The sequence below is a fragment of the Monodelphis domestica genome, chromosome 3, assembly GCF_027887165.1.
Source record: "Monodelphis domestica isolate mMonDom1 chromosome 3, mMonDom1.pri, whole genome shotgun sequence".
NCBI lineage: Eukaryota > Metazoa > Chordata > Mammalia > Didelphimorphia > Didelphidae > Monodelphis > Monodelphis domestica.
The window spans coordinates 159806335-159950513 of NC_077229.1; the positions used below are offsets into that span (position 1 = coordinate 159806335).

At 34.6% G+C, this 144179-nt stretch overlaps 2 protein-coding genes and 1 long non-coding RNA gene across 4 annotated transcripts; 1 reads left to right on the forward strand and 2 right to left on the reverse strand.

The window, feature by feature from the left end:
* Positions 1-14511: 14511 nt before the first annotated feature.
* On the reverse strand, positions 14512-15657 carry LOC100031199 (HCLS1-associated protein X-1-like; the record flags this gene model as incomplete). Its single annotated transcript, XM_056821040.1, has 1 exon — positions 14512-15657. A coding segment is annotated over one exon (354 nt), but the record flags the coding sequence as incomplete, so codon positions are not given.
* Positions 15658-19376: 3719 nt separating this feature from the next.
* On the reverse strand, positions 19377-79259 carry EMC2 (ER membrane protein complex subunit 2). 2 transcript variants are annotated; one of them, XM_007488221.3, is made up of 11 exons: positions 79112-79259; positions 68801-68914; positions 62778-62842; positions 58427-58512; positions 56700-56757; positions 43291-43376; positions 43077-43136; positions 39843-39924; positions 38841-38951; positions 27626-27730; positions 19377-21122 (listed from the first exon to the last, which is right to left on the reverse strand). In XM_007488221.3, the coding sequence occupies exons 1-11, from the start codon at positions 79149-79151 to the stop codon at positions 21036-21038; spliced, it is 894 nt and encodes a 297-aa protein (XP_007488283.1). In that variant the 5' UTR covers positions 79152-79259; the 3' UTR covers positions 19377-21035. The 2 variants fall into 2 exon arrangements, with proteins under 2 accessions (XP_007488283.1, XP_056679166.1); XM_056823188.1 differs by lacking the exon at positions 79112-79259 and adding an exon at positions 70702-70809.
* On the forward strand, positions 29986-94175 carry LOC130458344 (uncharacterized). Its single transcript, XR_008917533.1, has 4 exons — positions 29986-30177; positions 83343-83457; positions 92644-92713; positions 93666-94175. It is a non-coding gene; the product is annotated as an uncharacterized LOC130458344 (long non-coding RNA).
* Positions 94176-144179: the final 50004 nt, after the last annotated feature.

A 144179-nucleotide genomic window follows, 5' to 3' on the forward strand; every position in this document is an offset into this window, starting at 1 on the left:
TCTGACCCTTGACCCCAGCTTCCCCCAGGTTAGGCGGGAACACAGGTTTCTTTGTGCTCACCTGGTTAAGGGAAACCACACCTATACCTTGTCATTAACCAATGATGATCATCACTGTGTACTGTGTATATTTGCATATAAATAGGGCCCAGCCAGCTCCACCTCGCTCTCTTCTGCTCTTCCTCCATTCCAGCTCGCACTGATGCCTATCCTCGCTGACCTGTGTGGTATTGAATCTGGATCTCTGGACTGGTAAAAGCCTTCAGAAGGGTCCTTTGATCAGAGCTTGGCTGTGGCTCATTGATAATTAATAAAGACTCATTCCTGCCACCTCATATCTCTACTCGACTCCATCATCCCCCTAGTGGTATCTAAAACTTCTATCCTTTCTCTGTCTTCCTACCTTAAAGCTTCTCTCTCCCTTCTGAGGAAGCTTTAATTTGTTTTGTATTTATACTCTTATGCCAAAGGGGACTGCCTCTAACTGACTTTTTGTCAATGCACCTAGTAATCATGGGGGTTTTTTCCCTCTTATCCACAAATTATTGCAATCTTTAAGTTGATTATGTTTCCATAATCCTTTGGGAGAAACTGGTTTCCCAATAGGATCACAGGGGAATATGTATAAATGGAGATTTTTGAATCCTAGACTTCAATCCCCAGAAGTCCTTGGTATTTCCCAGAATTCCCTATAATTTCACCCGAGTCTCCAGGTTGGAGAGATCACAATTGGTATTTAACTGGCAGTAGTGCCTCATCTCTCTTCCATTCCATTGCAATGATGTAGTAAGTAAGCTAAGCATGGGAATTCTGAATTGGCTAATCAGCCATGGGCACGTGGTTATTATTTTGTATTTTCTTTATTCTTTGATTTCTAATAATCCTTAATAAACCTCAAAATATAGTATTTTTTATTATTAGAGATATAATTTTAAATTTAACACCATAAAATACCCAGATGGCCTTTACTTGCAGCAATCATTTTCACAATGAAATGAAAATCTAAGAACAAAGTAAGTAGGCTCTTAAAGATGATTTTCAGCTGCAGACAACTTAAAAGAATTAAACATTAACCAAACCACAAGGTTTTTTATTATATTTTTTTCAATCAGCAAAAATCCATGTTGTCCTCCTCCCATGTTAGGTCTATTTCCCAACTGAATTCTAGAGAAAAAACAAAACCCATTGCAAACATATATAAAGAAATAAAGCAAAATTGCTTATTTAGAACATAAGTATTTGTATTTTTCTGAACCCTCTGTCCTTTACAAGTGGACAGAATGTTTCCTCTAAAATCCTGGTTGATAATCACACTAATGAGTTCCAAATTTGTTTCAAGGCTGATTTACCAGACTGTTGTCTACTAGTTCTGTTCACATCACACTGTATCAGTTCAAGTCTTCAAAAGATTCCTCTAAAACCTTCTCCACCACTTCTCATACCACAATGGTATTTTATCACAGTTATATACAATAAATTGTTTATCTATTCCACCATTTATGGACAGTCTTTCAGATTCCCTTTCTTTGCCATCTCAGAGCTATAAGTATATTTCTATATCTTTACAGGTTTGTGAGGATTTTTTTAAATTTAGGACTAATTCCTCCCTTCATCTACTCATTCTTAATTTTCCTCTCCCCTTCCTCTTTCCTATTTCCCTGTCAAGTGAGATGTATTTGTGTACTGTGCTGATACTGGTGATATATCATTACATCTACCAGAAGAATCTCTGAAAGCTTTTACATTGATGTTCTTAGATTCAGTGAGTAAAGAGGATGAGTTGGATTCCATCTATCCTATTCCTGAGAATATCCCTGAATATTTATGGTCAAAGTCTTCCACAGATGTAGGTCTATTGAAATCAGCTATTCCTGTAAGGATGAGGACTAAGGAAGGACCAGTTCCTTATGTACCTCAATATCCCTTAAGTAAAGAAGCAATAGAGGGCATCAGACCAATCATTGAATCCCTAATCCAACAAGGGATAATAATACCTTGCTTCTCAGAATATAATATACCTATTCTCCCAATCAAAAAGCCAAAGCTAGATCAGAATGGCAAAGTCATCTACAGATTAATCCAGGATTTGAGAGCTATAAACAATCATATGGTAAAGACACATCCTATTGTACCAAGTCCAGCTGCTATAATCTCTTCCATTCGAAGTCAGGCAAGATATTTCACCATGGTAGATTTATGCTCAGCTTTTTTCTCAATACCAATCCACGAGGATTCTCAAAAGATCTTTGCTATTACCTGGGAGGAAACCCAGTAGACTTGAACTTGTACGCCCCAGGGATTCATGGATTCCCCAAACCAGTTCTCACAAATTTTGAAGAGACCTTAAAACCCTAACATTCAAGGAAAGTAAAATAGTTCATTTTGTTGATGATATCTTCCTAGCATCTCCAAGTGCTAAAGTGTTTTTAAGAGATAGCAAGATTCTTTTGATTGAATTATATAAATGTTGACATGAAGTCTCCAAAGCAAAATTACAATGGGTTTTGCCTCAATTGCAATATCTTGGATTTGTGTTATCAGAGGGTTCCAGAAGTATCATACAGAAAAGAATAGCAGACTTTCAGAAACTGAGTACACCTAAGTCCAAAAAGTAACTCAGAGCTGTTCTTGGAACAACTGATTTCTGTAGGCAATGGATACCTGGGCATAGTGAAATAACTAAGTGTTTTAACGGATCTAACCAGGAATATAGAACCAGAACCTCTGAAACTAAAACCTGAATATCTGCAAGCTTTAATTAAGTTTAAAGAAGAGATTTTATCTGCCCCAGCTTCAGGTATTCTGTACTACATAAAACCATTTCAGCTATTTGTCAATGAAACAAAAGGTATTGTTTTCTGGTATACTGGCACAGACTTTAGGACAAAGTTACCATCTAATTGGATATTATAGTTGTCAGCTTGATCCAATAGCTGCTGGAACAGTTCCTTGTCTAAAGGGTGTAGCAGCTGCAGCTGTTAGTCCAGAAGTCAGTTGATTTAGTTTTGGGGTGTCCATTGACTGTGTATTGTTCACATCAAATAGAAGCATTAATGAGGAAACTTCGTACCCAAGCATATTCAGACCAACAAATATCTAAGTATGAAATTATAGTCCTAGGTAGTGAAAACATTCAGTTGAGGAGGTGTAGTGTATTAAATCCAGGTACAATTCTTCCTGATTTTCCAAAGAACAGTGACATGAGTGTGTAGAAGTAGTAGATCTAGTAGATATTCCTAGGATGGATTTAAAAGATGCTCCTATCGAAAATCCAGACTTAGTGTTATTCACTGATGGTTCTTCATATGTTTGTAATGAAATTTGATGTACAGGTGCTACAGTTGTCACAGAATTTGAGACACTGTGGTATAAATCATTACCTAGTAACCTTAGTGCTAAAGGGGCAGAGTTGGTTGCTTTAAAGCAAGCACGTCTTCTAGCTGATGCTAAAAGTGCAAATATTTATATAGATTCTCGTTATGCATTTTCTGTATGTCATGCTACAGGACAGATCTGGAAACAATGAGGTTTTATTACTGCATCGGGAAAACCAATAGCTCATGCAGAAATAATAACTGAATTGTTGGATGCTATCCAAAAACCTAAAGAGCTAGTGGTGATCCATTGTAGAAGTCATACTTATGGCAGAGATTCAATCTCTAACGGAAATCATAGAGCTGGTATAACTGCAAAATTTGCTGCCAGTAATGCTCCAGTGTATGAAAAGAATTTGTCAACTAATGAATCTGATGATCTAGAAAAAGCTTATGTAGACTCAAAAATTCAAAAGTGGAAAGAGAACTTTGGGGCAAGGAATGAACATGGAATATGGGTAGCAGACACTGGAAAACCACTGTTACCAAAAGACTTATATACCTATTTGTGTCAAGCCATCCACACAAAAGGTCATTTTGGTACTCAAGCTGTATTTGACTTTGTAAAGAGGCAAAGGGTAGCTCCTGGAATATGTGCTGTAGCTAATAAGGTCTGTACAAGCTGTTCTGTTTGCCAAAAATTCAATTAAGGGGCATTCAGACAGAAAATTTCAGGTGGTAGACCTTTAGCATATTGTCCATTTGAGAGTCTGCAGACTCTTTATTACATCAGTATGCCAAAAGCTGGAAGATACAAGTTTTGTCTGATAATTGAAGCCAGATTAACTAAGTGGCCTGAAGCATTTCCATCAAAAACAAATATAGCTAGCTTTGTGGTAAAAGTGTTAAGGAAATTATACCTAGATTTGGAGTACCACTTACCATAGACTCTGATAAGGGATATCATTTCACCCAAGATAATCTGAAAAGAGTTTATGAGAATCTAGGAATAACACCCCAATATTTTCCTTATCACCCCAAAAGTTCAGGTCAGGTAGAGAGTATAAATAGGGAACTCAAGACTATGGTGGGGAAGATCTGTGCCAAAACTCATCTCAAATGGCCAGATATTCTTCCCATAACTTTGTTTTACCTACGTACAAGACCAAGAACAGATTTACATGTATCATCCTATGAAATGCTCTTTGGACATGCTGGAAAAGCATGACAAAGACTTGTAAGACAATATACATCTTTCTTAGGAGGAGATTGCCAACTTGCTTCTTACCTAGGTGCTTTACAACAACAACTCAAAGAATTACATGATATGGGAGTATTGATTCAAGCTGGTCCACTGGATTATTCTCTCCATAATTTTAAACCAGGAGATAGGATATATGTTAATTTTTTTTTGCTAAAACATCAGCAATGCAAGAGAGTTGGTTAGGTCCTCACACCATTGTATCTCCATCTTCAGGTAGATATTCATGATATCATTGTTCACATATAAAATTAACACATGGTATAAACAATAAAAATGTACAAATCAACAAAGAAAAAAATGAAAAAGAGATCATAGAAAGTCAGAATCATCACGTGAATTGAGTCTGCAGTCAAAAAGATCAGTAAGGAGAGGACCAGTAAGGAGAGGATAGAAGAGGACAATGCAAATCAAGAGGAGAATTCAGGAAATTAATGGACATTGTTAAAGGTCTGAAAACTTATAAATTTAAAGACTTTGAGAAATGTGAAATGAAAAAGATCAGGATCAATGGACTAATGAATTAAGAAAAATTTGGGTTATAACACAAAACAACAAACACATATTCACAAACATTCATAAATATGTTTACTACCATAGAGGTGAAGAAGAAAAATTCTTCAAGCAAAATGAAATGAGAAGAGAAAGAAAATCTGAAATAGTGGTAAGTATATTACATGCAAAAGTAACATAACATTAACATAACAGTAACACTAACATAACACTAGCAAAACAACATAACATAGCAAAAATAACAATATAACAAAACAAACACAAATACATAAACATAGTTAGGCTACATTGATTCTCGATGTGAATGAATGAAATAATATAAAGTTAGGGTACTAACAATGTTATAAGTAGTTATAAATTAGTTACTAACAAAAATTAGGTAGATACTTATTTTAGTATAGAAATATAACTATACAGGAGAATTTTATTAAGATAGGGCTTTAGTTAGATAAAGATTAAAATTTAAGATAAATAAGATAAGGTACTGACTTAGAGTACAGCATAACATACATTACATAACAAATAATATATAACATCACATCAAACAAAATTATAAATACAGATACAAATATATGTAGTGTGTATAATAGAATTGTAAAATTAATTGTATTATGTATGTATATATGTAACTTTTGTATCATGTGTAAATATGGAGTGTATAGATGTATAGGTATATCATGTATGTATATATTGTATGTGTGTACTGTGTGTATATATCTGTAAATTATGTAAATAGATCACTTATGTACAATTTTATCTATTGTTACATGTAGTTTGCATAAGCAAGTTTAATGTTTTGGTTTAATTTCTGTGTAAAACTTATGCAATGTTGTGTTTATTATAGTTTACAAAAAAATTTTTTTTCTCCAAGTTTGATGTTAATTTATTACAATAGTAGTAGAATGTTCTATATTAGTTGATAAGAGTAGTATTTATGAGTTTGATGTTTGCATGGAAGTTGTGTTCATCTTTTGCTTTTGATGTTATTTGCTTGTTGTGCTATGGCATATATTTGAAATTTGAATTTGTTCATTATTTAATTCCTTTTTTTCCTTTTCTTTGATAAAATCCCTAGAATAGGTTAGAATTAGATAGATTAAAATTGTTGCCCATAGGTAGTTTTTTTGTTTTGGGTAGATATCTTAGTTTGGGTAATCTGCAACTACTCTGGTTTGTGCACAAATGCCAAAATAGTGTTTTCAACACAATTTAGGCTTTGTGCAAAGGGAGGACCGTAGCAGTAGTGTTGCAAAGCATGATTGGCAGGTCCCCAAGACAAAGAATTTTCAGAGCTGGCAGGGGAAGGTTCCAAAACTGTTGGATACTGAGTTTGTCCCAACTGGAGTTTGAGCTGACATGGAAACCTGATGGTGGCAGATCTTAACTCTCTTGTGAACTCCGGTGGACCTTGGACAAGCAAACCTTCAAGCAAGAGTGAGCAGGAGTTTTCCCCAATACTTTTAGGTGGATTAAGGGAAGATTGAAGAAGACTTCAGCCATTCTCTGGACCTCTGAGGACCTCCATCTGGATATCAGCATCTACCTGCTAAGGACTCTATATATGTGAGATCTCTGAATTTATGTTGGACTGGCCCTTAGGATTTTAGTGTAGGAAGATAGATTTGTTATTAGCTAGGGGGTTAAACTAGGAGTTAGGCAGTCCAATTTCCTTTTCCTTCCTTTCTCCCTTCCCCCTCTCTGTTAAAACAAAACAAAATATTTATATGTATTCCCTCTGTGTTTCTTCCCTAAAACCCTTTCAAACAAATTGGGGCATTTTAGTACCCAACTCTGTATGTGTGTAGTGGGTATTGTTTCATCCTTTAACAAGTTCAGATAAGAGTAAGGTTGAAGTTTCAGCTATTCCTCCTCACTCCCTTCTCCTTTTTTGTATAAAAAACACTTATATGAACATTAATTATGTGATATAAATTTCTCTAACATTCCTTTCCCTTCTGTCCCCAAGTATATATCTCTCTTCCCTTCTCTTTTCATTCTTAAGATTTTCAAGATATAACAGAACCACTCCCAAGCCTTGTCTAATTGGAATCTCTCAAAAAGTGTGATAACAATAGAATTCAGAGGGGGACACTTACCCATAATTAAATGGAACCATTTAAACCATATTGAGTCCTTCATCATTATCCATTCATGTTTACTTTTTACATTTCTCTTGTAGTGTTCAAATTTTAACCAATAAAGAACATAAGTCCATTTCTCCAAAACTTGTTTATCAGTGGGGTCATCATTAACAAAATATAGATCTTTTTTGCCAGCTTCCCTACCCCCAAAAAAGCACTTGTGACTCCTGCTACTTGCTTTTAATGGGAATTACGTCCTCTTTCTAATTGGCTTGACAGCTTGACTTTACTTAAGGACCACCCCTTACAATCTCCATTAGTGAATATTTCGAGAGAGGAGGTAGACATCAACTCCTCCCCAACTACTTCATCCCAGTAGAGGTGGATCTTTGCCTCATCAGCCTAGGTCAAAATTCATTAGCTAGAGAAACATGGGCAATATGTTCACTTTTGGCATGTTAAGAAAACAAATGTCAAGAACTTTATGAAGTTCAGATACTTCTAGCAATCTTTGAATAGAAAATATAACAAGCAGGTTTTCAATGGATCTTATCCCTCACTTGGGAACCTAGTTATTCCAATCTAGAGGATATATTTAGCAAGGGCAAAAAGGGCTTTTGCTTTCAAATACCTGAGTTCTCATTTACAGATTTTAAAAAGAAGTCTCCATCTTGCCAATAACAAACAAAAAGATCCAGCCCAGTATACTACCTTGGGAGGACTGGCAATAAATTACTTGAGCTTGGAGGCAGGCTAACCTTCAAAACCTGAGGATTTAAAAAGGTTCGTATAGAAATATTATTAAAGCAACATTAATTTTCCTCACTTTTAATCAAGTGTTTGAACTTCTGAGTTTTTTCACAGCTCTGGTATTTTCATCAGGATGTTTAGAAAGACTGTATTTCATTAAAGATCCATTTCCCCCCCTTTAGCATTATGTTCAATCTTGGGCGGGGGAGGGTAAATTATACTTGGCTATAAGTGCAAGGAGCCATCAAAGACCACGCTGTTTGATATGGTCCATGTGGAAACTGGGAACTGCAAAGCAGCCCCTAGGAAGGAGGGAAACACCCACTGAAACCCCCCTAAGTGACTTCCATTATTAGCATCCTCTTATTATTGGAATTTCCATGATTATTATTCTTACTTGGCCCCAGGAAAAATAGATGAGAGCAACATGCTTGCAGGGTTAATACAGATGTCCCATTCTGTCCCCCCAGGATATTATCAGGAGAGCCCACTTACAAAATTAAACCTGAGGATTCTTATATATCCACTTAGATAGGACCCTCTTTTCTAGGCATAAAAACTTCTGGCAAATCTGTGCTCTGAATTCCCTAACCTATATCTGAGTCATGTTGATTCTACCCACTGATCCTGCCCTTAGCAACAATGTTTCATTGACTAGCTCCTTAGACTTCCTGTCTGTTGTTAGGTTCCATGTATGTTGAGAATGAAACTGTGTGCCAACTAGATGTGTGATCATGAAAGTATAAAATAAAGCCAGGCCTCAGCCAAGGTGGAGCAGTTTATCCTGTGAAACCTGTGCTGCGGGTTGAATGCAAAAGCTGTGTACCATCCATCATTTTGCTGACACCATCCTACCTTCAAGACCCCGTCCCCTGTGGGAAGCTGACCCACCCCACAGCATATTAGCCCATAACCTGCTAGGCTTTCTGAAATACTGTATTCCAAGTTCTCTGCTCCTTATAGTAGTGACTGCTAAATTGTGTGATTCTGACTGTGGCTCACTGGTACATACATGATTTCTTTCTGAATGATTGCAGTATTTTTTCTTTGACCTGGAGGCTCTGGATTTTGGTTATCGTGTTCCTGGAAGTTTTCATTTGGGAAGTTTCTTTTAGGAGGTCACCAGTGGATTCTATTTTTGCTTTGCCCTATTCTAAGAGATCTGGGGGTTCTTCTTTTAAGATTTTTTGGAATAGGATGTCTAAATTCTTTTTGTCCTGGCATTCAGGTAGTTCAATGATTCTTATTTTCCTATCTTTTAATTTTCCATCAGTTATTTTTTCTCCATATTTTAGATATTCTTTATTTTCTTATTACTTTTTAAATTTTAATATTTCTTCTTGTCTCATGGAGTCATTGACTTCTATTTTGCCCAATCTAATTTTCATGGAATTAGTTACATCTTGTGCCACGCTATTGCCTTTCTATTTCTTCTATAGTTTTCATTTCTCTTCTGTTATTTTTCCTCAAGTACTCTCATTTCATTCCTTTAAAAAAATTACAATTAAAATAAAGTTTCTTGGTTTATTTCTTCTAGTAATTCTAGTTGAATTTGTGCCCAAGCTGTTTTCCTCTGAGGCTTTGCTTATAAATATTTAGGAGTCACTGTCTTCTCTGTGTTTGCATCTTGAGTGTCTATTACTTTAAAAGATTTTTATGGTGGGATTTTTGTTTCTTTGCTCTATCTTATAGTTTTCTTCCCAACTTTGACCTGATATTAGGACTAGTCCTGTTGCTGTTTTCTTGAAGGCAGCTGTGGAGCACTTAAGAGTTTGGTCAGACATTGAAGACACCAAGGTATAGCCACTGCATCTCAGTCTACTACTAATAACCCCAACTTTTGTCTTGCCACTGGACTTCGATGACATTAGAAGAGAAGTTATATAGTCTCACAACTCTGCCTCGTTTATATCCAATTCACACACATCAAAGTATCACTCAAAAATATTACTGTTATTCTTGGAAAACAGAAGGACAAACAATAATTCAAGATCTCAGGAACAGTTAAGGCTTGGGGACCTGCAATCTTTCAGCACTCCCAAAGTTGCCTATTCCAGGATAAAGTATGATTATTATTCCCCAGGTCTGAGTTCTGTGAGTTCTTGACCTGTATTTGGGTTTGAGTAAGAGCAGAATGCTGTAGAACTCATCACCTATCAGTCCGTTCTGTTGGCTCAGAGTAACAGAATAACCACAGAAAGGCTAAATACTGAGTTTGAGATCCCATTCTACTCCTAGAGTTTAGGCCACATAGCTGCTGCTTATCTGAGTTTCCTTTTTTCTTGGTACATTATCTTTCACAAGTCTGCCCTGGAGCTTTAGACCAGAACTATGTGGTTGGCAACAAAACTGCTAATTGGCCTCAGCCCATCCGGATGGAGACAGACCCATATAGATCTAGTACATTCTCTTATCTTGGTGCACAGCCTCTTCCTAGTGCTAAAGAGCCCTAGACACAAGCTGTGCTCCTGACCCAGTGCCTACTATCCATAAGCCCCTCTGCCTTCATATGCCAATCTGAGCTAGAAAAGTGATTTATTGTGATTTTTTTTTTGGATTTCCCTATCAGTATACTATATAGTGGGCAATTGGGTGGTATAGTGGATAAAATGCTAGGAATGGAGTGAAAAATTCCTCAGAGTTCAAATCTGGGTTCAGATCATATTAGCTATATGATCCTGGACAAATCACTTAACCCTGTTTGCCTTAGTTTCCTGAACTGTAAATTGGGCCAGAGGGAAAAAAATGGCGAACCATTTCAGTAGCTGTACCAAGAAGAAAACCTAAATGGGGTCACAAAAAGTTGGACACAATTGATCAACAAAAATTCTATATAGTGTATTCTCTAGGTGTGTTTGGCAGTTTTGTGGAAAGCTTATTTGTACTATCTCCTACTTTACCATCTTGACTTTGTTGTGTTCACTGATATATTTAACCTTGAAGTTTCTCCTCAGGCAAGGTCTTATTTTTATTAAATTATTAAATTTTAATTGTATTAAAATCAAATAAGAGTCTAATACCACTACAGAGTTTGTCCAGCAACCTGTTAAATATTAATAATAGCAAACAAGTTTTAAGGCAATAAAATGTGTTCACTTACTATTACCAATGTCATAGAAGGTATCATTTGCAAAGTCCAAAAATGAATGAAGTGGTATCCAGATGCTTCTATTTAGAGCCCAGATTATGAACAGGGAGATGGATAGTCTTTTGAGTTACTCCAACAATACAAATATTGGGAAGTCATTGAAAATATACATTGAGCTTGAGTTAAAATTGGATAAGAGGACATAGTCCGAGTTGAACTATAATAAAAGTACTACAATTTTAATTATTCAAAACTTCTCAGAGATACAAACGCCATCAGTTGGACCTTTATATTCCCCTAGTGGTGTTCTTTTATAGTTTGAAATGTAGAACATCATGATCTCAGTAGAAGTAAAATTATAACTAACCCAAAGGGCAATGGGAAAATATGGTGGCCATAATAAGTAAGCTGAACAAAGAACACCAACCGAGTATGATTTGGGGAGAAGCAATGTTGTAAAGAATTATTGATACTATTTGAATGAAAGGCCTAAATGAGATGGATAATCCAAATGCTCTATTGGTAGTCTTGAATTTTTTAAAAATTAGAGGAACCCCCCCTATCACATTGGGCAGATGGAAAATTGATCGAAAGAGATGGTAAGAATTATAAGGATAAAACTTTGGATCAGGAACTGTACTGGTAGAGGTAAGGCCTGTACTATTAAGATCATAGATCCATGCAATTACCAATCTCAATATTTGTAGGTGCTTTCAGGTCATTATCTTTCACATACAATAGTTATCAGACATATCTCAAGAACCAGGACTGTCATAAGCAGTTGTCTGAGGTAGAAAAATTAAGAAGGCCTAATGTGCTTTCAGATTTAAAAATTAGTGATAGACACATTCATTTTAAAGCATTTTTACATTAAAGAAGCTGCTTCATTACTTATGTGATCATTAAAAGTTCCAACAGAGGCACAGAACTTGCCATACTACTTACCTGCTCAAAAAGCTTCAGTGACTTTTAAAAATACAGGTTCTTCTGTCTTGCACTTAAAAAGACCTTCACAATTTCAAGGCTCCAAACTATCTTTCTAAATAGATTGCATATTATTTCTTTTTTGCACCAGCCTGCTTTCTACTTCCTATGTGTGAAATATTACCTCACACCTCTATCCTTAGCAAAGTACCTGGCACACAGTAAGCACTTAAATGCTTTACTGGAATCCTCTCCCTTCTCTCAGCCTCTTAGAATCTTTAGATCTCTTAAAAGCTCATTTGCAGTGCTCTCACCTCTACATGAGATTTTTCTTGATCTCTCTAGTTGTTAGTACTCTCCTTCAAATACTTTATAGTATTCTTGGATATAGTTTGTATTTCTCTGTGTAGTATGCACTGTTTCCCCTCTTAGTAAAATTATTCTTTAAAAATAGGAATGTTTCATTTTTCTCTTTGTGACCCTTGTGGCTGGCATTGAATAGGGGCTTAAAATATGTCTTAGAATTATTTAATTGAATTTATTCCTTGTTACCTAATGGGGAATATCTTGATGAACTTTAAATATTTAGTCACATTTTCCTGAAACTTACTAAATATGTTAAATAACACTTAAGTGGCTAAAGTGAAATGGATATAGTATAGAGAGGCCCTAATGCTCTTTACTTTCCCTGCTAAAATAATACCACTGTACCTGCTATACCACTATGGTATAATAAAATGCATGGAGTAGTTGGATTATTTTCCCCTTACTAAAAGCACTGACATTCCCATTCAATTTTGCCTCCAAAAAAAGAAAAATTAAATCCATTAAAAGTCAGGCAGTAACAACACAATTGATTTTGTTGGTTTTTTTAAATGTAAAATGTTTCATGTAGATTTTTAAATTTCAAAAATTGAAAATCCAGTAAAAATAAATGGAAAAACATATACATTTTTCTATAATTTTGTGGCCATGAGAAGTGAATTTCAATGGACTTGTGATCTTGCCAATATCCAGATTGCAACTTATTTCTCATATTTCTTCAAGATTTCCTTTAGTATGTAAGAGAAGGAAATTCAATAAATCTTATATTCCATTCATCCTGTCAAAAAAAAATCCCGAAGAGTCTCAAGAATAAATCAAATCCAACATTTAGGGATATAAAGAAAAATAAAAAACAGCCACTGCCCTCAAGCTTACATTCTACTGGAAACACCTGCTAGGGCACTTAAAAGATAAGTATTACTAGCCTTAGTGTTAGGGAAGGGGGCTGAACAGGCAGAGATAAAACAAAGGCTCTTTGAAATATTCATTATGTATTTGCTATTTAAAGTTGCTGTCCAAGGTTCTGAGGACACTACTAAAAGAGTCAGTTCAGTGATCCATTCCCCAATGGTGTCAAATAGAAATGCATGCATTAACCATACATAAAGATTCCAACAAATTGACCTAGAAAATAACATTGACAGTCTCTATGTTATATCTTATTTTTATTCATTTGTTGAATTTTACACAGTAATGTTTGGCCTCTCTGATGTAGTGGATTGAAAGTTCTGGACTTGGAATCAGCAAGACCTGAATTAAAAAACTACTTTAGAACCTTATGGTTTTAACCTAAATAAATCACTTAAACCTCACTCAGCCTGTTTCCTCGCCTATAAATTAAGAATAATAGAACCTACCTACCTGTTCTATTACTAGGTAGTATTATCAGATGACACCCAATTTTTTTAAGAAGCATGTGATATAATGCAGGGAGAAGCACAAATAACCGAAACAAGGGAGAATGAGAAGTGCAAGAGATATTAAGGTAGTATAAGAAACTGAAAGATGGCGAAATCCCTCTTATTTGGTGGATGAGTGAGGTGCATCAAAATTGGATTTTAGAGGAAAGAATCTGTAGACATAGAAGTATAAAGAAAACAGAGGTAGGAGGGGATCTGATGGAACTGGGGAGTAGTCTTCTTTTAATGGAATGTGAAGGTGAGAAGCAAGAGATAAGGTTGGAAGAGTAGAACTGGATTTAGAAATCTTAAGTCCCTTAATGCTAGGTCAGAAATTTACATTTTATAAAGGTAGGGAATAATCACTGGCATATAGCTGTGAGGATCAGTTGGCAATTGGGAAGATTAATAAGCCAGTATTGTAGAGAAGTGGTATATTATAAGAGGGCCACTGAACTATATATAAGGATCCATGCAGGCTGCCTACTAACTTAGAAAACCATACATTAGCATTATCAATATTGTATTATGTTTTCATTTTGTTAAATATTTCCCAAGTACATTTTAATCTGGTTCAGGCTATGATAAGGAGTTATTAAATTTATTTATGGTTGGCCTTGATTATTTAAATTGGTAGTCACCAGGGATTTAATTACTAAATCCCAAAAATGAATTACTAAAGTAAATGAATTTATGGTAGTTTTATTTTACAATAAAGGGAAGATCTTAAGGAAGTGAGAAAAGGGGGAAAAGAGAGACAGAGCTCCAGCTTCCTCTGAGCCAAATAGAAATTCTAAGCCCCTGCCAGGGGAAAGGAATCTCAAGAGGATGGACCTTTCTTGGAGGTTCACACCTCCAGAAAGGCAAGGAAATAAGTCAGCCTTTCACCCACCATGGTGGCCCTCTAAAAGGAAAGCAGTCTGAAGTCTCCTGAATCAGTCACTCAGACACTTGGCTGTGGATTCTCCTACACGAGCTCCTCCAGGGGTCCAGTTCCACAGCCAAGTGTCTTCATTCCAAGTCTGAGTGTCTGTCTTCCAGTCTCTCCTCAAGTGTCTCTCTTCTCTCCAATTCCAAGTGACTGATTCTTCCAGTCTCTCCTCCCCCGAGTGACTCTTATATTCCAATCCAACTCCAAGTGACTAAATGATCCTTGATTCCTCTCCTTGTGCCTCTGTTTCCTCTATTTAGAGATCTTTTTCTCTTGTGTCACCTCCCCTAAATTTTTATGTCTGCCAATCACAGCAGAGGCTCCTCTACAGGACTGCCTACTCAATGAAATAGGTGTTCACACCCTTTGTGGTTAATTTGCACTTTTTTTGTAGTTAGTTCACACCTTTTGTGGTTAAAATAGGTAGATCTATTTTAAATACTGGGTTTACACTTTGGGGATTAAAATCTAAAAATAGGGGATTTCAATTCAATCTTCACAATAAAGGTACCTTTTTTTTTAGCATAAATAAAGATTTTATTTTGGGGGGATGGGCAAGAGTAGATGTTACCTTTACCTGTCACATTCCCCACCATCCTCAGGAATCCCCCCCACTGTGGCAGGAAGAGTAGCTCAGTCACCTAATGATGTTAGGACCCCCCCAGATGGTAATATGTAGGAGAGAGATGGAATCCTCCATGGAGTCATCTTGGGCCATCAAGACCGGAACCATCGTCCTAGGAATGAATTCAGGATGGAGGAGCTGTCCCCCAAGTCTGGAGGCTGTGGGGTGCCCGAATCATCTCTATAACTGTCATCTGCTTCTCGGCGGGTCACTGTGGTTTCTTTGTGGCCCTCACTGTCGACGACAGTGCAACGCTCCTCCACCGTCCCATCTGGCCCAGTTATCTTGGTAACTGAGACACTTCTGAAGTACGATTTAGGCTGGGGCTGTAAGACTTGACCTAGGTCCTCCTTTGAAACCTGAGAATCAAGATCCTTATCCTCTTTGGTTCTAGCATCGGGGATCACTGGCCACCTGTCACCAAATGCACGCAAAGTTAAGTACCTTCATTGTTACAATCAGGAGATAGCCAAATCCAATCTTCACAGTGTTGACAGCATGTTTACAACTTAAAAGGATATTATAATACCATTTACCAATGTATATCAGCATCTTTTTGGAAACAGCCTGAATTGTCCAGAGCACTGAGAGGTTGTGACTTGACTAAGGTCACAAAGCCAGCATGCATGATGGGTAGGAATTCAGATCAAAAAGGATTTAATAAACTTTTGCTATGTACCAGGCACTATGCCAAGCACTGAGGATACAAAGAAAGGCAAAAAAAGATTTTAAGTAGGGAGACAACAAGCAAACTATAAGATATACTCAATAAATTAGAGATAAACTTAGAGGGAAAGCAGCAGCATTAAGAAGAATACAAAAAGCTTCTTGTAGAAGGTGAGGGTTTTAGTTGGGAACTGAAGGAAGCCATAGAAGTCAGACAAGAGAAAGAATTTCAGCCTTAGGGGACTAACAGGAAAAAGACATTCAAAAGGTGAAGTCTTATGAGATGTTGCAAGTAGGCTAGTGTCACCAGATTAGGGTACATGGAAGAAGGTAAGATTTAAGATGACTGAAAAATAGGGGAGAGAGGAAGGGAAAAGAGAGAGACAAAGATTTAGTTACTTAGATGTTAAAAAAAATACTACTTCACAAATATAAGGGAAGGAATAGTTTGACGGTAGTTGTTTTGCATTAAGAGGAGCACAGCTTCCAAGATTACAAAATTCAGTATCCCATTGTTCTCTGTCCTTGTCAGTTCTCACATGGAAAATTGTGTTCAGTTGTGGGCATTATAGTTTAAGATAAACTTTGAAAAAAAACTAGAGAATGTCTAAATGAGGGCTACCAGAATAATCAAGGGTCTTAATTAAGTTCATAACATACTAGAATTGCTGAATTACACATTCTTATCCTGAGAAAAAGATAATTAGAGATATTCAAAAGTAGAATTTGTTATTGTTTGGGCATTTTAATCACATGCTTCATGAACCCATTTGAGATTCTAATGGCAAAGTTTTGAAGCAGTTTATTTCCTTCTTTAGCTCATTTTACAGATGAGGAATCTGAGGCAAACAGGGTTAAGTAACTTGCTCAGGATCTCATAGCTAGTGTCTGAAGCTAGATTTAAACATAGGTCTTCCTGACTCCAGATCTGGAGCTCTATCCATTACTCCACCTAGCTGATCTAGTAGAATGTAAAATTAGAATGGGCTACCTCAAAAGGTGGTGAGTTTCCCTTTTAAGGAAGTATTCAAGCAAAGGTTTTTCTTTTGCCAATTGTAGAAATTCCTTTTTCATAAGGGAAATAGATGGCTGTTGAGGTATCTTCCAACTCTCAAAATTGTTATTCTATATAGAAATGTGGATTTATATATATGAAGCTTGTTGAACTTTTTATACACTTTGATCCATCTTGTCTAATAATGGGCATATACCACAAGGAAGTCAAAGACAAAATTCCAACATATATTAAATATGCATTGCACTCTGTACTAGCAAAGGATTGTAAACAAAGTGTCTACCAAGTGGTGAATAGCATAAAAAACTATAATTAAAGTAATAGAATATAATTAGGCACTGATTAGATTGTGAACTCCTCAAGACAGGGAAGATCTTTTGCTTTTTTTAATTCTATCACCATCAACTCAGCACAGTACCTTGCACATGGTAGGTGCTTAATATTTATTGACTGATAGAAGGGAAAAATACTATAAGGAATTCAGAGAAACATGGAAAGATCTTTATGAACTGCTGCAGTGTAAAATAACTGAAAGAAGATATGGGTAACTAAAATAATGTGAATGATAAGGTCACCACTAAAGGAAGTAGTAGAAATCTAATGTAGATCCTGGATAACAGGTAATAAAACTAGGAGTCCAGGATCAGCTTAAAAAAATCTGCTTGAAAATTAGAAGCTGTGGCGTTCTTTTCTCCATGCTGAGAAATGGCTATGGCAGGCTAGAAACACACACGCAGAGTGTGGAAAGGGATTGGGACAGAAAGATTTTTATACGTCACCCTCTGTGGAAAAAAAAAATGGCTGGGATTGGCAGGCTCATGTGGCAGGTCTGGTCTCAGCAACAGGAGGCTCCAAGCTCCTCCAAGCTGGATGGAGAGCAATGAGGAATGCTGGCTCAAGCAGATGAACAGGAGAAATAGCAGGCAGAGGCAAGTGGCAGGAGCTCAGGCACACCTTGCCACTGGACTCTCGTGGTGGGCGGTGACCAGGCAAACTTAACATCTTTACTGTAAGGCTATCTGCTCAAAAATTTTCAAGAATTTGTAATCCCTTCATGGTTGCCAAAATGTAAAGATTAAAATTAATATACAATAACTAAATATTATATTTTATAAAGTTTTATTGATAACTGCCTGAATTCATCCTGGTTGCAGGTCAAAAAGAGAGCATGGGAGGAGCATACATCCGCTTAAATACCATTAATGTGATCTCACCAACGTGGAGACACAGGAGAGATTATAGGGAATTCTGGGAAATGCTAAGGACTTCTGGGGAATGAAGTCAAAGGTTCAAAAATCTCCATTTATACAGTTCTAGGCTCCACTTTACCTGTGAACTGCAATAAAATAATTGTCGGATTCAGTTTCCTCACTTCTAAAATGAGGAGATTGGCTGTTGAATGTGATGCTGTCAAAAAGCAGAAAGAATTAGGAGAGTACAAAATAGATTACTTGTAAGATCTATGGAAAAGGAAAGAATATATGACCAAATAAGACACATAGAATATTACAAGATGTAAAATAGAAAACTTTGACTACATTAAATTAAAAAAGTTTTTGTACAAACAAAACCAATGGAACCAAGAAGAGAAGGCAGACAAAAAAACTGGGGAAAAATGTTTTATAGAAGTGCTTTTGGCAAAATCTGTATTTCTCAAATATATAAATGAGTAGAATTTATAAGAATACAAGGTATTGCCCAATTGACAAATGGTCAAAGGATATGACCTGGCAATTCTCAGATGAAGAAATTAAAACTATCTTTAGTCATATGCTAAAAAAGCTTCAAGTCACTTTATTAATTGGAGAAATGCAAAATAAAACAACTCTGAATCACCACCTCACATCTATCAGACTGGCTAATATGACAAAAAAGGAAAATGACAAATGTTGAAGGAGAATGTGGGAAAACTGAGACACTAATACAATGTTGGTGGAGCTGTGACTGAAACAACCATTCTGGATAACAATTTGGAACCATGCCCCAAAAGATCATCAAACTGTGCATACCCTTTGACCAGCAACATCACTACTAGATCTGTATCCCAAAGAGATCAAAAATAGGGGAAAAGATCCTACCTGTATAAAAATATCTATAGCAGCTCTTTTTGTAGGGGCAAAGAATTGGACAATGAAGGGGGTGTTCATCAATTGGGGAAATCACTGAACAAGTTGTAGTCTATGATTATAAGGGAATACTATTGCGCCAAAAGAAATGATGAATAAGATAATCACAAAAATACCTAGTATAATATAAAGTGATTGCACTTTATAAATAATATAATATATATACTAATATAAAGTGACTGCAAAGTAAAGTGAACAGAACCAGAACAATGTTGTACACAGTAACAATAATGTATAGAGATCAACTGTGAACGATTTAAATATTATCAGCAGTGCAAGGATCCAAGACATCATCAAAAGACTTATGAAGAAAAAGGCTCTCTACTGCCAAAGAAAGAAATGAGAGTCTGAATGCAGATTTAAACATACCATTCTTCACTTTATTTCCTTTATGAATTTTTCTCTAGTATAACCAATTTGTTTCTTCTTTCACAACATGGCAAACATGGAAGTATATATGACATGATAGTACATATGCACAACTTGGACCATATTATTTATCATTTCAGGGAGGAGAAGGAGAACATGGATTGCAAAATGTCAAAAAAGTTTAATAAATTATATCTACATGTAAAAAAAAAAGTAAATCACAAAGGACTTATAGTCAGATGTAGGTTCAAATCCTATTTCTGACATTTACTATCTAGATGACCATGGACAACTCACTTCACCTCTAGTTTATTTATAAAAATAAGAGATAATGGTAACTGAACATTATTTTCCTATGAAGACAATTCTTATTAAGCTCTGAAACTTTTAAAGCAAGAAGGCTGGGCATAAGTGGTAAGGAAAGAAGACACAGAAAAGACAATACTGAAGATGAAGTGAGAGAATGTTTGAGGAGGAAAGTTCTTGGAGGAGATGGATTTAAGACCTCCATTGCAGGAGTTAGCCTTAGCAAGAAGATCAACCTCCTCCTTCAAGAATGGAGTAGTGATCCTAGGCAAGTCACATAGGGCCAATTACCTAGCCCTCACCACTCTATTGCTTTGGAACTGTTACTTAGTATCTATTGTTAGACAGAAATTAAGTGTTTAAAAAATAATGAAGCAGAGGCATGATGATCTCTCTTATTATCCTTATTTGTCCTGAATATCCATCCCTTATTAGGTATTTCTGTACCACCCTTCCCAGTTCAGAAGGCATTCTCCTCAGAGGAAATGCCAAAAACCAAACAATAATCTCACAGTTCTATCTTTTCACTAGTAGCTGTTATTTTCATTTTCCTTTCTTTTCTCCAGATATGATTTCAAAGACAAAACAACCAAAATAAATTTTTTGTTGACCTTACATTTCCCCACTGACCTCAGCTCAATGCTTGCCAACGTTCATCATAATATTCACAGAAGTTGCTTTATATCCATCCTCTATCATCTGCCTTTGTTTTCATCTAGGGACATTATGCAGGAAGCCATCCATAATACAGAATTCTGGGAACACCATGTTAATGCTTTCATAATATTTTTTTTCTGCCTACGTAATATCCCACCAAGCTTTGTAGCTCTCTCAAGTAGTCCTAGCACAGTTGTCTATATACCAGAAGCACTTAAGAAAAACATTTAGATTCAATAATCATACTGGTAAATCTTTATCATCAGCTGATGACCAGAAATGTTCATCTGTTCATCTCTATTTAAATTTATTCCTTGACTGTACAGTGTAAGTATTTGGTAGACATCAAATGAGAAAGAATCCAGTTTTATATACAAGTTTAAGAAATAATCTTGGTTTCATTTAATAAGTTTATTTTCTACATCAGTTATGGCTTGAAAGCAGTTATTATACAGAGATGATTTGATGAGTCATATATAATTAATGGTGTCTTCTTAGATTTCTCTTCCTTAGAAACTTGTTAGCTTTCTCTATCATACTGCTTAGCAGCAAAAGGCATTTTTAGATTTATACAAACGTCTTACTAATTGGACCTATATATAAATACCACTGGGCACATAGTATATAAGTCACAGACAATAATAATGATGGTGGAATTGTGAAATTAATGTGAGTTTTTAAAACCTTAAGATTGAGTGATCTGCAGTGTTTCCAACATGTCTTCCACCGCCTTCAGAGAGTATTTTGTTTCCTTCTTACTTCGCCCTGCAAACTAAAAAGAAAATGCAATTAAACTAGTGTATTGTACACACCTTAAACTCGTTATGTACAAAATAAAATCCATCCTTTCCCCCAAAAATTCACTCCTCTTCCAAATTTTTCCATTATAGTTGAGGGTCCTATGATCTACCCAGTCACCCAAACTCACAACTTCACTATCAATTCTTTTCTCATTCCATATATTCAATTAGCTGACAAAATTTTGTTTCTGCCTCTACATTTCTCCTATAAATTCCTTCTTTCTACTTAAACAACCACTCTCTTGGTTCAAATCATTCACCTCTCTCACCTGAACTACTGCAAGTCTCCTAATTAATCTTGCCTCAAATTTCTCCCCACTCTAATCCATCTTCCCACTCAACAGCCAGAGTGATTTCCTAAACCTCAACTTTGACCATCTTCTTCCCCTAACTCAAATTCCAGTTCTCCTTATTGCCACTAGGATCAAACATAAATAACCTCTTTTTAATAAGCAAAGTTCTTCAAATATGGCTCTAACAGCCCCTCAGCCTTTTAGGAGAAGGGAAAAAGGAAATAAACATGTATATGGAGCCTACTATGTGCAAGATTCTGTGCCAAGTTTTACAAATATTAACACATTTGATCCTCACAACTACCCTTAGAAGAAAGGTGCTTTATTATTTACAGTTAAGAAAACAAGACAAACGGAGGTTAGGTCATTTTTCGAGGGTCATACAGATAGTAAGTGTTTAAGTCCAGATTTGAACTCAGATCTTTCTGGCCCCCAACTCAGCTCCACCTAAAGTAAGACTGGCCAGCCTTTTAACAGAAACTCACACATAACATTCCATCTCCTATCTCCATGTCTTTATGCTGAGCTATTCCCTTAGTCAAGAATTCACTCTTTCCTCACTTCCATTGTTAAGAATGCTTAGTTTTCTTTAAAGTTTTGTTCCAACATCATTTTCAGCATAAAGTCCCTCTGGATCCCTCCACTTAGTAGGGGGATTTCCCTTTACAATTTCTTTCTACTTTGCATAATCCCTTTTGTGTATATGTTTGACTCTCTGATATATTCCAAGCTTTCTGAAGACTTTCATTTTTGTATCCCAATAGCTTGTACATAAATAGGCATTTAATAAATGCCTTCTGATTGACTGGTAATAGAAATTATTTTAGCAAGAAGACTCTGAATATGTTTATCATTTTATTTCCAATACAGAACACTGTGGGATTTAAAAGGCTATTTATAGCAATGGTTATATTATTATATTATATTTATATTATAAGCAGTTAATCATTATAAAATAAAATTTCTTTTGGTCAGCTTCTTAACTTCAGAATTGTTTTATAAAATGATTCACTTCAGACAAGAAAAAATTTTAATGAAATTGAAGAATTTGAATTTATATTTCAGTATGAACAGTAATTATCACCTACCACATTAATTTTAAAGTATTTTTTCACCCTGTGAAAATGCATGGAAAAAAGTAAAGTATTCAAAAAATCCAAGTAATTATTACCACAACAATCAAGCAGCATGTAATTTAACTCTTGTTTGTTTGCTTTTAATACTTTTTGTCTCATAGTTGTACCATAAAAAAGAAAATGACACTATATTTCTGCAAAAAAGGTCCAGAATTTTCCAATGCAATGCATATTCTTATATATGATGATGATGTAAAAGATGTACTTCCAGTATATTTAATTAAAATTTATTTCAATGAAAGAACTAAATGCCTCCAGTAATATCCTTATATATTTTGAAAGACAATAAATTCAATACAATTTTGTAACCAAAGTGGGGTGAAGGGTATGTGCTGACTACCTCATGCTGATTTCAAAATGAGTTTTCTAACTGGACTGACAATTCCCATCACTCATCAGAATGATTTAGCCCAGATTTATTTGCTAAGTTGATGCTTTCTGTCAGGAAAAATGAACTGAGTTTTAACATACCTGCCCTGCACTAAACTCTTCTCTTCTGTTGAAATTGTTGGCTAAAATTTGCTACTAGAAACACAATCTATTCTCTACTAAATGTTACCATAAAAACACTTAATAAATTTCCAAGTGAATGATTTTTCTTCAAATACCAATGCTATATGAAATACCTAGTTCTTGATTTATGATGTGTTCCTTTTCTCTTGTAATTAACTTAATTTAGTAAACTTCTCATAACCTGTTTAGAAAAATTACATGATGAAACACAGGTAACATCACAAAGGCAATAGCTTTAGTAGTTAGTAACCTGTCTATGACCTTTCATATTACTTCTTAACTTCAGGATCCCCTACTTCCTAAACCATTAGCCTTCTGATGTTAAAATATCATTTGATAGGAAAAAAGAAAGGTGGGAGAAAGATTTGGAAATAACAATATAGGATGGAAATCATTTTGAAAAATAGAATTTTGAGTGTCTAGCTTAATTTCAACTGTACACATTTTATTATACAAAGCTAATTTATAAACTTGTGTTTACAAAACTCTAAAATAAAGTCTCAGATTATGTAAGAAACTTACTGCTTTCATTACTACTACATTTACTAATTGGCTCATACAGGGTTTTAGAGAGAACAGAAAACCTTTTATCCTACCTCTCCAAGTAAACAGGAACATTTTAATCAGATACTTTCTTGTCCAATTCTTTGAGAAAAAGGTTTGATGAAGGGGGAAAATTGGATACTATACAGAAACATTTATTCCAAATAACCCACAAACAAAAACAACAACCTTCTGCAAGAATTGATGTTAGAATGCAATATATTTCAATAACAATATATATTAATGCTAAAGAACAAAATATTTTGAGATCCTAAATTAAAATATTAGTTATATTAAGTTGACTCCTTATAATTTGATAAAATACAATCAAGAATTAAAATGTCAACATTACTGAAATCCAAACTAATTTAGAAGAAACAAAAATCTTTGTGTCAAAACAAATAAAAGGAAATTTCAAAGTCTAAATCTATCACTTTGCATTTTACCTGACAAGCAATTATTTTGTCTATTCCAAAATTAGATGGCAATTTAACTGATTAAGCCGGAATACTATTTTTCCCAAAATCATGATTTAATTTTCTATTTCCCAAGTGGTTTGTAATAGAATCACCTCTGCAATCATAAATAACATATGGATTGCCAACACCAAAGAATTTAACAGTGTACCAAAGAAGCAGTTATCTGGAAAATTACTGCAAGTAGGATTACATTAAAGTTTTTCATGAGCATTAATCAAACTTGCCTGCCAGTGCTGAAAATGCTTCAGCCACTGAACATGCTAAACCAATTATGAGGAAGAAGAATAAGAACTAATTGAAAAACAAGAACTGGCCATAATTTCTTCCATTATTAAGTGAAAAGGAAGAGAAGCAATGCTTAAGAATCTACTTTCTAGTTTATAAGTATTCAGAAAAATACTACTAGAAATCGTTTACTTTATACTTGTGCTGACATAAGGCAAGAAGTACTCAGTCTATTTAAGAACATAACTATTCATTATAATAGATTTAAAAGTCCCTGTGTTATGGATACTAAGAATTTTATAGCATTTTCCTGTGTCTACTCAATAGTTTCTCAATACTCCCCAACTAAGCTTGGAAATGCTTGATTTATCCCTTTAAAAATATTAATAACACTGCTTACTCTAACTGCAAAATGTAAAAAGATTACACATATAAATAATAATCCCACATTGAACAATGATTTACAATTCATAAAGTGCTTCCTTCTCAATTTTTCCAATGAAATAGGTAGTCTAATTATGTATTAGCTTGACTTGGTTGTCATCTGTCAACTTTGAGGGGCATTTCTTTAAAACTTTTTCCTTTCTACCAGTGGTGCACTTTCCTCACACTCAAAATCAGTGATATTCTATTCCATTCTTTCAGAATCATTAGACAGGTTTTTCTCTCAAATTACATCAAACTGTTCATTCCCAATATTGCCATTTTCTTTCAAGCCTTGAAGTCATAAAGACTATATGATAATAAATATCTCCTCTTCAGCCTTTCTCCTTTGAATTAGTAAAAACCAACAACTATTTTGAGTATCTACTTGGATATGTCCTTCACTATAGGGAAGATTAATATTCCTTAACTATTTCTTTGAACATGTCACTCCTCTATTTAAGAACTGTAATATGGGGCAGCTAGGGACCCAGTGAATTGAGAGCCAGGCCTGGAGAAGGAAGATTCTGAGTTCAAATCAGTCATCAGATACTTCCTAGCTATGTGACCCTGGGAAAAATCACTTAACCCCAACTGCTAGCCCTTACTGTTCTTTTGCCTTAGAACCAATACTTAGTATCAATTCTAAGACAGACAATAAAGGTTTAAGAACAATAACAAAAACAGGACATATAATGTTTTTCCACTGCCTGCTGAATTTAAGACCCTCCATAACTTGGTCCTACTTTAAATATCCAACCTCTTTGGACTACAAAATACACATTAGTATTCTTAGTCAAGTTCTACCTGTTAATATACAATTTAAGTCAATCCAATAATTAGATCTTGAGGATAAAGAGTTTTACAAGCTACTAAAAAAAGATGGGGAAGGAGGAAAATAAACATGTTCAAATGTACATATATACATGCTACATGTTACCAATAACAATCTCACATTTATATGTTGTATGTATTGTGATGATAGTCAAAAAATGTAAGCTACCAACTATAATTTAAGAACCATCAGACTTCCTGAAAACCATGATTTTCTCAGTCTGAATACTGTATTTCAAGAAATCATAAACGAAAATTGCCCAAATCTATTTATTAGAACCAGATGTTAAAATGAAAACAGAATCTACTGATTACCTTCTCATAAAAAAGCACAAAAGTATAAGTACTAGGAACCACATAGCCAAAATCCTTAACTTTAACATTAAGGAAAAAACAATGCTTATAAGCATCCATAAATAAAGTAAAAGCATCACAATCGGAATCACAAACAGAAGTTTCTTTTATGAGTAAGAAGCAAGCCTGAGATATAATGTTCAAAAACCCCAAAGATTGAGTCTTACAACCAAGAATAATTGACCTGCAAAGCTTGAGTATAATCCTACATGTGAGAAAAAATGGATTTTTAATAAAATAGAAGTCTTTTAAGCATTCCTGATGCATAAACAAGGACACAAAACTGAGAAAAGCACATTTACTTGAGCAATAGGAAAGAGCTATATATGGATGAAGTACTAATATTCTAATAGAAAAGAAAAAAGTAATTGTCTTTTTAGAATCTTAACTTTAAAGGGTACTGGAAAAGTCAAGTTAGAAAATCAGAAATGTGGAGATCCTGGGTTCAAATCCAACCTCAGACTATCTTGCTAGCTGCATGACCCCGGGCAAGTCACTTAACTCCCACTGTCTAACCTTTACACTTTTCTGCTCTGTACCAATACACAGTACTGATTCTAAGATGGAAAGTATGAGTTTATGTTTTTTCTGTATATATAAAATCAGATTTTATCCCAACAACCCTAGGAGGTAAGTACTATTATTTTCCCTATTTTAGAAGTGAGCAGTCATAAATTAAGTGACTTGCTCAGGTCAAAAAGCTGAGTTGGATCTGGATCACTTAACACTCTAATAGCTAGCAAGGATATATTCACTTTAAGATTTGCAAAGCATTTCATTTGATACTCAAACACATTTTTAAAGCTGTTCATTATATGGATTTTTAATGACTATGCTTATAAAAGGTTTCATTTTCCTTTAACTTCTTAAGTGGGTTGAGGGAGATGTTGCAAGAAAAAGGAGAGGAATGGCAACAGTAATGCTCCAAAATGAGGACAACTGAAATATATTTTTAAATGCATAAAAGAGAAAAGGAAGTCCAGAAGAAAGCATCAAGAAGCAGTTTTGAAAGTAACATGCATCATCTATTAAATATTGTACTTCTTCCATTAAAAAGCAAACAATACGAAATAGATTCATGATTACATATAAATCATCTTTTTGGACTATGTTACATGAACAGAAATGTGAATTTCTGAGGTTCCAAATAAAATATGATAAAATTATGAAAATTCTTTTTAAAAATAGAGTCCAGAATCTACTTTCTGAATTTTCAATTTATGGTAGCTTCTTGGCATTGACATTTTAAATTTGATAAATATACATAGAAATACAACACTAAAAAGTTGTTTTTAGGTTAAATTGTGTTTTTATCGTTAATTCAAATTCAAATTTCAGGTATTCTCTCTTAACTTCTGACTAAACTTTTAATTGATAAGGGTTAACATTTTAACTTAAAGTTCATTTATTATAATCATCCTCAAAACTACACATTTGGATATAGCTATTTATTTTAATTAAAGTGAGGCATTCATGAAAGATATAGGAAATTCACATATTACATATTTTTGTACATATTAAGTGACTGTACTTCCAAAAAGCAGCCTCCTATTATGAACAACTGATTCTGAAAATCAAACCTACTCATTGTACAGTTTACATAAGTAGACTGAACTTAAACATAATATATTAACAGAATTGGTTGATAATATACAATTATACTTTATATACTAACCTGATATGCTCTGTTTATTTGACTAGCTGCCCAACTGGCATATTTCATATTGTCCTTTTTCATTTTTGCACTTGCTTTTGGATTTGAAGCAATATGACTTGCAGACTATAAACAGAAAAGAAAAGAAATCAAACATTCCTTTTTCTAGCCCAGAAAATAATGAAAAACACAAATAAGTCAGGATTGTGACATGAACTATATCAATACTAATAAAAAAATTATGATTTTATAACATTATACAACATAGCAGAAATAGTCTATAATTTAAAAGGCTATGAACATCAAAGTCTAACGGGTATAAAAGTGAAAGTGTAATTCTAAATACTGATACTAATTCTAATTCTAAATACTGATAAAAAGAAGAGAAGGAAAAGTAGCTACTTAAAATTATTACATAACTTGAAGACCTGCCCCCAACACATTGAGTGAATCCTACATAGAGGATTTATGGAACATCATTGATTGACAAAAATTTTATATGAAAACATGGAGTAAATGGGATCTAAATTCATACCTATAAGATCAGAGACCTATTTTACTCTTAAATATGGATTTCCTATAACATTTTATGGTAAAAACTAATAGTTATGTTAAGCCTAGAATAAATCTGTTTTAGTCCTTCCAATCAGAAGCAATAATTATTTCTTTTTTTTTTTAAACTCTTACCTTCCGTGTTGGAATCAATACTGGGTATTGGTTCCAAGGCAGAAGAGTGGTAAGGGTTAGGCATTGAGGGTCAAGTGACTTGCCCAGGGTCACAAAGCTGGGAAGTGTCTGAGGCCAGATTTGAACCTAGGACCTCCTGTCTCTTGGCCTGGCTCTCAATCCACTGAGCTACCCAGCTGCCCCCAGCAATAATTATTTCTAAAGTAACCATTTTTAGGAATGTAAATATCTTAATCATCTGTCACTTTGATATTTCTTTAAAATCTTTAAGCATTCTACAATCTTCATTATCAATTTTCTAAAATTCAAAATAAGTATTGAAGTTTATGCCAATTCTTACCAGTTTATATGATTTCTTTTTACTTCATCTGGACAAAAATCAATTGTTTCGACTATATCATTACTAAAATAATCTTATCTTCTCTCTCTACTAAGGGAGATTGTTGTCTTTTTTCCAAGTTTATGCTTATCTCCTACATTAGTTTCATAAATTTAAAGTTGGGAAAAACTTTTTAATAAATAGAATTAAAATAACACTTGGAGTATTGAATATTAATTTGAATCTTTACATATCTTTGCCTTTTAAAAATCCATATATTCTCCAAAACAGTTTGAACACAATTCTCTCACGTATCTTTGCCTAAACTCCTTGGACATTTAACTCTTCTTTGACCTTGTTATTTTATCTTTTGTACAATTTGATTGGAATCATTTTATATTTATTTCCCTGTCAGTGTATATTTATGTTGTATCCTTTTCTCTCCCCTCCCCAACTCTATATTGCTCTTATAGATAGTACAGTACTTTGGTGATAATAGCTATTATTTTCTAGCTCTATAAAATAATTTTGTGCAGTTTGACTGGTATGAAACTGAATAGATTAGTTTAGACAAAATTGCCATTTTTATTATATTTTCTCAGTCTATTTGCAATTAATATTTCTCCAATTGTTTATATCTGACTTTGTGTGAAAAGTCTTTTGAAATTAAGTTCATATGGTTCCTGTGTTTGTCTTGGCAGGTTGACTCCCAAGTATTTTATATTCTCTACTTTTAAATTAAATGAAATTTCTCTTTTTGTCTCTTCCTGCTGGGCTTGGTAATATGTAGAAATGCTAATGATTTATGTGGGTTTATTTTATATCCTCCACCTTTGCAATAGCTATTAATTATTTCAACTAATTTTTTTAGTTGATTTTCTAAGATTTTCTATGTATAACAATCATATCCAGTGCAAAAGTGGTGATAGTTTTGTTTCTTCACTGTCTATTCTATCTCCTTCCATTTCTTTTTCTTCTGTTATTGTGAGAGTTAGCAGTTCTGGTACAACATTAAATAATAGTGATGATAATAGGCACCCTTGTTTTATCCCTGATCTTACTGGGAAGGGGTCCAACCTGTCCCGATTTCAGAAAGTGTTTGCTGATGGTTTTAGATAGATAGTATTTTATCATTTTAAGGAAAGCTCCATTTATTCTAATACTTTCTTGGATATTAGATGTTTAACAAAACTTCAAAAACTATCCCTGTCCTTCAAACTTGTCCCACTCCTTCAATCCCTGCATCCAATCAATGACCAAGTTTTGTTAACCCTAACTTCTGTTATGAGGAAGAGATAAGTATAGTAGGAGAGATGAAGGTTTGCAGAGGACAGATGCATGAGACCTGAAGATGGAAGATTCTGGAATGTTGGAAGGAAGGGTTAAGCTGGAACTCAGGGGATGTTCAAGCTCTCTCTCACTGGATGTAGACCTGGGGAGAGTAACTGCCAAGTCCTGAGGTTTCTGATGTTGTCCATGCTGCTGTCCTTCTTGCTGCGTTTCCTTGGAAGAAGATCCTTTGAACCTAACGCTAACCTGAACCAGCATCCAGCTATCTGCATTATCAGTAAGCAGAGGTCTGGGTTCAGTTAGACCTTGGACCTACTCTTGGGTCTCTGTCTAATCTGTCACAGACCAGCATCTCTTTTAATAATCGAGAGGTTTTTTAGTGCAGGGTAGCTGCATCCAGGGTCTGGGTACAGTTAGAGAGGAGAGGGTGACAAGTGTAGACCATCAAATCCCTAAGGACCCTTCCTAAGAAGGTTTAGATCTGGGGTTATTAGCTAATGAAATAGTGGCAGGGACTCCCCTTTTCCCTTCAAACCTTTCTGTGGAAATAAACTACACTTTCCATTAACTTTATCCAGCTCTGTGACTGACAAATCTTTGTGCCAGACCCAGATCAGGCTCTGGCCTGGTAAGGGCTAACTGCTGGTCCTTTCAACCCACAGTGTGAAAACCCTGATACTAGCCCCAAATAATCAATTGTTATCACATCTGACTGTGTCCCCAAACCCACCTAAAACATTTCACAATATCTCTTGCATCTCTACTTTTCTCTCCATTCACAAAGTCACCAAACTAGTTCAGGCCCTCATCACCTCTTACTTGACTAGATTAATGAAATAGCCTAATTATTCTCCTGTCCATTATTCTCTCTTTCCAATTAATTCTCCATATGACTGCCAATATTCTTAAAGCATAGGTCAACTGTTAAAAGAATCTTCAGAGGCTCCATTGACTATATAACAAAATACAACTGCAGAATCACCCAACATAAGCTTTGGAAGGATATTCAGTGGTTCTCTAGTTTAATCTATATTTTTTTAAAAAGTCATGTTACTATAATGTATCAGAAAAGTGTCATCCATGCTCCGCTTTAAAACCTCTAATGAGGAGGATACACTACCTCCAGAAGTAGGTCATTACACTTTTGGACAACTTTTCCTGACAGCCTAAATTTGACCTTGAAACATTTATCAATTACTTCTATTTCTGCCTTCTAGACAGACAATGAAATATTTGAAGATAGCTAACATTTCTCCTGAATCTTTTCTTCTCCAAGATAAACATTCCCGGTTCCTTCAACCAATCTCCACATGGTGTACATTTCAGATTTTACGTCCTTCACCATCCCAGTTGTAGTCCACTGAATGTTCTCCAATTTATCAATGTCATTCTGAAACTATGTAATCTAGAACTAAATACAGTACTGTATACAGGTATGTTTTGATCAATGTAGAGTACAGCAGAACTATTATCTCCTTGTTCGTGGAAGATGTACCTCTACTCCTGAAGGCCAAAATCATCTTAATGTTTTTCTGACTGCTTTATCACTCTGACTCCATTTACTTATTTGACTTGTAGTACAAAAAACTCCCATGATTTCCTCATTAAGTGCTATGTACTCCACAATCTTGTACTTGATTTTCTCAATCACAAGTTTAAGGCATTACATTTGACCCTATTGAATTTAATATTATTGGATTCAATTCAATACTCTACCCTGTCTAATAGCTGGACTAATTATATATCCACATTTCTCTATCTTATCCATAAGAATATTAGGAGTTAAGCAAATGCTTTACTAAAAATTTAGGCAAACTATATCTAAATCATTCACCTAATCTGCTGGATTATCAACTATCAACAAAAGAAAATGAGGTTGGCCAGGCCTGATCTGTTCTTGATTTAAACCTTCAACATAATTTTTAATCAATTTTTACTGCCTTTATCTTTTACTAATCTCAGTTCATTCTTACCACTACTAAGTATCATTAGTAATCCTGCCCCTATTTTTACAGGACCAAATTCATCATATTCATCTCATGTTACATGAACTTGTTCCCATATCCTGTACATCTTTTAAAAATCTAAGCTACTTGGTGATTTTTCTGTACATTAATTTGGTCTCTTTATACAATTCTGATTTTCCTTACTCATGAGAGTTGAAATTCTGGAAACATGAAGTAAAAAATTCTTGAAAGTCATTCCTCTGTGTTGACTTCAATCTAATTCAGTTTTACTTCATATTACTCTTTTTTATAAAATGCATATTCTAAATTATTCTTATTGCTTTTCTCTGAGCTCCTCATTTCATGTCCTACCCCCATAGTTTTGTATAGGCTATCCCCCATGCCTTTAATATCCTTGCTTCCTTATTTATCTGTGTGCATACTATATGACCCCAGTAAAATATAAGTTTATTGAGGGCAAGGAATTCACACACACACACACACCCTTGGGGCCTCTGTATATGTAGAACTTAATACCTTGCACACATCAGATAATAAATGCTTATTCAATTTAATGCTGTGCCTTCTAAAAAAAGAGATGAATAAAAAAAAGCCTGGAAAAATTTTACCACATCAGAATGATGATCAAAGTGAGAACAAGGGGTAAGGGGGGGGGGGGGGGGGAACGGACAGCTGGGTGGCTCAGTGGATTAAGAGCCAGGCCTAGAGACAAGAGGTCCTAGGTACAAATCTGACCTCAGACACTTCCCAGCTGTGTGACCCTGGGCAAGTCACTTGACTCCCATTGCCTAGCTAAGATGGAAGGTAAGGGTTTAAAAAAAAAAGTGAGAACAAGGGACCACCACGATATAAGAAAAGCAAGTCAAGAGAGACCTGTGAAAGCAGAGGTCATTTTTCCAATGCTTTTAAAATTGAGACTACTACTTTTATTACTAAACAATTTCACACTCTACCTTAAGAACAACCTCTGAAATATTTCTCTGACTTGTTCTACTTCCCAAAAGAAGGCTTTTCTTAGCTCTCTCTTACTTTGTATTTACCTATTTGTATACCTGATTTCCCCCTACAAATGAATATCTACAAGGCTTAGCACAGTACCTAGCATGGAGTAGGTGATTAACAAGTATTTGGCAAATTGAATGGTTTTCAAATTTTTAAGAGGAATCTTGAAACTAGATCTCTTTGGACCACCACTATTTCTAGAATACTTAAATACCAGAAATAAATTTATCCTCACTTTATATTAGATCACAAAATTATAACCTTTTTGTGTCATGGAATATTCCTCAGAATAGCATTTTTAAATACATAAAATAAGGTAAATAGAATTTCAAAGGAAAAAACAAAGGTTAGTGAAAATAAAGATGCAATTTTTCCTCCCCCTAAAATCCACCTAGACATAGGAATCTATGGACCGCAGGTTAAAAAAACAACACCTTTTCATCAAATGAATATACTCTTAAAAAGAGTAAATTAACTTCCATTTAGCTGACTTATATTCTACAGTGATAAGTAGGTGGGAAGGTTTTCTTTTTTTTTTTTATCTATGACTGAAGTATTGTCACTGTCAATGATCTTATTCTTCAAGATTTATAATTCTATCAATATGGGCTCCCTCCACAAAATGGAGATAATAACTTCATCATGTTTTGTCTCACTGAACTGTTTTATGTGCTTTAGCAGACTTTTTCATGACATGCTGTGGTCAAAACAAACATAACCAAAAAAAACATCACTGGTCAAAGTATCAGAAAGGAAATTCACTGAATTTACTAGGTTAGGCCTTGGATGGTAGCATCTTATTTGAATGGTATGTAATTGGTACCCTCTCAGACTTTCTAGCTTGATAGGACCTATCAGAGCTTATGTCCTATAATAATAGGCTTCCAAGACAACTAGGGTGATTTCTATTATGATGAATCAAAAGAATACTACATTAATTGAATTTGTCAGTCATCCTCCTAATCTCATTAGAACAGATACATTACTATCTCTACCAGTATACATAGTAATGTCTGCATATCTACATATCTTTGACAGTGAATGACAGTGCAATATACTTGGGATAACCATTTGTTCTTTTTTTTACTGTTAATATAAGACCAGCTAATCTCATTTACTTTGTCCTACATATAATTTAGGCAACATAGTGTAGACATCTACTCACGTCTTTCTATTTTTTATAATATTAAATTTAAATTTTCCCCCAATTACATGTAAAAAAAGTTTCCAACATTTTTCAAAGAATATTGAGTCTTGAATTCTTTCTCCCTCTACCCCCCACCTCTCTTGAGATTGTATGCAATCTCATATAAATTGTAATCCTTTTGTGCAAGGAAACTTAAAAAGAAAAAAAATTAAGAAAGTGAAAAAAGTTTGACTTGGTTCGCACTCAGACTCAGTTTTTTGTTTTTTGTTTTTTCTGGAAGTAGATGGCATTTTTTTATCATGCATCCTTTGGGATAATTTTGAATCACTATGTTGTTGAGAATGGCAATTATTCAATTATTCACTATTGTTCATTGTAAAGTATACTTGTCACTGTACAATGGTCTCCTGGTTCTACTTATTTCATTCTGTTTCAGTTTGTGTAAGTCTTTCCAGGTTTTTCTGCATGCCCCCTGCTTGTCATTTCTTACAACACAATAGTATTCTATTGCAAACACACACTATAACATACTCAGTCATTCCACAGTTAATGGGAATCCCCTCAATTTCCAAATCTTTGTCCCCCTAAAGAGAGCTCCTTAAATATTTTTGTATATATGGGTTCTTCTCATTTTTGTTCTTTTATCTCTTTGGGATACCAACTTAGTAATACTATTGCTGGGTCAAAGGGTATGTACTATTTTATAAGCCTTTGAACAAAAGTCAAATTGCTCTCATGAATAACTGATCAGTATTGTAAATCAGTACTGTAATCACCCAACAATGCATTCGTGTCCCAGCTTTCCCACATCCCCTTCAAGTTTCCTTATTTTCTTTTTCTACTATAATAACAAATCTGATAGGTGTGGGGTGATACCTCAGAGTTGTTTATAAATTTGAAATTCTCTAGTTAATAATGATTTAGAAAATGTTTTAATGACTACAGAGAGCTTTAATTTCTTTGAGAACTGCCTGTTCAGATCCTTTGACCATTTATTAACTAGGGAATGACTTGTATTCTTACTCATTTCTCTATGTTTTTGAGAAATGAGGTTTTTTTATGAGAGATTTGTAAAATAAAATTTTTTTAACCATTATGAATAATGTGTATTACTTCCTATCCTACTACCTACTTAGTTTCTGACCTCCACCTCCCCCAATTTGCCCTCTTTTCTATCAGCCCCACCCCACTTCTCTGTTCCCTGTCCTCTCCCATTTTCCTTATGGGGTAAGAAAACTTTCAATACCTAATTGGTTGAGGATGTTTTTCTCTCAACAAGTCAATTCTGAAGAAAGTAGCATTTACATGCTCTCTTCCCCACCTCCCCCATCTCCTCTACAGTAAACACTTTCATGCCTCTTTAGGTGTGATAATTTACTCCATTCTATTTTTCTCTCCCTCCTCTTCCCAACGCATTCTTCTTTCTCATGCCTTAATTTATTTTTTTATAGCATTCCATCATATTCAACTCATACCCTTGTCTTTTATGCATATTCTTTCTAACTGCCCTAATAATGATGAAGTTTTTTGGTGTTTTGCCCTCTGGAATATCATATTCCAGGCCCTCCAATCCTTTAATGTCTTATGTTATCCTGACTGTGGCTCCATAATATTTGACCTGTTTTGGGGGGGTATTTTGGCTGCTTGCAATATTTTCTCCTTGACCTGGGAATTTGTGAATTTGGCTATAGTATTCCTGGGAGTTTTCTTTTGGGGATCTCTTTCAGAAGGTGACTGATAGATTCTTTCAATTTCTATTTTGTCCTCTGGTTCTAGACTATCAGAGCAGTTTTCTTTGATGTCTTCCTGAAAGATTGTCTAAGCTCTTTCTTTTTTTAATAATGGCTTTCAGGATGTCCAATAATTCTTAAATTATTTCTTAATTTATCCTTAAATTATCATCTCCTGGACTTATTTTCCAAGTCAATTGTTTTTCCCAAGAGATATTTCACATTTTCTTTTAGTACTTTTTACTTTGCTTTGTTTGGCTGTTTCTTGATCTCTCATGAATTCATTAGCTTCTACTTGCCCAATTCTAATTGTTAAAGCATGATTTTTCTGAGTGAGCTTTTGTACATCCTTTTCCATTTGGTCAATTCTACTTCGTAAAGAATTCTTCTCTTCAGTGCATTGCTGCTGTATACCTTTTTCCATTTGGCCCATTCTACTTCTGAAGGAATTCTCTAGATTTTTGTGCCTCTTTTACCAATTGGTCTATTCTGTTTTTTTAAGGTACTAAGTTCTTCAGTATTTTTTTTTGTGTGTGTGTCTCCTTTATCAAAATATTGACAGGAAAATCATGATTTTCATGTGTCACTCATTTCTTTTCCCAATTTTAATTATACCTCTCTTGTCTGATTTGTTTGAAAGCAATTCATATTTTTCTTGGAGCCTTTGGATGCAATAGTATTGACTTTGTCTTATTCTGAGTTTGAGTCTATCCAGTTGCCAAAATAACTTTCTTTTTTGTTTTTTGCTCATTTTCCCAACTTTTTCTTTTCTTTTAGTTTAAAAAAATGTTATTGGCTCTGCAACTGTGGTGAAGGGGACACTGTTCCCGGGCTTCATATTCTTTGTACAGTTGCCTTTAGAGCTGGCAGTGCAGATCTATCTGCTTTTAGTTCTTCCAAGATGGTATTATATAAGGAGAGGTGTATTTAATACTTTCTCTCTACTCTGGTCTATAAGTGACTAACCACTCTTTACCCCTTGAAATTGTGACCAGGATCCCTGCAGCTCCAAGTGCTAGTATATGCTGGTGCTTCTCCTCAACCTGTGACCATGCCTGTGCATGGACAATGTGACAAAAATTTTGCTCTCAGAATGAGGAACTTCTGTAATCTCCTTCTGAGCAATTTTCCAACTCGCCTTACTCTCTGTGGCTGAGTTCCAGAAGCTCTGGCTGCTACTTCAGTTGCACCCAAGGCCTGTTGCCTCAGTTGGGCCTGCCCTGACATGCTATGCTTCATGTCTACACTAGATCCCTCACATCAGCTTTCTAAATTATATAAGGTTAAAGTATTTTGTGGGTTATACTGCTCCAGAATTCATTTTGAGAACTTATATCTGGGTTTTTTTGTAGATAATTTAGTAGAAACCAAATAGATCTTTGTACCTTCTCTGCCATTTTGGTTCACCCATCTACTTAAATTTTTCAATTGCCCTTTGTATCACTTAATACTTTTGAATAGTCTTCCAATTATGATAGCAAAATTTGATTTTAAGTTATTTTTTCCCTACCCTAAAGAGACCACATAATCTCACAAGATCCAACCAAAAGAACTGATAGCTTCTACCTGCTCTGTAGTTAGGTTCACCCAACAACCAAGCCTGGTTTAAAAAAGTTTTAAATTTCCTTTCAATTTAGTCTAGTAAGATGACCTTTAAAATTTCCTCAAAAGATTATAGTCAGGGGCAGCTAGGTAGCTCAGTGGATTGAGAGACAGGTCTAGAGACTGGAGGTCCTAGGTTCAAATTTGACCTCAGATACTTCCCAGCTGGGTGACCCTGGGCAAGTCACTTAACCCCCATTGCCTAACCCTTCCCACTCTTCTGCCTTGGAACCAATACAAGTATTGATTCCAAGATAGAAGGTAAGGATTAAAAAAAAAAAGATTACAGTTAGTCAAATTCTGAAGGATTCAAGGTATCAATAAAGTAAAATTTTTAAGCCTTTTACTTTAAAAAAAAAAAAACTCTGCAAACCTTATGTTCTACAAAAAAAGGATCTCCTCAAAAAAATTCAAAATTTCATGGCCTCATAAAGAACATATCTGACTATGAGCTTAGATACTTACAATCAGTGTGACTGTGAATATATCACTTAAAACCATTGGGCCTTCTTTTCTTCCTTTATAAAACCAGGGAATTGGACACTGACACCTAAGGAGTATATTCTATGTGTTTCATTTATTTTCTAACTACATAAGCTCCTTGAGGGTAAGATCAACATTTTACATCTCTTTGCATTCTTGACAACATCCAATACAATGCTGGATACTGTAAATACTTGCAATACATTGATTCTTCTCTAAGTTTATCTTTTAGTCATATGTAATAAACAGAAATAGTTTATTATTTATTTCCCCAAATAGAATCAATCCTATCCCATCAGCAAAAAAGTAATGTAATATGCCTTGAAAAATCTATAATGCATATTCTGACATCTTCTTAGTATCATACTTTAAACTATCTTAAGGTAGGTTTAATAAAAGCAGTATACATGATAAGAGATTGGCATGGGAAGTATAGCATAATTCATCAACATGAAATAAAAATAAAACTAGTTCAGTGTGTTGCTTATGTTCATTACTATAACAAAGGAGCAGATTTATTTTTTTAAATGACAAATTTTATTTTTTACAGAAAAGTATTAAACTGCTCAATTTACTTTTATATGTGTGGATATGTGTGCATATATATTCCATTACATATATGCATTTATACATAGTTTAAAACTACACTAAGACTTCTGGGACATCTTATGTAAACATTTGTGTGTACTTGTGTGTATGCACATATGGTACATATATACATATATATTACATTCATTCTATATTATACACCTAATTTTAGTTTCAAAACTTCACTAAAACCAACTATAGAAATGTAAAAAAATTATAAACAATGAAAAATTATAAGTGCTATTTATAATTTAAAAATCATTAGAATTTCAAATTATTACACACATTTAAATTACACTGAAGATCAAAACCATACAATCAGTAATTAAATGAGGCAGAGTTATGGGAGGTAATTAGAAATAATAATGAATTTTAAATGACAGATTTTAAAAAACAATATTTAGCATGCACCTCTACTTACCATGTAAAGCCCAAAAAGAGCTCTCATGTTTCTGTTGTTCAATTTCAATGCTTGTGCAAAATATTTTCTTGAAAGTTCGAGATTTTCAAGTCCACCTTGGGTGTACTTAACCTGTTAAAATTGCAGATGGCTGAAATCTGTTTATTTTACTACTTTGAAATATAACATGTTTCATCATACCACAGGAATTGCTAATTGCAGTAGTTAGATATTTCATATCCAAGTCCAAGATGTTAAAGGAACTCATCTTAAGGTTGTTAGTACTAATCTAAATATCAAATACCATTTGAAGTATAACAAGACAAAGCAGAACTCTATGAGAAATTTGATCTTTTCCATATTATTGAATGCTTAAAAAATAAAGACCCTTTTCATTAAAAGAAAAAAGCATAACTTTAAATGACGTATTTCTAAAAAAAAATTGAACTAGTGCACTGACTTTCCAATAGTACATAAAACACAACTTTAAGAGTGAAGGCTGCCCTGTGGCAATTATTTTTATTATTAAAGTGCTTCAGCTAAGCCTCAGTAATTACTTTACAAATTTTACCGAGATAGAATATCACCTCAGAAACTGCTATTCATACTCAAAACAAATATCACCTATATAGTAGCATGCAAATAAAATTCATCTTCTTGCCCCTACAGATTTACTAGAAATATATTTAAAAGGAAAAAAAAAATCAGCCTTCTTAGAAACCTTAGAGACTAAATTAAAAAAAAAAAGAATATGCCATCTAATTTTGAAAAAAGTCCAAATACTAGATTTTTAAAAAAATCAACACTTCAAAAAATAATTAGGAATTTAAAACTTTAAGCCTAAAACTAAAATTTCATCATAGTTTTAAAAATTACATATTTAACATCAAAACTGAAAAAGCTTTTACTTTTAATTCCTTCAAATTATGCAACAATGACAAAAACATAATGACTTATAATAGTTTAAAAAACACACTTCAGCAAATTAAATTATTAAAACAAATTTTTTTTTAAAAAACTTACTTCAGCAAATTGCTGACAGTATAAATGGTTGTGTGGATTAGTCATCATAAGTTCCTCCAAACAAAAGGCTGCTTTTGCATAGCTGAAGAATATCAAGAACAGAAACTGGTTAATTAAAAACTGCTGAAAACAGTAGATTATCTGCAATTTAAAATAATTTAGAGCAATTTTTGCCATCACATTCATTCTCAAAATCCATATAATTAAGCAAGCTCAATGAATAAGTTAATTCTAAAATTTACAAGATTAATCTAATCTTTAAAAAAATCTTAAAAGGACATTTATTTAGAAATAATGACACTAGTTTTTAAGGAGATACTAATAGCATGAGACCTTTGCTAAAGGAAAAAAAAATTATAACAAATGAAGTATAGATTGTTATAAGTGCTTTTAAAAAGATGCTGAACTAACCATCTTCTTAAAGCAACTATAATGTAATGTACAGTTTATCCTTAATTTCATATGTGAAATTACTATTCAGAAGAAATCTAATGACATAAGTACTACAAGATCAACTAAGTTGGAAAAAAGAAGAGGACTCCTTTCTAGCAAAAGAAGAGATTATATATTCTGCCAGTATATGAAGATAAAAAATTAGAATATGCCACCTTAAAAATTCTTATGGCTATGAATTAAAAATCCAAGTTACTTATTCTTTTTCTCCCCTCTACAATCCACTCTGGATTCAAATATAAATATATAGATTCCATATATGAAAATCAATACACCAAAGAAAAAGTGCCAGTAACAGTGTTGAAGGAATCTAAAGAAACATTAAAACTGAGAGCAAAGTAAGTGATTTTTCACTTCATATGAAGAGACGGATTCCAAACATCCTTCCTTTCCCCTTCTAATGAGTGTTTGGACCATACCATATCACCGATTTAAAAAAAAAAAGCTGTGAGAAGCTATTTCCAGTTATATATCCTCTTCTAAGAAGAACAAGAGTTTGAGAAGAGTACAGAAGATCTTAGGGTAAAACAATTCAGTCATAGAAATGCTATGGCTCCTGTTCATTGTAAAATCCAGGTAAGCATTTTCAAGTACCTCAAGAGATTATTGCAATGTAAACACAGATGAGAGCAACTCAGAACCTACTTAAAAAAAAACAAACAATCTAACCATTTTTAAATTGCTAAATGTTATATATGAGTTCCCTCTATTAGAAAATGAGCTCCTTTAAAGCAAGACTATTTTTGCTTTTATTTATACTCAAAACAGTTCTTGGTACATAGTAAATGTTTAATAAATGATTAATGACTAAGAAAATACCCTATGTTTCAATCCATTAACTTTTTTTTAAATTCTCTGCCACACATATATCACTTCCTATGCTCAAGTCAGATAGTCTCAAAATATGTTTATCACAACCTACTATATTTTAAATTATCCTTAATTACAGAATGCTTCCAAGTTTTTAGTTTGGGGAAAAAATAGATGGATGACCATTTTGTAAACTTAACTGGATTAAAAGTCAAAATATATTTTTGTAACACTATTGAAGAGTGTGAGATGAGTACAATTATCATTTCCTTAGGAAACAAATTACTTTCAGCTGCTTTTCTCACTATAATTTGTACTACTTTATAGCTAAAAAGCTTTGGATTATCCTGTTTAATTCTAGGAGAACTTTCCACCCTACTTCATTTCTCCATACCCCCTTTGAAGATAAAAAGGTATAATTTTATTTCTCAAAAAAACTGTCAAAAGTTAAAATTTAAAAAATAAAAAGAGAGTATTTTAAAGGGAAAATTCCCAAGATCATTCAGTCATGAATCTATAGAAAGCACACTTAATCATGATTGCACAGTTAATCATGATTAATAAACATTTAGAAATAGCAAATTTAAGAGAAAGATACTTTTATTTTTACTCCATTGTAGCTTATATCCAGTTCTATTCATTTAAATCTAAGGTAAAAGAATAATAAGATCAAAGATTTAATTAAAAGGAGGAGAAACTTCATAGAGCATTTACTCTTGTGAGACAAGTACTACATGGCAGTGCCAACAACTGAGTCTCAATACTCTCTCTAAATTGAGGGCTCTTTCCATTAATTATGCTACATACAAGTTAAAATTTAAAATATGGAGATTATGAAAAATTAAAAATTTTAAATTAAAACACTCTGCATCCTATAGAGAATCAGAAAACATCTGAAATGAATAGGTGAGTTAAGAAATGGAAGAAACACATTTGTAACTGCATCAATATTTAGAGAACTGAAACAATTATGCTTAACTACCTAGATAGTTCATCAAAGTGAATTTTTTTGTTTGAATTAATCCTGGATTAATTGCCATGATTCTCCAATTCACTTTGCATGAATAGATTGTGGCAAAACAAAACAAAACAAAAAAACCAGAATAATGATATTTTATTTCATAAGTCAAATATTTTAATTTCTATGAGAACTAGGCTTAGCTGCTTTCAGACAATAAGAATCTGATTTTTTTACATTTTCTTAAAAGGAAAGAAGCAAACAATGTGATATAATTCAGTCTAGGCAAAAGAATTAAGGGAAAAAAAAACATGCTTGAAAATGGGAGGTTAAAATTAATGCTATGATATTAGAAAACTTGCACTAAGGCTTTGCATTAATCCTCCCACACTGGGATTTCCTCCTGTCATATAGCAATTAAAAAAAAAGAAGAAAGAAAAAGAAAAAACTCACAAAAACCATTAGATATCCAATAAGTGAGTTCAACATTCTTGATTGTGCTTGGTTTTGTACCCAGGCGACAGAATGCCCGCCCCTTCAGAAGAACAGACTCTCTTAGCAAGAACACTAATGAATGCTTACAATCAACAGAATCATACCAAGCTATAAAGAGACATTCTTTTTGAAATACAGCAAGGATAAGGCGCTTTGTATATAGGAACATTTTAAACTCTAAAAATAACCTTTTAAATAATGCTTTTAACAGACGTTATAGTATTTCATATTCCAATGAATGAAAATGATTTTGAAAGAAAAATCAAAACAATCATCATGACTGAATAGATGAGTCGAACAAAACCATTCCATATTGATTTTTGACCAAAATTATAAAAATGGTTTCTAATAAGTTCATAGCTTTTTAATCTTATTAAAGACTCAATATATGTTAAAGCATTTTTATTACAAATTTAAAATATGGCAAACCTTCCCACAAAAATTTAGATACATAGTAGCCCTTTTAACTTAGAAGAGATATACACTGCTAGCAGGTTTATGTAGACTTATCAACTTACTCATGTTCATTGATGTAAAGTTCTGAAAGTTCATGCCAAGCTTCTTGATCTCCCACAAACCTGGTGGGAAGAGGGGGGAAAAAAGGTATGTGTGTGTGGTGATTCTGTAAATGAACAGCATGGAAGCAAAAGAGTAAATCAAATGTAAATTCCATTTTAATTAAAAAAAGATTTATCATAATAGCAAAACACAATCCTCTTGCAAAACACTCACTGTTCCAGATACTCATTCAGTTCTCGGATGGCCTCCACATTTTTCCCTTGAGCTTTTCGAATGGCAATCTTACGCTTTCTTGCAGCCTATGAGTTGACATTAATAAAGGATTAGGCTCTCATGATTCCCTGGGTTTCTGTAAAGAAGGTAATTTGACTGTGCAAATTATTATTTCAATGCCAATGGAATTCCATTGCAGAGCAACTGCTTAGTTGGAGTTTATAAACATACCCTATGACATCCCACTGGGAGGATTCAAATACCCCTTTTACAATCACATTATGTATGCTTTACTTTTGATGCACACTGTGCACACATCGTTTCTTCCAAATAAATGACTGTCCAGATCCTGATAATTACAAGGCAGCAGGGGATCCTAATCTTTATCCAGTCCAAAGTCCCCCACCTGTCATTCATAAGATCTGTATCTTAGGGATAGTTTGTTAGCAAAGATTAGAAAATACCACTGTGACTACTTGATTGCCATTTATAAATGAGTTTTTGGCACCTTTTCTTCCCCATTTTAACATAAGAAGTAGTTGCCATTAATTCCATAAAAACTGCTCTATAATATAGTATATAGAGCAATCCAAAATAACTATTGTATTTACCAGAGTTAACTACTATATCATAGTCTAACTGCTGCCACTGGGACCTTCTAATACAATCACCTTATGGGTCAATTGGTGGTAGAAGATAAACTATTATACAAAACAATTAACAGGAATAAGCATGAGCCATTTCTTGTGGTTTGTTTTTAATATCATTCAGCTGTTTTACTTTAAATAATGTTAATGACTTGAGAAAGGCCATAATGCCGGAGTTACAACAACTATGCTTCTTGAAGAATGAGATTTTACTATAACTATTTGTCTATAAAATGAACATAAACAATATTGCAAGTACACCAAGTTATTTCAGGGAAAACCAAAGTTCTTAACTAGGTGATAAGAACTCAATGGGGTGGGTAGGGGGGTTAAGGGGGAGGGAAGCACACAAAGAAATAGTCAGTATTTAGTGACCTGTTAGTCTTTCACTAGTCTACATATGAAGTATGGAGATTATATTTAAATAGATCATTTTTGATGATGCCTCTTGTTTTTACGTCACATTCATTTCCAAACATACCCCTTCCTCCTCCTCTATCCAAAGAACAATACCATGTAACAAAGATTTAATACAAAAGAAAAAAAGCATTTCAGCAAAGCAACACATTGACCACATCTGAGATAGTTTATTTTAAAAGTGAATTAGGTCTTTCTTTTTTCAACTTATGTGTGTGTATATGTGTCTAGTTACATATATGTATGCACATCTGTATGTATACTTAGAGGAAAAAATCTGACTTCACTGAGATCATAATCTCCTAAACAGAAGGTATTTAAATACTTTTAAATACTTAGTACAGTGTTATACACATGCATTCAACAAAGTACACTGTAAAGTCACTAACATTAAATTAAACATAAAAAATATTATACTGACATATATAATTGGAAATTATGATACACACTAAGTTAGAGATTATAGGTAGATCACTAGAATTATTTTTTTTCTGTCTGGGACATAAGGATGTATAGAACAAAAAAAATTACATCTTGGGGGAAAAAATACTGACTGGTACACTGTACTGAAAGCTGATCCAACTTTATAAAATTCTTTCCTTTAATATTCTACAAGGTAACTTTAAAAACTCTCCTTAATTAGTCAACCCCTGTTTTCTAGAACATTATGGAAGCTAACAGCATTTTAACATGTAAAGATTGGTTTGAATGTAAGAGGACAAATGCTGAAGCTTTGGAAAGAACAATTGAAAAATAAAATGAATAAACCAATGCACACTTGCTGAATCAAATAAAAATAAATAGTAAAAAAATAGTAGGACATTTACAAAACTAATTTCATCTCACAGAAGACAGAAGCAACAACAGAAAATTCTGACAAACTTATTTGTGAAGAAGTGATAGTAATTTTGGGGAAAAGTAATATTATTCTCTATATTCATAGTCAAATATAAAAATGGGCAGTCAAGTGGCACAGTGGATAGAGTGTCAAATCTGAAGCCAGGAAGACTTAAGTTCATATCCAGCCTCAGACACTTACTGGCTGTGTGACCATGGACAAATTACTTAAATTTTAAATTTTTTTGCCTCAGTTCCCTCATCTATAAAATAAGCCAGAGAAAGAAATGGCAAACCACTCTACTATCTTTGCCAAGAAAATATCAAATGGGGACATGAAAAGTGAGGCATGATTGAAACAAATGAACAATAGGCATGTTCTAACATACCTTAGATTTCAAGAAAGCAACAAAAAGTTCAAAGAAATTTAGGTATGATTTCACAACCTGATTATAAATGAAGCTAGGTCAAGAGGCATGAGAGGAACTCAGAAATGAAAATCTAACACTATAATAATGACCACTCATGAAGATGAAGAATGTCAACTAAAGAAGTTATCATCAAAAGGTAGTTCTTCAACACATATGTAAAAGAACTCATAAAATGTAGAAAAGGGAGCCCAAAACAAAGAACAAAATTTTTAAAAGATATGAATATGTAAGAACTTTCAAGGAAACTAAATTCTCAAATGAGATACATACACATAGATATTAAGGGCATTTTTTTTTAAGTTCTTTAGGTTAATTTCTTTGGAACAAGAATATCAACTTAGCAATATCCTCTGATATGGGTACATAGTGTAAAGGTAACAGATGAAAGAGAAATAGAACTATTCAACTCATATTCTGGGGGCTCCAAATTCTCTTTTTCTACAGAGATGACTCTTAAGACTTTATATCCAATCCTCATATCTCTTTCCGAATATCAGTCCTGGATCACCATTACCTAAATTTTCCTTTGTACTATTCCTCCCTCTAACTCCCTCTCTTCCAGGGAGCAATCCCCTCTAACAAAGTTTTTTGTTTTCTCAAATGGAGAAGAGAAAAAAAATCAGCAAACCTACCTAGAAATGGAAAAAAAAACCTTGGATGCTATATGAAATATGTCATAAAGACATACAGACCTTTCTCATCTCCATCTCTGCAAATCAGTGGAAAGATTTTATTCATATCTCTTCTGAGGAGCTGTTTGTTCTTTGTAATTTTGCAACTTATATTTTCAATTGTTTGTGTTTCTGATACTTTCCATATTTTTGATTGCTGCTGTTGTTTATGTATCTTGTTTTTCAGTTCTACTTTCTTTACTTTGCATAAGTTCATGCATGTCTTTCCACACTTCTCAGTATTCATCACATTCACATTCCATAACTTGTTCAGTCATTACTCAATTGATGGGCTTCTCTGTTAATAGTTCTTTGCTACTACAAAAGTGCTGCTATACATATAACTTGATATGAATATGGGATCTCCTACTATCAATGATCTTCTTGAGTTTTATGCCTAGCATAAGAATAAGTCACTCCTAAACTACAAAAACATTTTCAAAATCTATTAACAGCAACATGATTAAAAAATACTGCAAATTACAAATGATTAGGAAAAAATGAACAAATGTCCAGACAAATCTCCTTATAGACAGGGATGGCTTCATTTTGGTCTTTCTATTCCCATCACTTAGCAAATTACCTGGTACATAAAAAGTGATTAATAAATGACTGTTAATGAATTAATGGCTACAGGGTATGAAAAGGTCACTGGTTTATAAAAAGAAACTAGATATAAAAGAAATGCTGCCAAATACTGAACTAAAATGCCAATTTCTTTAATGGGCTCTGTCCACTCAGTGGCCATATATTCCACTATGTGCTCAGTTTAAAAAAAAAATAAAAGTTTTAAATTAATTCTAGTAAGTCTCAAAGTTATTAAATAAATGAATCATTAATATTCTTTCTAGTTATGAATAGTAGTAGAAAAGCTGGCCTCAGAGACTTGTTTAACCTAAATTGGCTATGTGACGCTGAATCAGTCACATAAAGTCTCAGTGCCCCAGGCAACTGAAAATATTCTTTTAAAAACATGTACTGGGGGCAGTCAGGTGGCTCAGGGGTCTGAGAGTCAGGCCTGGAGTCAGGACATCCAGGATTCAAATCTGGATTCAGACACTTCCTAGCTACATGACCCTGGGAAAGTAACTTAACCTCAAATGTCTAACCTTTACCACTCTTCTGCCTTGGAACTGATAGTATGTATTGATTCTAAGACAATAGGTAAGAGTTTACAAGAAAAAAATGTACTAAGAACAAGTATTTCCCCCAGTTCTTTACTATACTAATAATATCTTGTCCAGGAAAAAAAAATTCTTTCATAAAAATAAGTGACAAGTAAATTTTAAGTTCTAACTTACAAGATAGAGTGTTTGTATGGATGTGCACGTGTGTGTGTGTGTGTGTTTATTCTGGATACAAAAATAGGTTAAAGAAATAGGACAAAATTTAGGATGTCTAAAATACTTAACAGTGTCAAAGACTCCTGAAGGGAAGAACATGAAATACAGTGAAATTAATCAAATATACAGTGATTTAAAATCCTTTGATTTGACCAAAATGTGTTTTATGAATTCATAAGTGATGGAAAACTTCCAAAATACAGAACTATTAACTTTACAACTACTAATTTATTTTTATTGGTTTTCTGAATTGACTAAGTTCCCATTCTACTTATAAAAAAATTGAAAATAATGCATCTTAACATATTTATTGATCAAATTTGGAAAATATATTTTGAAAATCCTCAATTTAATACATGATCAATGTATGCCTTGATCAAATTTTTATATAGTCATAAAGTATGGCATTTCATCTACATAATACCTCCAGAGTTCAAAACAAACTCTCAATTACTGACCAACTATGCAAAGCCAATCTTCTTAATGGAAAGATATATATGAGAGAAAAGAAACACTTATTCCTTAATCAGTATCATATGGGCAAAGGTGCATTACTATTTCACATTTAAATAATGGCGTTTTCCAAGTAGTCTAATAATCTCCAAAATGGCAAAAGAACTAATGCTCCATTTGTCATGATTCTTTTAATTAGTGCTAAGCTCATCAAAAGTGAAAGTATTTGAACATTTATCAATTTCTGCATTTGAATAGGAAAAGATTCCAAAAGAATATGAATTTATGCTAAATTACTTGAATGCAAAGAATTAATTACCAGTCAGTATAAAAGCAAATTCAACACTTAAAATGTTTTGTAAATGAATATAATCATCTAGGTATTAAAATCCAAATTACAAAAAAATGAAACTTCAAAAATAAACAAGTTATTCACCAGATATAAGACAAAACATTTTTTAAAATAGCTATCTTTTAATAAAATCTTATTTTTTCCAAAATGCCCCTAAATTCTAAATAAAAAATAAATTAGGATGTTAAACACAATGAGTAAACTAGTTGTTGAAAAATTAAAACCATCTTCCTCCTATCTAATCTGAGCCCTTAGCATTATGCTACCCAAATTCCTCACGTACTTTATACCAATCTTTATGAAGAAATATTGACAAATATTGACAAAGTAACTGACAAAGAGGGCTCTTCCTTAACTGGCAATCCTTACAGTGAAAATATAGTACCAGAGTCATTTTTCTGGAACTAAAGTGGCAGCTTTACAGTCTTACTTTTGAGCAAGAAAAAATAAACTAACAAAACCAAGAATAAATGTATTAGAATGAGTTAATGTAGAAGAGATAAACCCATACTGAGGTTGTGTCCTAAATTTGCTTTAAGGACTATAAAAACTGGTTAACATGCAAGTATTTAGTTTCTCTTTTTTCCTCACCACCTGGTGAGCTATAGGAAAATTCAGGAAGAGCTAAAAAATAATCCAATTATTCCAGTAATATTTATTAAATACCTAAAGTATGCTCAAGGCACCGTGCTGAACACTGTGATTAAGGACAAAAATAAGATTCATGTACAAAAGGTCAGTCAAATAAAAGAGAAAAGATACATATAACATATATGAAGATTGGATTTAGCTATCTCCTGATTGTAACAATGAAGATATTTAGTTCTTTTTTTATTGTAAAGATAAATTTGTAATCTCCTTACTGTAACAATGAAGATACTCAGCTCTTCCTTTATAGTGAAGCTAGAATTGTAATCTATAATCTATCTTTAGATTTTAACTACAAAGTGAATTAACCACAAAAAGGTGTTACGTAGCTCTAAAAGGTGAATTTACCAAAAGAGGTGTTAAGTAACCTAAAAAAGATATAATCTAACCAGAGAAGGTGAGAACTAAAGAGTGGACAGTCCTGGAGAAAATCTAACCAAAGAAGATGAGAACTAAAGAATGGGCAGTCCTGGAGAAAAGCGTCTGCTATGACTGGTAGATGTGAAATTTAGAGGAGGTGACACAAGAGAAAAAAGAGGACCAAAAGGCAGAAGGAGATTCATTCGAACACTGGGATTCAGATTCGGATCATTCAATCGGATTCAGACATTTGGACATTCAGACTCAGACATTCAGACAGTCGTTCAGAAATTCAGGCACTGACTTGGAGGAGTGACTGGAAGACAGACCCTTGAGGAGCGCCCAGAAGGCAGACACCATGACTTCTTTTAGGCTGTCACCATTGGTGAGTGAAAAGCTGACTTAGTGATCCCGCCTTTCTGGAGGCATGAAGCCTCCAGTTAAAGCCCATCTACTTGAAAAGCTCTTCCCCTGGCTGGGGCTTAGAATTTCTAACTGGTATCAGAAGAAGCCAGAGTTTTTTTTTTCTCTCTCTCATTCCTTAATATCTTCTTTCTATTGTAAATATTGTAAATAAACTACCAAAACTTCCATTTTACTTTATTACTTCATTTTGGGATTTAGAAATTAAATCCCTGGCGACCACCTAATAATATATTTCAGTCTCAACCACAATTAATTCTAACACATAAAATGTGTTCTTTTCTCATATTTTCAGAGATCACTTGAAACTTCATCTTTGTTCCCAAAATACTCTACTGATATCTTTCCTCTTTCCTTAAGACTATAAGCTCCTTGTGGGCAAGAACTATGCCACTTTAAATATTTGTTTCAGCATCCAGCAGAGTGCTCTGCACAGAGCAGGCACTAAATAAATTGTCACTGACTTGCCAAATTAAGTTGGCTGGATCACTCCTGACTTTGGAGACTGTTTCAATTCGGCAGAGGAAATAGAAATTAATAAAAACAAATGGAAGAGTGGGGAAATAAGGAACTAAGATGACAGTTACAGACTTCTCTTTTCTTAAAGGAAAAAAAGGAAACTGGCAATTTAAGGGAAAGCATGTGTGCATTCATGTGAGCACACATGCACATTCTCTCTTTCACACACATATACACACAAATTGTGTTTTAATACTAGGAAATACATTATTCATTTTTAGGAAGTAGAACAGCCATTTGAGAGGAAGGTTAAGGTAATGATAGCTAACATTTATATCAATAAAAGTAGACTTCATTTTTCTTTTATTTATTACTAGTATCACTAAGAGTTATTAAATTTGAAGGCATAATAAACTATGAAAAGATATAACTTTGTTATTTTATAATACTTAGAATTTTAAAATGTTTTGTAGTCATAAGTTTTCATTTAGGGGCAGCTAGTATGAAGATGGGATTAACTCTTCCCTGCCCATTTTTAGATTTAATTACCAAAAGTGTACACACCCCACTTAATCCTTAAGTGGGAGAGGTCTGTGACCCACCTGTGCAATAGTGGGTGATGAATCAGAATCCCTGACTGCTCCTAGGGTAGTCCTAAGCAAAGCTTTAGCTGGAATTGGTACACTTAAAGTGGAGGAAGGCACAGGAAGTGACACAAAAAAGTCTTTACAAAGGAGTTACAACTTCCTGTGGGAGTTCTTCCTTCTTCAGAGTTTCAAGTTTGAGTTAGAGGCTGATAATGAATCTGCTTACTGGACCTGAGACCTTGGACTTGATAAGACTGTTCTTAAATCTCTCCCTTTAAACTACCACATGGGTGAGTGAAAAAGACTGACTCCTTTCCTGGATTTTCTGAAAGGACTAGCCTTAGTAGAGGCCTCCCCTCTTGAGATAGACTTCATGACTGAAGTCTTTGCTTTATTCAGCCCTGGGTCCTCGGCTCAAAGCTGAGGCTCCTCCAGCTGAGAACTAATTAGCCCTGCCTGGTTGAGCCAGGGGTCGGAGCAAAATATTTAGTGTTAGGTTAGATATCTTACCCTATCTCTCTCTGATTTTCTTATTTAAACTCTTTCTATATTTTATAAACAAATTGCTAAAAATCATTTGGTATTAATTAAATTCCTAGCGACCACACTCTGATAAAATCAGTCCAACTATAATTTTACCCCTTACACTAGGTGGCACAGTGGACACAGCACCAGACCTGGGTGCAAATCTGATCTCAGATACTTCCTAACTATGTGACCCTGGGAAAGTCACAACTCCATTTGCCTAGCCCTTGCCCTTCTGTCTTGAGTTTTTACTAAGAAAGAATGTAAGGATTTGTAATCTAAAATTAAAAAAAAATCATTTAGCAAGCAGATAAATTAAAAGAATGTAGTTTAAAACAAAATTTAAAGAAAAGCTGGCATCTGAAAATAATAAAAAAAAATGGATTAATCTAAGCCATAAATGCTCGATTCCAGTTCTTGAGCTAGCCATTAGATTCAAAGTTTAACATCTTGAGCTTGCCATTAGATTCAAAGGTTTAGATACTTTATTTCAATGAATAAAATTCTATTTTCTTTAAGCCTAAAAAGTATAAATTTATAGCTGGTCTTGAAATTTTGGTGCTATATTATTTTATAGTGAAATAATCAGACAAGAAAACTATTAATATAAATTCTTTTTTGGAGCAAAATAATTTTTTTAAGGAGACACTTAACAGATGGCAAGATACTCAATTAAAATGAAGTAATTTCAAATTTAATAACTACCTTTTGGTTCCTTTGGGAGGCAGGGGAGATAAGTACAAGCTCTGTTAGTTATTATCAAGCTTTTAGTTTTGTCACAGCTTCACAAATTTCTCAAAACTTTCCCAAGGAATATTTTTCAATTGGGTACCTCATAAAATAATGGAAATTTTCCTAAAGAAAGTTGATTTGCTATAGGGCATTGTTTAGAGTAGGAAATCTCTGTGAAAGAAAGATGCAAACTGCAAAGCAGAAATTCTCCATAAAAGACCTTTTTAATGATATGCAAGGCATCCAGGTAGACTATGTGGAAAAGAGATATAAAAATAAATTTACTTTGGTTGGGGGTTGCTGGACAGAAATAATAAGTATTGAGGTAGTATTTTTAATGCTTTAGATGGCAACCATTTTGACTAACATTTTAAACATGAAAGTAGGTGTGCTAGAATTTAATAATTATATGTACTTATTTCTTGTTAGGCAACAATTAGCTTTAAAGAACTATCAAACATTCTCATTTCTTCAAGTTATTTTTATTAAGACCTGACAGAACCAGTGTCTATGTTTTATATGCAGTACTTGTCAAACAGAAAAATGTTTAATATATCTGAACAACTCCTTGTATCAGTATACAAACTGCTATAATATAAGCTGAGGTAAACCCCAAAATAAACTTAGGGGGGCAGCTGGGTGGCTCAGTGGATTGAGAGCCAGGCCTAGAGACGGGAGGTCCTAAGTTCAAATTTGGCCTCAGCCACTTCCTAGCTGTGTGACCCTGGGCAAGTCACTTGACCCCCATTGCCTAGCCCTTACCACCCTTCTGCCTTGAAGTCAATACACAGTATTGGCTCCAAGACAGAAGGTAAGGGCTTAAAAAACAAACAAATAAATAAATGAATGAATAAATAAATAAATAAACTTAGTAACTATTCCTGTTAAAACCGTGAAACATTTATTTTCTTAGGGAAGCCACATGTATGCATGGAAATAATTAACAAGCTAAACAATTAAAATATTTGACAACTTAACAAAAGTTAAATAGAAACTTTTATTTAATAAAAAGTGAAATTAGAAAAAGCTATGATGAAGGTATCTTAAACCAAAATTTGTTTCATATTAAATGTTTCTCCATCAGCTGGGAAATAGTTTAATAATCCTAGAAAGCAATGTGGAAATGTGTTAAGAAATGTCTACACTCTGTCTCTTTGGGTCTCTGACCCAAAGATTCCTGTTAGGGATATACAAGTAAGGAAGAAAATGATAAAAATAAAGGACTTCTGTACATAAAAATGTTTACACAAAACTTACTGTAATTGTAAAAATAATTGGAAACAAAGTAGATGTAAAATTACATCGGGAAATTGCTAAACAAATTGTGATAATATAAAAGAAATAAGATATTACTATGGCCTAAGATACAATGAACATGATAAAGACAGAAAAATACAGAAAGACTTATATGAACTGATAACTAAGTAAAGTGAGAAGAACCAGAAAATAACATATGCAATTACAACAATATAAAGGGGGAAAAAAGGCAATAGAAATGAGTATGCAAAACTATATTTACCAACCTTAGCCAAAGTAGAGATACGAAAGAGTCTCCCATCTTTGTAGTGGGGGGTGGGGGTGGGGGGGAAGGTCATGAGTATGGAACACTACTATATAAAATAGTAAACTACTTCATCATGTTGGTTATTTTTGCTGAACTGTTTTGTTTTTTCCCCTCATCTTTATTCTTTGCTAAATGGGATGGCATTTTAGGAGATGAAAGAGTAATAGGTACATTGGGATATGTTGGCTTTTTAAAAACAAAGGATATCAATAAAAACTTATCTTAAAAATGAAAATGTCTACATCACTATTTCTAGAAACTAAAGAACTTTGTCAGGGCATATATATTTTATTTAAAACACATTAAGTAAAATGTTCTAATAAATTCAGTTCCAAATTTGGTCAAATTAATTAATACTGGAAAGAAAACCTTTTCAACAATCAAAAGGTTTTTTTTAAGTTTAAGAAATCAAACAAACCCCTTACTTACTATGTTGTGATTCTTAGTGATAGCTAACTATAAAACTGTATGTATCAACAGTATATAAAAAGGAGGGCAGAGCAAGACAGTGGATTAGAGGCAATCCATTTGAACTCTCTTAATATTACCCAGCAAACAACTTTAGATCAATGCTTCAAATCAAATTTTGGGAATGGAAGAGGCAACAAAAGATCAGGGTGAAAATAACTTGAGATTGATGGAAGTAGTTTATAATACTGGAGCGAAAGCCTATCTGGAGCCCACACATGAATCAGCCTCAATAGTATTCCCAACATCAGGAGCCAGAAATGCCAAATGCTGGAGAGAATGAGGGAAAAAAAAAATATATATATATACTAATGAAGTGTTGGTGGAACAGTGAACTGGTACAGCCATTCTGAAAAATAATTTGGAATCAGGTCCAAAAAAATCCTTTGACCCAGAAATAGCATTACTAGGTTTACAAAGAATAAGGAAAAGGATCTATGAGTAAAAAATATTTATAACAGCTCTTTTTGTGATGGCAAAGATGCTCATTAATTAGAGAATAGTTGAACAAGCTGTAGTATACGATTGTGAAAGCATACTAGTACTTGCTGTGGAAAATGATGGAGAGGTAGGGGTGGAAAGGGTAGTACTAGAAAAACATGGCAAGACCTTTATGAATTGTTTTTAAGTGAAGTAAGAAGAACAAGGAGATCACTGGGCAGAATAACAGCAATGCTATAATAATGTAACAAACTTAGCCACTCTAATTAAGACAACGATACAAGACCATTCCAAAGGGCTCAAGATGGAAAAATGCCATACACCAATTCCAGAAAGAACTAATGAATTGACTACAAAATGAAGTACAATTTCCTCACTTTTTCTTGCATTTTTTTCTGAAATACAGCTATATGTTTTGCATAATTTAACATGTATAACGGATATCATATTGCTTGCCTTCTCAGTAGATGGGAAAGAGGAGAAAAGGAGAAAGAACTTGGAACTCAAAATAAAAAAAAAGGATGCTAAGAATAAACTTTAAAAATGTAAACTACAGATGTAAAAATATAGTATGTGACCTTTACAAACAGAAATCTAGAATAGTATCAATTGGGTTCAGATCATAAAATGCTTACACAAGAAAGAGACTCAGTGCAATTTCAAAATATAAATGATATAATGCTTCTGTTAATATTTTCCTATATAAGCCAAAATTATATTCTCAGTGAAGATTTTTCTAATGTATCATAAAGTTATTTTTCAAATTTAGAAACAAAATGAAGAGTATTTTAAGAAGCAAAATGGATAATTTTGAGAACATTAAATTGAAAAGGTTTTGTATAAATAAAACAAATGTTGCTAAGATTAGAAGGAAAGCAGAAAATTGGGAAAATTTTGTCACAGAGAGAGGTCTCATATTGAAAATACATATGAGGTAGCTAGGTGGCTCCATGGATTGAGAGCCAAGCCTAGAAATGGGAGGTCCTAGGTTGAACTCTGGTCTCACACATTTCCTAGCAGAGTGACCCTGAAGAAGTCACTCAGTCCCCATTACCTAGCCCTTACCTTTCTTCTGCTTTGGAACCAATATACAGTATTGAATCTAAGATAGAAGGTAAGGGTTTTCATTTTTTTAAAAGAGAACTTTTGTCAAATTTAGGGGAATAAGAATCATTTCCCAACTGATTAATGGCCGAAAGATATAAACAGACAGTTTCTGAATGAAGAAATCAGTCATTTACAGGTATATGAAAAAATGTTCTAAAACACTACTGATTAAGTAAATGCAAACCAAAATAATTCTAAAGTATCATCTTAAATCCATCAAATTAGCTAAAACAATAAAGGTTAGAAGGGAATATGGAAAAGTGAGGACATTAATACACTGTTGATGGAGCTGTGAACTGATCCAACCATTTTGGAGGGCAACTTGGAATCACACTCAAAGTTATAAAACTATGCATGTATACTCTTAGCCCCAGCAATAGTACTGCTGGGTCTATTTCACAAAAAGTTGAGAGAAAAAGAAAAGAATCTATTTGTTCCAAAATATTTAGGGTAACTATCTTTGTGGTGGCAAAGAACTGCAAATCAAGGAGATATTCATCAATTGGGAATGGCTAAAAAAATTGTGGTGTAATACTACTGTGCTGTAAGAAACTATGAGCAGATTAATTTTTTTTCAAGTTGGAAAAAAACTACATAAGACAATGAAGAGTGAAACAAATAGAAGCAAGAACATTACATACAGCTAAAGATTTAATATTTGAAGAATAACTTATGAATGTTCACCTCTAGAGAATGAACTAAGAAACAGAAACATGAAGGAATTATATATAAGTATATATGTTTGTTGGATGATGCCTTCTATGGTATAAGGAAGAGAAGGTGGGGATGAGATACCTGGAATTAAATTCCATTAATAAAAAAATGAATAAATTTGGACTCTGAGATACACTATTTTCCCCTATTTTTAAAAGATATTTCTTTGACTTGCAATTAATTTAGTGTTAAGTTTCATACTGCTTATTTCAAATTATCAAGTAACTTACTGTGTTTGTTGGATCCTCCTGTAAAATTCGATCATAAAGCTGTATAGCATCCTCATACCTATTGATTTTAAAAGAAACAAACATAAATTTTTTAAACAAACATTAATTTTTAAAAAAATTGAATACAGATAAAGTACAAATCTTGGATAAAGTCTGAAATCCTTTGTGCTATGTATTTGTTCACTTTTACACTAAAACTTTTAAAAAATTAGTTCCAAAAAAGATAAATTGAAGCTATTTAATATAGTCTCATTAAAATAAAAGTTGCAGAAAATTTTCTCATTAAATATCCAATTTAGACACTGACCATAATATCACAATGTAAAACAAATATTATAAACTATGCTGAAATCCTCAATAAAAATAAGACAAATACCTCATACCATTCAATAGAAACCTAAAACCACTAAGTAAAAAAAAAAAGTATATCAAATTCATGCCAATGCCTATTTTATTCTAGGATTCTATTACAAAGCTATTTCCTCACAGTTTTTGGTCAATATATATACATATATATTTTGAGCATCTGTTATGTGCTAAGTAATTAAGGTACAAAATACAAAATATAATCTTTGCCTGAAAGAAGGCTAATAATTTATTTGAGGTGACAAAACATAAAAATCAAGTTTGTTTTTAAAGGCAATACATAATTATGGCAAAATGAGTGTTATACGTAGTAAATTGTAAGAGTTCGGAAGAACTCACTCAACATTTTCTATAGGTAATAATCTTATACAACAAATGTCCTCTTTGGTTCTTGCCTACACAGTGCTATTTCTATGAAGAAAAAGTAATAATATTAGAACTGGATTAATGGGCAGGAAGAGTATTGTAATTTATAGAATAATTTTAAAGGAAAACCCACAAACCATAAATCGAACCACTTTTATTGTTATGGAAATCTCAGTAAACAGCAAACAACTAGAATTCTCTGCATTTCTCTAAGAAAAAACGGCTACCCCCCAGCATTTGTCATATCTAGTATTGATATGCTGAACTACTCAGGTTTAAACCAGAATGGTCATTTCAGGATTAAAAATCTGGGATTAAATTTAAATTTTCACTAGAAAAGTCGGTATAAGCAGCAAGTGGAAATCTGAAAAATTGATCTTCATTTGTCAATCAAGGAAAAATAAAAAGTAGTTGCCTTGTTTTTGAGTTACAATTTTTGTGGGATTGGTTTTGTTTCTGTTTAGGGGGGTTGTTTTTTATTTTTCTTGTCTTTTTAGTCGAAAGGAAGATAGAGAATGAGAGGCTTTTTCCCAGTGCATTTCTCTATTTAATTGAGTTATAACCTTACTAGCCTATTTTTGTCATATTCTCTCAGAACATTGACTAGACTTAAAAAAATAACATTAATACCAGCTGCAGCCTGCACTGGGCAACTCCATGAAGGCAAACAGCTGCTTGTCATCCCCACACCCACCATATGACTATGGGGGCCATAGTACATGTGTGCACATATACACACACGCACACCACACATGCACACACACATACACACATCCATCAGAGAACCATCTTTTACCAAAAATCTGGACAACAGGTGAAAACAGGTCAAAGGTTCTGACCATTCATACAGACTGGTAATAAGGAGTCATATAATAATTAGAATAAATTTAGAAGGTCCCAAATGGCCAAATCAGGAATTCAATTATCTCCTTAAGGAAATTCTAACAAATTACATTAATGTGTTTTCTGAACTGAAATGTTTAAAAAAATTCTACCTTTCCATGGCTTCAAATCTCATACCAGTTAATCGTTTGACTCTATGACTTCCTGGAAATTGTCTTCTCAGCTCCTGAAGACAAAACTGAGGGGGAGAAAAAATCAGTCAGGAAAAAGGTCTGAAATATGATAAAACATGCTATAAATCCTAGGTCATAAACAAATGGAGCACAATATTCTAAAAGGCCACAACTTTGTTCTACTATCATCAAACAAAATACAAAAGCAAAGCTTCAGACTTGCCAAAGGTATTTGCAATTGACAAAAATTTACAATATACTCAAATTCAAATAAGAATGTAATATAGATTGCAAATATTCAAAATATTTCTGTTAATGGCTGACATTGTATTAATGAAACAAGGTCCAGAACATTGCCAAAACTCCTAAGAAATTCATAACCACTCAAAAGTCTGAAGTGGAGAAAAGCATGCCTCCTTTCTAGGCTAAAATTCACAGCTGGATAACTCAAAACCATGAAGCTCATCCATCAATAAGCACACACCTCTTGAACAGACACTGCATAAAGAACATGGGCTGTGGCCATAAGTGCAGATGCCTCTCAGATGTAACTCCAGCCTTAAACTCTCCCTAAACCTCCTATCTCTCATCTCCAACTATTAAGACATTTTTATACCTCACATCTCAAAATGGATGTCCTATAGACAACTTAATGTCCAAAACAGACTCAGATAGATGATTTGTAAAAAAGGTCACATATATAAGATAGCTATCAGGATTGGAAACCAGGAACTCTAAATCCAGCAATGACTAACCACTCATGACTTCAAGGTAAATGAAGTATTATTGCTAACTCTTACAAATGGCAATGGATTAAACAAAAAGAATGACACATATATGTTCAGGCTGCTTGAATAGACTTTTTTTTTTTTTAAAAGATAGTAAACTGGTGTCTAGTGAAGAAATAAGGAAAGAAGTTATGTCAATGAAACATTTTAAAAGTACACAGAAGGATATGAACTGGAAAGACCTCTAGGAATTGAGGCAGAGCAAAAGGAGCAAAGCCAGAAGAATATTGCACACAGAGACTGATACACTGTGGCACAATCGAATGTAATAAATGTTTCTATTAGCAGCAAAGCAACAACCCAGGACAATCCAGAGGAATTTATGAGAAAGAATGCTATCTATAACCAGAGAAAGAACTATGGGAGTAGAAATGCAGAAGAAAAACATGGTTCAATGGGGATATGATTAGGATTCTGCGGCTAAAAGATCACTCTACTGCAAATATGAATAATATGGCAATAGGTTTTGAACAATGATACATGTATAACCTAGTGGAATTGCTTGTCAGTTCCAGGAGGAATGAGGGAAGAAGGATGGGAAAAATCATGAATCATGGAATCATGGAAAAATATTCTAAATAAATAAATTTTCAAAAAAGGACACAGAAGGGAGCAGAAGGGAATTCATAAGATCAGTTTACTTACTATCATGTTAAATTTACCAAGCCCTTTTCAGGGTAGCTCATTTAGCTTTTTAGTGTCTGGCACTCAACTCTCACTTATAACTCCAAGAAGTTCTAGCATGCATAGTGTGAATCTTGAAATTTCTCAGACTTGTGAATGTTAAAAATTTCCACATTGGGGAATTCTCCATTGGAACAATTCCCTACTGGGAACATTCCCCATTTTGACAGTGAGAACTCTACTTGGATCAGAAATGGGAGGACCTCTGCTCCACCTATACTTGGGACTGCTTTGGGGGAAAGAACTCCTTGCTAAACAATGAAAATACTTTAACCCATACTTATAATGAGGCAAAAAGTTCTTTAAGCCATGCCTATTTTTAGAATTAATACAATGGGGTGCTAAGTACCTATTAAAGGTCAGGCAACTTGTAAACTTGCCAGGAGCAAAGAGGTGAAAACTTATTCAGCAGTGTTTTTTTCTGATTCAAACTTATTAAAGGGATTAGTCAACCCAGCAGTTAATTCAGAATGGGCTGTCCTTTGGAAAAACATCTACTGTGATTGGTAGATGTAAGGACTTAGGGGAGATGACAAAGGAGAAAATCCCCTATATAAGAAAAAGCAGAATCTCTTATGAGGATCGCTTGAGGAGAATCTCTTGAGGAGAGGCTCTGGAGAAGGGAAGCTCTTGGAGGACAATCTCTAAGGAGGTCTCGCTGGAGCTCCTCTGAGGGGACTCTGTCCCTCTGGAGGCTCTTGAGAGAGGCCCTTTGAAACAGTCTCTGGCTGGAAGGCTCTTTGAGGAGAACTCTGGCTGGAACTCTCTCTGAGGAGACTGTCACTCCTTGCTTAGACCTTGTGGTGAGTGATAAAAGACTGACTGACTGATCTCTCTCTCTTAAGAATCGGGTCTAGGCCATGTTGGCTTAAGGCCCTTCATACTTATTTCCTTTTTCTCTCTTTCTCTCTTTCTTTAATTCCTCATTGTATTATTAATTAAATTCTCTATAAAACCCAGTTGACTTGGGTATATTCATAATTGGGAATATTTCCCTGGTGACCACCTTATATTTGATTTAAAACCAAGACATTGTAGTGAAACATATTTTCTGCAGTCACAATTTACTCACCCACTCTTATATCTACTATAATTTATATCTTCCACTATTTTACTCACTACAGTTTATACTCTTAACTCTTTTAACTGCCACAGTTTAAGACAGACACCTATTTTAATTATAACAATAGAGGTCACACCCCAGTAATATACCTCAGCAAATGGGCTAAAATAGGCTAAGAATAACAAATGGGCCTTGAACCTGTTGCACCACAGGCCTACCCCCTTACCACTCTTCTAGCTTTGGAACCAATATTTAATACTGATTCTAAAGAGGAAGGTGTTTTTAAAAGGAAAATGAATGTTGTAAAATTATAAGCAATAAGCACAGCACCAAAAAAGAAATATGAAAAGATACTTTCCTCCTCCTTTGTGGAGATGGAAATCAGTTGATCAATTAGCATTTCAGGCATTGAGCTAAGAACTGGACACAGGATGGAGATGAATATGTGTGAAACAACATGTAATATCATATTATTTTCAATGCACTGATTAAATGTATTGATATTGTTATTTTTTAATCTTTTTAAGAAAAAAATGGGGACACCATATGAGGGGGGTTAGGAGGAGAGATGTAAGGGAACATATAACTGATGTCAAAACAAAAGATATCAAAATAAATTAATTTTTTTTAATTTGTTAAGGAAGATATTTGTGATAAGCCTACAGAATAAATAAAACTATTGATGTTTATCTATGAGACAACTGCAAAAACAATGGCTGAGATATTAATTTGAAAAAAGAAACATTTTCAAAGAAAATTTGATAAAAGAATTTTGAGGAATAGAATACCATGTATTTTGAGTGCAAAATAGAAACAAACAGTAATAATAGTCTTTATATAGTATTTTAAGATCTGCTTGCAAAATTCTTTACATATGTTAATTCATTTCATCCTCACAACTTAGTGAGGTAGGTGCTCTTTTGTAGACAAGACACAGAAAGATTAAGTAACTTGCTAAGGATCATAAATCTAATGGCAAGTCTAGGTTAATGGCAAAATTCAAACCCAGGCCTTCCTGACTCCAAATATTGTGATCTAGCTGCCTGTTCTGATCTTCCAACAGGATCTGAACAAAAAGAACCTAAGGATACAAGTAGCAAGTAATAAAAAAAATGGTAAATTTATTATGACCTGGATGAAAAAATATCAACATGTGTAGTAGAAATGCCAACATTCTCAAGATCTAAGCAAGCATGTATTGTTAAAAAATATACACTGATAATTTGTTCTTTGATGGTACAGCACTGTTAATGCAAAAATTATCTGACAAGGGCAAAGAGTAAACAAGTGGGAATAAATAAAATTCTGAAGTGTCTGAGATTTTTGTACAATTCAGGATTAGTGATACAGCACAAAGCTTTTTATAAACTTGACCCTGATTGAACTGGAGCTGTTCCCCAAATAAAATTCATCCAAAGGGGAAATTTGCCATCATTAAATTTTTTTTAAATAATATGATGCAGGAGATGATAGTATTTTGAGCGAAGCAGATAGACTCCCAAGAAAAGAACTTTGAAGCTAACAACCATATAAATGTATCATTTAAAGCAAAATTCCTTACACACCACATGTCTTCAAATGTTGTTTAAAATAATTTAAGATTTATTACTCTTATACTCTTTGCATCTATGCTATTTGAGTAAAGATAAACAATTTATGAACTAAAAGCAATCTTTTTTTCAAAACTTAGATTGCTACCAAAGCATTTTTTTTTTAATCTATGTCACATCTTCTGAGGCTAAACTGTAACTATAAAGGATGCATACAAGGCTAGTAAAACAGCTTAAAAACCTACCAATGCTAGGTCGTCCCGACCGTAGTCCAGAGCAGCAATCATCACCTGTTCATATATTATCCAAACTAGATAGATAAAAAGATAAACAAGTAGATAAATTTAAAATAAAAATGTCTAAAACATGTTAATCACGCCATTTATTTCCCAACAGTTGTCAACAATTCCTACTTTACTGAGAACATGAAAATCATTTATTACCAGTTCCCCCATCTTCCCTATGCCATTGTTCAAAACTCCTATTATTTTAATTTATTCTCTCCTTCTTTCTCTAATTCAATTCATTAAGGATTAAGTGCTTATGATGCTATTTTCTGGGGATACAAACACAAAATGAAAAATTGCCTCTACTCTCAAGAAATTTACATCCTACTGGGAGCATACAATATGTAAACAGATAAGTGGAAATTATTGCAATCAATACTTTGAAAAACCAGACAACACCAAAGACACTGGACTGGAGGTGTAAGGGAAAGAGGGCTCAGGAAAAATCTCTGAGAAAGTTGTGCCCTTTCCCCTTGCCAACCCTTGTGCCCTTGACTATAGGAGGCTACCCTATTAATCTTTCTCTCTTCTTATCTTCAATTTCTTCCTATCTACTGGCTCCAATGCCAGTTCTCTCCTCTCTAATCTAAATTCAGTATAGCTACCTAAGGAACTAGTCTGACCATGTCACTGCCTTGCTCAAAACCCTTCAGTATCTCCTCCTTTTTCTCCTTTCCCAACTTATTCTGGGATAAAACAGTCTTCAGCTTGACATTCAAAGCCTCCTACCTCTCTTTCATTTCATAAGATCCACATTCTAGAAAAACTGATAACTGGTATCCAAATTCCATCTTCTGACCCATAAATTGGCACAAGCTATCCATGATGCCAGAAATGCACTGCCTCAGCCAGGGGCCTTGAAATTACATGTCTTACTTCAAAGTTCAATTCCTTTGCCACTCCTCCAAAAGGATTACCCTGGTCCCTCTGGTTCTTTCCCTACTTCTTATAATCTTGCTACTCTACATGTATCCCCTTTACAAATTCTTTGAGGGCAAAAACTTATTTTTGTCTTTGTATTCCCAGGTCCCTTTGCATACAGTTAGGTACTTAATACTTAATGAATTTAGAATTGCCAAAATTCTACTGGTTTTTAGTTCTACTATTTAAATCAGTAAGAAATAAGACTATATTCTTTGCCACACAATAGCCCTTGAAGAGTACATATCCTTCTCCCTCTTAAGTCTTTTCCAAGCCAAATATAACCACATATTTTAAATGTTATCACAATATTTTTCTTTCAAATTCCCTATTTTGGTTGCCCTCACGTAGGTGATAGCTGGTTTGACAAAGCTCCTTTTGAAATCTAATGCCAGCACAGAATTAAAAAGTCAAAATCTGTGTGATCAACATTTTTATCCATTACACAAATACTTATGAAGCACCTCCTCTAGAAAACTGTTTTAGATGCTATGGATAATAGGGCTCAGGGCACTTCTCTCTCTGGGTGTCCTACCTGTCCACAATGCTCTTTCCCACCTCAACTCCATCTACTAAATCCTTCTTAATTTTAATGCCTTTGTTCTGTTAATTATTTCCTCTATCCTAAATATAGCTTGCTTTATATACATTTGTAAGTTCACTGAGGGGAAGGATTGTCTTTTATATCTTTTTGTATTCCCAGTGACTGAAATAGTGCCTGGCTCATAGTAGGCACTGAATAAAGTTACTGATTAGGTAAGTATGATAGTCCCTGTCTTCAGGGAGGCTTAATCTGGAAAATTACACATAAGAGAAAAAGAAATATGAAACTTCATGGTCAGAAATGGACCAATGCAAAATGTTCAAAGGAAGATACTACATCTGTTCTGAGGAAGAAGGAATGAAGAAGGAATGCAAGGGTGGACTTCACAGAAGAAATTACTTTGGAACTGTTACTTAAGGGTAGGTAGTATTTCAATGTTGGGAGAAGAAAAGAATACAAAATAGGCTCAGAGACTAGGCTGCAAATCAAATCAGTGAAAACCAAAGAAGTTGTATTTCATTCAATAGGCTACAAAGTGCCATTGAAGGGATTTTGATCATAAATACCATGTTCAAAGCTGTTCATTAAAAAAAGTTACGCTTGTATATAAGATGGAATTTAAAAGGGAGTTTGGATTAGGAAAAAGAGATTAAAGACAGACTACTTCAGATGGTTCCATTCAGAGGGTGAGAGGTGATAAAAAGCCTGAACTATAATGGTTACTGTAGAAGTACAGATTCAAAAGCTATTATAGGGACTGGATACATGAAACTCAGTAGATGACAAAATAGAAAAGATAAAGGGAAGGTAGGGAGCCTAAACTCATGCATCTTTTGAGGCCTGTGTAAATGATGATGCTATTAAAAAGTGACAAGCAAGATGAACTGATTTTGGCAATCCAATTCTGTTGAAATTTGAGGTATAGGTAGAAAGATCAGGTAGAGATGTGATACAGACCAATCCACTTTTGTTTCTGGAAAGAGAAAACAGAAATTGTAACATGAGACTATGGGATTGATGGGGTTCATCACTGAAGAGACTATTAGTAGAGAAAAAGATCTCAGAACTTTGTGGAACACATAATCAAAGGTAAAAAGAAAAGGCAAGCAGCAAAAAAAAAAGAGTGAGAAGGAATGAATGATCAGAAAGGTACAGGTACCAAAAGAATTCAGCATTACAGATACAGAAAAGGTACATAGAGGAGAATTTGGTAAATTTCTTCACTTAAATGGTGATGCACGGTGAAGACATGATGAAGTCTTTTCCTACCATTATTTCTGGAGTTCAGTTATAAAATTATTTTTCTTCTTCAAATGGAAGGAATATTTTTTTAACAAATGGAAGAAGACCAAGTAAAAGTGCCTGACTATATTAAAAAGCTGCACAACAAAACACAAAAGAAAAATAACATTCAAAAATATTTATAGTAAATATGACAGATATTATATAATTATATAATATCTGGTTACAAGAATCCTTTCTAGTTTGCAACAGTTAAATGGTGCAAGGATATAAACAGTTGTCAAAAGAAGAAACACAAGCATTAATCATCATTTGGGAAAATGTTCAATCTCACTAATAATCCAAGAGATTCAAATTAAAATAACTTGAAAAATCAACTCACTCATATGAAATAATGAACATCAAAAAAAACTTAACACTAACACAATTGTAGGGGGGAAAGGGTAGGCCTGAAACCACAGATAGAACCAAATCCTATACAGATAGTTCTTGCTTTCACTTTTAACACTTATGTTAACTTTCCTGTATATTACTGTGCTTTCCCTCTGTACCTACCCCTCAGGTCAGAACTCCTTGGCCTACCACCTCCAACACCCGCAAAAAAGTCCTAAAATAAATCAATTCCTAGTGAAAGTAGAAGTGACCCCCTGAGTGGCAAGGTGGGTGCATATCCTGTGTAGGGGGAAGAGATCTTTGTTCCTTCCACTCACCCACACAGCCACCTATGTCTATATTCAGACTGCCTGAGCTTTGTAATGCATGTCTTTCCCTGGAGTCCACAAGTCCTTGACTTATGAATTGGCTCCCTCCCTTATCCAGCATCAGTCCCTTTTCTGCTTTCTTAGTAACTGAAACTGCAGAAAGCAAAACTATTGGTAAGGGAGGTTTTAGGGAGAGTACTGCACCTCCTGGTGAGGAGGCTATATCATTCAGTATAACTGTAGCCCAAAGCCTAGCATTTCATTTGAACTGAATAAATATTTGATTAATAATAAGGATTTGATATGACACTAATAAAAACAGAAAGGTTTTGGAATAGCTGCTATAGGGCCTGAGAAAGGCCATCATCAAAAGAGAATAGGGAGATTGCATTACCTCTTATAATCTGGACATTTTGCTTTATTTACTAAATACTACATTTGCTTTTTTCTTTCATATTGAACTTATGGTAATTAACATCCAAAAGACTTTTTCACATGCTACCATCCTATCTTATTCTCTACAATGACATTTAAAATATCTGAATTTATTTCTTTGTCTTTGGCCCATTCAAGTCTATCAAGATCATATGGAACATAGGAAAATTAGATATTTCATCAGGAAATTAGATAAAAAGGTCAACTAAATCCTTAAGCAAAACATTAACAAAAAGGAAAGCACCAAGGACAGAACTCCACCACTGCAGGTTACAGAGTTTGTTAATCTTACTAGAGCGGCTCAATCTACCACAAATCCACCTAATTTTATTTTTATGGGTATCAAAGACAAGTTGGTCAAATTCTGTGCTGAAATCAAGATTTATTTATGGTGGCAATGAACTTTAGCTGGTGAAAGGCAGAACTGGAAAAGAAAAGATCACTTACTCCAACTCTAATTTTACAGGAAAAAACTGAGGCCCAGGGGAAGAGAATTAAAGTGAATTAATTCACCAAAGGTCAAACACTTTGATTTTAAGTCCGGTTCCTTTAATTCCCAAATCAGGGCTTTTTTTTTTTTTACTATAATCATTAGAACAACAGAATTTCTTTGATGCAGTAGTATGGTACACAAAAGTATAGCTTTACTAAAGTTCTCCTTCAAAATCTCACTGTGGTTTGGAAGTGACTCTGGATTCTTCAAAGTCTAAGTGTCTAAGTCAGTACTAACAGGGTCTTGCTAATTCGACCAAACTAGACAGGATTTTAGTAATTGGCCTGGTAAAGCATTTACTATATATGTTGCCCAAGAATTAGCCAAAATTTGGAAAGTATTAACTGAAATAAAGATAAACTGAGGGAAAACTGTTTCTTCAGCAATGACTGTTGTTCCATGGCTGGCTGTGACTAGAGAGGCTGCTACAGGAACCTAAACTTGCTTATTTGTAATGGAGGTACAGGGATCCTGGTACACAGGGGACACTGCTTATAAGGGAATGCCCTGGGAGATGCTCTAGATAGATTCTGGGGTTTATTCTGGGGTTTGTCTGCTAATTGATTCCTACTACTTGCTGATGGATCAATCTATTTCCTAACCTCCTTCTTCCTTCACTCCCTCCCTTGCCTCCCTCACCTCCCCAATCTTCCTTGAAGCCTTTGGCTCCTTTCCTCCCTCCTGAGTGAACTATAAAGATACTCTATTTTGCTTTCTCAGTCAAGGGGTTTATTAGGATAACAGGATGGGAAACTGAGGTAAGAGGGAGGAGGAATTTCCCTAATCTAAATGAGATAAAATTGAGGGTTTGGGGAGTCACAAGTGTGACTCTTAGACAGTTAAAAATATGGAGGACAATAGCAGTTCAAAATCTTCTTTCTTCTTCTTCATAAATCAGCCAGGTCTCTCAGCTTAACCCCAGAAAGAAACAAAGTTCAAAGTCTCTCCTTTTCTCCTGGCCAGCTCAACTCTCTTATAGACCACCAACTCAAAAACTTCTCCCCTGATCAGCTTCCACTGCTCAGAGCCAGAGAAAACAAAACAAAAAAAAATCAAATCAGCCTCACCAAAGTCTTTCAGCCAGCTTCAAACCTCCAGGGAGAGAGTGTGTATCTCCCAGTCAGAGACCAAGTCCAAAAAGCCCCTCCCCACTGTCAGCTCAAACTGCCAACAACTGGGGACATTCCATAGGAATCTTCTCTTGCATCTTGGTCCACAAGTCCTGCAAAATCTCACCCTCTCATGTCTCTATCACATAACCCAGGTTAACTGCAGAGAGCTGAATTTTTGAGCACAATAACTTCTGAAGATTATCTGCTAAACTAAAGCTGGGTTACTGATTTGTATAACTGGAGGAAGTGACACTGACAAAATCACTGATCTTTGACATAGGGCACAAATTACCCACAACAAAATTCAGTAGCTAATGGGTCAGATAAGGGAATTTACAACCTGGAGTCAACAATGAAAAAAGGTGGTATAAAAGCTGTCTAGCTGAAAACATCTGTAGGGTTCTCTGTACTTCTTGAGTCATTTTTTCTCATCAACAAGGTCACCCATTAGATTCAACTATTAGCAACTGAGGTCATTATAAAATGATATATAAAAATAAATTATTAATATAATTAAAAAACTAAAGGCTTACCATCATCTCCAAGTTTCGAAGCATATTCATTAATTAACTCCTCTCCAACTTCTACTATCTGTTCACTATTTCGGTAGTTTTCTTCCCTCCATTTTCTCATTTTATCTCGCATTTCTGAAAAACAAAAATGTTGACTTCTTTGGTCAATAACAAATTCAAAAATGAAAAATCAATTCATAATTAAATCAATTCATAAATTAAAATAAATTTCAGAGCAGCAGTACAGTGCTATACATTGACAGGTTTCTCTATATTCTTTTCACTTTGAAGCCCTTTTCACTAATTCTGGGTAAATATATGGATTCATGTTTAAAACAACTCAGAGATCATTGTTCTTATATATAGCCCAAGTGGCTTGAATTTAAGATGGCTTTATTAAACTATTATTACAAGGTTACACTGTAAACAGCCACTTATACACTCTGAATAAGCTTGAGGGTCAACTATTTTATTTTGGTCTCTTTATAGATATTTACAGTATATAACAAGTCAAAATTTTTTTCTTTTACTAATGACATGTGACAGACTATTTCTACTGTTTAAGATATCCTTCCCTATTTTATTTAAACTTCATATATACTGATTAGAGAAATAGGACTGGAACTTTATAGTTTAAATCCACAAGGTGAGGAAAATTAGAGCTAGGAGAAGTAACTTACTCAAAATTAAAAAGGTAATAAGTAAAATCAAGCAAAGCCTTCATTCATTCAGTCAACTAACATTTCTTAAGAACCTGCTATGTGTCAAGCACTTTGCTAAGTGATAGAAAGAGAAGCAAAAAGCAGTCCCTGTTCTCAATAAGTTCATTAAGTAACTATGTAGTGACAAGATAAAGGCAAGATAAATATGGGATAATCTCAGAGGAAAGGTTTAATGTAATGAAGGACTAGGAAAGGCTTCTTAGAGAAAGTGAAAGTTTAGTTGAGACTTGAAGGAAGATAATCTAGAAGATGGAAATGAAGAGGAAAGAGTTCCTTCCACTCCACTAGAAATGCAAAGAATATGGGTCCTAACTATCCTGGAACTTAAACCTACTACAACAAATAAGACATGTGCAAATAAGTGAAATAAAAAATGTAATTTAAAAATTCAATAGATAGATAAAAAGCAATATAAGAGCTTATAACATAAAATTGCTTTGGGGTAGGAGGGAGAAGTACTCAGAGAATCAAGAAAAAGTTTTATGAACTACTTATGCTTTGAGCTAAATCTTGAGGGATTATCCTAAAGTTATAGGTAAAATTAAAAGAAGATATACAGGTAGACAAAGCAGTATAAGTAAAAAATCAGGAAAGAATGTTTTGGGAACTCTGAATTGTCTAGTTAGGCTATACCCAGGATACATGAATGAGAAATAAGGCCTGGAAATCTGGTTAAAATTATACTTCAAGCAAGAGCTATAAACATCAAAGTATAAGCAACAAATGGAAACCAAAGACTGAACATAGCTGTGATCAGTTAATTAGAAGGCTATTACAATAGGGGATAGCTGGGTGGCTCAATGGATTGAAAGCCAGACCTAAAGATACAAGGTCATGAGTTCAAATCTACTCTCAAGATAGTTCCTAACTGTATGACCCTGGGCAAGTCACTTAACCCCTATTTGCTATCTCTTAATGTTTGACCCATTCTAAGACAGGAGGTAGGGTTTTGCATTTTGTTTTTGTTTTTTAAAGAAGTCTATGTTCATGCCTACATTATTACTGAAAAACAATTATGCAACTAGTCCTTTGCTCATCTAAATATTATGTAACCACAAACCAAAAAGTAGTGCTTAGGTGTAGAAAGGGAGGCATTCATATTATTTTCAGAAATATAGATGCAGGAAAATAATCATAGCTCCCCAAAATGACACAGCCTCCTGGGCTATCCTTTCCAATACTAGCAGCATTTTCACTTACTTCTCCTCAAGCCCAGGTAGTTGGAAAACTCCTTGCTGCCAATTCCACAGTCTCCTTCTTCCTCCATCACTGAGTAACTTCTCTTGTTTTGAGGTTCAGACAATCCATATTTACTACCAATCAAAATATGTGTAGCTGTTCCCTATAGAATCTCTAGTCCTTCCCCTTTCTTTTTCAAAGAGTTCACAATATTTTTTTCTCCTCCTCAACTTCTGCCCAAATACTAGGGGGCTTTAACACACATATTGACTTTACCTCAATCACCCTTGAACTCCCCATTCCAATTCATTGATAACTTCATTCATCCACCAAAGTAATTTGTGGCTCTTTGTTGCCTTGAGGAGCAAATACAAAATACTTTGTTTGGCATTTAAAGCCCTTCATAATAATCTAGCCCCCTCCAACCATTCCATTCTCACATTTCTTACATCTCATTCCCCACCACATATTCTTCAGCCTAGTGACACTGACTGGCCTCTCTGCTGTTCCACAAACAAGATATTCCTCTCAGCTCCAAGTATTCCCTCTGGCTGGCTGCTCCACATACCTGGAATGCTCCCATTCTGACTCCCCTGGCTTTTTTGTGTCTTAACTAATTTATTATTAGTATAATTAGTTAATCTCATGTATTATAAGAAGCCTTTTCCATCACCTCAATTCTAGGGGAATTGCCTCTTTTATAAAGCTTGCTTACCTTGGCTCTCCCATTAGATTGTGACCTCCTCAAGTACAGAGACTGTCTTTTGTTTCTTTTTGTATCCCCATCACTTAGCACAGTGCCTGACACATATTAGGCTCTTAATAAATACTTATTAATAGGCCAATCAATTATATTGATTATATTATGTAATTCTTATATATATGTTATATAATATATTGTTTATATTATGTATATGTTATATTATATATATAAAATACAAATTTAAAATATATAGTAATAATACCTTCTAGGAGAACATTTTATCACAATGTCCCTTAAACTCAAATTCTACATATTTGTAAAAAATTAATCTCTTCAGAAACTTGATTAACCTTATTAACTTATACATGCACATACTACTTTGTAAACTTAAAATTTTCTTCCTCTCCACTTCCTTCCACTCTTTCATTGGGTCAATTACAACATTTAGCAGCACTTTTGAAAGTGCTTGAAATTTTTTGAAATATTTCTAGATTCTTCTCTATTCCATTACCACTATCTTCAGTTCTTATCACCACAGATCTAGACTGCTACATAGTCAATCAACTAGTATTTACAATATGCCTGGTACTGTGCCAAGTATTGGTGATACAAAGACAAACCAGTACTTGCCTTCAGGTAGATTATGAGCTAATGGAGAAAATATGTAACTAGGAGCATATGAAGTATATACCAAGTTGATGGGAAGAAATCTCAGAACAGAGGGCTCTAGCACCTGGGGATAGGCCTCCTGTAAAAAGTGTAGGCTTCACTTGAGCCTCTAAAGGGTCTTAGGAAGCCTAAGAAAATCATGAGAAAGAAGCATGGAGGATAAAAGAGGAAGTATTGTGTTCAAGAAACAGCAAGTGGGTTACTGCTCTTGTAGGATGTGTAGAGGTGAAAGAAGGAGAGGATGCAATACCATGGTGACAGGAAACAGACTATAAGTAGACTGGTAAGAAGCTTTTTGAGAAACTTTATATGACAAGTAGAGAATGCTAAATTTCATCCAGGTAACATAAAATATTCTGGCCCATATAGCTGCTAGATTCTGAACATCACTACCATACATGTTTTTCTAAAAAAGCAACTCCAAAATATTTGAAGCAATGTGGCATGGTACAGTGGGATCAAACATCCACAGGGCCAAACCAGATTAAAATAGAATTGAAAAATATTTCACAAACTAAATAAAAATACGAGAGAACATAATGTTAATATGTGGTTTTCTAAGTCAATATGTGGCCAGCTGTATGGTTAAGTGGTCACCACTTCTATTTGAGTCTGACCTCACTAGTGTAGTAGATGGTGTGCTAGACTGGCAAACTTGGAATATAGCCCTGGATTCAAATCAAATACCAACCAACTGCTACCTCTAGGGCAGGCAACCAGCCTAGCAGAAGCAGGAAGGCATACTGGGGGTAAATAGGAAGTAGCATTTGCCAAGTGAGGAAAATCACTGCTCACTTCAAGTATTACCATCTCCCCTCTGACTCAAAGGAAATAGTAGTGTTCCCCAGATCACTTGGTCCCTGTTGCCAGCCTATGCTTCTCTCCATCACTGAGGAAAGTAACTTCTGTAGAGAAGAGCCCTACCATAACTTCTACCATCAATACTAGCCATTAACCAAAACTCCCAAATCTCAGGAATAGCTGCACCTTTCCCCCACTATCAGGGTCCTATTTTCATCTAAGTTCCCAGTAGCTGGAAGCAACTCTTGTCACCTGGGAAGAAAAAGCCTTAGCCCTTTCAGTAGCTATGGTTTAAAAAAAAAAAGTTCTCCCCACCAAAGTCTTTAGCACTGTCAAATGCCAAGCAGTAATAATAATACTAGCAACAGATTGTATGTATGTATGGTTTGTATGTATATGTGTCCCTGTGTATATATACATATATACACATCCATATAAAAACTCTTACTTTTGGCCATCCATTCAAAGACAGAAGAGTGGCAAGTGACATTCAAGTGGGGTTAAGTGACTTGCCTAGGGTCCCACTGCTAGGAATTGTCTTAGGCCACATTTGATCCCTGGTCCTCCTGACTCCAGGCCTGGCTCTCTATCCATTCTGCTACCTAGCTGCCCCACAGATAAGCTTTCATCAGTGGAAATTATATTAAAAGATGTTTCACACCATTTTACATCTGCATCCTATGGGCTATGGGGATCATACGTTCCATTGAAATTAGAAATAAAATCTCTGCTATGTTTTATTTCCCCCATTAAAAGAGAACAGGAAATATCTCCATTGCTTAGCACTGGGCCTCACACATATAAAAGCTACTTTTTAATTCTTTAGTTCAAATCCTTCCTTGAAAAATAGTTTTAAAACTACATGCAAACCTTTAATTTGACAAATATGTTAGACCTTTATTATGTGCCAGGCACTGGGGAATTGAAAGAAAGGCAAAATTGGCCTCTGCTTTCAAAGAACTTACTTTCTACTGGAGGTAATAATGTATAGAAAGATAAATAAATGCAAAATATACCCAAAGCAATTTTGAGGAAGGGAGAACTGACAGGAAAGGGTATAGAAATCAAAATAGAACAGATTTCTCTCCAACCTGGTGGACTTAATACTTAATGATTAGCAAACTCCCACCATGACTAGTCTAGTGATTACACAAACTTCCATTCCAGATTTCCCACTGTTCTCTTCCTTACTTCCATCTTCCTCAGGCTCTATATTCTCTATTATCTCTAGAATGCCTATTCCACATCTAAGAAACTCCTTTTATCTTAACTTTTTCTCTTCTAACTCCCTACCATCCATTGGTTCTCACTTAAGACCTGGTTCCCTCTTAATGACCCAGCATCCTGGAGCACCTTCTAAGAACTGGTCTTATTTTCACTCAAACCCCTGAATTAACAAATTCTTGATGGTGTGTATGGGAATTCAGAATACTCTTTGCTCCCTACTGTCACTTCCAGACTCTCCTTCTACAACCATCACTTAGTAACCTCTCTCTTCCTTTGATATTCAATCAATCCTAATTTATCATCCAATAAAGATTCTCATAGCATTTTCTCAATAAGACATTTCTCCTTTTTTCCTCATGAGTTCAATGCCTGGCTCACAATCTCTCCTTTCTTCTTTCCCACCCCTACCCTAATAGTGGGAGATTTTACTAATACATATTGATCCTCCCTCAAGCACCCTAACATCAGTTTTTCAGTCTAATCAATTCCTATAACATATTCCTCCATTTTACCTCAGCTACATATAATGGCCATGCCCTTGCCATTACCCACAAGTGTTCTGCTTTTATGTTTATGAACTACAGTTTATGTGGTTCTAATATTTTAACATTCTAGCTTTCTCTCTGGCTTAAGACTCCTGATAAGTAACCCTATTTGTTTTCTTCATCTCATTAGATGTCACCAAAACCCCGAACTCCTCCACTCCTAAGAGTTCCACTCTGTATTGCCTATACTTTTCTCCAGTGAACCAATCCACACTCTAGCCTTTTGTCTTCTTATATTAAGGATGCCTTGCCAAGTCCCAATCTTGAATTACTCCTACCATCCACTGCCTTCATTCCTATTCTCATGCTGCTGAACTGAAAATCACAAAACTATGCTGAAAAGGACCACTACAAATCTGAATCTCAAATTCCCATTGCAGCAAATTAATCCTTTTACAAGTCCTTAATCCACAAGCCCACCCACTCACAACAGCTGCTTTTTCCAACTTTTTCTTTCCCTCAAGTGTCTCATGGTACCTTCTCTGAAACCTCTCAGCTGAGAATCTCTTTTTCAGAGCTTATATCATTTGGATTCCTTCCCTTCCTATCTCTTTCTTCATGACACTTAGTCTAACACCAAGAGACTGTTCCAAATCAAAACTTTTAAGCTTCAAGTTCATCATTACAGAAATAAACTTTCAATAACAAATTAATTTCTTCATCCAGTTTTATTTGATCAAGCTTTGAGTACTACAATTGATTTTTCAACATTCATAATTTCAACATCCCTAAGCATGAGGTAGTAGGTAGAAAGCCATCATAACATGCATCAGGTAGGCAAATGAGCTAGATGACTTTTAAAGAATTTCAAATCCAAAATTCTACAATAAAAGAAGTTGCACAGTGATAGTACAAAAGTATACATTTTGATTTGTCATTCTTTCAGGCTTCCATCAGGGCATATATCAGCTGCTCAGCAAATAGTCATTTCTGATTTTACCATCTATTTCAAAATATAATGCTTGAGGGGGAAGCTGGGTAGCTCAGTGGATTGAGAGCCAGGCCTAGAGACAGGAGGTCCTAGGTTCAAATCCGACCTTAGACACTTCCCAGCTGTGTGACCCTGGGAAAGTCACTTGACCCCCATTGACTAGCCCTTACCACTCTTCTGCCTTGGAGCCAATACACAATATTGACTCCAAGAGGGAAGGTAAGGATTTAAAAACAAAACAAAAGAAACAAAAAAAAATATATATATATATAATGCTTGACTAGTTCCCAATCTGTAGTCCTAGAGATGCAAGAGGTCTCTCAATCCATAATTGAGAAACTTAAATAATTATATAAATAGTAAATATTAAATAAATGTATCTGCTATATAATAAACAGGGTTCATAATATATATTGCATTTTTTCAAATTATGTAGATATTAATAAAATAAATCCATTTAAAAGCACTTGTAAGCATATTTTCTTAATCAATGTACAATTGCAGTAAATCAGTATATGTGCAAAGTTTGCATTTGCAAAAGTTTTTTGGCATTCAAGGTTCTACTATAATATGGGCTCAAGAAGTACACAATTTTAGACATTAGTTTGACTTCCAAAAACTAAAAGGAGAATGTTTTCTATAACTATACTTTCCTGAAAATACACAAATGGATTTATAAGGAAACTATCCCCAAATATGAATTTCCAAAGAATAAAACTCTACAAACTATTTTTAGGTGAGATAGTTCCTCTTCTTTTTCAACCTAAGTTTGTCTAGAAAAAGAAAAGGATAGGAGAGATGAAATTATTTTAAGTCTATCAACTATCATAACTGCTTAACAAAACTTCCAAGACTTAATAATAAATGATAGCAATAACTCACATTTATATAGTGCTTTAAATACTTTCTTCCCAACAACTCTGAAATAGGAAATGCAAGCATTTTTCTACATAACAGATAAGAAAACTGAAGCTCAAAAATAATGAAGTGACTTGTCTACAAGTTAACAAGTATCAGAACAGAACCTGAATTCACATTTTCTGAAAATAGGACCAAATGAACATATTCTATATACAGAAAAATCAGGATTCAAAAGCCCCTGAATGTGTCAAAGTCACAGAAGTACTTTATGGCATAAATAGGACCAGCAGTCTAGATCTTCTAAGTGACAGGTTATATACACACTTTATAGCCCAAACAATTTGTTCAAGTCCACCCCACTAGTTATTGCCCTTGTCAGACCTAGAATTCACTTTTAATTCCAGCCTAATAGTCTTTCCACTCCACTGCTTTTTGAAGAAATTATTTATAGACATTATACACTAAAATTTTACTTATAGTAGTAGTCTTTTTCCAAATAATATAAAGTAGCTTGCTTTTGTTTTTCTCTCATATGAAGTAAAAAAATGCACAAAAAATTTTCAAAATCAAGAAACAAACCATCTCCAATTTGCCAAAAGATTTTTTTATACCAGCAAGGAAAGAATTCTGACCATTAGTCTTCCATTATAGTTCTTAAGACGCTAAATGAAAATCTAATTCTGAGTGTTCCTATCAAACACTTTTTAAAGTGGATTTCCATCAGAATATTTTAATTGAAGCAGATGAAGCTTGCCAAAAATATTTTGTAGATATTTTGATTATCAGTGTACAAAGAGGAAACCCTAGGTTCAGAGAAGTTTAGCTACTTATCTGCCCATGGTGACACAGGATGTCAACCCAAGTTGTTCAATGCTCAAGATTACCAAATAAGCCAAGGCTTCTTAAAACTTTTTTTGACAACCTATACACATCATTAGTATTATATATGCTAAATGATCTTGTTTGGGAGTTCAAATGTCATATTCCCTTTAGCAGTCTGGTAAAGACTATGAATCTTTTTCAGAATGATGCTTTTAAAAACATAAATAGGATTAAAAAGGAAACCAATTTATTGAGAGTTATCAAAATAAATTTTAAATAAAGTTCACAAATTCTAGGTTAAGAATATCTCTATTCAATAAATTTCATTGGTTCCCTATGAATTTCAGGATCAAATATAAATTCATTGTTTGGTATTCAAAACTAGACTTCTTACACCTCACTTTGTACCATGTACTCTTTGATCCAGTAACACTGGCCTCTTTACACTAAATCTGACAGTATTTTCACTGGCTGTCCCCCAAGCCTGAAATGCACTTCCTCCTTATCCCAGTAACTCTGGCTTCTTTAAAGACCAAGTTTAAAGTTCACCAATCACAAGAAGCCTTACCTGATCTGCCTTTAATGCTAGGTAGGGTCTTCCCTCAGCTCAACTCTAATTTATCATACACGTGTTAAGATATCTACCTATCTATCCCTCTACCTCAAGTCTCTTCCCATTTCAATTCATCCTTCATTTAGAGACTGAAGAAATTTTTCTAAAATGCAGGTTAAGTCCTCCACCTCCTTAACCCCTGCACAATAAATTCCAATGGCTCTTTATTGCCTCAGGGTACAAATATAAAATTGTTTGGCATTCAAAGTCCATTATAATCTAGGGGCCACCTACATTTCCAGCCTTTTTCCTCTCCAACTCATACCATTCTACCCAGTGGCACTGCTCTGCTGACTATTCCACTAACAAGATACTCCATCTCTCTGCATTTTCTCTGGCTGTCTCCCAATGCATGGAATACTTTTCCTTGCCTCCACTTCACTTACTGACCTCTTTAGTTTCGTTTAGTCAAAACTAAAATCCCATCTTTTATTGGATGTTTTCCTCAGTGCTTCTTTATTGTACCTTCCCTCTGTAAATTATTTCCAATTTATCCTGTATATAGCTTAGTTTGTATATATTTGTTTACATATTGTCTCCCCCATTTGACTGTAAGATTCTTAGAGGCAGGTACTGTCTTTTGCTTCTTTTTGTATCCCCAACATTTAGCACAATGCCTGGCACATAAAAAGCACTTAATAAAGGCTAACTAACTCAGTTCAGCGAGACTGAGGGTATTCCAGGCATAAAGTACACGCACCGTGTGCTCAAGTCAAGCACAGCGAAATGCTTGGGCTCTCAAGGATCTGCCAGAGTAAATGGGGGCCTAGAATTTTTCATCCACTGACTGACGATCTGGCAGGAGAAAAAATGAATGGAACTATAGATGAAACAAAGAGGGGGAAATGGAGCCTTTAAAACTAAGTACGTAACAGTCTAAGGACTTTTCATAAACCCTCTCCTTCATTCGGGTGTCACCGCCAGGGCCCAGCACTACATCCTTGGGACCGCTCTAATCACCTGCACTGCCTCCGTCGTAGTAAACAACTGCCTCGTATCCCGCCTAGACGTTAGGGAGAACCCAGGATAAGTGAGACAGGTCCACCGGTGAGCAAACCTGAAGAAGCCAGCCCAAAGTGGCCAGTCCCAGGCCGCCGCCCAGGGCCTAGGCCGGGGTCCACCTCAGACCCCGGTTCATCTCACAATGCTAGAAATCAAGCATGGCAATCCGCAGGAGGAGAAACATGACCCAGATTCCCAGGAACATCAGGAGCTCTGGCTCTTCTGTACCCTTCCAGCCCCAACCTCTAAACGGTTACCTTCCCAGGTCACATCATAGAGCTCGGAAACCTTCGCCATTTTCCTCAAACCCGCGGCAACGCAAGAGGAGGGCAGCGGCCGGGTGTCACGTGATCGGCGCCGTAGGCGGTAACTGATGACGTACTAGCGAGTCCATTGGCCGAGAAGAGGGAGGTGGGCTGAGGAAAGCGGTGCACGTGGGCCTGCTGCTGCGTAAAGGCTCGGAATTAAGGAGGCAGAGTCATGCAGGGGCGGGGCCAAGTGAAGGGGCGTGAAGAAGGTAGGATGACAGGTACTGAAAGCTGCGGCCCAAACTCTGGGGATTTTGTCCATTTCTAAAGTATATCTCCTCCCTATTTTGATTATTTTTAATTTTAGATAGATAAATGGGTGGATGGATAGATGGGAAGATTGAGAAATATTGAAGGGCAATCCCAGACAAGTCACTTAATCTCTCAAAACTCAGTTTAGTCATTTTTCATCAATTATGTACAAAGAAGATTTATTATATGTACATATGTGTATTTGTATGTATATATTTTATATTTACATATAAACAAGATTATATATAACATATATAAAAATAAATTATAAAGTTGTTTGTATATAATTGTTTTCATGATGTGATGTCTCTCCCACTGAATTATGAGCTCCTTGAGATCAGGGACTGTTTTGCCTTTTCTTGGGTCCCCAGTCATTGGGTCCCCTCATTTAACAAATGTTCGTTGCTTGATTGACCAACTTCTGCCTGTCACTACAAATACCTCTTTCTGACTTCTATACCTGTTTTCTTTCCCATGCCCTACAATTACTTTTTGTTAAATTTGTAACTAAGTGGCTAGAGCATATTGACTTTCAAGTCTCAGAGGCAAGTAAACTTGAAATCAAGAAAACCAGTATTCAAATACATACTCTGATAATGATTAGGTAATCTAATTACTCTGATAATTACTCTGAACCACAATTACTTCATAAAATGGAGATAGGATCAACAAGAACTATTTCACAGGATAGGTATGAGGCTTATCAAATGAGAAAACATATAAAAAGCATTTTGCAAATTTAAAAGCATTTAAGTATTATTTTGTGTTATTATTATTACCAGTGCTCTTTGTCCAGTTGTGTCCCTACTGGAGACCTCTTCTGTTTTCTCAACACAGTATCCTTTCCTGCCTTTTATATACTTTAAGTATAAAGCCTGGGGTCCTTGTTTCATTTTTAAAGTAACTGTTCATCCATACTTTAGTCCATTTCTACTGCCCTTCTAGGCTTTTGAAACTCAATTTCAAATTTACTTCCTTATATTTCCATCTTTTAATGGACTCCCAGTCTCAACCCCCATATTAAACACACAAGCAAGTGCTTAAGATAAAAAATTTGAAAGGATCTTAGATATAATTTAGTCTAACTCTTTGAGAAATTGGAATATTCTCAGATTAAAGATTCAGTTAAGTGACTTTCCCAAGATTATACCCAGGCAAATAGTAAAATTCCAGAGTTTGAATTTAAACTGAAGTCCTCCAAGTCCACTGCTCAACTTAGATCATAGTTCCATAGAGACCTGGACCTGAAATCCCTCTAAAGTTTATAGTATACTATTAAATATATATGTATATGTGCATATATACCTATATGCATACATGGATTTATATATGTATAAAACAATAATCCTTTAAGAAAGATGCTATTACTATCCCCATTTTAAAGATGAGAAAATTAAGGCTGAGAGAGATTAAGAGACTTGTCAAAGATCATAAAGTTCCTAAGTCTTTTAAGTTGGGATCTGAACTCAGGTGTCTCTGATGCTTCATGATTTACTTTATAATTAACTCTAGATCTCTGATCTCTCTCACTTCTTTTCCTACAGACACTTTATTTTCTCTTTTAATTTTTGAAAATCTGAACTATTTTTATCTTTGTAGGGGAAAAAAGTAATTGAAACTGAAAGAAGCAATGTAGTTTCTTTATCCTTTGTTTACATATTAGAATTGCTATATTATGGGGGCATTTGGGTAGCTCAGTGGATTGAGAACCAGGCCTAGAGACGGGAGGTTCTAGGTTCAAATCTGGCCTCAGACACTTCCCAACTGTGTGACCCTGGGCAAGTCACTTGACCCCCATTGCCTAGCCCTTACCACTCTTCTGCCTTGGAGCCAATACACAGTATTGACTCCAAGAGGGAAGGTATGGGTTTAAAAAAAAAAAAAGAATTGCCATATTAGGTCAGAGCCATTGTCAGATCAGTCCAACTCAATGTTCATATTCTGTTTCTGAAAAGAGTATCAAAATGTTTTGGAAGACAAATGCCTAGATTTTTTGACATATACCTTACAAGATAAAGTTGGATCCCTGAACACTTTCATCATGGCTCTGTGATTTATGAATTGAAAACTAATGTGTTAACTTGTTCTACCTCAAGTAAGAATATTTTCGTTTCTTCTCAATTAATTTAGATCAAGTGCCTAATGGAAACACATCCTGCTAATATTCTGGATTTAGGGGCCAAAATAACATATTCAACTAATCCACATCATTCAAGATATAATTATATAGTACACTGCTTAGTTTTTACCTTTCTGAGTTAAAGAATCTTCATTTTTTAATCCTAGTCTTTTCCTCTCCTACTTCTGGATCATTGTAGTTTCTCTGAATTTTTCTCTATTTCTTATCTTTCTTGAGTAATAGAAAACATAACAGACACCATTCTTTAAAAGAAAAATTTTTTATTTATATTGAATGTTCTATAATGCTAATCTCTCCACCTATCCTGTTGATCCCATTCCTTCCTTCATCCAACTTTATCTGATACTATTGTCTTCCAAGCAGTCTGTGTTCTAAGAAACAGAACTCTTCATTTTCCAGTTTTTCTGCCTCCATACTATGTCTCAGTTTTCTGTCCTTAATACATTTTCTCACAATGTTCCTCATTGAAATTTCTTTCCTTCCTTCCCTTTTCATATTGATGCCATTTTCTCATTGTAATTTCTACCTGCCCTTAATGATTTTTTCCCTCAAGTATATAACACTTTGCATCATACCTTTCTAAAATACTTAGCATATATTATTCTGTTTTATATTTAGCTATATTTTTATCTACATTTAGCAAATGTTTATTTTGAATTTGTTCATGTTAGCTGTATTGTAAAGAAGGCTCTTGTTGAAGGACAGGTTTGGACTAAATGACCTGAGGTCCCTTCTAAACCTATCCTCTGATTCTGTAATTTATGTGTTAATACCTTCTTGATATGGTCTTACCTGATATCCCTTCATCAGCTATGTATATAGTTTACTATCATTCACTCCATTCTATTCCCATTGTTACTATTCCATTCCAGGACCTTATCTGCTGATACAGTAGCTCTATTTTAAAGTAGCTCTATTTCAACTCTAGCTCTGAGATTTAATAACTGTCTGACCACCAGAAAGCCATTTACCCTCTTTGAGGCTCAGTTTCTCCATCTGTATGTAACACAACCATTGCCCTTATTGCTTGTAGTACAGGTTTGTTCGCATTTTACTTTGCCCTCAAGATTCTTGGATACTCTTGAAAAGTTAGGAGTTTCTAGCGCAAGATGCAATTGATAGTATTGTCTCCAATTTTAGGGATCCAAACACCCCAGTTCCATTGAAATACTGAATGGTCAAATTAACTTTTACAAAGGAATATTTATTTCAAAGACTTGTTTCAATGCAAAAATAAATATACAAACATTTCTCCCATCCCAATATTTAGTAAAATATAATCCATTCTTGACACCTCAGTCTCTGGAGAGGTAAGGGAATTCTATACTACTTCACTCAGTTCCTATATAGTAGAAGACCCACAAAATTCCAAGTCCAAAGTTCCAGTAGGCTTTCATCTAGGGAGTTTGGTTTCTTAGGGCTTCCTGACTGAACTGGTAATAACATCTAGTCTAGAATCTTGTCTTCAAGACTCTATGGCTGAAGCTTATAGATCTAGGAACTCTACTTCCTGTTCCTAGAATTAAAAGGAATAATTAACAATAAAAATAAGACCTAACATTTACATCATTTATAAATACTTATGATAAGCATTTGCAAAAAGACCACATGTTAATTACAGCTTATGCATAGATTTCTGTTGTAGAATTCTACCATAATAAAATAATAGGATTTTCCAAATTCAAACAGCATAAATTATAGGTATAGGTGAAAGTACTGGAATAAGATATTGGATATAGAGTAAGAATAAGTTAACTGAGTACTTCACTAATCTTTCTCTTTTATCAGAAAAAAAAGAAAAGAAGGGCTGCAGTAATCCTATGGAAGAACATGGATAAGAGTCCATATAGTTAGGCAAGAATAGGTAGTGATATGCATCTTTGGAGAGAACATCTAATTTGAGGTGCGTACACATCCATTTGAGTACTGAGCAGAGCATGAATATGAAAAGGGCAAGATTAACAGCCAGCATTCCAATTAGGAGGCTCTCACATTAGTCTAAGTATTTCAGGGTCCACTAAATATGATTTTTGTGATTTATTGAAAAGTATATTTTATGGTTTCTGTAACCAAAGGCAGCAAGTAATGTTTCATAGTTCATTCGGTCATCTCATTGTAACAATACATATGAGAATCTATGTAAAAGGTTATGAAAAAAATAGTTGTAGTTTATATAACAAAACTGGTTGCAGAGGAATGAGTAGAGAAATTATAGAAAAACCCTCCAAATTAAATCAACATATATTTTGATAACTTCATTTCAAAGATGGAAATTTATGAGAGTGGTGAGAAATATGTTGGAAAGCAAGAATCAGAAGAATGAATGAGAGAAGCCAAAGACTTGGAAACTACAAGGGATGCACAGGTGGAACTGAGAAACTACACTTCCTTGAAATTGTCCAAGTAATTTGAAGAAACTTAATGAAGAGAAGGAACATCAAGCTATTTTCAGATCCAGAGTATGCAAGAAGGATTGACAGTTGCTGAGATTCCTGTGTCTTTCTGGAAATGGAAAGCCTTGTTTCTGGAACTCCAGTGGCTTCTTAATGCTTCCAGGATGAAATACAAACTCATTTGTTTGACAAATCTAGCTCCAGTCTACCTTTCCAGAGTTATTACTTATTACTTGCCTCACATATTCTATGTTACAATTAAACCACTTTATCTGATGCAACTCATACACATGAGTCCATCTTCAGTTTCTATGCCTTCACACACATACTCTCATGCCTAGAATGTATTCCATTCTTGCTTCCATCTTTTTTGATTTCTAGTTTCTTAAAAAGTCCCATTTCCCACATTAGGCCTTTCTTGATCCTTTGCCTGATGATTCCTCCCTTTACCTCATCAACACCCACCATTAGTAACATTTGTATATAGTTTGTATATATTTTGCATTTATTTATATGTACACATATTGTTTTCTCCAATAAAATTCCAACTCTTGGGATATGGACTCTTATTTTTGCCTTTCTGTCCTGAGCACCTAGCAGGTCACAGAGTAGGTCACACTTAACAAATGCTTAATTTGTTAATTGAATTGATTTAATGGTGTAAAGGGGATAGATTAGAGGAAAAGATATGGTTGTAGATTTAGCAAGACATGGCACCTCATCAAATATTCAGGATGAGGGAGAAGGAAGAGTTGAGAATGGCTCCAAGATTATTTATATAGGTGATTGGAAAAAGATAATGATGCTCTCAGCAGAAATAAAAAGGTTTGAAGGAATGGTGGCTTTTTGGAGAAAGAGCACATCTGGCATGATGTAAGTAGCTCTTACTAATTGACAAGACCCATTGAGAGCATTATACTTCATAAATCTATAGATGCTATAAATGAAAGCTTGATTTATTGTTTTGTTGATTGTTAAGAAAGTGATGAAGGGCAGCTAGGTGGCACAGTGGATAGAGAGCAAGGCCTGGGTTCAAATCTGATCTCAGACACTTCCTAGCTATGTAACCCTGGGCATGTCACTTAAACCTGTTTGACTAACCTTGCCCATCTGTCTTAGTGTTGTTACTAAGACAGAAATTAAATAGTTGTTTTAAGTGATAAAAGAAAATATCAATTTTGCAGATTAAATTTAAAAGTGCCATACATAATATTTTTTTTGTGAATTGGTTGTTAAACATTTATTAGCAAATCCTTAGTTTCAGACATGTTACGTTTAAGGTGCCTGTTGAATGTCCATTTGGAAATGTACAACAGTCACTTGGTGATGAGGGATTGAAGTTTTTAATAGAAGCTATGACTGGATATGTAGATCTGGGAGTTATATATAGAGAGGTGGTAAATTAATCCATTGAAACCTCTGAGATCACAAAAAGAGAGAAGGAAAAAAGTACTCAAGATGTAATTTTAGGGGGCACTCTTAGGGTACAGAATATGGATGATTAGCCAGCAAAAGAAACTGAAGTGGTCAAACAGGTTGGAGGAAAACCAGGAGAAAGTAATTTCAAGAAAACTCAAGTATTAGGGGGGCAGCTGGGTGACTCAGTGGATTGAGAGCCAGACCCAGAAATGGGAGGTTCTGGATTTAAAACTGACCTCAGACACTTCCTAGCAGTGTGACCTTGGGCAAGTCTTATTGCCTAGCTCTTGCCACTCTTCTGCCTTGGAACCAATACACAGAGTCTAAGATGGAAGATATGGGTTTAAAAAAAACTAAAAACAAAACAAATATATAATAAGAGGGAGTAGTAGCAATATTAGATGCTAAAAATATGTCCAGAAGGATGAGGACCGAGAATAAACTTTTGGATTAGTTATTAGCATTGGAGAAAGCAGTCTAGAATCATAGGATCATAGAGAGCTTGAAAGTTAGAGCTTAGAGGAGATCCAATACAAGTAAAATCCCTTCATTTTACATTTCACTTTACATTTTACATTTCATTTATGAAGTTGGAAAAAATGTATTTCCAAGTCTTTGGGGCACACATCTTTATACATAGTATTCTAAATGCAGGACCAGTTGGTTGGAGTAGAACAAGCTGCAGTAGACCTATAAAGTAAATCAAGACTTAAAGGTTAAATCTCTTCCTAAAGGTCACAAGATAAAAATGGGAGGGGCAGGTTTTGATCCAAGGTCTTCTGGCATAGAATCCACATCTTTTCCTATATATCATATCAAGTAGGAGTGATTTTCATTTAACTACATAGCTAATAAATAAAATTCAAGTACATTTTGTCATATTTCCCCTCCATCAAATATATTCATGAGTCAGCAAACAGAAGACAACAAGAAACTGGCTGAGAGGACACTCTCAGACCTTTTGAATATGAGTTGAGTGGAGGTGGGGAGTGGGGGAGGTGTTAGGGGAAGGGCTACCCTTGGAGGAGAATATTAGGAAATGCTGCTTTCTAGGTTAGGTTATGAGGGATTCAGAGTATAGAGTCCTCTCTATTTTAAAGCCACAATCTTGAATGGTGACATCACCATTCCTCTGTCCTACTCTATGGAAGTCTCATTTATGAAGTTGGAAAAAATGTATTTCCAAGTCTTTGGGGCACACATCTTTATACATAGTATTCTAAATGCAGGACCAGTTGGTTGGAGTAGAACAAGCTGCAGTAGACCTATCTTGCTTCCTGGGATAGTGGATCAGCTTATCAGAGTGTTGGATGTCCAGCTGGGTTAGTTCCAAGAAAGGCACAGAGCTTCTTCTTCAGTCTATTGCCTAAATGCATAAACAAATTAGAGCTATCCAAAGATGAAATGGCAGGGCCTTGTGGACTTCTCCTGACTGCAGGTTTTCAAACAAAGGTTAGAAATTTATCTGTTGGGTGTGTAGTAGATGAAGTTACAGGTTGGTCTAGATGGACTTTGAGGTACTTTCAAACTCTATAATTCTGTGAATATAATTTAATGAATGACTCCCATTATCCTTTAGTAGTTAGGGGAAAATGACTCAATTAAAAGGAAAGCTTTTTGTTATCTTTGGTTACAAGTCTGTAGAAGTTATCATTGTTCAGATTTAATGTTTGGAAGGCAATTTTCCCTGGAGATCAATCCTACTAAACAAGCTGCCAGATTTACATGGAATTATTCCAGAAATTTACTGAATAGTGCCTTTATGTATCTTTAAAAAAGATTATGCAATTTAATATAGGTCCCTAAATACGCAAGATACTATGCCCTTTCTGTCTACACATTTGAGCATTGAGGCATTTCCATTATTTCCACCAAGTGGGCTGTAGTTTGCATTATATTTCTTTAAATGTGCCAGCCATTCATTTGAAATTAACTATTTTTTTTAGAAAGGGAAAAATTGCTCATGTTTTAAAGCATAAGGGAATCTTTGGGAACCATTTCGAGTGAGATCATTTTGGTCATTTTACAGTAGACTTCCCAAACTGATAATTACTCTTCTGTACCACAGTTGAAACAGTAAAGGATAGAATACATCTAGAATTTCTTTCATTTTGGGAAAATTTAGAAATGCTTCCTTTAGACATTTATGTACATACTTTAATAGTTATATTTATACTGGGAGTGTTGCCTAAAACTAAACATTCTGTTTGAAGCTCTGGTCATGTTAGAAATGCTTATCTTTGTATATTTATATTATACTATAGATGTTAAAATGAGAGGCATTAGGACATTTTTCTTTTAGCTAACTAAACAGGATAAATCTGAGTAAAGAATTTATTTTATGTGGACCAGCATCTCACAATGCATACCAAGATAAAGTCAGAATTAGTACATGATTAAGACATAGAGGTGATAACATAAGGAAAGTATTAGAACACAGAAAATTTTACCTGTCAGATCTATGAATAAGGGAAAATTTTTTGACCAAATAGGAGATGGAAAGTATTACAGGAGTTAAAGTGAATAATCTTGGTTCCATTAAATTTTAAAACATGACCAGAGCTTCAAACAGAATGTTTAGTTTTAGGCAACACTCCCAATGTAATGTAACCACGATTAGAAGGAAAGCAGGAAACTGGAAAAAATTTCACACCAAGTTTCTCTGATAAAAAAAAAAATATATATATATATATATATAAAGAACTGAGTCAAGTTTATATTGCTATTTATTCTTGTGCATAAACTGGATTTAAGTGAGATAGAATTGCACAAAGACATCAGCTTCACCCTTTCTTGCAGAGTCATCAAAGTCCTGTGGCAGGGCAAAGGTTTGGACTACTGATTATGACCCAGGATGCAGTAGATGACCTTGGCTTTTTCAGTGTCTAATCAATCTCAAAGGGCTCCACAGGGCTTCCTTTTGATGCTTTCATGGCTCTTGGAATAGATTGTTCTCATCTGCCCATTCCACCACAAGGGAGTCTTCATGTGTTTGGGGTTTGTGAAGAAGAGATTGACTCTACCCTTACCTATTTTTGAACTTATCAACCAAAGTTTGAAGACCTCTACTTAACACTAAGTAGGGGAGGACCATAAGTCACTTACTAAAGTGGATGACAACTCCAGAGACAACTGACTACCTCCCTGGGCAGTGCTAAGCAAATTTAAGGACTACAATTAGTCCCTGTAAAGTGGAGGAAAGGACAGGAAGTGATATAAAAAAGGACTATAAAAGATGATGAACTTCCTGTGCAAGAGGTCTTCATCCTGAATTTTTGGATTGAAGGATCTTCTCCTTCTTGACTTCTCCTTGGGACTTAGGTCTTCAGCTTCACTTGAACCTGGGACTCTGGCTCTTGGACTGCTTCTGGTAAGACTTCTCCTGGATCTCCTCCCTTTGGAACTTCCCCCTATTGAGTGACAAGATGACCTTCTTTCCTGGTTTCTGGAGAGATTAGTTCTGGAGGGGCCTCCCCTTCCTGGAGGAGGCCACATGGGTTGAACCCTTGCTTAATTCACTACTGAGTCCTCCAGCTGAGGGATTAATGAGCCCTGCATAGGTTGAGCCAAGCACTGGAGAAATATTTAGTGTAGTAGGATAGAAATTTCCTCTATCCTCTTTTATATTTCTCTAATTTCACTCTCTCCACTTCTTTATAAATAAAGCTACTGAAAGTCATTTTGACTTGGACTGTATTAATTTTAAAATTGGCAACCACAGTATTATCTTAAAATTTAATTCCTTACAGGTTGATATCCCGAATGGGTAGCGCTTCTGATGTGAGGGCTTTCTGGGGTCTTTTTAGAGCTGCTCGTTCACTTTTGTTGTCTTGTCTTTTGCCCAGATGTCACCTATGTCTCCAAAGTCAATCTCAAGAAATTAAAAGAAAGATTCCTAGCACTTATGGTAAATTTCTGTGACATTCATAGCTAATACAGAATAGAAGTACAGTCAAGAAATATCAGAAGAGTTGTAATCTCCATAAATGGTGAGAGTGCCAACATCCATGATATTGCTGATCCATATTGAAGCAAGTAATAGGTATAAAGAAAGTGCATTGTCAATTAAGGGGGAAATAAATGGAAGCAAATAGTAAAAAGTAAGCTTTTAGCTTAGGAGAGAGGCAAGCCTTGCCTTTGCCCAAACTGGACCAAGGCAGGCAGGCTCTTCATTGAGTTTCTCTGAACACCTCCTTCCGCCCTTAGGCTTTGGCTTTCTCCTGTTTACTCTCTCTTTGAAGTGGATTTGGGGTACAGCTGCCTGGGGATGGGGTCAGGGTGAGCTGAGGGTGGGGGGAGTTGTGTTGTGACACTAGAGGGCCTTGCTCAGTCCTTGCCTTCTGCTTCGTGTCTGATGTGGTTCACAGCCCTCTGGGGGCGCCACTCGAGCCCTTGTACAGGTTATTTTGGGGATTTTAACATGGGTGACAAAACTGGCTTTCTTGCTTCCCAGTAGAAAGGTGGGGCAAGTAGGTGACTCAGTGGAAGAGGAACTAGACTTAGAGATAGAAGGTCCTGGGTGGAAGAGGAGCCAGGCTTAGAGATAAAAGGTCCTGGGTTCAAATTTGGCCTTAGATTCTTCCTAGATGTATGACTTTCAGCAAATCATTTAACCCCAATTGCTTAGCCTTTACTACTCTTCTGCCTTGATACTGATACTTAGTGTTGATTCTAAGACAGAAGGTAAGGGTAATTTTTTTGAACATAATCAATATTTAATTTAAATATAAACTAAATATTTTCATTTATAAAAAAATAAACTTTTTTAATACACTGGGAATCATGACCTTTTCCATTCTTTAGAATCTTTTCCATTTAAGTTCTCTTGACAACCAACTTCTGAATACTGTGAGAATTCATGTACTACATTAATTTCTATTTAAAGGTCATGGGTTAGAGAAAATTTGGGGTATTCCTATGTATTAGTCTTGGGTCAGAGACTCTGCTTTTTACATTTACTTTGTCCTTAGGAATCCCAATCAATGTCTTCCTTTTAACAAAATTTGGTTAATAGAAAAGTGAGACAACTCTTTTCCTGCCCATGTGACCTTCATCACAAGGGAATAAGGAGGCATGGACAATTTGATGGACCATCCCCTGATTAGCTATTTACCAATTAGAGATGCCTTAAAGTATATATATAGTTACCTGAGTTGAGGAGAGGGAGTCTTTTGATTATTGAAAAAAATATTTTACCAGATTAGAATGTCTTGAATCCTATTAACCCTTTTAATAAATTATTTTAAAATTAAGAAATACTGTGTCTCAAGAATTTCATTCATCAAAATACCATTAGAATTGTGACACCTCCAGGAAAAACAATTTTTTTTCTGTGTTTTTAATTGAATCAAAGATTAGAGCTGGAAAAGATCTTACAGGCCCACTCTTTCATTCTATAACACAAAGAAATGAAGCCAAGAGAAGTTAAGTGATTTGCCCAAAGCTACACAATTATTATAATGATTGATGTGGGATTTGAACTTGGATCTTTCCAGTCTCTTTAAACCTCATTTTTGATTCTTCTATAGCAAAAATGAATAATATGGAAATACATATCAAGTGATAACATTCACACAACCCAGTGGAATTGTTTATCCACTCTGGGAGGGAGGAGAGAACAGAGGAGGGCAAGAAAATGAATCACGTAAACATGGAAAAATATTTTAAAATAAAATAAAAAAATTTTTTTTAATTAAACCTCATTTTAATTTTCCTTTATTGTAAATTGGGGACTGAGGAATAAGATTCAAAATGTGTGTGTGTGTGGGGGTCTATTGTCATCAAGCATGAGAATAAACTACTATAGAAATATTGGTAAATTGCCTCCATTCAATGCTATTTGTTTTCTTCCTTCCTTTCATCTATAAGTACTATAAGATGATCTGACTTGCTTGGATCTACTACCAAGTTTCCTGCAGTATTGTCTTCTTTGTGAGGGAATGCTATTCATAATCTTCCACCATTTTCTTTAATAAAGTTTTCCAAATTTGTTTGTACTCTAAATTGATATTGTCCTTTGTTGCCATGCTTCTTTTATTGATGTTTGGAGTGTTTGGAGAATGAAGTGATTTTTGGCTTCCTTCTTTTAACAACTACCTTATATTGAATAAACATTTCTAAGAACTGGTGATAGAGTCAATATTGCTACCAATGTTTATTTCCTATTTTTCAAAGTCAATTATTTGTTTAAATTGGGCAAGTTGTAACTCTTTACAAATCACTGAATTTCAAAGTTGGAAGGTAGAGGAAGGCTGTAGCAGTAATCTGAAAACCTACCAAAGCATTTGCTTTGCAAAAAAAAAAAAAAAAGAGCAGCTGATCAGCATTTTACTTGTTTTGATGATAATTTCATTTTTTTGAAAGATGCCAAGAAGTAACAAAAGGAAAATTATTCTCTAGACTAGATTCTCACCAGTAAAAAACTAGTTGCTGAGGTGAAAATAACAGCAATCATGGAAATTAATGACTTCTGGCTTAGAGTTTATAGCATATTTTTTAAATTAGGAAAGGTAGGGGCAGTTTAACTTGTACCATTGAATTTGGAAAAAATTTCAAAAATTGTTTAAAAAGGATGGGTAGCACCTAAAATTTTAGAATGTAAATATGGAGACATTGCTAGGTTAGATTCAATAAGTTTAGGGTTCAATTTTTGCCTCAGATACATGGTAGTTAGGAGACCAGGAGTAAATCACTTAATCTTGCAGAGCTCCCAAACAATTGTCTAAAATTACAAATTACAAAATAATTGCTGATAATAATTGTTAATCTACTTCAATGAAGAGTGTTTCTATGCTAGGAGTTAACTACACAAATGAAATAAAAATTGTGTATCCCCTCAAAAAGTTAAATTTAAATTCAATTAAAATTAAATTTCAACAATGAAATTCTGATGAGACAAAAAATTTCAACAAGGAAACAAAAGCAATTGCTTTGAACAGCTACTAGTAAGTCTACATGTGCACACAAATAACTTATTAATCAAGTTAGGTTTTATAAAAACATTAGGAAAAGATAAGAGTGTCATGTAACAAGGATAAATACAAAAGAATTACTAGGTCTTATGAGTGTGTCAGAAGTTATTAATCTCAGATTGAACTTAGAGGGGTGGTGAATACCTATTTCAGTTTTTAAATTCTTCAATGGAATTATGACCTCATTGATGTAGACTTTTCATTCATCCTTGTCTTCTAAGTTTGAACAAGTATTATCCATATTCTCTCAGAGCATCTAGCCACAAAAGGTCTCACCAATGCATTTAATATTTTTGCTTTTTGTAGGTAATAGTAAAACATGGGTTTTCCATCTGCTTTCCGTTGCTTTTACTATATAATCAACATATTTTTTCTGGTAAGTCATTTCCTTGATAATATATCCCTTACATCCTTTCTAATGTATAAATCATTATTAAGAAAATGCTACAGCATTTTATAGAACTGAAAATAGATTATTACAGCTATGGCATAGGTTTCACCAAACTATTGTGCTTTAAGTTATTCATTATCTGCCATTAATATAACTGTAGGCTGATGAATGATAAGAACAAAAAGAGGGGATTTCATACCTATGTTTATGAAGAAAAAGAGATTAAAGTAGTAATAAGACCACTTCTTAAAACAGATAAAGAAATGATGACAGGGCCTCAGACACTTCCCAGCTGTGTGACCCTGGGCAAGTCACTTGACCCCTATTGCCTAGCCCTTACCACTCTTCTGCCTTGGAGCCAATACACAGTATTGACTCCAAGACGGAAGGTAAGGGTTTAAAAAAAATGATGACAGGTAATGGAAAGAAGGCAGAAATATTTGATTTTACTTCAGTTTTTTATCACAAGGAAATTATTTTTGATGAGGAAGCAAAGAACAAAAATAATTAAAAGGGGGTTGAGATATCAGATAATTTAAGTGTTAAAGAGAAATCACCTAGATGCCCCCAATGAGTACAAACCATCAAGAAGGCTTGGATTCCAGTGTACTAAAAGAATTGGGAACTGCACTTAACCTCTGTCAGTCATCTTTCACAAACTGTAGAAAAAAAGAGCTGCAACAGTACTGGAGAGAATCAAATCCTGTCCTGATTTCAGAAAAAAAAAAAAATAGGTGAATTATTCAAATTATGTCAGTGAGCTTATTTAGCAAGGATATCTTCTTGGTGTGTGCCTGGATGATTCTTGTAATTCTTCTATTAAATTCTTCTATTAAAATGGTAGTAAAATAAAACTATATTTGTCCATAATTATTGTTTTTTAGTGTCCTTTTTAGGGAATAATGTCATCTTTAATTTCTTCCATTCTTTTTTGTAGCTTCCCGTCCCTGAGAATTTGCACAAAACAATCTGTCACTGTTTTCAAGATTATGTCACATCCAGCCTGGTTTTACTCAGTGAGTCCATGGTCTGGTCCAGCAACTCTTCGGGATTTCATCTTCTTAAGTACCCTTCAATTTCATCATGTAGTACTTTGGGGATTGAGGTGTTACAGTTCAAATGTGGTGATTCCTCTGTCACTGATGATGAAAATAGATTGTTACAGAAATCTTGACAAATGTGTTCCATTCTGTGTCTGTTGTCCTCTTTCCAGTTTCATCTCTACATGGTATTGGAATGATGTAACTCAACAGGGTTTCATGCCAAAGTTTCTTTAGATTTGTTTTTGCTCTCTTGCTTTTTGTTGGTTTATGAGGCATTACTTCTTATAATCTTTTGCCATAGTTCTCCATTGTATTTCACAAATAAGTTTATATTCTATACTAATGTTGCCCTTGGCTGCAAGTCTCTCTGTTTGGCAAAGAGATTAAATGTTTTCTGGCTATAACTTTTCTAAGCTCTTTTGGATTCCTTGTTGTGGCAGCTGCTTTACATTGGTTAAGCTTTTGTGGGAAATGGTGATAAGGTAAATATTTTTGCCTTTTTCCATTTCCTATTTTGGAGAAAATCGGTGGTTCATTTGAATAACTCAGGTTAAAATTTTTATAGTTATTCTTGTTATTTTATTTTTATCCTTTTTTCTAATTTAATTTTGACATTTGTTCTAAGAAGTAGATGGTCTTACTTTGTGCAGACAATTCCGTTAAGCTATTGTCAGTTTTATTTTTTAATCTGTTGCTTGGCACTTGCCAATTCCAGTATCTTTTAATTCTCTTATGAAGAAAAGGAGACATGATACTTATGTGGTTTGTAAATAATTTATAAACCTTTAGCCTCTTTTATTTCTTAAACCTGAGCCCTATCTTCCAGCATAGCATATCCTCTGTAAGCATTCTCACATTGATGGTGAAGCATTTTTATTGTTATAAATATCTAGGGATTATTAGTATATTCAATGCTAGTGAATTAGCACAATATTAATAAAGAGTAGAATATGGCATCCAACAATGCTAATGCAATCTTAGCTTACATTAAGAAGGAAATAGTGTACAACAGCTATGTCAAACCCGGATAGAAATGAGAGCCACTAAACCATGCATAAGGATCCATTTGGACTCTATATTGACTTTCAAAACCACATATTAATAGTATTTGTGTTTTGTTGTATCTTTTTGTATTTTATTACATTATTTCCCAGTTACATTTTAATCTGGTTCCAGCTGCACTGGGGAGTGTTGTTCTGTTTGACACCTTTGGGGTACAGGACTAAGAAACTATTAATTCTTCTGTAATATGCCCTAGTCAGAACCTTAAGGTTCTGACTAGGGCATATTAACTGTAACCTACTCTGGTTAGCCAATCTTAGGAATAATATTGTTAAGCTGGGGAGCTCAAAGTAAGGTATATAGGATGGTGAAAATTTTCCAGTTATGAAATTGGTTAAAGGAAATATATATGTTTAACTAATAAAAGTGAAATGTACTTCTTAGGAGTATGTTGGCTCCCTCTTCATTTGGAGTCTCCAAGCAAATACTGAATAGCTACTCTTTAGGTATGTTCAGGATTCTTTTATAGGTATAACCTATTCAATCTAGGCCACAGTCCTTTCAGAGCCCATGATGAGAAACTGAAATATTCTTTTAAAATAAGATAGTTTGATGTGCAAAATGAATGATAGTAAACAGTTTTCTTTTAATGTTGGGATACACCAGAGATGGGCCCTTTTGTCCTATAAAGAGAATGATACATTATCAGTAAGGATCTGAGAGGCAGGCAGCAGTGTGCTTTGAAGATAGCAACAGATTCTGAATCAGAGGACTTGAAATCAAATTCTGGTTCTATCACTTACCACTTATATGATCCTGAGTGGGTTATTTGATTCTCTGGGCCTCAATTTCTTTATTTGTAAAATTACATTGTTAGAATAGGTTGCTTCTGAGATACCTACCAGCTCTGTGATTCTTGTGATCCAAAAATTCTGACAAACTAGTGGCTATATCTGGGTTTTTATCCTAGAGGTTCTTGCCATGTTTAGGGTCACAATATTGCTTTTTGCAACTTGCTTAAGTCTATGACTTTCTTCTAAGTTGCTGACTTTTTAGTTTTTTTATTCTTATTTTTCATTTTACTCAGGTACTAATTTTTCATAATTACTAAAAGCCAATCACTATCTTACATTTATAACATTCTGCTAAAATAAATTCCAGAAATGTAAAAAAAAAAATTGCTTGAGAGTTCCTTCCCTCTGTCGCACTCTTTTTTTACTTCCTAGGAACTCTTTGCCTATTTTCTGGACCATGACTTAACCTTTAGCAATTCTAAACCTTTCAGTAGTCCTAAATTAGGAGTTTTGACAAAATAAGAGAACAGGTTTTATTAAGTTTTAATGAGAATATAGTAGAGTTGTAAATTAATATTATCCTTTAAGCCAGAGAAAAGAAAATTTCTAGCAGCTTTTAACACTTAATAATTTAGCTTTTATTAAAATAGAGATAGCAAAAGAATATAGTAAAATGAATATAGATAAGGAGAGAAATATAGGAAAGTGGTAGAGAAAGAAATTGCCTAATACCTAACTAGCTACTCTATAACTACCTATAACTGCCATTAGAAAAAGTCTACCTGATCACCCTTCAGCTCAGCTCACCAAAAAGAATACACACACACACACACACACACACACATATATATATATATTTCCCAACCAACAACTAATCACCAACACATACCCCTAACCCAACAACCAACTACTAACTATCAAGTACCTCCCCACCCAAAAAAGGTCAAAAAGCCCCCTCTCAGACCTCCCATTGGCCTTTTTTATCCCCTTCTTGCCTCATTCCTGTCTCTTTGGTTTCTATTTCCTTTCATTGTAGGCTGGTATGTCTTTATATATCTCTATGGTAAAAGGACCTCCAGATCACCCTTAAATTAGAAAAAGGGATTAAGAATTTCCTTTTACAGTACTATTATGGTTTTATTTTAGCCTCTAAAAAAAGAACCTCATATTTATTTGACATGAAAAGTAAATAGTCGAGGAACATTTTACTAACATTTAATATCTCTGAAAATTTTAATAACATGAGTTTTCTCTTACTGATCCCCAGACATAACTTTTGTTGTAATGGTGTTATCTAGGGAAAAGATGGGAGAAGAAGGATAAATCAGTGCTTTGGAAGGATTAGACAATACTTTCTATCTCTGAGATGCAAAAAAAAAAAAAAAATCCAGTCATGACCATCATGGCAAGTTCTAATGGCATTTTAGCTGCATTTTCATTATGGCAGATGTTACTGTTCCTTGCTTATTTTAACATTTTTTAAAGTTTAATGATTCTCTGCAGACCAACTTTCTACTTAAAAATCATAGTTTTATCTCCTGATATTTTTATTGCTTGTATTTATTTATAATAATTTTGGGACTTGGCATAATATATTCAGCTGGTACTTATTATCCACTAAAAGATTTTCATTCTCATTCCTAGAAGATTTTTGTATGACAGTACATCATTTTAAAAGAATAACATTTGTAATTTTTCTTATTTTAAAAATGTAAGTAAGAAGGGATTCCTGCAGTGGCCTTAACTAACTAATATATTGCACTTTGTCTACTTCCATGTTTATTGTAGTTATTTTGAGCTAGTAAGTTTTCAGATCCTGGCCCAGTCCCCATCTGGCTTATAACCCTAATGCTCTATCCTCTAGATCAATCATATCATTTCATATACAAAAGGCATTTAATTAAGAGGTCAAATTATAAATAATATAAAGGCAATCAAGTAGAAATATTTTATCTGTATTTATATACACAATGATCTATACTTAATATAACCATCTACTATGGATCTAGTGAGTTATAATCAAATTCTTTTTCAGTCCCTTTGACTCCTTCAAATAGCAGGAGGGCAGAGCTGATTCAGAATCCATATCATATTCCCAGTGGTGGACAGGACACCTAAAATACAGTTTTGCTTCTTAGTGTTTCTTTCCCTTTGAATGAATAAAAATCATCATGGTTCATATTTATAGCTAGAATTTGGGGACTCCACAGCCATCTGATTCTACATAGATGTTTTCTTTCTCTTCACCCTTCCAACAGACCTCTCCTGCTTGCACTGATACTCATTCTCTCCTTGCTCTTTGAATCTTCCCATTTTTTTTATAACATTATTTTATTTGGTCATTTCTGAGCATTATTCATTGGAGACAAAATGATCTTTGTCTCCAATGAATCTTCCCATTTTTTTAAGACATTCTTTACTAGCCTGAGTTCTCAGTAATATTGTTTGTATTTTTTAAAACCCTTACCTTCTGTCTTGGAATCAATTCTGTGTATTGATTCCAAGGCAGAAGAGCAGTAAGGGCTAGGCAATGAGGCTTAAGTGACTTGCCAAGGGTCATATAGCTGGGAAGTGTCTGAGGCCAGACTTGAACCTAAGACCTCCCATCTCTAGGCCTGGCTCTCAATCCCACTGAACTACCAAGCTGCCCCACTCAGGAACACTGTTGACCTGCTATTGCATGAACTTCCAAATCATTATGGAAGACAGTCTTTAGAATCTCTTCCATTGACCTCACACCTAGCAAGTTTGGCTAATATGACAGCAAAGGAAAGTAATGAATGCTGGAGGGGATGTGGCAAAGTTGGGACATTAATGCATTGCTGGTGGAGTTGGGAATTGATCCAACCATTCTGGAGGGCAATTTGGAACTATGCCCAAAGGGCAATAAAAGACTGTCTGCCCTTTGATCCAGCCATAGCACTGCTGGGTTTGTACCCCAAAGAGATAATAAGGAAAAAGACTTGTACAAGAATATTCATAGCTGCACTCTTTGTGGTGGCCAAAAATTGGAAAATGAGGGAATGCCCTTTGATTGGGGAATGGCTAAACAAATTGTGGTATATGTTGGTGATGGAATACTATTTTGATCAAAGGAATAATAAAGTGGAGGAATTCCATGTGAACTGGAACAACCTCTAGGAATTGATGCAGAGTGAAAGGAGCAGAACCAAGAGAACATTGTACACAGAGACTGATATGCTGTGGTACAATCGAATGTAATGGACTTCTCCATTAGTGGCAATGCAGTGATCCTGAACAACTTGGAGGAATCTACGAGAAAAACCACTATCCACATTCAGAGGAAAAACTGTGGGAGTAGAAACACAGAAGAAAAACAACTGCTTGAATACATAGGTCGAGGGGATATGGCTGGGGATGTAGACTCTTAAATGATCATCCTAGTGCAACAACATGGACATAGGTTCTGATCAAGGACTCCAGTAATACCCAATGAAATTGTGCATCGGCTGTGGGAAGGTGGGTGGAAGGGAGGAAGGGAAATAATGTGATTATTGTAACCAAGGAATAATGTTCTAAATTGACTAAATAAATTCAAATTTAAAAAAAAACCTCAAAAATTAAAAAAAAAAAAGAATCTCTTCCAATGAGCAATACCCCCTTGTCCTCATGAATCATGGGAAAAAGACCTTTGAATATCCCTTTCCATAGAAAAACTCCAAACTATAGCTGAAAAAAGAAACCTATGCCCTATGCCTATCATTTTAGCACAGTGACTGGCATGAAATAAATTTATTAAGTGCTTGTTGACTTTAAATAGAATTTTTGGTTTCATATTACAACATTCACCATGAATATATATGTCTATTCAGAAAAATAAATCATTTCAATGTAACCATGAAATTTTCAGTAAAGTAGAATAAATATGCACAACTGTGTATATTCTAGAAACTCCCTACCAAAAAAAATATTCTCCACATTAGTGTTCATCTTGTTTGGTGCTATGGACAAGAGAGTGATGAAACGAAGAACATTTTCACATTGGAACAAATTTTTTACTACACTTCAATAAGTACAGTAATAGCAACTGGGTAAAACAATGAAAGAAAATATAAGAACATAATTTCAGTTTCAAATTCTGTTTATTTAGGGATTTCAGAACCAAAGTATGTTTGCTTTTGGAAGTGAGAATTGCCAAAATAAGGATATGGAAAAGACTAAACAGATGATGCAAACTATTCTCTTTCTCATGCAAGAGATTCCCTGGAGATACTGCTTGTGCACTCAGTCTAACTTAAACAAATGGAGATCATTTAGGACTTTTCCTGGGATGCTCTTCCAAATTTAAATTACATTTTTTTCCCTAAAGACTTTGCTATGAGATGCTTTTCTTGAACATTAGTATTAACCATTTTTCTTGCCATTTTCATCTTAGTTCCTGTTATAGTTTTGTGGGTATTCACAGAAAGCCTAACACAGTAATATTTGGCCTTTATATGCATTTTTAAAAATACACAAGTGAATAAGTGGAAACAATCCATATTCTTTCACAAAATGAATACTCAAAGCAGTATGTCTATATTCAAAAATGAATATAGACAATGAGGAAATATCACTAATCAACATGTATGCACCAAATGGTATAGCATCCAAATTTCTAATGGAGAAACTAGGAGAATTGAAGGAGGAAATCAACAGTAAAACCATATTAGTGGGAGACTTGAACCAACCACTATCAAATTTAGGTAAATCAAACCAAAAAATAAATAAGAAAGAGGTAAAAGAGGTGAATGAAATTTTAGAAAAATTAGAGTTAATAGACATATGGAGAAAAATAAATAGGGACAAAAAGGAATACACCTTCTTTTCAGCACTACATGGCACATTCACAAAAATAGATCATACACTAGGTCACAGAAACATGGCACTCAAATGCAGAAAAGCAGAAATAATAAATGTAACCTTTTCAGATCATAAAGCAATAAAAATATTGATCAGTAATGGTATGAGAGCCAAATCAAAAATTAATTGGAAATTAAATAATATGATACTCCAAAATAGTTTAGTTAGAGAAGAAATCATAGAAACAATTAATAATTTCATTGAGGAAAATAACAATGGTAAGACATCCTTTCAAACCTTATGGGATGCAGCCAAAGCAGTACTTAGAGGAAAATTCATATCCATGAGTGCATATATTAACTGAGGGCAGAGATCAATGAACTGGAAATGCAAATCAAAAAACTTGAGAATGAACAAATTAAAAAACCCCAGAAGAAAACCAAATTAGAGATCCTAAAAATTAAGGGAGAAATTAATAAAATCGAAAGTGATAGAACTATTGCACTAATAAAAAAGACTAGAAGCTGGTACTTTGAAAAAACAAACAAAATAGACAAAGTACTGGTCAATCTAATTAAAAAAAGGAAAGAAGAAAAGCAAATTAACAGCATCAAGAATGAAAAGGGGGACCTCACCTCCAATGAAGAGGAAATTAAGGCAGTCATTAAAAACTACTTTGTCCAACTATATGGCAATAAATATACCAACGTAGGTGATATGGATGAATATTTACAAAAATATAAATGGCCTAGACTAACAGAAGAAGAAATAGATTTCTTAAATAATCCCATATCAGAAAAAGAAATCCAACAGGCCATCAAAGAACTTCCTAAGAAAAAATCCCCAGGGCCTGATGGATTCACAAGTGAATTCTATCACACATTCAAAGAACAGCTAATCCCAATACTATACAAACTATTTGACATAATAAGCAAAGAGGGAGTTCTACCAAATTCCTTTTATGACATAAACATGGTACTGATCCCAAAGCCAGGCAGGTCAAAAACAGAGAAAGAAAATTATAGACCAATCTCCCTAATGAATATAGATGCAAAAATCTTAAGTAGGATACTAGCAAAAACACTCCAGCAAGTGATCAGAAGAGTCATTCACCATGATCAAGTAAGATTTATACCAGGGATGCAGGGCTGGTTCAATATTAAGAAAACCATCCACATAATTGACCACATCAACAAGCAAACCAACAGAAATCACATGATTATTTCAATAGATGCAGAAAAAGCCTTTGATAAAATACAACACCCTTCCTATTAAAAACACTAGAAATCATAGGAATAGAAGGGTCATTCCTAAAAATAATAAACAGTATATATCTAAAACCATCAACTAATATCATCTGCAATGGGGATAAACTAGATGCATTCCCAATAAGATCAGGAGTGAAACAAGGATGCCCATTATAACCTCTATTATTTGACATTGTACTAGAAACATTAGCAGTACCAATTAGAGAAGAAAAAGAAATTGAAGGCATTAAAATAGGCAAGGAGGGGATCAAGTTATCACTCTTTGTGGATGACATGTTGATCTACTTAAAGAATCCTAGAGATTCAACCAAAAAGCTAATTGAAATAATCAACAACTTTAACAAAGTTGCAGGATACAAAATAAACCCACATAAGTCATCAGCATTTCTATATATTTCCAACACAGCTCAGCAGCGAGAACTAGAAAGAGAAATCCCATTCAAAATCACCTTAGACAAAATAAAATACCTAGGAATCTATCTCCCGAAACAAATATAGGAACTATATGAACACAACTACAAAACACTCTCCACACAACTAACACTAGACTTGAACAATTGGAAGAACATTAACTGCTCATCGGTAGGACGAGCCAATATAATAAAAATGACCATCCTACCCAAACTCATTTATCTATTTAGTGCCATACCCATTGAACTTCCAAATTTTTTTTTTTACTGATTTAGAAAAAAACATAACAAAGTTCATTTGGAAGAACAAAGGATCAAGGATATCCAGAGAAACAATGAAAAAAAAATACAAAGGAAGGGGGCCTTGCAGTCTCAGATTTCAGACTATATTATAAAGCATCGGTCATCAAAACAATTTGGTACTGGCTAAGAGACAGAAAGGATCAGTGGAATAGACTCGGGGTAAGTGACCTCAGCAGGAAAGTATACGACAAACCCAGAGAACCCAGCTTTTGGGATAAAAATACACTATTTCATAAGAACTGCTGGAAAAATTGGAGGACAATGTGGGAAAGATTAGGTTTAGATCAACACCTCACACCCTACACCAAGATAAATTCAAAATGGGTGAATGACTTGAACATAAAGAAGGAAACTATAAGTAAATTAGGCGAACACAGAATAGTATTCATGTCAGACCTTTGGGAAGGGAAAGATTTTAAAACCAAGCAAGACTTAGAAAGAGTCACAAAATGTAAAATAAATAATCTGGAATATATCAAATTAAAAAGTTTTTGTACAAACAAAACCAATGTAATTAAAATCAGAAGGAAAGCAACAAATTGGGAAGCAATCTTCATAAAAACCTCTGACAAAGGTTTAATTACTCAAATTTACAAAGAGCTAAATCAATTGTACAAAAAATCAAGCCATTCTCCAATTGATAAATGGGCAAGGGACATGAACAGGTAGTTCTCAGCCAAAGAAATCAAAACTATCAATAAGCACATGAAAAAGTGCTCTACATCTCTTATAATCAGAGAGATGCAAATCAAAACAACTCTGAGGTATCACCTCACACCTAGCAGATTGGCTAACATGACAGCAGAGGAAAGTAGTGAATGCTGGAGGGGATGTGGCAAAGTAGGGACATTAATTCATTGTTGGTGGAGTTGGGAATTGATACAACCATTCTGGAGGGCAATTTGGAACTATGCCCAAAGGGCGATAAAAGACTGTCTGCCCTTTGATCCAGCCATAGCACTGCTGGGTTTGTACCCCAAAGAGATCATAAGGAAAAAGACTTGTACAAGAATATTCATAGCTGCACTCTTTGTGGTGGCCAAAAATTGGAAAATGAGGGAATGCCCTTCAATTGGGGAATGGCTGAACAAATTGTGGTATATGTTGGTGATGGAATACTATTGTGCTAAAAGGAATAATAAAGTAGAGGAATTCCATGGAGTCTGGAACAACCTCCAGGAAGTGATGCAGAGCGAAAGGAGCAGAACCAGGAAATCATTATACACAGAGACTAATACACTGTGGTACAGTCGAAGGTAATGGACTTCTCCTTTAGGGACAATTCAATGTCCCTGAACAATCTGCAGGGATCTAAAAAACACTATCCACAAGCAGAGGATAAACTGTGGGAGTAAAAACACCGAGGAAAAGCAACTGCTTGACTACAGGGGTGGAGGAGATATGACTGAGGAGAAACTCTAAATGAACACTCTACTGCAGATACCAACAACATGGAAATGGGTTCGAATCAAGAACACATGTGATACCACTGGAATCATGCATCGGCTATGGAAGAGGTAGTGGGAGGGGGAGGGTCGAGGAAAAGAAAATGATTTTTGTTTCCAATGAATAATGCTTGGAAATGACCAAATAAAATAATGCTTAAAAAAAAAGTCTATCCCTATTCTAGTTCATCTTTAATTCAATTGTCAAATATATCCTTTGAAATTTCAGATCTGACCAAGCTAATGAATTCCATTATTGCCCTATTATCATCACTATCTAATATAAAATCCTTTTGCTTTTAAGCCCCTCATAACCTGACCCCTTCCTGCTTCTCCCATCTTTTTAATCACTTAATTGCCTCTGTATACTCTTATATTCTAGCAACTCTGGCCTCCTTGTTATTCCTCACATGATACTCCATCTCATCATGATATAAATTTTCATTTGCTATCCCCTAATCCCTGAAATTCTTTCTCTTTTCATCTCCAACTTCTGCCTTCTTTGACTTCATTCAAGTCTTGGCTAAAATCTCATCTTTTAGAAGAAACCTTTCCTAGTCTTCCTTAATCTAGTCCCTTGACTCAAGTATTATCTTGAATTTATTATAATCTTGTTTATACATAGTTATTTTTACATTGTTTCCGCCATTATGTTGAGAGTCCTTTGAAAGACAGGACCATTTTTGCCATTCTATGTATCCCCAGTGTTTAGCATAATGCTGACACATAATAGGCACATAAAAAATGCTTGTTGACATAAATTCTTTTTGGATGGACTCAATCTTTTCAGTAAAAAGTAGACTGTCAAGTATAAATGCAGAAGGTCTATGATAGCCATTGTGAGGAATGCATAAAAATCAATAAAAGATGAATAAAAGAAATTCAGTGAGACAGAGGGACTAATTCATAGGATTTATACCTAGAGGGAATATTAGTGTGGATTTAGTCAAACCTTATTTCACAGATGTGGAAACTGAGTCACAGAGAGGTTAAATGATTTACCTATAAGGTTACACAAGTACTAACTGCCAGAAGCAGGATTTGAAATCAGATTTTATGACCCATGCTCCAATTATCTTTCCATTACACCATGCCTAGCCATTACATTTATAAGAAGTTTATGAGAGATTTAGAAGAGAGAATGTCCACTAATTTGTTCATATTTTTAATCCTTTAATGAGGCTTCCTTCCCAAAGTTTAGGAAGTCAGACATATGATCAGGAAGACAAAGTAGTTGATTTGTAGAGGCAGGAAAGCAGTAGCTGTTGCCAACAGAGGGCACTAATTTCTCTCTTATTTTGAAGTTTCATATAAAAGCAGGGAGGGTCAGAATCTCTAGCCTGTTTTTTGTTTATTTGATATATTGGTTTGTTTCAGTTTGGGGGTTTTTGTTTTATTTTGCTTTGTTGGTCTAACCCATTTATACTGAAATTATAGATTTTGGAGGACTGGAGAAAAATAGTCCAGTGACATGTCTGTGCAGCAGTATGGTTTTTTCTACTTGACTTTCCTTGAGTCCTTTTGTGCTTTATATCCCTCAGAAAGACTGACTCTTCTAATTCCTTCCATAGATCTTGTGTATAGAGAATAATGAAGGACTTGGCTTATAATGATTCTAAATCACAAGACTAGTTAGCAACAGATTAGTTCTTAATACTTTCTGAACCTTTTTCTTTTTTTCTCAGGCTTCCCAGGATCTTTGAGGGTGAAAGCCTTAGGCAAAAGGCATTAAATCCCTATCCTATGCTACCCCCCTCCCTCCTCTTTTACAAATTCTGATGACACAATCACAGACAGCTTAGATCAATACCTCACTGCTCAAATATTATTCTCTAAATCTCCCATCCTCTTCAACCTTAAACCTGTCCATTTTTAATCAAACTCTGCCTTCCCCTTCCATTGTGCTTTCTGGGATACCCAGCCCATCATTAAAAAACTTCCCTTCATTTTAGACTTTTTTCCTCTGATCTCCTTTCATTTTTTAACCTGGTTCCACTGAGGCCACAAAACAAATCATTTATTCTCTCAATCTCAGTTTCCTTATATTCAAAATGAGGATAATAATAGTACCTACTTCCCAAACTGAAACTGCTATGTAAACATTAGCTATCACAATGATGATGATTATTATTAATATACCTACATCTTTGACAACCCTCTGCAATGGAATGGATCTTTTCTCATGACTTGGAAATATGTATCCAAGAGGAAGAGTAGGCATATAGTAGTACTTTACTCTAACTCCAGACCCTCCCTCTGCTATCATTGCTTAGCCATCTTTTCTTCCTTAAGGTTTATTCTAACCAGACATATTACTCTATCCAGATTCTGGTGGCAGTTATCTATCAGCCCTCAGGTCATTGTTCTTTCTCAAAGAGTTCAATACTTGGCTCACAATCTTCTTGGATCCCCTAATCCCTTTACTAATCTTTAGCAACTTCAGTCTACATGGTGACTTCTCATATTAGCTGACATCAAACTATCACTAATGTTTTCTATATACCCCCACTTCTCCTTTACCTCTGACATTAAAGACAATCTATACATGATAAGGATGTAGGAGATGAAATGTCATTCATAGAGAACAGCAAATAGGACAGCAGGAACATAGAGTGAATGCAGGTAGAATAATGTGAAATTAATCTGGAAATGTAGGCTACATTCAAATTTGAACAATTTAAAGGAGTCTGTACTTTATCGCAGAGGCAATAGGCACCAAGTAGAGCTATGACCTGTGTTTTAAGAATATCAATTTGACAGCTAGATTCCAAAAGAGAGATTTAAGATGGGTAGACCAATGAGGAGGATATTATATTAGTCAAGGCAATAAGTGATTAGAATCTTGTTAATGGAATGAATAGAACAAAAGAATTAATTTAGAGGGAGAAACAACAATATTTGGCAATTGATTAGGTATAGAGGATGAGGAAGAATGAAGATTTATAGAAAACTCCAACATTGTGAATCAGGATGAGTTGAGTGGAAACACTTCAAAACTCTGTGAAAACCTTTCTGATCTTTCAGATGCTTTTTTGCCTCTGTGAAGGCCAGTTATTTAGAAATCTCATCTGAACAAATGCAGAAAGCAACTATCTTTCTTACCTCCCCCCCCCCACTCCAACACAAAGTTTGCAAAAGAAAAGCCAATAATCTTTTTTTAAAAGGTTACTGCCTCAATTTTACATTTATCCAGAATAGTTTCAAAATTCAAAATTCAGAATTCAAAATTCAAAATTTCTATGCAATTCTATTCCCCCAACTAGATATATTTCTTCAGATTAATTCTTTTGTATTTAATTAAATTCTTATGAAATGAAAGTGTCTTTTGGGCTTGACTTATGAATGTGAAGCACACAAGATTTTTCCATTTTGTGAAATATTAAAAATAGTTACACATTTTTGGAATACCAGAAAATTTAAGATTTATATAAATATGAATGATTGGCAATAGGATATTAGTGAGATCAGAATGAGGTGAAAAACACAGACAAATTAGAAACTGAGCTATCCACTAAACTGGAAAAGTAAGGGTTCAAATTCTACAGTTTATTATTCTGTTTCTTTGATTTTTTTTCTTTTCCAAAATTATTCCACATAATTTTATAACCTAGACACTTAAGCTACAGTTACCTAATGCCAAACTAATGGTCAATTAAATTTTTGAACTTATGATGAATCTGCAACTCTCTCAATGTAGAAAACTCCCAATGTGAGAACTTCCTATGCTAATACAATTTGCAACACATCTATAGTTTAAATATTGTTGTCTGTCCATTCTTTTTAAAGAGAACGAGTGACATCATAATGTGATGCTTATCTTGGAGTGAATTGGATTTAAGTAAAGCAGAGTTGCACAAAGTACTCAACCTCACTCCCTCTACCAGAGTCATCTTAGTTTGGAATGCAGTAGATTGGACCTTGGTATCTTTAATGTCTAAAAAGCTCTAACACTCCACAGCACTTGCTTCAGTCAGCTTCATGGCCATTAGAACAAAGTGTTCTAATACTCCCATTTTGCTGGGGAAAAGTCTTAATATGCTTTGGTCAGACACCCCCCCCCCCTCATTGATGGGTTTCAACCCTGTGGGATACTCAGTCCATCTACTGAGTTGGCTTCACCATAGTATGGCTGCTAGGGATGTTATAACTTCTTGGAAAAACAGGTGAGAGTTCTATGAAAGGAAGACATCAAAGTTGGTGAGAAGTCCCAAAATGTCTTGGCAAGTCCTCACATCAAAGATTCTAGTCCTCCCTGAACACCTCATATATCCCTATGACTTAGTAGGGACCTGGCCAACTCAGACATAAATTAACACCTAATGTTATGAAGCTAGTAATTGTCAGAGATGGAACTTGAAGCCATATTTCTCTGACTCTAAGTATAAGACTCTGTCCACTATACATATAATATTATATATATACATATACATGTATTTATATATACACACTGTATATGTATTATGGTAAATTTATTTGTGATTGGAACTCTGCATATATTTAATTAGGTGGTTACCAGGGATTTAATTTCTAAATCCCAAAATGAATTACTAAAGTAAATGGAATTTATGGTAGTTTATTTACAATATTTACAATAGAAGGAAGATATTAAGGAATGAGACAGAGAGAGAGAGAGAGAGAGAGAGAGAGAGAGAGAGAGAGAGAGAGAGAGAGAGAGAGAGAGAGAGAGAGAACAAACTCTGGCTTCTTCTGATATCAGTTAGAATTTCTAAGCCCCAGCCAGGGGAAGAGAGTCTCAAGATGATGGGCCTTTCCTGGAGGCTTCACTCTTCCAGAAAGACAGGGTCACTAAGTCAGCTTTTCACTCAACAATGGAGATAGTCTTAAAGAAGTCTGAGTGTCTGCCTTCTGGTCGATCCTCCAAGTCAGTGCCTGAATCTCTGAACGAATGCCTGTCTTCCTTTCAGCTCTGAGTGACTGATCCTTCACTCCAAGCCCAGGTGACTGACTGTCCTTCTTTAGACTTTGTTTCCTCTATTTAAAGACCTTTTTCTCTTGTGTCACCTCCCCTAAATCACACCAATCACAGCAGACGTTTTTCTCCAGGAGTTCTCACCTTCTCTGATTAGATTATATCTTTTGGGGTTAATTAACACCTCTTTTGGTAAATTCACCTTTTACTTAACACCTTTTGTGGTTAAAATGGGCAGAACTACTTAAATACTAAGTTATCACCTTTTTGTGGATTATAATTCTAGCTTCACTATAAAGAAAGAGCTAAGTATCTTCATTGTTATATGACACATCACTCTTTAATATGTAGAAAAAATATAAAATTCTTATAATATTTACTTGGAAGACTTACTGATATCTTAAGATAGACTGGATGGAAATTGATTTACAGAAAATGTGCAATGCTTTATTTCTATTTCAATTTATATCAAGGTCTATGTCTCTTTTGCACTAAGTACTTGTCCTTATAATACTGAGACAGATGCTGATCTTAGTACACACGTGGCAGAAAATAAGATTGTGATATTCAAAATATTTACATTACAAATAGATAAAAAGAAAGGGAATGAGAATAAAATCCTTATCCAACTTATGGCCTTTTTAGTATTGTAATTTGATTTAGCAGCAATACTACTTATATCCTTTTTTTTTAAACAAAAAAAATCATTTATTGAATTTGTCTTTTATGGACTATTTTTTCTTTCCCATTAATCATTCATCTGCAGCATTGGGTGACCTGCCAAACTCAGGAATATTTTTTTAGTGATGGATAAATAGAACTGTGAGGTAAGATCTGAAAAAGTACCATCTGAGGCAGAGGTAAAATGTTTTACACATGTTAAATTTTCATTCCTGCAGGACTGAATTGTCTACCTTAAAAAAATTTTAAGCCAGCAGACAATTTTTGTGAATTTGCTGTCAAGGAGACTAAATGGTTTCTTAAGCACATATAATGATCAGCCATTTTTGCCTTAAGCTTCAAGTTTTCTCAGGAGGCATAGGATTAGAATGGCATTATTCATATTTTATTTGGCTGGTTTTACTTTTTTCTTCTCTTGAAAATATCAAGTCAGCTAATGGTTTATCAGTATTGTTATTGTTTTTTAAACAGATTTTAGTTTTTTTTAATTCCATAATCTTTTTGTTTGCAAAAAAAAATTCTATGTTTATTTGCTCCCTTATCTAGTTATGGATCATGTTCCAGCTGGTGTCTTTTCATTATAGAGAACAACTCTGATCTGATTCAGGGTTCCTTGATAAATATTCTTTCTTCTAAAATTACCTCTTGATTAATGTAGCACTAGAATTTGATGGTGAAGTCTTTGGATGAGTTGAATTTGACATATCTTTCTAAACCTGTCTTTTTTTCTCTTCTTTCTTTTTTTTTTTAATTTGGTCAATTTCAAACATTATCCCTTGGTTACAAAAATCATTTTCTATTCCTCCCTCCCCTTCCCCATCCCCTCCTCTTCTGTAGCTAATATACAATTGCACTGGGTATTCCATGTGTCCTTGATCAGAACCCGTTTCCATGTTGTTGGTATTTGCACTAGGATGTTCATTTAGAGTCTATATCCCCAATCATATCCCCTTCAACCCATGTCATTGAGCAATTGTTTTTCTTTGGTGTTTTCACTCAAAGTTTTTCCTTTGAATGTGGATAGTGTTTTTTCTTCTGTATCCCTCCGGGATTGTTCAAAATCAATGCATTACCACTAATGGAGAAGTCCATTACATATGATTATACCACAGTGTATTAGTCTCTGTGTACAATGTTCTCCTGGTTCTGCTCCTTTCACTTTGCATCACTTCCTGAAGGTTGTTCCAGTCCCCATAGAATTCCTCTGCTTTATTATTCCTTTGAGCACAATAGTATTCCATCACCAACATATCCCACAATTTGTTCAGCCATTCTCCAATTGAAGGGCATCTCCTCATTTTCCAATTTTTGCCACCACAAAGTATGCAGCTATGAATACTTTTGTACATGTCTCTTTCCTTATGATCTCTTTGGGGTACAAACCCAGCAGTGCTATGGCTGGATCAAAGGGTAGACAGTCTTTTATCGCCCTTTGGGCATAGTTCCAAATTGCCCTCCAGAATGGTTGTATCAATTCCCAACTCCACCAACAATGAATTAATGTCCCTACTTTGCCACATCCCCTCCAGCATTCATTACTTTCCATAGCTGTCATGTTAGCCAATCTGCTAGGTGTGAGGTGATACCTCAGAGTTGTTTTGATTTGCATCTCTCTGATTATAAGAGATGTAGAGCACTTTTTCATGTGCTTATTAATGGTTTTGATTTCTTTGACTGAGAATTGCTTGTTCATGTTCCTTGCCCATTTAACAATTGGAGAATGGCTTGATTTTTTGTACAATTGGTTTAGTTCTTTGTAAATTTGTGTAATTAAACCTTTGTCACAGGTTTTTGTTATGAAAATTGTTTCCCAATTTGTTATTTCCCTTCTGATTTTGGTTACATTGGTTTTGTTTGTACAAAAACTTTTTAATTTGATGTAGTTGAAATTATTGATTTTACATTTTGTGGCTCTTTCTAAGTCTTGTTTGATTTTAAAATCTTTCCCTTTCCAGAGATCTGACATGTATGCTATTCTGTGTTCACCTAGTTTACTTATAGTTTCCTTCTTTATGCTCAAGTCACTCACCCTTTCTGAGTTTATCTTGGTATAGGATTTGAGGTGTTGATCCAAACCTAATGTATTCCAAACTGTCTTCCAATTTTCCCAGCAGTGTTTGTAAAATAGTGGATTTTTGTCCCAAAAGCTGGGATCTTTGAGCTTCTCATAGTCTATCTTGCTGAGGTCCTTTACCCCAAGTTTATTCCATTGATCCTCCTTTCTGTCTCTTAGCCAGTAGTAAATTGTTTTGATGACCACTGCTTTATAGTATAGTTTGAGATCTGGGACTGCAAGGCCACCTTGCTTTGTATTTTTTTTCATTATTTCTCTGGGTATCCTTGATCTTTTGTTCTTCCAAATTAACTTTGTTATGGTTTTTTCTAATTCAGTAAAGAAATTTTTTTGGAAGTCCGATGGGTATGGCACTAAATAAATAGATAAGTTTGGGTAGGAAGGTCATTTTTATTATGTTAGCTCATCCTACCCATGAGCAGTTAATGATTTTCTAATTGCTCAGATCTAGTTTTAATTGTGTGGAAAGTGTTTTTGTATTCATATAGTTCCTGTGTTTGTCTCAGCAGATAGATTCCTAAGGATTTTATATTGTCTAGGGTGATTTTGAATGGAATTTCTCTTTCTAATTCCTGCTGCTGTGATGTGTTGGATATATATATATATAAGTGCTGATGATTTCCTACAATCCTTTGTTTTTAAAGAGAACCATGAGGGGCTTCTGGTCAAGATGGCGGCTTAAAGAGAGGGATAAAAAGGCACGTCCCCCCAAAAGCCAAAACCCGAGATCACTCGGATCTAAGGGGTAGGCAGAAGGAAGGTCCCATGGCCCATCCCCCCAACCCAGAGCGCTGAGTCCGAGGCAGCAGCTGGAACCTAAGAGCCAGCAAAAGGACCTCAGGGCCGGCTATTCTGAAGGCTGCATCCTGAAAACAACCTGAGCCAGTCGCGGGGGCACCCAGACATCAGGGAAACAGAGAGAGACAGAGGGGAGCCTGTATCCCCCTGGCTGGATCCTTCTGTTCGAGTGTCAGGGAAGGTCCCTGCTTTAAGACACACTCAGTCCAACCCAGCTGAAGTTAATCCTATCAGGAGCCCTTGGAGCTCTGGGAAGCCATGGCCCCTCCCCTCCTCAGAGTGCAGGGTCTTCTAAAACAACAGTAACCCTCAGGGCCGGCAAAAGGACATTAGGGCCAGCTATTCAGAAGTCCACATCCTGAAAACAACCTGAGCCAGTCACAAAGGTAACCCAGACAGCAGGGAAACATAGAGAGACAGAGGGGAGCCTGTAACCCCCTAGCTGGATCCTTCTGTCCAATTCTCAGGGAAGGTCCCTGCATTAAGACACACTCAGTCCTACCCAGCTGAAGTTAATCCTACCAGGAGCTCTCAGAGCTCCGGGAAGCCACGGCCCCTTCCCCCTCAGAGTGCAGGCTCTTCTGGCCCACAAAGGCTCTGAGATACCTTTCGGACAGTGCCAAACCAGGCTCTGAGCGTGGAAGTAAGGCAATGAAAAAGCATCAGGAGGGAACTGAGAGCAGTAACATCCGTGAACGGACAATTTACCTGGGGCTAAAGCCTCTGAACACCAGACAGAGATAAGAAAAGCTAGACCTCCCCACTCAGATAGAGATGGAAAACAGCACAGAAACGCCTCAAAAGGCCAAGAAAAACAAGACGAAGGGGACGACTTTGGACACATTTTATGGAGAAAAAATACAAAATACAGAGGAGATAGAAGAGGAAACACAAGCAAATGTTCCGAAACCTTCCAAAGAAAACGGAAACTCTCCACAAACCCATGAAGAATTTGAATTGGAAATGATCAAAAAGATGGAAGCCTTCAGGGAAGAAAAGTGGGAAATAATGCAAAAGAAATTCACACATCTACAAAACCAGTTTGACCAAACTGAAAAGGAAAACCAGGCTTTAAAGGTCAGAATCAGGCAACTGGAAGACAATGAGCTCTTAAAGCCAAAAGACCAAGAAATTAGAAGAGAACATAAAATATCTCACCAACAAGGTCATAGACTTGGAAAATAGAGGGAGAAGAGACAATTTAAGAATAATTGGACTACCAGAAAAACCAGAAATAAACAGCAAACTCGACATCATAATACAAGTTATAATCAAAGAAAATTGCCCAGAGATTCTAGAACAAGGGGGCAATACAGGCACTGAAAGAGTTCACAGAACACCCTCTACACTAAACTAAAAGACAACTCCCAGGAATGTAATTGCCAAATTCCAAAGCTTTCAAGCAAAAGAAAAAATCTTACAAGAAGCCAGAAAAAGACAATTTAGATATAAAGGCATGCCAATCAGGGTCACACAAGACCTTGCAAGTTCCACTCTGAATGACCATAAGGCATGGAACATGATTTTCAGAAAGGCAAGAGAGCTGGGTCTTCAACCAAGAATCAGCTATCCAGAAAAACTGACTATATACTTCCAAGGGAAAATATGGGCATTCAACAAAATAGAAGATTTCCAAGTTTTTGCAAAGAAAAGACCAGAGCTCTTTGGAAAGTTCGATATCGAAAAACAAAGAGCATGGAATACCTGAAAAGGTAAATATGAAGGAAAGGGAAAAGGAGAAAAATGTTATCTTTTTCTTTTATTCAAACTCTCTTATATAAGGACTACATTTATATCAATCTATGTATATTAATATGTGGGGAAAATGTAATGTGTAAATAGGGGGAAAAGAAAGACCAAATAGAATAATCTTTCTCACACAAAGATTCACATGGGAAGGGGAGGGGAAGAAAACTCCTATAAAAAGGAGAGGAAGAGAGTGTTTACTTAAACCTTACTCTCAGGGAAATCAACTCTGAGAGGGAAGAACATCCAGATCCACTGGGATCTTGAATTCCATCTTACCCAACAAGGGTAGGGAGAATGGAAAACCAAAGGGGGGAGGGGGGAAGGAACATAAAAAAGGGAGGGAAGAAGAGGGGGTGGGGGAGGGAACAAAAAGAGAGGGGCTAGAAAGGGAAATATATCAAGGGAGGGGACAAGGGGGACTGATTAAAAGTAAATCACTGGATTAAAAAGTTAAAGCTGAAGAAGAAAGGTTAGAATTAGGGAAGGATATCAAAATGCCAGGGAGTCCACAAGTGACAATCATAACTTTGAACGTGAATGGGATGAACTCACCCATAAAATGTAAACGAATAGCAGAATGGATTAGAATCCAAAACCCTATAAAATATGTTGTCTTCAAGAAACACACATGAGGAGGGTAGACACCCAAAAGGTCAGAATTAAAGGATGGAGTAAGACCTTCTGGGCCTCAACTGACAGAAAGAAGGCAGGAGTTGCAATCATGATATCTGATAAAGCCAGAGCAAAAATAGACCTGATTAACAGGGATAGGGAAGGTAATTATATTCTGTTAAAAGAGACTTTAGATAATGAGGAAATATCACTAATCAACATATATGCACCAAATAATATAGCACCCAAATTTCTAATGGAGAAACTAGGAGAATTGAAGGAAGAAATAGACAGTAAAACCATATTAGTGGGAGACTTGAACCAACCATTATCAAATTTAGATAAATCAAATCAAAAAATAAATAAGAAAGAGGTAAAAGAAGTGAATGAAATCTTAAAGAGAACCATTGTTATCATGAGATGACGTCTTGAACTGAATTTAAGTAAGACGTCCTTCCACAAAGTCTTCAATCTCACTCTCTGTTCCATTTATTGAAATCCAGTGGCAAGAAAAAAGTCAAGATGGCTTGGAGATGGGCCAGGATGCAATAGATAACTATGGTATTTATAGAGTTTATGATCATTAAAGAAAAGTGGTGATTGTCATACTATGAATTTAGCACACTATAGATCACTATAGTTCTCAGAACTCAGCAGAAATTTTGTTATGCTCTTTATTCTTATTGTTGTTTAGTCTGTTAATCATGTCCAACTCTTCCTGACCTCATTTGGGGTATTCTTGGCAAAGATGATGGAGTAGTTTTCCCTTTTTTTCTCTAGCTCATTTTACCACCAAAAAGGTTCTTGGTGCTATTTCATTGATTTGTTGTAGTATTCTCAGTGAAAAAGGACAGCTTTTTCTTGTCATAGCTGAAGGTAAAGGTTGTGGCTATTGCATGAAGTGTCCACCATTGTTATAAGGTTGCAAGGTAGTCTATGCCATTATATAGATCTTAGCCCATAGTCTCTGACTATACTAGCTCATTTTCAAGAGGTTTAAGCCATAACCAGATACTCTGAGCCATTTTGAGGAGTTATGTAAATCCTGTAGTTTCCCCAAAATGGTTCCAAAATGTTAAAATGAATTTTTTTACAAAGAGTAGTCTCCATGAAAAAATTATGCCAAATATTCTGGCATGTTCTAGACTTTTACTTATTTTCAATATGAGAATCAATTTTAGACCATCAGATATAACTTGTAGCCAGCGCTCTAATGTAAACAATTCTTGGATACACTGCATGATTGAAGTCAAGATTATGTGACTCATTTATGTAATAAAAATGTCCCCTAAAAAATACAGATAGGTGTTATGGTCTGGATCTCTGATTTCACTGATATGAAGAAACTTTGAATGAGGGAGATTCTATACCAAGGCAGATTAGCACTTTTGCAAGTTATAGTCTTAAGATGTTGCATAGAATCATGAGAAGTTCAGTGACTATTACAAGTTCACAGAGTTAGTTTGTATCAGAGGCAAGATTTGAATCCAGGCCTCCCTGATCAAATCTCTTTCCATTATACTATACTGTCTCTGGGAAGATGTTATGTTAATATCACAGAACCTCATAAATGAGATTTGCAACCATTGAAAAGACATTTACTTTATAATCTACATAAGAAAAACCATGAGAATGAAGACTTCATATTCCCCAGATTGGTCTGTTAATGCATATATTTCATTTAACCCTTGAAAATGGGTGATGAGCTGAATCCATAATTGAATAGGAAGAGAACAGACCCTGTCACATTTGAGAAACTGCAATATTCTCAATGATTCAAAGCTGTTTCCTCCTACTGAAGCCCATTTTATTAAATACTAATATCCTATAAATGATGTTTTATGAATGTGTATGCTGGAATATTAGGTTACCCGAGGGCAATGGAAAAATCAAGGGTTATTCCAAGCAGTCTGTATTATTTTTATTGCAATTGACAACTTGTATAGAAGAAATCAGTTTCAAATGCTCAAATAGTTAAGATCTCATTGATTAAGTAGTTTCCTCTAGAGATGCAAATCATAGTCTATTCATGCCTGCCTCTCTGTCTACTCTTATCCATGTCTTTCTATAGGTTCATTACAAGGGGTCCATCCAACATGCCTGAGACCTTCTTTATTTTTTCTAATATCACAAGAGTATCATCAATGCCTTCTAGCTGCTGCCTCTTGTCACCTGACCAACCTGTCTTCTATTCCTAATATACATTTTATTGATGATATCATTTAATCCTATTTTTCAAAGTTCCTCACTGACTACATAGCAGCAACAACATTAGTATTTATATAGTGCTTAAAAATGTCAGTGAGCTAACTCATTTGATATTCACAAAACCCATGAGAAGTAAGTGCCATTATTCCCATTTTACAGATGAAGAAATTGAGCAGACAGACTAGCAATGTCTGAGTTAAGATTCAAATTCAGATCTTTCTGATTCCCAGTTCTGCAATGTCTGAGTTAAGATTCAAACTCTGATTTTTCTCATTCCCAGTTCTGCACTCTATTCATTGCAATACCTAGCTTGTATTGACTTCAAACAAGTGCCTCTCCATTATTTTCTACATCTTAATTTTTAATTCTTCATAGACTGTTATATTTTCTGTCTTAGTGCCATACAGCAGTGCCAGCAGAATGTTGTTATTGAAAATATGGGTCATTTTTCTGTAAGAAGTTTGGAATTATTAAAATAATTTTGCAGTTTTTCAAACTTCAGCCAGGCCTCCTCTTCCTAACTCATTAACTATCTGTCTTCTTTTTGCAAGACATGTTTGAAAGATTGAGTAGAAGTCATACTACCCTCAAAATGCAATCGTTCTCAAAATCCCAGTATAACTTATGTTCTCATGCTTTTAAAGATCAATGGTCTTATAATTACAAAACCTCCCTTCATTAGCATAAATTGCAACTCATTCATGCTTTTATATAACATGAAATTCTTGTATAAACCATTGTGTCTTTGTATACACACACACACATCTTCAGTCTCTCAGTATCCTGATCTAAAAACATAATATGTAGGGCTAGACTGGACTGTTTTCCCAACTGCCTGGGTTAAAATGCCACTAAAGTTACTACAGACTTCATTCAGGGCAATTTTTCCCCATTGACTTCATGTCTGTATTCTAGGGCATCATTTTGGACAACAGTTCTGTACCTCATTAGATTTAGAACCACAGACAGCTCATTTGCTCATAATCCTTAAAATCAATTCAACCTAAAATCATAGATTATGGACTAAAGCAGACCTTTGGGGTCATCTACTCTAACTCAATTTTTTATAAAACTGATACTCAGAAAGGTTAAATAATTTGGCCAAGATCATATTGCTTAAAATGAGTACAGCTGGAATCTGAATTTAAATCCAGGACTATTTCCACGGTACCAAGATGATTTCCTCAAGTCCACTCTCTCATAGTCTCTTAGTCAGAACATCATAGAAATATGCTACCATGTCTAAGATTTTTAAAAAGTAATACCCTGGAAGATTCAAGCAACAACAATTTCAAACCAAAGTTACCTAACTTGGTCTGCCCCTTTGACGAGTTAAAATTGCTTAAGCATATTCAGAAACATTATCTATGATCAGTTTTTTATAAGCTTGGAAAAACTCAGATGTTGACTTCTTTTTTTTTTTTCAGAAAGACCAATAGAAGTTAGTAGAATTTTGTCATCATTTACAGGTATTACTTAGGGACTTTATTAACAATACTGAAGAGTACTCAAAGGAATAATAAAGGGGAGGAGTTCCAAGAGAACTGGAACAAGCTCCAGTAATTGATGCAGAGTGAGAGGAGCAGAACCAGGAGAACATTGTACACAGAGACTGCTATACTGTGGTACAATCGAATGTAATGGACTTCTCCATTAGTGGCAATGCAGTGATCCAAACAACTTGGAGCAATCTACGAGAAAGAACACTATCCACATCCAGAGGAAAAACTGTGGGAGTAGAAACACAGAAAAAAAACAACTGCTTGAATACATGGGTCGAGGAGATACAGCTGGGGAGGTAGACTCTAAATGAACATCCTAATGCAAACACCAACAACATGGAAATAGGTATTGATCAAGGACATATGTAATACCCAATGAAATTGCGCATCAGCTGTGGGAAGGGTGGGAGGAGGGGAGGGAAGGAAATAATATAATTCTTGTAACCAAGGAATAATGTTCTAAATTGACTAAATAAATTAATTTAAATTTAAAAATAAATAAAAATAAGAATAAAAAAACAATACTGAAGACTCTAGTACTACTAGCAGAGCAGCCTTGGCATACATAACGATTATTGATTTGAACAATAGATATTAACAAGAACAAAAGCTTTGAGGCCAGGATGACAGGACCATAATGTTAAAACTCAGCTCTTCCTGACTCCCAGTTATGATTTTTAGAGGAAAGCTGTTAAATTTACAAAATAAAAATATCCATTATAACAATTTTAATTATCACATTGAATAATACCAATCTAATGATTTTTGATGCCTTAATGGATGCTTCACATCATATAATTTCTGCTCAGATATAATGTTCATGAAAACCACCTTTAATACTACTCCCTCATACAAACAATAGATAAAGTCAATTGAATAGTAACCTGAAGGCACAGATTATAATATATGTATTTCTTCTGTGTTCCAGTCAATCTATTCTACTTGTTCTAACACACTCGGCATTCCATCTTCTACCTCCATGTCTATGCAAAGGTTATTTCCCTAAACTTGGAATGTGCTTCCTATTCTATCTTTTAGGGCAGTTGGCTACACTCCTCTGTATAGTCTTAGTGTTCTAACCATTCCTCACATATGATGGCCTATCCTCCACCTCTGTGTGTTTGTTGGTTTTCCCCCATGCATGGAATGTACTTCCTTCTTACCTCTGACCTGTAGATTCCCTAACTTCCTTCAAAACTCAGATCAAAAGCTATCTCTATCATAAGGCCTTTCCTGACCCTCCACTTGCTATTGCTCTACTCTACCCTCCCCTAAATTATCTTGTATTCTTTTGTATATATTTATATGTGTATTGATTCCCACAAGAGAATGCAAAGGCCTTTCATTTTTGTCTTTGTGTAATGAACAGTGCCTACCATTTGGTAGAAACTTAAAAACTTAAAAAATGTTTGCTTCCTCCCTTGTATATTTTTGCATATATGTTAGTTGATTGATTGATCCTATTATTTATTTGAAAGGTAATCATACCTCCCCCACAAGTAATGCCATCCTATCTAAGGTTACTTCCCATCTATTGTACTTACTTTATAGAGGCAGCTTAGTAGCACAGAGGATAGAGTGCTGAGTCTGAAGTCGGAAAAACATGGTTCAAATCCTGCCTCAAACTCTTATAAGTTGTGTGATTCTGGATGTCACTTAAGTTCAATTTCCTTCACTGAAATATGGATGTAATAGTAGCAGTTATCTCCCAGGATTATTTTGAGGATCAAATAAAATAATATTTATAAAATATTTAGCATAAGTGCCTGTCATATGTAGTAAGTGTTCAATAAATGTTTTATCTTTTGCATGTTCTGACATACATGCTTTTCCAAACATTAGACTATAATGTCCTTGAAATCAGGGACAATTTTTGCTTTTTCTTGGATTCTCAGCATTTACCATAGTGCTTAGCACATGGTAAACATCTAATAAGTGCTTGTTAATTCATACCTCATCTATAATATGAACACAACATAATAAAACACTTAAATATTTATAATATTATTTATCCATTATATTTGTAGCAGGAAATATTGTATGTAAATTTTATTTTTAATATAAATCAGAATTTTCTATATATTTATATGTATACTGACTTCCTCAAGAGAATGTAAGGGCTTTAAGGGCAATTACTATTTCATTTTTGTCTTTGTATTCTGAACTGGAAGCTGCTTCAGTTGTTGTTAGCATTTTAAATATTAGTAATATAATGGTAGTTATAATGGTTTGCTTGTGAGGCAGTGGTATGGTACATAAAAGGTTAGCTTTGGGGTCAGGAAGACAGAGGTTCAAGTATTGTCTCTGACACACACAAATTGTGTAACCATGGACAAGTCACGTCACCTCTGAGTGCCCCCAAGGCACTTTTTAAGACTAAGTTATAATAAAATCACTAATCTGAATCACAAAGTCAGTTTCCATGCCAGAATTTCTGCACAGTGTTGAAATTACAGGTCTGGAAAAAAGAAAAAAAGTTTTTTGCTTAAGATGTGATCATATTTGATTTCCCCAAACATAAAATGGGTCTGTATTTTGGTCTGAACTATCCAAGCTAGTTGCTTTCTTAGTTTCAATTCAACCCCTATGGATCCTACATTTTGGCTACAGATACCTGTAGAGTTTAGTATTGTCAACACTGCTGTTGCCATCAAAAAATATTCTGCACATAAAAGATTGAGGTTAGAAAATTCGTTTTGTGTAGTTCTTTCCATCATAAACAAATGACTGGACAGCACCCAGGTTTTATTGGGCAGACTGATTCACAAAGAATTCACTAAACAGTTGCACCATGCAGTTCTCATGTGCCCTATTGTATAAGCAGGGGGGATTCAACTATGTAGGAAATCCTGAAAATAATTATCTCTGCTTTCACCATCAGCTGTTCCAAAGGAAATGAAAACATTTCTGTGGAATCAATGGATTACAGGGTTATAATTTGATGACCACAAAAGCATTAAAAATTAAATGCAGCTTTACCTTACATCTTGTTTTCTTCTTCACAATGTCCCTAGCTTATTATATGCATTGGTTTATTCAACCATAGATAACCTCATTGTTCAATTACAGGCTGATTTCCTTTAGACTGTTGAGTTGACTTGTCTTCTTGGTGTAAAAATTTCAGGAAAACAATTCAGAAAAATAACAGACAATTGCAAGTGTCACATCAAATATCTTCTTTGCATAACACATTCTGCCTAAATCTAAGCAATTATTTGGTTCTGATGATCCTTTTTTCCTAGGACAATAAGCTCCCTGACATTTTAGAACAGCAGTTTACAATAATGCTTACACATATGGCTTTGATATTACATGTTGTTAAAAGAAATCAGCAGGTCTAGACAGCAGTTTATTTTTTAAATAAATAGTAATGATAGGATGGATTCTAAATGGAGTATATCGACTACCTAACTCAAAGAGAATCATGGGTCAACAGTGAAAAACTGTGCTGAAGAAGTGAATAGAAAATTCTCAGTGCTTCAACAGACCCATTTTTATTTTCTTTTAGTTCTATTATTTATTTATGCAAGCATTTATTATTGTTCCCTATCATTTCCATACATTAAAAATAAAAAAGAAGAAAACCTTCATAATGAAAATGTATATTTCAGCAAAACAAACTCATGTCCTCAAATGCATGTCTCATTTTTCTGCCAGGTGGTAGGTAGAATATGTACATCTCTCCTGGGTTCTCTGTATACAGAAAGAGAAAATTAAAGTATTGTATCTTTTTACAGCATAGCCCAGACCTTTTGCTTTGTAAGGATTTGTATATGAGTATATATTTACTTATAAACACTCATATATATATATACATACATACATACATATATATATATATACTAGATCCATTGTTATTTTTATCCTAACAAGGAAAAAAAGAGAAAAGGGGACCATGTTTGTTTTTTCCATTAGCTTCTACCTGCTTGCAAAATTCTAATTTCTCCACTTTAAAGATATCTTCAATATCTTTTTTTCCTAATTTTTGCAATTGGCTAGTCCCTTCGATTTTTTTAAACCCTTACCATCCATCTTAGAAGCAATACTATATATTGGTTCCAAGGCATAAGAGTGGTAAGGGCTAGGCAATGGGGGCTAAGCGATTTGCCCAGGGTCATACAGTTAGGAAGTGTTTGAGGCCAGATTTGAACCCAGGATTTCTTGTTTTTAGGTCTGGCTCTCAATTCACTGAGCCACCCAGTTGCTTTCTCTCGCCCCCATTCTTAAAACTTAATTGCCAGTAGACTATAACACCATAAACTAATTTCTATAGATATGAACACATTCAAATTTGAGAACTGCTGGTTATTTAAATATTTTGATATAGTCTCCTAGTGATCCATTCAGGAGTTGACCACTACATTGGACACATCACAATTACTATTTAAAAAATGTTTTATTATTATGAACTTGAAAACATGAAAATATATGAACATTTCTCTATACAAATGTAAGAGAGCAGGTCCTCATTTTAAACTTTAGTTTATATTGTCATAGAAGGTCCAGAATGTGGCCAGGGAGCCATGTCAATGTGGATTGATAAGGAAGCCACATTAGAGTAGGGAAAGATTGAGCCTTATCCCTTTGGCCCAATAAAGTCTGATGCAGTTTTGCTGCTTTTGAGGGGAAAAAAATGCTCTAGCCCATATGAACTATGGGGGGAATAGGAAATCTGGTAGATAAAAGTCCTATTACAACCTACATGTAAATACATTTATTTGGGGCAAAAGATATTCTTCATGTGCTTGATCTTTCCTTTGTAAATGATTAAGGCAAAGTCTTTTGATCTAATATTATATATCTTTTTTAAGAGACTGAAAAGTTCCAGAATTTAGTTCAACTATTTCAATGTCATCCACAAAAATAAATATGTGAAAGACCTCACCATCAACTGAAAATCTCTCTTAAATTTGGATTCTTTATGGTATTTCTTCCATTGTGGTGGCAAATACCTTTGGCTAGCATCTTTCTTGCTATTTCATGCTTTCCCTGATGTTTATGATGAAAGAGTCATTGAACAGAGTTGTTTCAATTGTATCTTTCAAGAAATCTTGAATGATTACTATGAATGGGAGGCACTTTTGTGAAAATAAATCTTTAATGTAGTATTTTGCTCTACTAAATCAAAGGCTTTTTTTCATAATCAGCAAACAGTAAGTGCAGTGAACTCATACATACTCCATCTTTCAGACATTTGCAAAATTGTAGAGCTGTGATCCATCAGTGAATATTACTGCAAAAGCCTCCTTGTACTCTTCTAATGTTCTCACCATGGATATTATCTACGAATGTATGAAAGAGTAAAAACTCAGAAAAAAATTTTAATGGAAGGATAGTCATAGAAGGATTGTGGTTTGTTTCTTAGTTGCTATTTTGGGATATAAATAATATTCAAGACTTTTCCACTGTAATTTTGGTATCTTTTCTTCTTTCAAATACTTTCCATATTGATCCCTCAATACTTTCATGATTGTATTATCTCCAACATGGGTCTCCTCTGTGTTCATTTGGTCAGGATGCAATACAGATGCTTTAGTTGTCTTGTTCTTTTTGGTACTATTTCTACCTCCCCTATAAACATACATGAGATTGTTATGTTCAGATTGAAGTATGGTAGATATGCTCTGTTTGACAGAGAATACAGTTTGTTATAGAAATCTTTGCAGATATTTTTTTCTATTTTTCTTGTTTATTATCCTCCTTTCATTTTTATCCTTAAATGTCCTTGGATTAAATATACTTAGTTCCATATCTTGTCAAACTTTCTTTAAACTAAGTTTTCACCACTTTTTCTCTGCTTTTTGAGACATCACCCTTTTTTCATTAGATTTACAATTGAGTTACAACCAAAACTAGTGTTGCTTTTTGTTTCCAGCTCTTTCTCTGTTGGCAAGTGAGTAAAATATTTTCTGATGAAGTGCCTTTTTAGGGTCTTTTGGTTTTCTTGTTATTATAAAAGCAAAATAGCAATTAAACTTCTGTGTAACATTAATATAGTCAAAGTTGATGTAATTTTTCTTGTTCACTTTCTATTTTGTCTATTACTTGTTCAAATAACTCAAGTTTGAGTTGTTTTGATTGTACACCATATTTTTTATAATTACAATCCTTTCACTTTACTTTTTACTAATTCTGATTTATGCTCTCATAAACCAGTGGTCTGATTGTACACAGACAGTTAATTAATGGATAATCTCCACAAAAATAATATCTTAAACATAACACATTTCATTTTTTTGTGGTGATATTTGATATTCTTTCTGCCTAGAAGCTACCCTTTCTTTTGTCAAAGAAGGTAATCATGATACCAAGGCAGGGTGCTTTTATCTAGAGTATTAGTCTTTGTTATTTCTCAATTATTATTCACAAATCATGTTTTCCTACATATTTCTTGCCATATTTACCCTTTTCCTCCTTTATGTGCTCCTTTTTAAAATGTAGAATTGAACATATTAAGTAGATATTAAAATTTGGTGAATTATAGTAGGGGAGAATTTTTCGAGAGGTTGCACCAGGAAGCAACCCAGGGAAAAGACTGAGTTTTGAGCCCCTCCTCCATATTACTTCCTATTTCCTTCAACTGTCTGGAAAATGGTCTTCTTATAGATGGTAAGTTGTAGATTTTTCCCTTAATGACTAAATCCCACAACCAGTCCTTTAACTAAAGGGAATTTTATTTTTTTGGGGGGGAGAGAAAGGATAAGAAGAGGTTAGGGGAAGGGAAGAGGGAACTTAGGGTCTCCCTAATTTCTAGGTTATCTTGTTGATTGAAGATTTGAAATATAGTCAGTTCAAGACACAAATTTATCTTTCCCTAAGGGTAAATATTCACAGCACTGCTAACAAGTCTCTTTTGGGCTAAACCAAATTTCTCTGCAGCTCACAGTCTATGTAGAAGACAAATGGCTAGAGAGGAGATGAAGAGGACTGTCTTACACCTTCTGGTCAAACAGCCAGAGAGGGAATCTCTCTCAGCCAGCTGAAGCTTCTTAACTGCTTTTTCCCAAGGTTCCATGGGAATTATCTCCCCATCTCAATTGATTGGCATTTCACAAAGTTCAGAGCTCCTTTTCTTTTTGCAGATGCATTTGCCATTGCCCAATATCTTCATTTACACATAGTAATGCAGATGCAATTCGACCAAGCCAGAATACAATAGGACTCTCACTTCCTTGACTTTAAACAATTTAACTGTTAATATAATCTAAGATCACATTCCATTTTTGAGTAGCCATATCACATGCAAAAATATTTATATATTGTCTTTATATATTAATACATTACACTATTGACTTATATTGTGCTTAGAGTTCATTAAGCCCTCCCTATCCTTTTTTATTTTTCAGATGAACTGGAATTTAGTTATACATCCACCATCTTGAGCTTGCAAAGTTCAAGTTATTTCCTGCAAGTTTAAGACTACATTTATCCCTGTTAAGTGCCTTATTATTATATTTGTCTCAATGTTCTAGCCTGACTATGTCATTTTGAATCTTGACTCATCATCTGTCATCCAATAAGTTTATGATTCTTCTTAGTTTTAGAACAACTACAACTTTGATAAACATTTGTTGATGTATTTATCCAAGACATTAATGGACATGTTAAACAGTACAGTTCCAAACACAAATCTCTGTGGCATTCCACTAGAGGTCTCCTTTCAAGTTATCATTACACTTGTGATTACTTTTTGGGACAGGCCATTCAACCAATTTTGAATTCACCTAATTAGTCTATTATATTCTCTTCATCTCTTCTGTCAAGTCAAATTAAGTTAACAAACATTTATTAAATTCTTACTATACTCAGCCCTGGGAATATAAGGAAAGTTAAAAATGGACCCTGATATTAAGGTATTCATACTAATGGGAGAGACAACATGCAAACAAATATATACAAAGCAAGCTATATATAGGATGTAAGGATGATATTAGAAAATGTTTTGTTTTAATAGTTTAGGGATAAGAAGTAAAGTGGCTGGCTTGAGAAAGAACTGGAGTTTGAAGCAGAGCTGAGAAAGCATATTGATTTCAGATGTTGACAGTTACAACCATTTTTCTGTGTCAATTACTCTCTCTGGCAGTTGGGGGTTGCTCTCCCTCAGGGCTATAGGAGGTAACAACTTTGCCTCTCTCTGTCTGAGGGAAAGATCTGAAGAAGTTCAGTGTTTTCCTTTCTGAACTTGGGAAACACTATTGAATGTCTATTGTGGTTTTTATAGATTGTTTAAGCAGACCAAAGAAAAAGCCTTGTCTTTGGTTGGGACTCTAAGTCTGTTAAGGCTCAGAGTCCTAATTTGATTCTTGTTGAGACTTAACCAGCTAGCCTTGCAAGTTAAGATTTATAAGGATAATAGTGGTAGTTTTATTTAGATAGTGTAAATTTGGGTTAGTCAGATCAGACAGGGCTAGTGTAGCCTGTGAAACACAGGAGAAGCAATTCCTTGCAGAACCAGGGAGTTTATTTGGGTGGATTTAGAATCCCTTATAATTAGAAACCCTTCTTTATCCTTATATATTTCAATAAATATTTTATTTTTGTAATGAGTCTCTTTAGTGTCCTTGTACCTGTCCCTGAAGGGAAGTTCACATTTGAACTTCCCTTCATCATTAAGGATACTTTTCAAAAGTATCCGAAAAGTTTTGGACATATACTGGACAGTTTTTCCATCTAAATATTTTATTTTTATAACTCACCATATGCATTTTTATAAGGATGAATAACGAATAATCTCAGATGAAAGTCACAAGATGACTGTGAAATGCTTCTTGCAGGTGATATTTTAGCTACAATTTGAAAAAAGTAAGGTAATCTAGGAGTCAAAGATGAGAAAAGAGAGTTTTAAACATAGTCAGGAAATGGAAAGGAAAAGCAAAAAGGTCAGTGTTACTAGATTACAATAGGTTCAGCTGTATAAAGAAAAGTTTTTAAAGATAGTATTGAGTTCATAATTGCATAATATTTAATTCACATATGTTGAGTTTCGGATGTGTACAAAATACCTGGCTTGAGATGTCCAATACACATTTGGGGATATGAGACCAGAAACCAGGAGAGAAATTGTCTAGACAAAATATATCTGGAAGTAATAGGGTGCCACTGGAACTGACTGAACTTGGGGAGAGAAAATAACATAGTTAGATTTACTACTTTAGGAAGATCAATTTGAACTCAACAAAAAATGAACTGAAAGTGGGAAGAGATGATACCAATCAAAAGGCTGTTATCTTCTAGGTACCAGGTATGAAGTAATAAGAGCCTAGACCAATATGATGGCAAAGACAAAGGACAGAAGAACATATGTAATAGATGTTACAAAGGTAGAAATGACAAGATTTGACCAATGAGTAATTAGAGAGAGAGCCATCCAAGAAAACTGCCCTGATGTTCTTGAACAAGGGGACAAAATAGACATTGAAAGAGTTTATAGAACACCCTCTATACTAACTCCCCAAAAGACAACTCCCAGGAATGTTATTGCCAAATTCCATAGCTTCCAAGCTAAGGAGAAAATTCTACAAGAAGTCAAAAAGAGACAATTCAGATACCAAGGAGCACCAATCAGGATCACACAAGACCTGGCAGCTTCCATACTAAAGGACCGCAAGACCTAGAATATGATATTCAGAAATGCAAGAGAAGTAGGTCTTCAACCAAGAATCACCTATCCATCAAAACTAACTATATACTTCCAGGGGAAAGTATGGGCATTCAACAAAATAGAAGATTTCCAAGTATTTGTTTGTAAACAAAAGACCAGAACTAAGTGGAAAGTTTGATATCCAAACAAAAAGATCAAGAGAAACCTAAAAAGGTAAATAAGAAAAAGAGGGAAAGGAGAAAACTGTTTTTATTTTCTTGTATTCAAACTCTCTTCATTAAGGACTACAATTAGATGAAATTACACACACACACACACACACACACACACACACACACACACATATATATATATATAGGGGAAATGTTACTTGTAACTCTCAAAAACTGTATTCATTATAATAGTAATTAGAAGAATCACTCATAGGAAAATATTGGGGCATTAAGGGTCATAAGATGATATGCAAAAAAAGAAAAATGGTGGGGGGGAACAAAGAGGGTACCAAGAGATACTTGAAGAAATAAAATAAATAAAACAATCTTTTTCACACAAAGATACACAGGGGAAGGGGAGGGGAAGAATACTCTTATAAGAAGGAGAGGAAGAGAGTGCTAATAGATAATACTTAAACCTTACTCTCAGTGAAATCAACTCCCAAGAAGGAAGAGCATCAAGATCCATTGGGATCTTGAATTCTATCTTACCCTACAGGGTAAGGGAGAAGGTGAAACTAAGGGGGGTAAGGGTGAGGGAGTACAAAAAAGGAGGAAAGGAGAGGGGGGAGGGAACTTAACCCACCCTAAAAAAAACAAGAAGGGAACAAAAAGGGAAAAAAGGGAGGGACCAGAAAGGAAAGCATATCAAGGGAGGGGATTAGGGGGATTGCTTAAAAGTAAACCACTGGTTTAAAAGGATATAGAAAAAGAAGAAAGGACAGAACTAGGAGAGGATATCAAAATGCTAGGGAATTCACAAGTGACAATCATAACTTTGAACATGAATGGGATGAACTCACCCATAAAATGTAGATGAATAGGAGAGTGGATTAGAATCCAAAATCCTACCATATGTTGTCTACAAGAAACATACATGAGGTGGGTAGATATTCACAAAGTCAGAATTAAAGGTTGAAGCAAGACCTATTGGGCCTCAACTGATAGAAAGAAGGCAGGAGTTGCAATCATGATATCTGACAAAGCCAAAATAAAAATAGGCCTGATTAAAAGGAATAGGGAAGGTAAATACATCCTGATAAAAGGGAGTATAGACAATGAGGAAATATCACTAATCAACATGTATGCACCAAATGGTATAGCACCCAAATTTCTAATGGAAAAACTAGTAGAATTGAAGGAGGAAATAAATAGTAAAACTATACTAGTGGGAGACCTGAACCTACCACTATCAAATTTAGATAAATCAAAAAATAAATAAGAAAGAGGTAAAAGAGGTGAATGAAATCTTAGAAAAATTAGAGTTAATAGATATATGGAGAAAAATATATAGGGACAAAAAGGAATACACCTTCTTTTCAACAGCACATGGTATATTCACAAAGATTGACCATATACTAGGTCATAAAAACATGGCATAAAAATGCAGAAAAGCATAAATAATAAATGCAAGCTTTTCAGATCATAAGGCAATAAAAATGATCCATAAGGGTACATGGAGAGCCAAATCAAAAATTAATTGGAAATTAAACAATATAATTCTCCAAAATCGGTTAGTTAGAGAACAAATCATAGAAAGAATTAAAATTTTATTGAAGAAAATTACAATGATAGACATCCTTTCAAAATATATGGGATGCAGCCAAAGCAGTACTCAGGGAAAAATTTGTAACCTAGAGTTCATATAATAACAAATTAGGGAGGGCAGAGATCAATGATTTGGACATGCAAATCAAAAAACTTGAAAGCGAACAAATTAAAAATCCCCAGAAGAAAACCAAATTAGAGATCCTAAAAATTAAGGGAGAAATTAATAAAATTGAAAGTGGTAGAACTATTGAACTAATAAATACTACTAGAAGCTAGTATTTTGAAAAAAACAAACAAAATAGAGAAAGTACTGGTCAATCTAATGAAAAAATGGAAAGAAGAAAATCAAATTAACAGTATCAGAGATGAAAAGGGAGAACTTACCTCCAATGAAGAGGAAATTAAGGCAATCATTAAAAAATATTTTGCCCAAATATATGGCAATAAACATACCAATCTAGGTGATATAGATGAATATTTACTGTAATATTTATTGGGAAAGGAAATTGGATAGGAAAAATGGGGGATAATGGGAGGTTTGTATGGGGTATGGAGGAGTTAAGGGTAGAGAGGGTATATTGCATGGTGAGTCAAGGGAGGGAGATGCCCCCTGCTGAGAGGGTCCAATAAGGCCTGTTTATCCTGGAATGACTGAAATGAAGTTCAGCTCCCTCTATGACCAGAAAAGATAGTACACTTATCTGACTGCGAATTCAAATAATATAAAGTTCAATAACCAGTTGGTTATTAATAACCAGTTGGAATTGGAGTTCTTTCCTCAGCTTCAGAGTTAAAGCCAGACCAGAGGCTGACAGAGGGTTCTCCCTCTACTCTATATCAGTCCAGTTTTGTCGTTTTTTAGAATCTTAGCAGTAGACAGAAAGCAAACAATAACAGTTCTAACCTTCAGAAGAGATTGGGCTTGAATCTTCAGGCTGAACCAAGAAAGAAGTGGCACACCACACCAGACTGGGCTGAATAAGCTCCTACCTCCTCCAACATCAGGAAGCAAGTCCCACCCGGCAGGAAGGAAGTGCTAGTCACAAGACTCAATTGCCACTCCCAGCAGGAAGGAAGTGCTAGTCACAAGACTCAACTGCCCCCTTCCCCCACAAACTGTCAGTCTTGTTTCCTTTCCACAATACAAAAATATAAATTGCCTAGATTAACAGGAGAAATAGAATTCTTAAACAATACCATATCAGAAAAAGAAATTGAACAGGCCATCAAAGAATTCCCTAAGAAAAAATCCCCAGGGCCTGATGGATTCACAAGTGAATTCTATCACACATTCAAAGAACAGCTAATCCCAATACTCTACAAACTATTTGACATAATAAGCAAAGAGGGAGTTATACCAAATTCCTTTTATGACATAAATATAGTACTGATTCCAAAGCCAGGCAGGTCAAAAATGGAGAAAGAAAACTACAGACCAATGTCCTTAATGAACATAGATGCAAAAATCTTAAATAGGATACTAGCAAAAAGACTCCAGCAAGTGATCAGGAGGGTTATCCACTATGATCAGGTGGGATTTATACCAGGAATGCAAGGATGATTCAATATCAAGAAAACCATCCACATAATTGACCATATCAACAAGAAAACCAACAAAAATTACATGATTATCTCAATAGACACAGAAAAAGCCTTGACAAAATACAACACTCATTCCTATTAAAAACAGCAGAAAGTATAGGAATAGAAAGGTCTTTCCTAAAAATAATAAATAGTATCTATCTAAAACCACCAGCCAACATCATATGCAATGGGGATAAACTAGATGCATTCCCAACAGGATCAGGAGTGAAACAAGGATGCCCATTATCACCTATATTATTTAACATTGTACCAGAAACACTAGCAGTAGCAATTATAGAAGAAAAAGAAATTGAAGGTATTAAAATTGGCAATGAGGAGACCAAGCTATCACTCTTTGCTGATGATATGATGGTCTACTTAAAGAATCCTAGTGAATCAACTAAAAAGCTAGTCAGAATCATCAACAACTTTAGCAAAGTTGCAGGATACAAAATAAACTGACATAAACCATCAGTACTTCTATATATATCCAACACATCACAGCAACAGGAATTAGAAAGAAAAATTCCATTCAAAATCACCCTAGACAATATAAAATCCTTAGGAATCTATCTGCTGAGACAAACACAGGAACTATATGAACACAACTACAAAACACTTTCCACACAACTAAAACTAGATCTGAGCAATTGAAACATTAACTGCTCATGGGTCGGACGAGCTAACATAATAAAAATGACCACCCCTACCCAAACTCATCTATTTATTTAGTGCCAGACCCATCAAACTTCCAAAAAACTTTTTTACTGAATTAGAAAAAACCTAACAAAGTTCATTTGGAAGAACAAAAGATCAAGGATATCCAGGGAAATAATGTAAAAAAATACAAAGGAAGGTGGCCTTGCAGTACCATATCTCAAACTATACTATAAAGCAGTTGTTAGCAAAACAATTTGGTACTGTCTAAGAGACCAGAAAAGAGGATCAGTGGAATAGACTTGGCGAAGTGACCTCAGCAAGACAGTCTATGATAAGCCCAAAGATCCCAGCTTTTGTGACAAAAATCCACTATTTGATAAACACTGCCGGGAAAATTGGAAGACGGTGTGGGAGAGATTAGGTTTGGATCAACACCTCACACCCTACACCAAGATAAACTCAAAATGGGTGAGTGACTTGAACATAAAGAAGGAAACTATAAGTAAATTATGTGAACACAGAATAGAATACATATCAGACCTTTGGGAAAGGAAAAATTTTAAAACCAAGCAAGACTTAGACACACCAAATATAAAATAAATAATTTTGACTACATCAAATTAAAAAGTTTTTGTACAAACAAAACCAATGTAACCAATATCAGAAGGGAAATAACAAATTGGGAAACAATCTTCATAACAAAAACCTCTGACAAAGGTCTAATTACTCAAATTTACAAAGAGCTAAATCAATTGCACAAAAAATCACGCTATTCTCTAATTGATAAATGGGCAAGGGACATGAATGGGCAGTTTTCAGTCAAAGAAATCAAAACCCTTAATAAACACATGAAAAAGTGCTCTAAATCTCTTATAATCAGAGAGATGCAAATCAAAACAACTCTGAGGTATCACCTCAAACTTAGCAGATTGGCTACCATGACAGCAGCGGAAAGTAATAAATGCTGTAGGAGATGTGGCAATGTTGGGACATTAATGCATTGCTGGTGAAGTTGTAAATTGATCCAACCATTGTGGAGGGCAATTTGGAACTGTGCCCAAAGGGCACTAAAAGACTGTCTGCCCTTTGATCCAGCCATAGCATTGCTGGTTTTGTACCCCAAAGAGATAATCAGGAAAAATACATGTACGAGAATATTCATAGCTGTGCTCTTTGTGGTGGCAAAAATATTGAAAATGAGAGGATGCCCTTCAATTGGGGAATGGCTGAACAAATTGTGGTATATGTTGGTGATGGAATACTATTGTGCTCAAAGGAATAATAAACTGGAGGAATTCCATGGGAACTGGAACAACTTCCAGGAATTGATGCAGAGAGAAAGGAGCAAAGCCAGGAGAAAATTTTACACAGAGACTGATACACTGTGGTAGAATCGAATAAAATGGACTTCTCCATTAGTGGCAATGCAGTGATCCTGAACAACTTGGAGGGATCTATGAGAAAGAACATTATCCACATCCAGAGGAAAAACTGTGGGAGTAAAAACACCAAAGAAAAAACAACTGCTTGATTGCATGGGTCAAGGGGGATAGGATTGGGGATGTAGACTCTGAATGAATATCCTAGTGCAAATACCAACACTATGGATATGGATTCTGATCAAAGACACATGTAATACCCAGTGGAATTGTAGGTCGGCTACAGGAGGGGAGGGGAGGAGAGGGGGGAAGGAGGGAAGAATAGAAAATGATTAATAACCAGGGAATAATGTTTGAAATTGACCAAATAAAAACTAAATAAATAAAAAAACATTTTTTAAAAAGTAGAGTAAATAACAAGATGGGGTTGTGACTATGATTGAACTTTACTCTCATCAGAACTAGCTCAAAGTGGGAATAATACCCACATTCAATCAGCTATAGAAAACTACCTTACCCTATAGACAAATAGGAGAATAAGGAGAATAAGAAAGGGGGTGGGCCAAAATGAAAATGAATTAGGGGAGGTGATCATCAAAAACATCTGTGAATATGGAAAGGCTAAAAAGAGAGAAAGAAGAATAAAAGAGGAAAATAAAATGGAGGGAAATACAATAATCATAATTATGAATGTGAATAGGATGAAATCACCCATAAAATGAAAGAGATAGCAGAATGAATTAAAAACCAGAACCCCACAATATACAATGTACACAAATGAACATGAAACACATTTACTCAGGGAAACATTTAAAGAGTAAAAGTAAGATGCTGGAGTAGAATCTACTGTACCTCAGCTAAAGTTAAAAAAATAAAATAAAAGCAGGAGTAGCAATCATGATCTCAAACAAAGCAAAGGTAAAAATTCATCTAATAGAAAGAGATAAGGCAGGAAATTACATCATGAGAAAAGATAGCATAGACAATGAAACAATATTGATATTAAACATATATGAACCAAATGGCATAGGATGCTAAAGGAAAAAATATGGGACTTATATGAGGAAATAGATAATAAAACATTACTAGTAGGAGACCTTGCCTTTACCCTCTCAGAAGTAAATAAATCCAACTAGAAAATAAACAAGAAAGAAGTTAAGGAGATAAATAGACCTTGATAAAAATTGGATATGATAGGCCTTTAGAGAAAACTGGGTATAGAAGGGAATAGAAAATAATACACCTTTTTCTCAATAGTACCTTTAAAAAAATGACATCATACCAGGCATAAAAACCTCACATGAAACCTCACATCAAAATGTAAAAAAAGCAGAAATATTAAATGTGTACTTTTCCTATCATAATGTAACAAAAATCACACTCAGTTAAAGACAGCAGAAAAAAAAGTCTAAAAAATTAATTGGAAAGTAAATAATAAATGCATCAAAGAACAAGTCATAGAAACAGTCAACAATTAAAGAAAATGACAATGAGGAGACAAAGATATCAAAATTTATGGAAAGCAGCCAAAGTGGTACTTGGGGTAAAATGTATATCTATAAATGCTATTTCAATATAATAGAAAAAGAGCAGATAAATTGGGCAGGCAACTAAAAAAATTTTAAAAAGAACAAATTAAAAACCCTTAATTAAACACCAAATTGGAAATCCTGAAAATAAAGAGATTAATAAAATTGAAAGTAAGAAAACTGTTGAACTAATAAGACAAAGAGTTGGTTTTATGAAAAAATAAGTAAAATAAATAAACCATTGGTTAACTCGTTTAAAAAAAGAAATAAGAAAATCAAATTACCAGTATCGAAGGTGAAAAAGGTGAAATCCCTACCAATGAAGAAAATATTAAAGCAATTATTAGAAGTAATTTTACCCAACTATATTCAAGTAAATATGATAATCTAAATGAAATAAATGAATATTATAAAAATATAAAATACCTGGACTGACAATAGAGGAAATAGAATACTCAAACAACCCCATTACAGTAAAAGAAATTGAACAAACCATCAAAGAACTCCCTAAGATAAAGACACCAGGGACAGATGGATTCACAAGTAAATTCTACCAAACATTATAAGAACAATTAAGATCTATAATACATAAACTATTTTAAAAAATAGGGGAAGGGGGAATCCTTACAAACTCTTTTTATGACACAAATATGGTATTGGTACCTAAACTGGGAAGAGTCAAAACAGAAAAAGAAAACTATAGACCAATCTCCCTAATAAAAATTGATGCAAAAATTTTAAATAGAGAACTAGCAAGAATATTACAACATTATAGAATATGAATCCTAAACCATAATCAGGTGAGTTTTATAACAGGAATGTAAGGATGATTCAATATTGGGAAAACCATCAGCATCTTTGACCATATCAATAACAAAGCCAACAGAAATCACATAATTATTTCAATAGATGCAGAAAAGGCATTTGACAAAATACAATATACATTTCTTATAAAAACATTAGAAAACATGGAAATGAATGGAACCTTTCTCAAAGTGATAAATAGTATCTAAAACAATTAGCAAGAATTACATGTATTACAGATTATCTAAAACCCTTCCCAATAAGATCAAGTATAAAGCAAGATGCCCATTATCACCTTTCCTATTTAGTATTGTACTAGAAATACTAGCTATAGCAATAAGAGAAGAAAAAGAAATGGAAGGAACTAGAATAGGTAATGAAGAAACAAAGTTATCACTCTTTCCAGATGCTAAATCTAGAGAATCATCAATAAACTAATGGAATAATTAACAACTTTAGCAAAGTTACATTCAAAATAAAACTACATAAATCACCAACATTTCTATTTATCACCAACAAAATCCAACAGCAAGATATAAAAAGGAAATTCCATTAAAAATAACTCCAGACAAAATAATATACCTGAGGGTCTATCTCCCAAAACAAACCCTAGAGAGCAATATGGAATCAGGCTCAAAGGGCCCCAAAACTATAAAAACCACAACTAGGTCTATATCCCAAATAGATAAGACAAAAGGGAAAAGGACCTACCTGTACCAAAATATTTTTAAGAGTTCATTTTGAAGTAGAAAAGAATTGGTAACTGAGGAGTTGTCCATCACTTGTGAAATGGTTGAACAAATTTCAGTATATGGTTGTAATGGAATATTACTATGCCATAAGGAATGATGAACCGGATAAGTTAAGAAAAACATGGAAAAAACTTATATGAACTGATGCAAAATGAAGTGAACAGAACCAGGAGAATAATATATACAGTAACATAAATGTGATGCTATGATCATCTATGAAAGACATTATTAGCAAAGCAAATCTCTAAGATAACCACAAGGGAGGCACTCATGATGAAAATTCTGTCTATAGTCAAAGACAAATTGTTGGAATCTAAGTGCAAATCCCAAACCATTCCATCTTCCACTATACTTCCTTCACAAGATTTCTATTGTATGTGTGATATGTGTCTTCTATCATGATGTGAGTACCATGGAATTATGTATTACGTGGAAGTACAGGTATAACCTGTATCCATCTATTTACCACCCTAAGTAGGAGGGAAGGGAAGGAAGGGAGGTAGAAAATCTGAATTTAAAATGTCAAAAACAATTGTCAGAAAGTTTTTTCATGTAACATAAAAAAAAATAAGCTTGACTCAAATGCAAAAATATAGAGAATATTCCCAATCTACCCATTCATGATGGGAGCTATTTACACATTTTTCCCCCTAATAAATGGATCTATTGAGCTGATATTTTTTCTTCTTTTTAAAAAAATCTTTTAAAAATCCTGTTTGTTATATGGGATGGCTCTCTTGCAGGGGGGGAGGTGAGGGATACTGGGAATAACTATGATGATGTAAAAACCAGAAGACATCAATAAAAAATTATTTTTAAGAGATCCACTAACAGCTTTATAAAAAAGAGAGCCACTTTTCAGTTACCACATTATTATATACTAGACATAGAGAATGCCATATTTTCATTGCACCATCATGAGGAATAGGGTTGAAATTTAATTTCTAAAACTTAATTAAATGAAAACACATGGCTTTCATTACATTTTGGATAATTCATTTCATCAGTATGATATTCTTAGGCTAATATTTTGTTAGTATTATGCTTTATTAAAATGGTTAATGACTAGCTATAAGATACATGCCTAAGATTTTATTCACATAATAATTTGGTCTGAAATACTTTTCATTTTCTTTTGCAGAATGTGGTCACTTGTCCTACACTCTGTACTAACTCTTAGTCTTCATTTCCTATTGTATAAATATTGTAATCATAAACTCTTTTTTCAGTACATTCTTTTACTTACCTTTCCCCTTCTCCCACTCTTTCATTTTCCAAAGATTAATTACAACAAAAAGAAAGCAACATATTTGCCTCACTCTACTAATTTTTTTTAAGAACTCTGGTCCACTGGAAGTGAATGAAATCCTTTTGCTAAATGTTTATCAAGCTTATGTCATTTTTAGGGTAACCATATTGGGCTTGGGGTCTGATAGGGTGGATTTGAAATGCCCAGTGTGTTAGAATTCTATCCTTGGTAGTACAGTAATGAAATTCATGAAGCGGGGAGGGGGCGCAGCTCCATGGATTGAGAGCCAGGCCTAAAGATGGAGGTCCTAGGTTCAAATCTGGCCTCAGACACTTCCTTGCTTTGTGACCTGGGCAAGTCACTTAACCCCCATTTCCTAGCCCTCACCACTCTTCTGCCTTATGTGAATTTTAAATTACTCCACCCTACTTAGATCTTACTTTATGGTGAAGATAAAGTTGTAATCTCCTGATTGAACAATGAAGCTACTTAGTTCTTACTTTATAGTGAAGCTAGAACTTTAAGCAGTCTATTTTTAAGATCTTAATATAAAAATGTGTTAAGTAACTATGAAGGTTAAATTATTCACAAAAAGGTTAAGTAACTAACAAAAGGTGAACTTAACAAAGAAGTGTTAAGTAACTCAAAAGATATAATCTAATCAAAGAAGATGAGAACTAAAGAATGGGCAGTCCTGGAGAAAGCCTCTGATATGAGTAGTAGATGTGAAAATTGAGAGGAAGGGACACAGGAGTAAAAGGTCTATATATTTCACATCACTTCCTCTCTCTAGTACCCTTTGGCAGTGGAGAGGTGGCTGGTGTCAGCATGCTGGGCCTTTCGGCATCTTGGTGTGGCTACAGTTATTGTCTGGTTTGGTGGTGAGTTTCTGGCTGAGTTTTTCCTTCTTTACCTTCCAAACTGTATCCTCTTAGAAGCCTCTAATCTCCTTCAGAGACCCAGCAGCAGAGATCTTGAATTCCCCCTGGCACAGGCCAAGTGGGAGAAATCCTATACCCTCTTCCCTCTTTCTCCTTAAATTCTTCCCTCTATATTAATTAAAATTACATTAAATTTCCAGACTGACGTGGGTATTTTATTTGGGATTTTTCCTGGTGAACAATTAATTTAGATTTTACATCACAATCCTAAAATTACCTTTACACTTAGAACCATTTTTTAAATTAAAAAAATAACGAAATGCATGAAGGACTTTTGCTTTTACCCTCAGTTAAAGAAAAAAATATTCTAGAAATGGGCTACAGGATAATTGAGTGGCACAGGGGATGGAGTCCTAATCTTGGAGTCAGGAAGATTTGGGTTCAAATTTTACTTCAGATATGTTATGACTCTAGAAAGATCACTTCATAGTTCAGCCTCAGTTTCCTCATCTTTAAAAAGTAGATTACAATAGCACTTACATCTCTTGGTTGTTACGTTACTTTGCAAAGCTTAAAGCATTAAATCAATAATATAGATAGATACATAGACATATTTTAGTGAGATCTATAAACCTTAACATTTCCCAGACCTTACTTTATAAGATTGGATTAAGACCATTCCCCATTTGGGCAGTGAACTCTACTTAAAGCAGGAATGTGAGAATTCTACTTTACCTACTTGGGTCTGCCCTAGGGGAAGATAAAGTTGTAAACTCTTTTCTAAACAATGAAAAGTACTTAAACCCATACTTTTCCTAAGCTAAGTACCTATGAAGGTCAAGCAACTTGTGAATTTACAAGGAACAAAGAACTGGAAAACTTACTCAGAGCTTTCCTGGTGTGAATTACTCAAAAATCCACACCTTCTTAGGTGTGGACTAAGAATGGGCGGTCATTTAGAAACATCTACAGTGATTGGTAGATGTAAGGACTTAGGGGAGGTGACAGAGAAGATTTTGCCCTTAAAAATAAGAGCTCAGGGAAGAGCTGGGAAATCATTCTGAAACATTCAGATTGGAGAGACTCATTCTGAGGAGACTGATTCTGAAACATTCAGATGGAGGAGGGAGCTGGTGAAAGCAGCTGAGATGCTGCTGGCCTTGTGTCATTAGAAATCCTAACTTAGACAGATCTTATGGTGAGTTATAAAAAACTGACTGATTTCTCTTTTAAGACTCAGGTCTAGGCCATGTTGGCTTTGAGGCCCTTCATACTTATTCCTTTCTTACTCTCTCTCTCTTTCTTTGATTACTCATTGTATTGTTAATTAAAATCTCTATAAAACCCAATTGACTTGGGTATTTGAATAATTGGGAATGATTCCCTGGTGACCTCCTTATATTTGATTTTAAAACCCAAGACACTGTAGTGAAACATATTTCTGCAGTCAAATTTACTCACCCTCTCTTATATCTATCATAATTTATATCTTCCACTATTTTAATCACTACAGTTTAAGACCTCAAACATTTTAAATCTCACAGATCTCAGTCTTGTTCTGGGAAAAGACATTCTCTTCCATGGAATTCTCAGAACTATCCTAAACCTTAATACCATGAACAAAGTAGGCCAAAGAAATTTAAAGGACAGGATCAACTATAAGTGTTCATGCCAAATAAGATGAGATCAGTCAAATGCCACCTTTAACAGAATAAAAGGATAGGTTTAGAGACAAGTGGCAGTTGTGCCCCAGAAGAAGTAACATTTAGGAAGAGAATTAGGGCCACTTGTACAATTTCTGTGATTACAACAATGCAATGTTATTACCTTGTTGCTTGCTCCTTTAGATTTCCCCTTCTCCAGGATCTTAGGAAATAGTGTGGGTTTGAGGAGGGAAACTGCACACAACACTACCACTGTTTCTATTGTTATTATTACTGCTATATTGTGATATTCTATTTGACTGTACGAAAGTGTTTTTACAATCCCCTTCTCTTAATGTGGCCTTTCTCTCCTCTTAGAAGTCAGATCTTTTTAGACATTCAATCCAATCCCTGATAAAAGGATGGCTACATTTTTGTTGGAGTTAGAATTTTCACAAGTCTTATGAGTGCCTGGAAGCCAAATCTCACAAAATAAAGTCACAAATTTGTTTGAGAGAAAAATTTAATGGGAAAAATTAGGCATGTGGACTGTAAAAGAAATATAGTTTAATGACAATATAAAATAAATATGTAAGTTAAGCCTGAGCATATGGAATACTAGAGGAATTTCCTAACTCAAAACAAAAATACAAATCTATAAGACAAAACACAAACTCGTATAATGAAAGTGGAATTCCTAAAAAGAATCCTAAAACTGCAAGGCAAAAAATTATTTCAGAAATGAGGAAGGAGATGGATTAATTATTAATGCCTATCCTAGGCCCAGTGGGCTTCCTGACTCCTATCACAGTAGAAAAGAAAGGAATGAGTAAAATGCCTTGTAGATGTCCTTTGTCTACTTTTTTTCCCCCTCCCAATCTGTCTTCATTTCATTTAAGCCTGTAGTGCCTGGGTTCATGCTGGCTTTATCTTTATTTCTCATGCAGATTAAGGGACTTCATTCCAAATCCAAAAAAAAGACATAAAAAGAAAGAAAGGAACACGCCATCATGGACCATGATTGTTAGTGGGTATCAGGTCTTTATTATTCTGTTCTCTCTATTCATTCTACTCATCTCTATTTACTTCTGGTAAGAGAAGAGATGAGGAGCTTCTATATTCACTATTGCTCTATCCTCCAGAAAAAGAGGTAAGATAGAGATATGGCTAAGAAAAAAAGAGAAAAATGGAAAGAGAATGGAGTACTGTCAAGCCTCTGCTTGTTTTGCCTAGTGAAAAAGATAACAGAGAAAGAAAGAGTGAGAATAAGACTTAAGGCCAAGCCTCTGCTCTTTTGCTGGGTCTGAGGGAGGAAAATGTAAGATGGGAACAAAGGTAAAAATATATTTCTCTCCTGAATGACTGGAAGGGGACAAAGCACAATCAAAAGAAAGGAATAGAAAGCCTAGGTTTTGAAATGATGGTCCAGGTACACACAACTAGTGATGTTCCTCCCTACTAGTAAAGCAGTCTGTTCATCAGCTCATCTCATAAGGGTGAGGTTATAGTCAATCTTCTACTTTCCAAACTCTTTAAGCTCCAAAGATTATTGAAGGTTATGCCCCGTTTCCAGGGAAAGAATCATTTTTGAATAGAGGGCATCCTGCCCTGTGAATGAACAGAATCCTACCTCCTAAAATGACAAACTGGTTAATTTTGGAAAAAAACATGAAATTATGAAGAGTGAAATGAGTAGAACATTATACATAGCAACAGAAATATTGTTTGAAGAATGACTTTTCCACCTCCAGAGAAAGAACTGATAGAAAGAAATAAGAAAGATATAGTTTTACATATACATATATCTTTTTATCAAATAATGCCTTCTCTTAATGGGGGAAGGGGAAGGACAGTGAGAGTTAACTGGGAATGTTAACATTAACAAACAACCAAATATATAACTAATATATTTATGTATCTATAACACATAATCTATATTAGAAATGTCTCCTATTTAATCTTTTACTTCATTAGATATGGGAATATATTTTACAAAATATTTTAATTATTAAAAACCATGCAGTTAATTCTGAAACCACAAGAATAAGCTCCAGGGTGTGTCATGCTGGGAAACTGCCATTTCTGGGAAGAATGAAGTCACTTGGCCTTTAGTTTTGTGCGTCATGACATACCCAAGGAAAGTAATATCTCATCAGGAGGCATGTCCTCTAATGGCTCCTTAAAGCTTAATTGTGTTTTTTTCCCATTATAGCTCTATTAACGCCTATTTGTCCAATAGAAGATTCCAAACAATACATGCTTTTTATAAATCCAAAGACTTTCATGGATCAATTTATAAGTTTTAATAAAAATTCAAAAAATTAAAAGCTATACAAAAATCCAAAATTCCCTTTTCAATATTATGGCAGAATCTGATGAAACTAAAGATTTGTTTGACTGAATAGTTGGTTGCTCTTGTTTACAATGCCTCATAAAGTGGCCCTGATGAATTATTGATTCTCTTTGAGATGTACACATTAAGACGTCCCTTAAAAATTCAGTGACAGGTTATTACATGATCACAAAAGCAAAAATAATATGATCTAATAAAAGAGTCACATGGCATAGTTTAACCCCTGGGATTATCTAGCTCTCCCAAAGAAAAGAATAAAATCTTGAGGGAATAGAACACAAGAGATTGAAATTTAGGGAAAGGAAGTTAGGACATTTTCAGACCATGGAGTGATATGAGGAAATAAGAGTAAGCATCAATAGTACCAAGGCATTATGGGAAAGTTGGGGTGTGCCCTGATCATGTAGGGAATAATATATGGAACCTGGGGATCCAAAAGTGAGTAATACAGAATATAGAAAGATGCAAACATTTCCTATTTCACTATTACAGCAGCTAGATGGCTCAGTCTTCATTACGTGGAGTACAAATTTGGCTTCAGAGACTTACTGTCTGACCTTGGGTAGGTCACTTAACCTTTGTCTGCCATAGTTTCTTTAACTATAAAATGGAAATAAGAATGGCACCTGTCTCCCAGGGTTGATGTGAGGAATAAATGAGATAGCATTCATAAAGTACAGTTTCAAGCACATAGTAGGTGCCATATAAATGCCAGTTATTATAATTACTCATAGGAGTAATCTTTTGTCAGATTCAAGTGGACAGGATTAAGAGAAACCTCCACTTTGTTCCTGTTTAGCCAAGGACAGAATGTGGAGGTACTGACATTTAGGAGAGGTTTGAATAGAGAGGAAAAGGGTATTTGATAGATAGTAAGAAGTAGGATATTCCAAGTACAGGAAACTAGAAAGTATGAATAATTCACCCTGACTTCCAATCCAATCTAACAAGCATTTATTAAACACCTGCTTTTTTTTTTTTAAGTCACTCTTTAAGACAAGGGGTATCCAAAGTCAAAGTAAAAAAACCATCTCTCTTCCTTGAAAGAGCCAATTTCCTACTGAATTTTCAAAATTATATAACAAAAGAATATAATGATAAAATGACAAAAATTATTCAAATATACCTAATATTTCTAACTATGGGACCAAAGACCAGAGAGAGGACATCAGAGAGAGTAAAGAGTTGTCCAAGTGCTTTCTTAAAATTACTTCAATCATTGATGTGTTAACTTTTTAGGTTAAATATGAAATAAAAAATTAGTTTCTATTATCAGTATAATTATTATTGCACAGTGACTGAAATTACAGCTGAATCTCCTTAAAGATGAGAGTCTCATCTCCATGCTCCTCCTGTGGAGGATATAATGTCAGCAATTTGTTAAAGACAGATTAGAAAAGAGTTGCAGAGAACAAAATCATTGACTCCGGATATATTTTTGAAGGGTGATTAATATTATCCTTAAAAGGGTGAATGGTTTCAGGTTTTGAAATTCATTATTTTCTGAACTGAACATTCATTTTATTTCTGGGGTCTCATTTGTCCTCATCTATTATCAAAAGATCTAAGATGACAACCTGGGAATGGACACAATCATTTTTCCACCTGTATGCAATTGCTCAAATTTATAA

Excerpts from the sequence above, each read along its gene's own strand:
- EMC2 (XM_056823188.1), bottom strand. The coding sequence starts at position 70,768 with ATGGAGGAAGAAGGAGACTGTGGAATTGGCAGCAAGGAGTTTTCCAAC. Across the intron at positions 43,377-56,699 it reads AGGAGGATCCAACAAACACA|GCTGCAAGAAAGCGTAAGAT; the intron begins GTAAGTTACTTG and ends GTCAACTCATAG. Across the intron at positions 38,952-39,842 it reads ACTGTCAGCAATTTGCTGAA|GTTAAGTACACCCAAGGTGG; the intron begins GTAAGTTTTTTA and ends CAATTTTAACAG.